At 41.8% G+C, this 144,179-nt stretch overlaps 2 protein-coding genes and 1 non-coding gene across 4 annotated transcripts; all 3 read right to left on the bottom strand.

The window, feature by feature from the left end:
* Positions 1-48,039: 48,039 nt before the first annotated feature.
* Positions 48,040-80,762, bottom strand: ITIH6 (inter-alpha-trypsin inhibitor heavy chain family member 6). The gene is given in 15 exon segments (XM_060002053.1): positions 48,040-48,251; positions 49,550-49,869; positions 49,871-49,922; positions 50,904-51,017; positions 61,607-61,644; positions 62,971-63,061; positions 65,292-66,278; positions 66,281-66,343; positions 66,346-66,392; positions 66,394-67,145; positions 67,147-67,340; positions 68,067-68,238; positions 73,942-74,058; positions 78,791-78,961; positions 80,592-80,762. Coding segments are annotated over 15 exon segments (3,501 nt in total).
* Positions 80,763-87,375: 6,613 nt separating this feature from the next.
* On the bottom strand, positions 87,376-95,592 carry LOC132417964 (melanoma-associated antigen D2). Of its 2 annotated transcripts, none has more exons than XM_060001845.1 (13): positions 95,525-95,592; positions 93,947-94,020; positions 93,071-93,562; positions 92,192-92,500; positions 92,008-92,071; positions 91,669-91,748; positions 91,007-91,101; positions 90,226-90,305; positions 90,090-90,132; positions 89,683-89,745; positions 88,476-88,590; positions 87,697-88,103; positions 87,376-87,510 (listed from the first exon to the last, which is right to left on the bottom strand). In XM_060001845.1, exons 2-12 carry the CDS (start codon positions 93,989-93,991, stop codon positions 87,705-87,707), a joined length of 1,785 nt encoding a protein of 594 aa, XP_059857828.1. In that variant the 5' UTR covers positions 93,992-94,020; positions 95,525-95,592; the 3' UTR covers positions 87,376-87,510; positions 87,697-87,704. The 2 variants fall into 2 exon arrangements, with proteins under 2 accessions (XP_059857828.1, XP_059857829.1); XM_060001846.1 differs by lacking the exon at positions 95,525-95,592 and adding an exon at positions 94,894-94,957.
* On the bottom strand, positions 88,752-88,880 carry LOC132419095 (small nucleolar RNA SNORA11). The gene has a single exon (XR_009518107.1). It is a non-coding gene; the product is annotated as a small nucleolar RNA SNORA11 (small nucleolar RNA).
* Positions 95,593-144,179: the final 48,587 nt, after the last annotated feature.

The raw sequence follows: 144,179 nt of genomic DNA, 5'->3' as shown, positions 1-144,179 counted from the left end.
GTGTTTTATTGTTTTTGTTGCAGTGGTAAATGGGAGTGTTTCCTTAATTTCTCTTTCAGATTTTTCATCATTAGTGTATAGGAATGCAAGAGATTTCTGTGTATTAATTTTGTATCCTGCAACTTTACCAAATTCATTGATTAGCTCTAGTAGTTTTCTGGTGGCATTTTAAGGATTCTCTACGTATAGTGTCATGTCATCTGCAAGCAGTGACAATTTTACTTCTTCTTTTCCAATTTGTATCTTTTTATTTCTTTTTGTTCTCTGATTGCCAGGGCTAGGACTTCCAACACTATGTTGAATAATAGTGGTGAGCATGGACATCCTTGTCTCATTGTTCCTGATCTTAGAGGAAATGCTTTTAGTTTTTCATCATTGAGAATGATGTTTGCTGTGGGTTTGTCATATATGGCCTTTATTATATGGAGGTAGGTTCTCTCTACGTCCACTTTCTGGAGAGGTTTTAACATAAATGGGTGTTGAATTTTGTCAAAAGCTCTTCTACACTTATTGAGATGATCATATGTTTTATATTCTTCAATTTGTTAATATGGTGTATCACATTGATTAATTTGCATATACTGAAGAATCCTTGCATCCCTGGGATAAATCCCACTTGATCATGGTGTATGATCCTTTTAATGTGTTGTTGGCTTCTGTTTGCTAGTGTTTTGTTGAGGATTTTTGCATCTATATTCATCAGTAATATTGGTCTATAATTTTCTTTTGTTGTAGTATCTTTGTCTGGTTTTGGTATCAGGGTGATGGTGGCCTCATAGAATGAGTTTGAGAGTGTTCCTTCATCTTCAATTTTTTGGAAGACTTTGAGAAGAATGGGTGTTAGCTCTTCTCTAAATGTTTGATAGAATTCACCTGTGAAGCCACCTGGTCCTGGACTTTTGTTTGTTGGAAGATGTTTAATCACAGTTTCAATTTCATTACTTGTTATTGGTCTGTTCATATTTTCAATTTCTTCCTGGTTCAGTCTTGGGAGGTTATATCTTTCTACGAAGTTTTCTGTTTCTTCCAGGTTGTCCATTTTGATGGCATAGGGTTGCTTGTAGTAGTCTCTTAGGATGTTTTGTATTTCTGTGGTGTCTGTTGTTAACTTCACCTTTTTCATTTCTAATTTTATTGATTTAAGTCCTCTCCCTCTTTTTCTTAATGTGTCTGGCTAATGGTTTATCAATTTTTTGTGTCTTCTCAAAGAACCAGCTTTTAGTTTTATTGATCTTTGCTATTGTTTTCTTTGTTTCTATTTCATTTATTTCTGCTCTGATCTTTATGATTTCTTTCCTTCTGCTAACTTTGGGTTTCATTTGTTGTTCTTTCTCTAGTTCTTATAGGTGTAAGGTTAGATTGTGCACTTGAGATTTTTCTTGAGGTAGGTTTATATAGCTATAAACTTCCCTCTTAGAACTGCTTTTGCTGCATCCCATAGGTTTTGGATCGTCGTGTTTTCATTGTCATTTGTTTCTAGGTATTTTTTGATTTCCTCTTTGATTTCTTCAGTGATCATTTGGATATTTAGTAACGTATTTTTTATCCTTCATGTGTTTGTGTTTTTTTTCATTTTTTCCCCTTTAATTCATTAATTCCCCTTTAATTCATTAATTAAATCCCCTTTAATTCATTCTAATCACATAACTTTGTCGTCAGAAAAGATGCTTGATATGATTTCAATAAATTAAATTTACTGAGGCTTGATTTGTGACCCAAGACGTGATCTATCCTGGAGAATGTTCTGTGCGCACTTGAGAAGAGAGTGTGATCTGCTGTTTTTGGATGGAATGTCCTATAAATATCAATTAAGTCTATCTGGTCTACTGTGTCATTTAAAGCTTCTGTTTCCTTATGTATTTTCATTTTGGATGATCTGTCCATTGGAGTAAGTGAGGTGTTAAAGTACCCCACTATTATTGTGTTACTGTCAATTTCCTCTTTTATAGCTGTTAGCAGTTGCCTTATGTATTGAGGTGCTCCTATGTTGGGTGTGCATATACTTATAATTGTTATATTCTTCTTGGATTGATCCTTTGATCATTATGTAGTGTCCTTCCTTGTCTCTTGTAACATTCTTTATTTTAAAGTCTATTTTATCTGATGTGAGTAGAGCTACTCCAGGTTTCTTTGATTTCCATTTGCATGGAGTATCTTTTTCCATCCCCTCACTTTCGGTCTGAATGTGTACCTTGGTCTGAAGTGAGTCTCTTGTAGACAGCATATATATGGGTCTTGTTTTTGTATCCATTCAGCAAGCCTGTGTCTTTTGGTTGGAGCATTTAATCCACTCACGTTTAGGGTAATTATCGTTATGTATCTTCCTATTACCATTTTCTTAATTGTTTTGGGTTTGTTTTTGTAGGTCCTTTTCTTCTCTTGTGTTTCCCACTTAGAGAAGTTGCTTTAGCATTTGTTGTAGATCTGGTTTGGTGGTGCTGAATTTTCTTAGCTTTTGCTTGTCTGTAAAGCTTTTGATTTCTCCTTTGAATCTGAATGAGATCCTTGCCAGGTAGAGTAATCTTGGTTGTACTTCTTCCCTTTCATCACTTTAACAATATCATGCCACTCCCTTCTGACTTGTAGAGTTTCTGCTGAGAAATCAGCTGTTAACCTTTCGGGAGTTCCCTTGTATGTTATTTGTTGTTTTTCCCTTGCTGCATTCAATAATTTTTCTTTGTCTTTAATTTTTGTCAGTTTGATTACTGTGTTTCTCCTTGGGTTTATCCTGTATGGGACTCTCCGCACTTCCTGGACTTGGGTGGCTATTTCCTTTCCCATGTTAGGGAAGTTTTCGACTATAGTCTCTTCAAATATTTCCTCAGGTCCTTTCTTTCTTCTCCTTCTGGGACCCCTATAATGCGAATGTTTTTGCATTTAATGTTGTCCCAGAGGTCTCTTAGGCTGTCTTCATTTCTTTTCTTTCTTTTTTCTTTATTCTGTTCTGCAGCAGTGAATTCCACCATTCTGTCTTTCAGGTCACTTATCCGTTCTTCTTCCTCAGTTATTCTACTATTGTTTCTTTCTGGTGTAGTTTTCATTTCAGTTATTGTATTGTTCATCTCTGTTTGTTTGTTCTTTAATTCGTCTAGGTCTTTGGTAAACATTTCTTTCATCTTCTCAATGTTTGCCTCCATTCTTTCTCCGAGGTCCTGGATCATGTTCACTATCATTATTCTGAATTCTTTTCTTGGAAGATTGCCTATCTCCACTTCATTTTGTTGTTTTTCTGGGGTTTTATCTTGTTCCTTCCCTACATAGCCCTCTCCCTTTTTATCTTGTCTATCTTTCTGTGAATGTGGTTTTTTTCCCACAGGCTGCAGGATTGTAGATCTTCTTGCTTCTACTGTCTGCCCTCTGGTGGGTGAGGCTATCTAAGGGGCTTGTGTAAGTTTCCTGATGGGTGGGAGTGCTGGTGGGTAGAGCTGATTGTTGTTTTGGTGGGCAGATCTCAGTAAAACTAATCTGCTTTACTGTTGATGGATGGGGCTGGGTTCCCTCCATGTTGGTTGTTTGGCCTGAGGCAACCCAACACTGCAGCCTACCTGGGGTCTTTGGTGGGGCCAATGAGAGACTCTGGGGGGGCTCACGCCAAGAAGTACTTCCCAGAATTTTTGCTGCCAGTGTCTTTGTCTCCACAGTGAGCCATAGCAAGCCCCCACCTCTGCAGGAGACCCTCCAACACTAGCAGCTAGGTCTGCTTCAGTCTCCCCTGTGGTCATTGTCCCTTCCCCTGCGTCCCGATGCACACGCTACTTTGTGTGTGCCCTCCACGTGTGGAGTCTCTGTTTCCCCCAGTACTGTCGAAGTCCTGCAATCAATACCCACTAGGCTTCAAAGTCTGTTTCTCTAGGAATTCCTCCCCCCGTTTGCCAGACCCCCAGGTTGGGAAGCCTGACATGGGGCTCAGAACCTTCCCTCCAGTGGGTTGACTTCTGTGGTCTATGTGTTCCCCAGTCTGTGAGTCACCCACCCAGCAGTTATGAGATTTGATTTACTGTGATTGCGCCCCTCCTACCATCTCATTGTGGCTTCTCAGTTGTCTTTGTATGTGGAGTATCTTTTCTGGTGAGTTCCATTGTCTTCCTGTCGATGACTGTCCAGCAGCTACTGTTGATTCTGGTGTTCTCGCAAGAGGGAGTGAGAGCACATCCTTCTATGCCACAATCTTGTTTCCTCTCCCCATGACTTTTTGAATTATAGTTTTCTCAAAGGTATATGCCCAGTAGTGGGATTGCTGGGTCATATGGTAGTTCTATTTTTAGTTTTTGAAGGAACCTCCGTACTCTTCTCGATAGTGGCTGTATAAATTTATGTGCCCACCAACAGTGCAAGAGGGTTCCTTTTACTCCACACCCTCTCCAGCATTTATTGTTTGTAGATTTTTTGATGATGGCCATTCTGACCAGTGTGAGGTGATAAACTCATTTTAGTTTTGATTTGCATTTCTCTAATGATTAATGATGTTGAGCATTCTTTCATGTGTTTGTTGGTAATCTGTGTATCTTCTTTGGAGAAATGTCTATTTAGGTCTTCTGCCCATTTTTGGATTGGGTTGTTTGTTTTTTTGTTATTGAGCTGCATGAGCTGCTTGTAAATTTTGGAGATTAATCCTTTATCAGTTGCTTCATTTGCAAATATTTTCTCCCATTCTGAGGGTTTTCTTTTCATCTTGTTTATGGTTTCCTTTGTTGTGCAAAAGCTTTGAAGTTTCATTAGGTCCCATTTGTTTATTTTTGTTTTTATTTCCATTTCTCTAGGAGGTGGGTCAAAAAAGACCTTGCTTTGATTTATGTCATAGAGTGTTCTGTTTAGGTTTTCATCTAAGAGCATGTCTGGCCTTACATTTAGGTCTTTAAACCATTTCGAGTTTTTTTTTGTGTATGGTGTTAGGGAGTGTTCTAACTTCATTCTTGTACATGTAGCTGTCCAGTTTTCCCTGCACCACTTATTGAAGTGGCTGTCTTTTCTCCACAGTATGTTCTTGCCTCCTTTATCAAAGATAAGGTGACCATATGTGCATGGGTTTCTCTCTGGGCTTTCTATCCTATTCCATTTATCTATATTTCTGATTATGTGCTAGTACCATACTGTCTTGATTACTGTAGCTTTGTAGTATAGTCTAAGTCAGGGAGCCTGATTCATCCAGCTGATTTTCCTTTCTCAAGATTGCTTTGACTATTTGGGGTCTTCTGTGTGTCCATTAAAATTGTGAATTTTTTTGTTCTCTTTCTGTGAAAAATGCGATTGGTAGTTGGATAGGGATTGCATGGAATCTGTAGATTGCTTTGGGTAGTAGAGTCATTTTCACAATGTTGATTCTTCCAATCCAAGAACATGGTATATCTCTCCATCTGTTTGAATCATCTTTAATTGCTTTCATCAGTGTCTTATAGTTTTCTGCATACAGGTCTTTTTCTCCTTAGGTAGGTTTAGTCCTAGGTATTTTATTCTTTTTGTTGCAATGGTAAATGGGAGCGTTTCCTTAACTTGTCTTTTAGAATTTTCATCATTAGTGTATAGGAGTGATGGAGATTTCTGTTCATTAATTTTGTATTCTGCTGCTTTATCCAATTCATTGAATAGCCCTAGTAGTTTCCTGGTAGCATCTTTACGATCCTCTATGTGTAGTATCATGTCATCTGCAAACAGGGACAGTTTTACTTCTTTTCCAATTTGGATTCCTTTTATTTCTTTTTCTTCTCTGATTTCTGTGGCTAAAACTTCCAAAACTGTGTTGAATAATAATGGTGAGAGTGGGCAACCTTTTGTTGTTCCTCATCTTAGAGGAAATGGTTTCAGTTTTTCACCATTGGGAACGATCTTAGCTGTGGGATTGTCATATATGGCCTTAATTATGTTGAGGTAAGTTCCCTCTATGCCTACTGTCTGGAGGGTCTTTATCACAAATGGGTGTTGAATTTTTTCAAAAGCTTTTTCTGCATCTATTGAGACATCATATGGTTTTCCTTCTTCAGTTTGTTAAAATGGTGTATCACATTGATTGATTTGCGTATATTGAAGAATTCTTGCATTCCTGGGATAAGCCCCTCTTGATCATGTTGCGTGATCCTTTTAATGTGCTGTTGGATTCTGTTTGCTAGTATTTTGTTGAGGATTTTTGCATCTTTGTTCCTCAGTGATATTGGCCTGTATTTTTCTTTCTTTGTGTCATCCTTGTCTGGTTTTGGTACCAGGGTGATAGTGGCCTTGTAGAATGAGTTTGGGGGTGTTCTTCCTTCTGCTATATTTTGGAAGAGTTTGAGAAGGATAGGTGTTAGCTCTTCTCTAAATGTTTGATAGAATTTACCTGTGAAGCCATCTGGTCTTGGGCTTTTGTTTGTTGGAAGATTTTTAATCACAGTCTCAATTTCAGTGCTTGTGATTGGTCTGTTTCTATTTTCTATTTCTTCCTGGTTCAATCTGAGAAGGTTGTGCTTTTCTAAGAATTTGTCCATTTCTTCCAGGTTTTCCATTTTATTGGCATATAGTTGCTTGTACCATCACTCTTAATCCTTTGTATATCTGCAGTGTCAGTTGTTACTCTCCTTTTTCATTTCTAATTCTATTGATTTGAGTCTTCTCCCTTTTTCTTGATGAATCTGCCTAATGGTTTGTCAATTTTTTATCTTCTCAAAGAACCAACTTTTAGCTTTATTGATTTTTGCTCTTGTTTCCTTCATTTCTTTTTCATTTATTTCTGATCTGATCTTTATGATTTCTTTCTTTCTGCTAACTTTGGGTTTTTTTTTTTGTTCTTCTCTGCTTAATTGCTTTAGGTGTAAGGTTAGGTTGTTTATTTGAGATGTTTCTTGTTTCTTAAGGTAGGATTGTGTTGCTATGTACTTCCCTCTTTGAACTGCTTTTGCTGCATCCCATAGAATTTGGGTCATCCTGTTTTCAACATTATTTGTTTCTAGGTATTTTTTTGATTTGGAGTTATTCAGTGATCTCTTTGTTATTTAGTGTTTTATTTTTTTGCCTCCATGTCTTTGTAGTTTTCACAGTTTTTCTTTTTGTGGTAATTGATATCTGGTCTCATAGTGTTGTGTTCGGAAAAGATACTTGATATGATTTCAATTTTCTTAAATTTACCAAGGCTTGACTTGTGACCCACGGTATGATATCTCCTGGACAATGTTCCATGAGCACTCGAGAAGAAAGTGTATTCTGTTGCTTTTGGATGGAAAGTTCTAGAAATATCAATTAAGTCCATCTTGTTTAATGTATCATTTACAGCTTGTGGTTTCCTATTTATTTTCATTTTGCATGATCTGTTCATTGGTGAAAGTGGGTTGTTAAAGTCCCCTACTCTGTGTTAAATTGATTTCCCCTTTTATGGCTGTTAGCATTTGCCTTATGTACTGAGGTACTCCTATGTTGGGTGCATAAATATTTACAATTGTTATATCTTCTTCTTGGATTGATCTCTTGATTATTACGTAGTGTCCTTCTTTGTTCTTGTAATAGTCTTTATTTTAGAGTCTATTTTGTCTGATATGAGAATTGCTACTCCAGCTTTCTTTTGATTTCCATTTGCATGGAATATCTTTTTGCATCCCCTCACTTTCAGTCTGTATGTGTCCTAGGTCAGAAGTGGGTCTCTTTTAGACAGCATATATATGGGTCTCTTTTTACGTCCATTCAACCAGTCTATATCATTTGCTTGGAATTTTAATCCTTTTACATTTAAGGTAATTATCCATATGTATGTTCCTATTACCATTTCTTAATTGTTTTGGGTTTGTTATTGTAAGTCTTTTCCTTCTCTTGTGTGTCCATCCTAGAGAAGTTCCTTTAGCATTTGTTGTTAAGCTGGTTTTGTTGTGCTGAATTCTCTTAGCTTATGCTTGTCTGTAAAGGTTTTAATTTCTCTGTCAAATATGAATGAGGTCCTTGCTGGGTAGAATAATCTTGGTTGTAGGTTTTTCTCCTTCATCACTTTAAATATGTCCTGCCACTCCCTTCTGGCTTGCAGAGTTTCTGCTGAAAGATTAGCTGTTAACCTTATGGGGATCCCCCTGTATGTTATTTGTTGTTTTTCTCTTGCTGCATTTAATATTTTTTCTTTGTATTTAATTTTTGATAGTTTGATTAATATGTGTCTTGGCATATTTCTCCGAGGATTTATCCTGTATGGGACTCTCTGCCATTCCTAGACTTGATTGACTATTTTCTTTCCCATATTAGGGAAGTTTTCAACTATAATCTCTTCAAATATTTTATCAGTCCCTTTTTCTCTTCTTCTTCTGAGACCTCTATAAGTCTAATGTTGGTGCATTTAATGTTTTCCCAGATGTCTCTGAGACTGTCCTAAATTCTTTTCATTCTTTTTTCTTTATTCTGATCTGTGGTAGTAATTTAGAGTATTTTATCTTCCAGGTAAGGTATCCGTTCTTCTGCCTGTATTTTTCTGCTATTGATTACTTCTAGAGGATTTTCTATTTCACTTATTTTATTGTTCATCAATGCTTGTTTCCTCTTTAGTTCTTCTAGGTCTTTGTTAAACGTTTCTTGTATTTTCTCCATTCTGTTTCCAAGATTTTGGACCATCTTTACTATCATTAATATGAATTCTTTTTGAGGTAGACTGCCTATTTCCTCTTTATTTGTTTGGTCTGGTGGGTTTTTAACCTTGCTCCTTCATCTGCTGTGTGTTTTTCTGTCTTCTCATTTTGGTTAACTTACTGTGTTTGGGGTCTCCTTCTTGCAGTCTGCACGTTCGTAATTCCCGTTGTTTTTGGTGTCTGCCCCCAGTGGCTAAGGTTGTTTCAGGGGGTTGTGGAGGCTTCCTGGTGGAGGGGACTGGTGTCTGTGTTCTGTTGAATGAGGCTGTATCTTCTCTTTCTGGTGGGCAGGACTGCATCCAGTGGTGTGTTTTGGTGTGTGTGTGGCCTTATTATGATTTTAGGCAGCCTCTCTGCTAATGGGTGGGGTTGTGTTCCTGTCTTGCTAATTGTGTGGCATAGGGTGTCCAGCACTGTAGCTTACTGGTCATTGAGTGCAGCTGGGTCTTAGTATTGAGATGGAAATCTCTGGCAGAGCTTTCACCATTTGATACTACATTGAGCTGGGACGTCTCTGGTGGACCAATGTACTGAACCTGTGTCTCCCACCTCAAAGGCACAGGTGTGACACACGGCCAGAGCTCCATGGCCCTGTCAGCCACATGGCTGCTAGTGTTGGATGGTCTCCTGCCGAGGCAGGGCGTGGCTGTGACTCACCATGGGGACAAGAACACTGGCAGCAGAAGTTCTGGGTTGTATTCCTTGGCATGAGCCATCACAGGGTTCTCCATTAGCCCCACCAAAGAGCTAGGTAGGCTCAGTTGCTGGGTCATCTTAGGCCAAACAATGCTCCAGGGAGTTTTTCTTTCTTTGAATTTCATTTTATTTATTTTTTTATACAGCAGGTTCTTATTAGTCATCAATTTTATACCCATCACTGTATACTTGTCAATTGCAATCATCCAATTCATCACACCACCATCCCCATTCCCCCGAGGCTTTCCCCCCTTGGTGTCCATATATCTGTTCTCTACATCTGTGTCTCAACTTCTGTCCTGCAAACCGGTTCATCTGTACCATTTTTCTAGGCTCCACATACATGCGTTAATATACTATATTTGTTTCTCTCTTTCTGACTTACTTCACTCTGTATGACAGTCTCTAGATCCATCCACGTCTCAACAAATCACCCAATTTCGTTCCGTTTTACGGTTGAGTAATATTCCATTGTATATATGTATCACAACTTCTTTATCCATTCATCTATCGATGGGCATTTAGGTTGCTTTCATGACCTGGCTATTGTAAATAGTGCTGCAATGAACATTGGGGTGGATGTGTCTTTTTGAATTATGGCTTTCTCTGGGTATATGCAGAGTAGTGGGATTGGTGGATCATATGGTAATTCTATTTTTAGTTTTTTAAGGAACATCCATACTGTTCTCCATAGTGGCTGTATCAATATACATTCCCACCAGCAGTGCAAGAAGGCTCCCTTTTCTCCACACCCTCTCCAGCATTTGTTATTTTTAGATTTTCTGATGATACCCATTCTAGCTGGTGTGAGGTGATATCACATTGTAGTTTTGATTTGCATTTCTCTAATAATTAGTGATGTTGAGCAGCTTTTCATGTGCTTCTTGGCCATCTGTATGTCTTCTTTGGAGAAATGTCTATTTAGGTCTTCTGCCCATTTTTGGATTGGGTTGTTTGTTTTTTTTCATATTGAGCTGCATGAGCTGTTTATATATTTTGGAGATTAATCCTTTGTTTGTTGATTCATTTGCAAATATTTTCTCCCATTCTGAGGGTTGTGTTTTCTTCTTGTTTATGGTTTCCTTTGCTGTGCAAAATCTTTGAAGTTTCACTAGGTCCTATTTGTTTATTTTTGTTTTTTTATCTATTACTGTAAGAGGTGGATTAAAAAAGATCTTGCTCTGATTTTTGTCAAAGCGTGTTCTTCCTATGTTTGCCTCTAAGAGTTTTATAGTGTCCAGTCTTACTTTTAGGTCTTGAATCCATTTTGAGTTTATTTTTGTGTATGGTGTTAGGGAATGTTCTAATTTAATTCTTTTACATGTAGCTGTCCAGTTTTCCCAGCACCAGTTATTGAAGAAACTGTCTTTATCCATTGTATATCCTTGTCTCCTTTCTCGTAGATCAGTTGACCATAGGTGTGTGGGTTTATCTCTGGGCTTTCTATCTTGTTCCATTGATCTATATTTCTTTTTTTGTGCCAGTACCATACTGTCTTGATTACTGTAGCTTTGTAGTATAACCTGAGGTCAGGGAGTCTGATTCCTCCCGCTTCATTTTTTTTCTCTCAAGACTGCTTTGGCTATTCGGGTTCTTTTGTCCCCATACAAATTTTAGGATTTTTTTTCTAGTTCTGTAAAAATTGCCATTGGTAATTTGATAGGGATTGCATTGAATCTGTAGATTGCTTTGGGTAGCATAGTCATTTTCAGTATTGATTGATATTGATTCTCCAATCCAAGAACATGGTATATCTCTCCATCTGTTGGTATCATCTTTAACTTCTTTCATCAGTGTCTTATAGTTTTTCCCATACAGGTTTTTTGTCTCCCTAGGTAGATTTATTCCTAGGTATTGTATTCTTTGTGTTGCAATGGTAAATGGGAGTGTTTCCTTAATTTCTCTTTCAGATGTTTCATCATTAGTGTATAGGAATGCAAGAGATCTCTGTGCATTAATTTTTTATCCTGCAACTTTACCAAATTCATTGTTTAGCTCTAGTAGTTTTCTGGTGGCATTTTTAGGATTCTCTATGTATAGTATCATGTCATCTGCAAACAGTGACAGTTTTAATTCTTCTTTTCCAATTTGTATTCCTTTTATTTCTTTTTGTTCTCTGATTGCCATGACTAGGACTTCCAAAAGTATGTTGAATAATGGTGGTGACAGTGGACATCCTTGTCTTGTTGCTGATCTTAGAGGAAATACTTTCCTTTTTTCACCATTGAGAATGATGTTTGCTGTGCGTTTGTCATATATGATCTTTATTAGGTTGAGGTAGGTTCCCTCTATGCCCATTTTCTGGAGAGATTTTTATCATAAATGGGTGTTGAATTTTGTGAAAAGATTTTTCTGCATCTATTGAGATGATCATATGGATTTTATTCTTCAATTTGTTAATATGGTGTATAACATGGATTGATTTGCGTATATTGAAGAATCCTTGCATCCCTGGGATAAATGCCACTTGATCATGGTGTATGATGCTTTTCTTTTTTTCGGTATGCTGGCCTCTCACTGTTGTGGCCTCTCCCATTGTGGAGCACAGGCTCTGCACGCGCAGGCTCAGTGGCCATGGCTCACGGGCCCAGCTGCTCCGCGGCTTGTGGGATCTTCCCGCACCAGTGCACGAACCTGCATCCCCTGCATCGGCAAGTGAACTCTCAACCACTGCACAACCAGGGAAGCCCGGTGTATGATGCTTTTGATGTGTTGTTGGATTCTGTTTGCTAGTATTTTGTTGAGGATTTTTGCATCTATATGCATCAGTGATATTGGTCTGTAATTTTGTTGTTGTTGTAGTATCTTTGCCTGGTTTTGGTGTCAGGGTGATGGGGGCCTCATAGATTGAGTTTGGGAGTGTTCCTTCCTCTGCAATTTTTTGGAAGAGTTTGAGAAGGATGGGTGTTAGCTCTTCTCTAAATTTTTGATAGAATTCACGTGTGAAGCCATCTGGTCCTGGACTTTTTTTTTGTTGGAAGATTTTTATCACAATTTGAATTTCATTACTTGTGATTTTTCTGTTCATATTTTCTATTTATTCCTGGTTCAGTCTTGGAAGGTTATACCTTTCTAAGAATTTGTCAATTTCTTCTGGGTTGTCCATTTTATTGACATAGAGTTGCTTGTAGTAATCTCTTAAGATGTTTTGTATTTCTGCCATGTCTTTTGTAACTTCTCCTTTTTCATTTCTAATTTTATTGATTTGAGTCTTCTCCCTCTTTTTCTTGAGGAATCTGGCTAATGGTTTATCAATTTTGTTTATCTTCTCAAAGAACCATCTTTTAGGTTTTTTGATCTTTGGTATTGTTTTCTTTGTTTCTATTTCACTTATTTCTGCTCTGATCTTTATGATGTCTTTCCTTGTGCTAACTTTGGATTTTGTTTGTTCTTTCTCTAGTTCCTTTAGGTGTAAGGTTAGATTGTATACTTGAGATTTTTCTTGTTTCTTGGGGTAGGCTTGTATAGCTATAAACTTCCCTGTTAGAACTGCTTTTGTGGCATCCCATAGGATTTGGATCATCTTGTTTTCATTGTCATTTTTCTCTAGGTATTTTTTGATTTCCTATTTGATTTCTTCAGTGATCTCTTGGTTTTTTAGTAACGTATTGTTTAGCCTCCATGTGTTTGTGTTTTTTACATTTTTTCCCTGTAATTGATTTCTAATCTCATAGCATTGTGTTCGGAAAAGATGCTTGATATGATTTCAATTTTCTTAAATTTACTGTGGCTTGATTTGTGACCCAAGATATGATATATCCTGGAGAATGTTCTGTGCACACTTGACAAGAAAGTGTAATCTGCTGTTTCTGGATGGAATGTCCTATAAATATCAATTAAATCTATCTGGTCTATTGTGTCATTTAAAGCTTTTGTTTCCTTATTTATTTTCATTTTGGATGACCTGTCCATTGGTGTGAGTGAGATGTTAAAGTGTCCCACTAGTATTGTGTTTTGTCGGTTTCCTCTTTTATAGCTGTAAGTAGTTGCCTTATGTATCGAGATGCTCCTCTGTTGGGGGCATATATATTTATAATTGTCATATCTTCTCTTGGATTAGACTCCTTGATCATTATATAGTGTCCTTTCTTGTCTTTTGTAACATTCTTTATTTTAAAATCTATTTTATCTGATATGAGTATTGCTATTCCAGCTTTCTTTTGATTTCCATTTGCATGGAAAATCTTTTTCCATCCCCTCACTTTCAGTCTGTATGTTTCCATCCCCTCACTTTCAATCTGTATGTATCCCTAGGTCTGAATGGGTGTCTTGTAGACAGCATATATATGGGTCTTGTTTTTGTATCAATTCAGCAAGCCTATGTCTTTTGGTTGGAGCATTTAATCCATTCACGTTTAAGAAATTATCAATATGTATGTTCCTATGACTATTTTCTTAATTGTTTTGGGTTTGTTTTTATAGGTCCTTTTCTTCTCTTCTGTTTTCCAGTTAGAGAAGTTCCTTTAGCATTTGTTGTACACCTGGTTTGGTGGTGCTGAATTCTCTTAGCTTTTGCTTGCCTGTAAAGATTTTGATTTGTCCTTCGAATCTGAATGAGATCCTTGCCAGGTAGAGTAATCTTGGTTGTAGGTTCTTCCCTTTCATCACTTTAAGTATATCAAGCCACTCCCTTCTGACTTGTAGTGTTTCTGCTGAGAAGTCAGGTGTTAACCTTATGGGAGTTCCCTTTTATGTTATTTGTCATTTTTCCCTTGCTGCTTTGAATAATTTTTCTTTGTCTTTAATTTTTGCCAATTTGATTACTATGTGTCTCGGTGTGTATCTCCTTGGATTTATTCTGTATGTTACCTGCTGAGCTTCCTGGACTTGGGTGGCTATTTGCTTTCCCATGTTAGGGAACTTTTCGACTATAATCTCTTCAAATATTTTCTCGGGTCCTTTCTCTTTCTCTTCTCCTTCTGGGACCCCTATAATGCGAATGCTGTTGCGTTTAATGTTGTCCCAGCGGTCTCTTAGTCTGTCTTCATTTCTTTTCATTCTTTTTTCTTTATTCTGTTCCACTGCAGTGAATTCCACCATGCTGTCTTCCAGGTCACTTAACCGTTCTTCTGTCTCAGTTATTCTGCTATTGATTCCTTCTAGTGTAGTTTTCATTTCAGTTATTGTATTGTTCATCTGTTTTTTTGTTCTTTAATTTTGCTAGGTGTTTGATAAGAATTTCTTGCATCTTCTCGATCTTTGCTTCCATTCTTTTTCCAAGGTCCTGAATCATCTTCACTATCATTATTCTGAATTCTTTTTCTGTATGGTTGCCTGTCTCCGGTTCATGTAGTTTTTATTTTCTGGGATTTTATCTTATTCCTTCATCTGGTACATAGCCCTCTGACTTTTCATCTTGTCTATATTTCTGTGAATGTGGTTTTTGATCCACAGGCTGCAGGATTGTTGTTCCTCTTGCCTCTGACTTCTGCCCTCTGGTGGATGAGGCTATCTAAGAGGCTTGTGTAAGTTTCCTGATGGGACAGACTGGTGATGGGTAGATCTGACTGTTGCTCTAGTGGGAAGAGGTCAGTAAAACTTTAATCCACTTGACTGCTGATGGTTGGGACTGGGTTCCCTCCCTGTTGGTTGTTTGACTGAGGCAACCCAACACTTCAGCCTACCTGGGCTCTTTTTTGGGGCTAATGACTGACTCTGGGCAGGCTCACACTGAGGAATACTTCCCCGAAGTTCGGCTGACATTGTCCTTGCCCCCTCTGTGAGCCACAGCCCCCCCCCCCACCTCAGCAAGAGGCTCTCCAACATTAGCAGGTAGGTCTGGTTTAGTCTCCCCTGGGGTCACTGCTCCTTCTCCTGGGTCCCAATGTGCACACTTCTTTGTGTGCGCACTCCAAGAGTGGAGTGTCTGTTTCCCCTAGTCCTGTCAAAGTCCTGCAATCAAATCCTGCCAGCCTTCAAAGTCTGATTCTCTAGGAATTCCTCCTCCCATTGCCAGACTCCCAGGTTTGGAAGCCTGACGTGGGGCTCAAAACTTTCACTCCAGTGGGTGGACTTCTGTAGTATAAGTGTTCTCCAGTCTGTGAATCAGCCACCCAGCAGTTATGGGATTTGATTTTATTGTGATTGCTCCCCTCCTACCATCTCCATTGTCTTTGGATGTGTGGTATCTTCTTTGGTGAGTTCCAGTGTCTTCCTGTCGATAACTGTCCAGCAGCTAGTTGTGATTCTGATGTTCTCACAAGAGGGAGTCAGAGCACGTCCTTCTACTCTGCCATCTAAATTCATAATTCAGATACTTGTTATTCTCAGTAGTTGTGTTCCATAAAGCTGCTGCAATCACTGAATAAGCAAATATTAAACCAGTGCTTGCTGGAAGATGGCTGCTCCAGTGATGCCCACCATTGCCAAGCACCGCCGCCCCACACCTACTCCTCCGCCCACAGCCTGGGTCCCTCAAGCGCGCTGCTGTGGGACCTGTAGCAGCCAAGCTTACCGGCCCCAAAGCCACTGCTGCTGCCGCCGCCACTACCACCACCACCGTTCCCTCTAGGGACTTTAAATGGCTGTTTTTATGAAGTAATTTTCATTAGTTATGGTTGTTTGATTTGTATAAAGTCCATGGAGCTACTTATGTAGCCATTCTAGAAGTTGGAGCAAAGTAGTCATTTATAAATCAGGTAGGAGAAGAAAAGAGTATACACTAAATATATATTGATACTGCCTTTTAATGTTTTTGTACATATATGAATTCATATTATACTCTCTATATAGTGTATGTATATATATCTATATAAAATGTAAAAACTACATATAGTTTTTATATTTACTTATGTAGTTATTTTACCAGTGGTCTTTATATTTTTTTGTGAATTTGAGTTGTGTCCTTTCATTTCAGTCTGATCAACTTCTTCCTTTAGTATTTCTTGTAGTTTAGTTATTCTAGCAACACATTCTCTTGTTTTTGTCTTGAAGTGTCTTAATTTCTTCTTCATTTTTCAAAAAGAGTTTTTGTGGACATGAAAATCTTGGTTGGTAGATTTTTGCTTTCAGCAGTTTGACTCTGATGAGAATTTTGAGCGTCTTGATTGTGTAATACTTTTTTTAAATCTAAATTTGCAACTTTCCAGCCATAATTTGTTCAAATATTCTTTCTGCCCCTTTTCCCTTCTTTGAGTAAGAATATTGCTAGTAAGAAGGCAAAATGTTGGTATCCTTGACTGTGTCCCACATTTCTTTGAGGCTCCGTTCATTTTTGTTCACTCTTTTTCCCCCTGTTTTTATTGAGATTGGATTATATCAATAGACCTATCTTCAAGTTCACATTTTTCTTCTGCCAGCTGAAATCTGCCTTCGAGTGAAATTTTATTTTATTTTATTTTATTTTTTAGTGAAACAATTTAAGTGTTTATTAGGAGGAAAAAGTGTACATGTTCACCCGTGACTGACACGGGTGAATTCAGAGAAAGAGTTACACCTTTGTGGTAGTTTGAATCACTTATATGGGACAGTTCTTCTGGGTTTCATCTGGCCAGTCATCTTGCCTTGCCTGGTTCTTGTCTAGTGAAAATTTAAATTTGGTTATTGTACTTTTCAACTTATAATTTCTTTTTAAAAAATATTAATTAATTAAGTTGTACTGGGTCTTAGTTGTGGCAGGTGGGTTCCTTAGTTGTGGCATGCATGTGGGATCTACTTCCCTGAATGGGGATTGAACCCAGGCCCCTTGCACTGGGAGCACAGAGTCTTGTCCACTGTGCCACTGGGGAAGTCCCTCAAATTATAATATCTATTTAAAAAATAAATCATCTTTATTGATAGTCTCTATTTGGTGGGATATCATTCTTGTACTTTTTAGACATAGTCTCCTTTAGTTCTTTGAACATACTTATAAAAGCTGATTTAAAGACTTTGTCTAGTAAGTACAAGTTTAAGTGTCCTCAGGGAGAGTTACTATTTACTTCATTTTTTTCCCTGTGTATGAGCCATACATTCCTATTTCTTTGAAAGATTCAAAATTGTGTGTTTAAGTATGGACATTTAAAATAATATAACTTGACAGTTCTGGAAATTAGATCTGCCACCCTCCCATTCTCAGGGGTTTTTTCTTTTGTTCTTATTTGTTGCTGATGGAGATGATGTTGCTTTTTTAAAAAAAATTATTTATTGGAGTATAATTGCTTTACAATGGTGTGTTAGTTTCTGCTTTATAACAAAGTGAATCAGTTATACATGTGCATATGTTCCCATATCTCTTCCTTCTTGCGTCTCCCTCCCTCCCACCCTCCCTATCCCACCCCTCTAGGTGGTCGCAAAGCACCGAGCTGATCTCCCTGTGCTATGCGGCTGCTTCCCACTAGCTATCTATTTTACGTTTGGTAGTGTATATATGTCTATGCCACTCTCTCGCTTTGTCACAGCTTACCCATCCCCCTCCCCATATCCTCAAGTCCATTCTCTAGGAGGTCTGTGTCTCTATTCCTGTCTTACCCCTAGGTTCTTCATGACATATTTTTCCTTAAATTCCATATATATGTGTTAGCATATGGTATTTGCCTTTCTCGTTCTGACTTACTTCACTCTGTATGACAGACTCTAGGTCCATCCACCTCATTACAAATAGCTCAATTTCGTTTCTTTTTATGGCTGAGTAATATTCCATTGTATATATGTGCCACATCTTCTTTATCCATTCATCCAATGATGGACACTTAGGTTGTTTCCATCTCTGGGCTATTGTAAATGGAGCTGCATTGAACATTTTAGTACATGACTTTTTGAATTACGGTTTTCTCAGGGTATATGCCCAGTAGTGGGATTGCTGGGTCATATGGAAGTTCTATTTGTAGTTTTTAAAGGAACTTCCATACTGTTCTGCATAGTGGCTGTACCAATTCACATTCCCACCAGAAGTGCAAGAGTGTTCCCTTTTCTCCACACCCTCTCCAGCATTTATTGTTTCTAGATTTTTTGATGATGGCCATTCTGACTGATGTGAGATGATATCTCATTGTAGTTTTGATTTGCATTTCTCTAGTGATTAATGATGTTGAGCATTCTTTCATGTGTTTGCTGGCAGTCTGTATATCTTCTTTGGAGAAATGTCTATTTAGGTCTTCTGCCCATTTTTGGATTCGGTTGTTTGTTTTTTTGTTATTGAGCTGCATGAGCTGCTTGTAAATTTGGAGATTAATCCTTTGTCAGTTGCTTGATAAGCAAATATTTTCTTGCATTCTGAGGGTTGTCTTTTGGTCTTGTTTATGGTTTCCTTTGCTGTGCAAAAGCTTTGAAGTTTCATTAGGTCCCATTTGTTTATTTTTGTTTTTATTTCCATTTCTCTAGGAGATGGGTCAAAAAGGATCTTGCTGTGATTCATGTCTTAGAGTGTTCTATGTTTTCCTCTAAGAGTTTGATAGTTTCTGGCCTTACATTTAGGTCTTTAATCTATTTTGAGCTTATTTTTGTGTATGGTGTTAGAGAGTGATCTAATCTCATACTTTTACATGTACCTGTCCAGTTTTCCCAGCACCACTTATTGAAGAGGCTGTCCTTTCTCCACTGTATATTCCTGCCTCCTTTATCAAAGATAAGGTGACCATATGTGCGTGTGTTTATCTCTGGGCTTTCTATCCTGTTCCATTGAACTATATTTCTGTTTTTGTGCCAGTACCATTTCTGTTTTTGTGCCATACTGTCTTGAATTACTGTAGCTTTGTAGTATAGTCTGAAGTCAGGAAGCCTGATTCCTCCAGCTCCATTTTTCATTCGCAAGATTGCTTTGGCTATTTGGGGTCTTTTGTGTCTCCATACAAATTGTGAAATTTTTTGTTGTAGTTCTGTGAAAAATGCCAGTGGTAGTTCGATAGGGATTGCATTGAATCTGTATATGGCTTTGGGTAGTAGAGTCATTTTCACATTGTTGATTCTTCCATTCCAAGAACATGGTATATCTCTCCATCTATTTGTATCATCTTTAATTTCTTTCATCAGTGTCTTATAATTTTCTGCATACAGGTCTTTTGTCTCCTTAGGTAGGTTTATTCCTAGATATTTTATTCTTTTTGTTGCAACGGTAAATGGGAGTGTTTTCTTGATTTCTCTTTCAGATGTTTCATCATTAGTGTATAGGAATGCCAAAGATTTCTGTGCATTAATTTTGTATGCTGCTACTTTACCAAATTCATTGATTAGCTCTAGTAGTTTTCTGGTAGCATCTTTAGGATTCTCTATGTGTAGTATCATGTCATCTGCAAACAGTGACAGCTTTACTTCTTTTCCGATTTGGATTCATTTTCTTCTCTGATTGCTGTGGCTCAAACTTCCAAAACTATGTTGAATAAGAGTGGTGAGAGTGGGCAACCTTATCTTGCTCCTGGTCTTAGTGGAAATGCTTTCAGTTTTTCACCATTGAGGATGATGTTTGCTGTGGGCTTGTCGTATATGGCCTTTATTATGTTGAGGAAAGTTCCCTCTATGCCTACTTTCTGCAGGGTTTTTATCATAAATGGGTGTTGAATTTTGTCAAAAGCTTTCTCTGCATCTATTGAGATGATCATATGGTTTTTCTCCTTCAATATTTTAATATGGTATCACGTTGATTGATTTGCGTATATTGAAGAATCCTTGCATTCCTGGAATAAACCCCACTTGATCATGGTGTATGATCCTTTTAATGTGCTGTTGGATTCTGTTTGCTAGTATTTTGTTGAGGATTTTTGCATCTATGTTCATCAGTGATATTGGCCTGTAGTTTTCTTTCTTTATGACATCCTTGTCTGGTTTTGATATCAGGGTGATGGTGGCCTCATAGAATGAGTTTGGGTGGGTTCCTCCCTATGCTATATTTTGGAAGAGTTTGAGAAGGATAGGTGTTAGCTCTTCTCTAAATGTTTGATAGAATTCGCCTGTGAAGCCATCTGGTCCTGGGCATTTGTTTGTTGGAAGATTTTTAATCACAGTTTCAATTTCAGTGCTTGTGATTGGTCTGTTCATATTTTCTATTTCTTCCTGATTCAGTCTTGGCAGGTTGTGCATTTCTAAGAATTTGTCCATTTCTTCCAGGTTGTCCATTTTATTGGCATAGAGTTACTTGTAGTAATCTCTCATGATCTTTTTTATTTCTGCAGTTTCAGTTGTTACTTCTCCTTTTTCATTTCTAATTCTATTGATTTGAGTCTTCTCCCTTTTTTTCTTGTTGAGTCTGATGGTTTATCAATTTTGTTTACCTTCTCAAAGAAACAGCTTTCAGTTTTATTGATCTTTGTTATTGTTCCCCTCATGTCTTTTTCATTTATTTCTGATCTGATCTTTATGATTTCTTTCCTTCTGCTAACATTGGGGTTTTTTTGTTCTTCTTCTTCTACTTGCTTTAGGTGCAAGTTTAGGTTGTTTATTTGAGATGTTTCCTGTTTCTTAAGGTAGGATTGTATTGCTATAAACTTCCCTCTTAGAACTACTTTTGCTGCATCCCATTGGTTTTGGGTCGTCGTGTCTCCATTGTCATTTGTTTCTAGGTATTTTTTTTACTTCCTCTTTGATATCTTCAGTGATCACTTCGTTATTAAGTAGTGTATTGTTTAGCGTCCATGTGTTTGTATTTTTTACAGGTCTTTTCCTGTAATTGATATGTAGTCTCATAGCGTTGTGGTTGGAAAAGATACTTGATACAATTTCAATTTTCTTAAATTTACCATGGCTTGATTTGTGACCCAAGATATGATCTATCCTGAAGAATATTCCATGAACACTTGAGAAAAATGTGTATTCTGTTGTTTTTGGATGGAATGTCCTATAAATATCAATTAAGTCCATCTTGTTTAACGTGTCATTCAAAGCTTGTGTTTCCTTGTTTATTTTCATTTTGGATGATCTGTCCATCGGGGAAAGAGGGGTGTTAAAGTCCCCTACTATGAATGTGTTACTGTCGATTGCCCCTTTTATGGCTGTTAGTATTTGCCTTATGTATTGAGGTGTTCCTATGTTGGGTGCATAAATATTTACAATTGTTATATCTTCTTCTTGGATTGATCCCTTGATCATTATGTAGTGTCCTTCTTTTTCGCTTCTAATACTCTTTATTTTAAAGTCTATTTTGTGTGATATGAGAATTGCTACTCCAGCTTTCTTTTGGTTTCCATTTGCATGGAATATCTTTTTCCATCCCCTCACTTTCAGTCTGTATGTTTCTCTAGGTCTCTAGTGGGTCTCCTGTAGACAGCATATATATGGGTCTTGTTTTTGTATCCATTCAGCCAGTCTGTGTCTGTTGATGGGAGCATTTAATCCATTTACATTTAAGGTAATTATTGATATGTATGTTCCTATTCCCATTTTCTGAATTGTTTTGGGTTCATTATTGTAGGTCTTTTCCTTCTCTTGTGTTTCTTGCCTAGAGAAGTTCCTTTAGCATTTGTTGTAAAGCTGGTTTGGTGGTGCTGAACTCTCTCAGCATTTGCTTGTCTGTAAAGTTTTTAATTTCTCCATGAAATCTGAATGAGATCCTTGCTGGGTAGAGTAATCTTGGTTGCAGGTTTTTCCCTTCATCACTTTAAATATGTCCTGCTACTCCCATCTCGCTTGCAGCGTTTCTGTTGAAAGATTAGCTGTTAACTTTATGGGGATTCCCTTCTGTGTTATTTTTCCCTTGCTGCTTTTAATATATTGTCTTTGTATTTAATTTTTGACAGTTTGATTAATATGTGTCTTGGCGTATTTCTCCTGGATTTATCCTGTATGGGACTCTCTGTGCTTCCTGGACTTGATTAAGTATTTCCTTTCCCATATTAGGGAAGTTTTCAACTATAATCTCTTCAAATATTTTCTGAGTCCCTTTCTTTTTGTCTTCTTCTTCTGGAACTCCTATAATTCTAATGTTGGTGCATTTAATGATGTCCCAGAGGTCTCTGAGACTGTCCTCAGTTCTTTTCATTTTTCTTCATTCTGCTCTGCAGTAGTTATTTCCACTATTTTATCTTCCAGGTCACTTATGCATTCTTCTGCCATAGTTATTCTGCTATTGATCCCATCTAGAGTATTTTTAATTTCATATATTGTGTTGTTCATCATTGCTTGTTCATCTTTATTTCTTCTAGGTCTTTGTTATATATTTCTTCCATTTTGTCCATTCTATTTCCAAGATTTTGGATCCTCTTTACTATCATTATTCTGAATTCTTTTTCAGGTAGACTGCCTATTTCCTCTTCATTTTTTAGGTCTGGTGGGTTTTTATCTTGTTCCTTCATCTGCTGTGTGTTTTTCTGTCTTCTCATTTTCCTTATCTTAGTGTGTTTGGGGCCTCCTTTCTGCAGGCTACAGGTTCGTAGTTCCTGTTGTTTTTGGTGTCTGTCCCAAGTGGCTAAATTTGGTTTGGTGGGTTGTGTAGGCTTCCTGGTGGAGGGGACTAGTGCCTGTATTCTGGTGGATGAGGCCGGATCCTGTCTTTCTGGTGGGCAGGTCCACGTTTGGTGGTGTGTTTTGGAGTGCCTGTGGACTTAGTATGATTTTAGGCAGCCTCTCTGCTAATGGGTGGGGTTGTGTTCCTGTCTTGCTAGTTGTTTGGCATAGGGTGTCCAGCACTGTAGCTTGCTGGTCGTTGTGTGAATCTGGGTGCTGGTGTTGAGATGGAGATCCCTGGGAGATTTTCACTGTTTGATATTATGTGGAGGTGGGAAGTCTCTTGTGGACCAGTGTCCTGAAGTTGGCTCTCCCACCTCAGAGGCATAGCACTGACTCCTGGCTGCAGCACTGAGAGCCTTTCATCCACACGGTTCAGAATAAAAGGGAGAAAAATTAGAAAGAAAGAAAGAAAGAAAGAGAGAAAAAATAAGGAAGGAAGGTAGATGGAAGGAAGAAGGAAGGAAGGAAAGAAGATAAAATAAAGATAAAATAAAATAAAGTTATCAAGATAAAAAATAATTATTAAGAAAAAATTATTTAAAAAGAAAAAAAAATGGATGAATTGAACCCTAGGACAAATGGTGGAAGCAAAGCTATACAGACAAAATCTCATGCAGAAGTATACACATACACACTCACAAAAAGAGGAAAATGGGAAAAAATCATAAATCTTGCTCTCAAAGTACACCTCTTCAATTTGGGATGATTCATTGTCTATTCATGTATTCCACAGATGCTGGGTACATCAAGTTGATTGTGGAGCTTTAATCCACTGCTCCTGAGGCTGCTGGGAGAGATTTCCCTTTCTCTTCTTTGTTTGCACAGCTCCGGGGACTCAGATTTTGATTTGGCCCTGCCTCTGCGTGTAGGTTGTCGGAGGGCGTCTGTTCTTTGCTCTGACAGGACGGGGTTAAAGGAGCAGCAGATTCGGGGGCTCTGGCTCACTGAGGCCGGGGGCAGGGAGGGGTGCGGATGCGGGGCGAGCCTGCGGCGGCAGAGGCCAACGTGACTTTGCGACAGCCTGAGGCGCACTGTGTGTTCTCCCCGGGAAGTTGTCCCTGGATCCCCGGACCTTGGCAGTGGCGGGCTGCACAGGCTCCCCGGGAGGGGAGGTGTGGATAGTACCCTGTGCTCACACACAGACTTCCTGTTGGCGGCAGCAGCAGCCTTAGCGTCTCATGCCCATCTCTGGGGTCCGTGATTTTAGCCGCGTCTCGCGCCCGTCTCTGGAGCTCCTTTAAGCAGTGCTCTTTATCCCCTCTCTTCGCACACCAGGAAACAAAGAGGGAAGAAAAAGTCTCTTGTCTCTTTGGCAGCTCTAGACTTTTCCTGGACTCCCTCCCGGCTAGCAGTGGTTCACTAACCCCCTGCAGGCTGTGTTCACGCCGCCAACCCCAGTCCTCTCCCTGCGCTCTGACCAAAGCCCGAGCCTCAGCTCCTAGCCCCGCCCTCCCCAGCGGGTGAGCATACAAGCCTCTCGGGCTGGTGAGTGCTGGTCGTCACTGATCCTCTGTGCGGGAATCTCCACTTTGCCCTCCGCATCCCTGTTGCTGTGCTATCCTCCGTGGCCCCGAAGCTCCCCCACTCCGCCACCCACAGTCTCTGCCCGTGAAGGGGCGTAGTAGTGTGTGGAAACCTTTCCTCCTTCACAGCTCCCTCCCACCTGTGCGGGTCCCATCCCTATTCTTTTGTCTCTGTTTATTCTTTTTTCTTTTGCTCTACCCAGGTACGTGGGGGAGTTTCTTGCCTTTGGGAGGTCTGAGGTCTTCTGCCAGCGTTCAGTAGGTGTTCTGTAGGAGTTGTTCCACGTGTAGATGTATTTCTGGTGTATCTGTGGGGAGGAAGGTGATCTCTGCATCTTACTCTTCCACCATCTTCCCAATTCCCCTGATTGACCTCTCTTGTTTACATTTTAATTGAGTTGTTTGTTTTCTTACTGTTTTGAGAGTTCTGTGTTTATTCTGGCTACAAGCTCTTTGTTGGATATGTGATCTTCAAACACTATTTCATAGTAAATGGCTTGTTTTTCATTTTCTTAACAGTGTCATTTGCAAAACAAACATTTAGAAATTTTATTGAAGTCCAAATCTATTTCGCAAATCTCTTTTTGGATCATACTTTTGGTGCCAAACCTAAGGTCATATAGAATTTTTTCCTATGTATTCTAAAAGTTTGTGGTTTTACATTTAGATCTATGACCCATTTTGACTTAATTTTTATATAAAGTGTGGTGTTTACATTGAGGTTCACTTTTTTTTTTGTATGTAGATGTCTTATAGCTCCAATAATATTTGTTGAAAAGACTATCCTTTCTCCATTGAATTTCCTTTGCAGCTTTGTAAAAAATCACTTGGCTGTACTTGTGTGTGTCTATTTCTGGGTTCTCGATTCTGTTACATTGGTCTATGTGTCTATTTCTTTGTCAATACCACACTGTTTAGATTACTGTGGCTGTATAATAAGTCCTAAAATCAAGTAGTGTGATTCCTCCAACTTTTTTCTTCATTTTCAAAATTACTCTAATTATTCTATTTCCTTTGCCTTTCCAAATGCATTTCAGGTAAGCTTGTTTTTATCCACAAAAAATTCTGCTGGGAGAAGGAAAGAAATCATAAATATCAGAGCAGAAATAAATGAAATAGAAACAAAGAAAACAATAGCAAGGATCAATAAAACTAAAAGCTCGTTCTTTGACAAGATAAACAAAATTGGCAAACCATTAGGCAGACTCATCAAGAAAAAGAGGGAAAGGACTCAAATCAGTAAAATTAGAAATGAAAAAGAAGTTACAACAGACACCGCAAAAATACACAGCATCATAAGAGACTACTACAAGCAAATCTATGCCAATAAAATGGACAACCTGGAAGAAATGGACAAATTCTTAGAAAGATATAACCTTCCAAGACTGAACCAGGAAGAAACAGAAAATATCAACAGCCCAATCACAAGTAATGAAATTGAACTGTGATTAAACATCTTCTAACAAACAAAAGTCCAGGACCAGATGGCTTCACAGGTGAATCCTATCAAACATTTAGAGACGAGCTAACACCCATCCTTCTCAAACTCTTTCAAAAAATTGCAGAGGAAGGAATACTCCCAAACTCATTCTATGAGGCCACCATCACCCTGATACCAAAACCAGACAAAGATACTACAATAAAAGAAAATTACAGACAAATATCACCGATGAATATAGATGCAAAAATCCTCAACAAAATACTAGCAAACAGAATCCAACAACACAGTAAAAGGATCATACACCACAATCTGTGGGATTTATCCCAGGGATGCAAGGATTCTTCAATATATGAAAATCAATCAATGTGATACACCATATTAACAAATTGAAGAACAAAGTCCATAGGATCATCTCAATAGATGCCGAAAAAGTTTTTGACAAAATTCAACACCCATTTATGATAAAAACTCTCCAGAAAGTGGGCATAGAGGGAACCTACCTCAACATGATAAAGGCCATATATAACAAACCCACAGCAAACACCATTCTCAATGGTGAAAAACTGAAAGCATTTTTCTCTAAGATCAGGAACGAGCCAAAGATGTCCACTCTCACCACTATTATTCAACATAGTTTTGGAAGTCCTAACCATGGCAATCAGAGAAGAGAAAGAAATAAAATGAATACAAATTGGAAAAGAAGAAGTAAAACTGTCACTGTTTGCAGATGACATGATACGATACATAGAGAATCCTAAAAATGCCAACAGAAAGCTACTAGAGCTAATAAATGAATTTGGTAAAGTTGCAGGATAAAAAATTAATGCACAAAAATCTCTTGCATTCCTATACAGTAATGATGAAAAATCTGAAAGAGAAATTATGGAAACACTCCCATTTACCATTGCAACAAAAAGAATAAAATACCTAGGAATAAACCTACCAAGGAAGACAAAAGACCTGTATGCAGAAAACTATGACACTGTTGAAAGAAATTAAAGATGATACCAACAGATGGAGAGATATACCATGTTCTTGGATTGGAAGAATCAATATTCTGAAAATGACTATACTACCCAAAGCAATCTACAGATTCAATGCAATCCCTATCAAATTACCAATGGCATTTTTTATGGAACTAGAGCAAATCATCTTAAAATTTGTATGGAGACACAAAAGACCATGAATAGCCAAAGCAATCTTGAAGGAAAAAGTCGGAGCTGGAGGAATCAGACTCTCTGACTTCAGACTATACTACAAAGCTACAGTAATCAAGACAATATTGTACTGGCACAAAAACACAAACATAGATCCATGGAACAAGATAGAAAGCTGAGAGGTAAACCCACACACCTATGGTCAACTAATATATGACAAAGGAGGCAAAGATATACAACGGAGAAAAGACAGTCTCTTCAATAGGTGTTGCTCGGAAAACTGGACAGCTACATGTAAAAGAATGAAATTAGAACACTCCCTAACACCATACACAATAATAAACTCAAAATGGATTCAAGGCCTAAACGTAAGACCAGACACTCTAAAACTCTTAGAGGAAAACATAGGAAGAACACTCTTTGACATAAAGCACAGCAAGATCTTTTTTGATCCACCTCCTAGAGTAATGGAAATAAAAACAAAAATAAACAAATGGGACATAATGAAACTTCAAAACTTTTGCACAGCAAAGGAAACCATAAACAAGAAGAAAACACAACCCTCAGAATGGGAGAAAATATTTGCAAACAAAGCAACGGACAAAGGATTAATCTCAAAAATATATAAACAGCTCATGCAGCTCAATAATAAAGAAACAACCCAATGCAAAAATGGGCAGAAGATCTAAATAGACATTTCTCCAAGGAAGACATACAGATGGCCAAGAAGCACATGAAAAGCTGCTCAACATCACTAATTATTAGAGAAATGCAAATAAAACTACAATGAGGTATCACCTCACACCAGTTAGAATGGGTATCATCAGAAAATCTTCGAACAACAAATGTTGGAAAGGGTGTGCAGAAAAGGGAACCTTCTTGCACTGTTTGTGGGAATGTCAATTGATACAGCCACTATGGAGAACAGTATGGAGGTTCCTTAAAATACTAAAAATAGAATTACCATATGATCCAGCAATCTCACTGCTGGGCATATACCCTGAGAAAACCATAATTCAAAAAGACACATACACCCCAATGTTCATTGCAGCACTCTTTACAATAGCCAGGTCATGGAAGCAACGTAAATACCCATTGACAGACAAATGGATAAAGAAGATGTGGCACATATATACAATGGAATATTACTCAGCCATGAAAGGAAATGAAATTGAGTTATTTGTAGTGAGGTGGATGGACCTAGAGTCTGTCATACAGAGTAAAGTAAGTCAGAAAGAGAAAAACAAATACTATATGTTAACACATATATATGGAATCTAAAAAAAAGAAAAATGGTTCTGAAGAACTCAGAGTGCAGTCTCAGTAGTTGTGGGGCATGGGCTTAGTTGCTCCATGGCATGTGGGATCTTCCCAGACCAGGGCTTGAACCTGTGTCCCCTGCATTGGCAGGCAGATTGTTAACCACTGTGCAACCAGGGAAGCCCCTAATGTGTTCTTTATCTAGTTTCTTAAGATGGAAAATGAGGGCATTGACTTGAGACTATTCTTTTCTAATCTATGTATTTAATACCATAACTTTCCCCTCAAGTACTGCTTTAACTGTATCCTGCAAATTCTGATAGATTATAGTTTCATTTTTTCAGTTCAAAACATTTTCTAATTTTAATTTTGATTTCTTCTATGATTATTGGATTACTTAGAAGTGTGTTACTTCATTTCAAAATATTTGGGGAGTTTCTAAGGACTTTTCTGTTACTGACTTCCAGTTAAATTCCACTGTGGTCAGAAAACATACTTTGTATGACTTAAATAGTTTTCAATTTATTGAGACTTTTTAATAGCCTAGAATATGGTTTATCTTGTTAGATGTTCTGTATGCACTTGAGATGAATATATATTCTGCTGTTGTTGAGTGGAGGGTTCCATAAGTGTAAATCTGGTCAAGTTGGTCAATAGTGCTATTTGAGTCTATTTTATCTTTGTTGATTTTCTGCCTAGTTATCAATTATTGAGAGTCAGTTATTGAAATCTTTGACTATCATTGGGGATTTGTCTATTTCTCCTTAAAATTCTGTCAGTTTTTGCTTCATGTATTTTAAGTTCTGACATTAGGTGTGTAAACCTTTAGGATTATGTACTCTTGATTAACGAATCACTTTATCTTTATGAAATGACCTTTAAAAATCCCTGGTTATATTCTTCACCCTGAAATCTACCTTCACCTGATCTTAATATAGCCACTCTAACTTGTTATATCTTTTCCACTTTTTACTTTTAACCTATTTACCTTTACATTTAAAGTGTGTTTCTAGTATGCAACATATAGTTGGGTCTTGCTTTTTATCCAATATGGCAATCTCTGTCTGATTGCATGTGGATATTTAGACCGTTTACTTTTAATGGTTGCTGAAATAGCTAAGTTTGAGTCTATTATTTTGCTATTTGTTTTCTTTTAGTCTGCTCTTTTGTATAATCGCTTTTCCCTCTTTTTCTTCCTCCTTTAGGACTAATGGAGTATTTTTATGATTTCATTAATATAATTCATTGACTTATTAGCTATAACCCTTTGTTTTTTTAATTATAGCTGTTGCTTTAACATTTACCATGTATATCTTTGATATATTAAAGTCTTTCTTAAAGTGTATTATATTATTTAATGTATAGTATAAAAAACTTACAATAGAATACTCACATTTTTCTCCTCCTAGCTTTTTTTCCTATTGTTGTCATGCTTTTATCTTATATGGTTAACCATTTGGTAACAATTTCTGATGCACTTCATTCTTTTGTGTAAATACAGATTTCTAAGTGGCATCATTTTCTTGTTGCCCAAAGGTCATTCTTTAACTTTTCTTTTAGTCCAGAGCTGCTGGAAATGAAATCACTCAACTTTTAAATTATTGAAATGTCTATGTTTTGCCACCTTGTTGTTCTTGTTCTTCTTTTTCTTGTTCTTGTTCTGTTTCTCCTTTTTCTTCAACTATTCTTACCATATGCATGCCCATTTATTTCATGTCTGTAGTAGTGAAAATTCAGATGGGTTTTGGTAAATTATTCAAGTATTACACACTTAATCAGGTGGTGATGACATTCATGTTTGTGATTTCTTGTGTAGTCTTTTTAGGAAAATTGGCACAGTCACTGGAAATTAGTATGTGGCTACCTAGCAAGTACTTTCCCCCATCTCTGTCAGGATGAAAAATCAAAAGTAGCTGACATTTGTATAGCAAGGAAAACAGAGTCCTTTCACTCTTTTGTTCAGGCCTATATCAAGTCTCCTGCATTGTCAGGTCTGGAAGAACCCTCATCATATTGATTTTCTGAAAAACATTGCACTGGTCCATTATATGTATTGACATTAGATAATAAATGGAAGTAGTGGGCAGGAGGTAGAAGCCTTTTAGATGGCTAAGTATGAAACATGCATGATAATCATTGGGAGATAAAATATAAATATTCAGGAACTATCCATACTGATGAAGTCTGTAGAGGATTAGTTGTCTGAGGTACGTTAAGTTATATTTTCAAAAGTGAGAGACAACAAAAAAAAGTGAGAGACAACTTGTTGCACTGATTTTGGAGGCATGTTATACTGCATTTAGGCAGGTTGCACTCTTGTGTTTGCTGGATTGCCCATAAGGTTTTTGAGTGGGACCTGGAGCAAAAGAAGGCTCTGCAGTGATTCAGGCCAGTGTGCAAACTGTTTTACCTCATGAGCCTTATGATCCATTAGACAAAATGGTATCAGAAATATCTGTGCAGTTAGATATGCATTGTAGAGCTGTTGGAATACATCACAGAAAAATTACAGGCTCCTAAGGTTTTGGAATAAAGTATGCTTTTTCCTGCTAACTATCCTCCATTCGAAAAATAGCTTCTGACCTGCTATTTGGTCTTGGTAGAGACTAACCTCCTGAATCTAGGACAGCAAGTGATTATGTGCCCCAAAATATTTGTCATGAACTGTTCTATTCCACCAAATCAGAATATTGGATATATGTTGTGCTGTTCCTTTGTTAACTTGAATAGTAAGTATGAGAACAGACCAAAACAGGATCAAAAGGCACAAGTAGAGTGTATGAGCAACTGGATCACACTCTGATGATATTGATTCCCACTGCTTCAATGCCTGTTATTGAACTCACCTTATGGCTTTATGGGGAGTTCACTATAACCAGCTAATAGAGGAGGAAACAGCACACTCCTGGTTTCTAGATGGGCTTGCAAGTATGGTGGCATCAGGTGGAAGTCTATGGCTATTGCATTATAGTCCAATTCAGGGGTATCCATGAGAGGCTGAAGTGAAGTAAAATCCTGCCACAGAGCAGAGTTTTAGGAGGTACATTTACTTGTTCATTTTGTTAGGAGGAGAGATGTCCTGAGTTTAGACTTTATTGATTTGTGTCCAATGGCTGAATGAGTTTACTGATAGCCTGGCACTAGGAAAGAATATGATAGGAAAATTGGTGACAAAGAAGTCTGGAGGCTAGTTATTTGGATGGAATTCTAGGGATAGGCACAGAGTAGAGGGATGTAAATGCTTACCAAGGGATAGGACATTAGAGGGTAGAAAACAAATGAGTTCTGGGTATTTATTTCTTTGGCTCTTTGTCCTGAGGCATGTACTGACCATTACAATATTTCTATTCTTAAGGTCTCATCTCCTCATAGAGCGGCCTTTTCTGTCATGTTCATACTCCTTTCCAGTTTGTGGGTGTAATGACTACTTGCTGGCACAAGTCCCAGGGTCCTTTATCATACACTCTTGGTTTCTATTAACTCTGCCAATGCTTTATAAAGAGCCCAAGACTCATGGATTATTTAGAAGTATGTTGTTTAGTTTCCAAGCCTTTGGAGATTTTCCTGTTATCTTTCTGTTACTCATTTCTAATATGATTTTATTGTAGTCATAAAATGTATTCTGTATGATTTCAATTCTTTTAAATTAGTTGAGGTTTGTTTCATGGCCCAGGATATGATCTTTGGGTACTTAAAAAGACTGTGTATTCTGTTGTTGGATGAAGTAGTCTATAAATGATGATTAGATTCTGTTGTTTCATGGTAGTATTCAGTTACGGTACATTATTGTTGATTTTCTGTCTGGTTGTTCTATCTATTGTTGAACAAGGCATATTGAAGTCCCCAGATAAAATTATGAATTTGCATGTTTCTCTTTTCAGTTCTGTAAGTTTTTACTTCACATATATTGCAGTCCGTTATTTAGTGCATACACATTTAGGATTGGTCTCTCTTTTTGGTGGATTGACCCTTTTATCATTATATGATATCCCTCTCTGGGCATGTAAATTTTCTTTGATCTGAAATCTACTTTATCTGATATTGTATTAGTCAGGGTTCTCCAGAGAAACAGAACCAATAGTATGTGTATATATAGAGAGAGATTTATTTTAAGGAATTGGCCCATATGATTATGTAGGCTGGCAGGTCCAAAACCTGCAGTCAAGTCTGAAGGCTATCAGGCTGGATACCCAGAAAAGAACTGATGTTGCAGTTAAAATCCAAAGGCTATACTGCTGGCAGAATACTGTCTTGCCTGGGGAAGTCAGTCTTTTGTTCTATTCAGACCTTCAACTGGTAGTCCCTCCACATTATGGAAGGCATTCGGATTTACTTAAAGTCTACTGATATAAATGTTAATCTCATCCAAAAACACCCTCACAGAAACACCTGGAATGGTGTTTGACCATACACATGGACACCATAGCCCAGCCAAGTTGAAGTATAAAATTAACCATCACAGATATTAACATAGCCACTCCTGATCTCTTTTGATTAATATTTGAATGATATATCGTTTTCCATCCTTTTCATTTCAACATACCTAAGTCATTATGTTTGAAGTAAATTTCTTGTAGTCAGAATGTAGTTGGGTCATGTTATTTTTTTAAACTTACTTTGACAACCTCAGTCTTTTTCTTTTTGACAATCTCAGTCTTAATTGGTATATTTAGATCATTTATATTTAATGTAAATGTAATATAATGTGTTAAGGCTTAAGTCTGCCATTTTAATTTTTGAATTTTATTTTATTTATTTTTTTAAACAGCAGGTTCTTATTAGTCATCAAGTTTATACACATCAATGTATACATGTCAATCTCAATCGCCCAATTCCTCACACCACCACCACCACCACCCCACCGCTTTCCCCGCTTGGTGTCCAAACATTTGTTCTCTACATCTGTGTCTCTATTTCTGCCCTGCAAACTGGTTCATCTGTACCATTTTTCTAGGTTCCACATATATGCGTTAATATATGATATTTGTTTTTCTCTTTCTGACTTACATCACTCTGTATGACAATCTCCATCCATGTCTCAACGAATGACCCAATTTCATTCCTCTTTATGGCTGAGTAATATTCCATTCTATACATGTACCACAACTTCTTTATCCATTCGTCTGTCTATGGGCATTTAGGTTGTTTCCATGACCTGGCTATTGTAATAGTGCTGCAATGAACATTGGGGTGCATGTGTCTTTTTGAATTATGGCTTTCGCTGGGTATATGCCCAGTAGTGGGATTGCTGGATCATATGGTAATTCTATTTTAAGATTTTTAAGGAACCTCCATACTGTTCTCCATAGTGGCTGTATCAATTTACATTCCCACCAACAGTGAAAGAGGGTTCCCTTTTCTCCACACACTCTCATTTGTTGTTTGTAGATTTTCTGATGATGCCTATTCTAACTGGTGTGAGATGATACCTCATTGTAGTTTTGATTTGCATTTCTCTAATAATTAGTGATGTTGAGCAGCTTTTCATTTGCTTCATGGCCATCTGTATGTCTTCTTTGGAGAAATGTCTACTTAGGTCTTCTGCCCATTTATTAATTGGGTTGTTTGTTTTTTTAACATTGAGCTGCATGAGCTGTTTATATATTTTGGCGATTAATTCTTTGTCCGTTGATTCGTCCACAAATATTTTCTCCCATTCTGGAGGTTGTCTTTTCTTCTTGTTTATGGTTTCCTTTGTTGTGCAAAAGATTTTAAGTTTCATTAGGTCCCATTTGTTTATTTTTGTTATTTCCATTACTCTAGGAGGTGGATCCAAAAAAGACCTTGCTCTGATTTATGTCAAAGAGTGTTGTTCCTATGTTTTCCTCTAAGAGTTGTATAGTGTCTGGACTTACATTTTGGTCTCTAATCCATTTTGAGTTTATTTCTGTATATGGTGTTAGGGAGTGTTCTAATTTCATTCTTTTAAATGTAGCTGTCCAGTTTTCCCAGCACCAGTTATTGAAGAGACAGTCTTTTCCCCAATGTATATCCTTGCCTCCTTTGTCATAGATTAGTTGACCATAGGTGTGTGGGTTTATCTCTGGACTTTCTATCTTGTTATTGATCTATGTTTCTGTTTTTGTGCCAGTACCATATTGTCTTGGTTACTATAGCTTTGTAATATAGTCTGAAGTCAGGGAATCAGATTCCTCCAGCCCAGTTTTTTTCCATCAAGACTGCTTTGGCTAATTGGGGTATTTTTTATCTCCATACATATTTCAAGATTTTTTGTTCTAGTTCTTTAAAAAATGCCATTGATAATTTGGTAGGGATTGCATTGTTTTGGGTAGTATAGTCATTTTCACAATATTGATTCTTTCAATCCAAGAACATGGTATATCTCTCCATCTGTTGGTATCATCTTTAATTTCTTTCATCAGTGTCTTATAGTTTTCTGCATACAGGTCTTTTGTCTTCCTTGGTAGGTTTATTCCTAGGTATTTTATTCTTTTTGTTGCAATGGTAAATAGGAGTGTTTCCTTAATTTCTCCTTCAGATTTTTCATCATTAGTGTACAGAAATGCAAGAGATTTCTGTGCATTCATTTTGTATCCTGACACTTTACCAAATTCATTGATTAACTCTAGTAGTTTTCTGGTGACATTTTTAGGATTCTCTATGTATAGTATCGTGTCATCTGCAAACAGTGAGAGTTTTAATTCTTCTTTTCCAATTTGGATTCCTTTTATTTCTTTTTCTTCTCTGATTGCCGTGGCTAGGACTTCCAAGACTATGTTGAATAATACTGGTGAGAGTGCACATCCTTGTCTTGTTCCTGATCTAGAGGAAATGCTTTCAGTTTTTCACCATTGAGAAAGATGTTTGCTGTGGGTTTGTCGTATATGGCCTTTATTATGTTGAGGTAGGTTTCCTCTATGCCAGTTTTCTGGAGAGTCTTTATCATAAATGTGTGTTGCATTTTGTCAAAGCTTTTTCTGCATCTGTTGAGATGATCATATGGATTTTATTCTTCAATTTGTTAATATGATGTATCACATTGATTGATTTGCGTATACTGAAGACTCCTTGCATCCCTGGGATAAAACCTACTTGCTCATGGTGTATGGTCCTTTTACTGTGTTGTTGGATTCTGTTTGCTAGTATTTTGTTGAGGATTTTTGCATCTATATTCATCAGTGATATTGGTCTGTAATTTTCTTTTTTTGTAATATCTTTGTCTGGTTTTAGTATCAGGGTGATGGTGGCCTCATAGATTGAGTTTGGGAGTGTTCCTTATTCTGCAATTTTTTGGAAGACTTTGAGGAGGATGGGTGTTAGCTCTTCTCTAAATGTTTGATAAGATTCACCTGTGAAGCCATCTGGTCCTGGACTTTTGTTTGTTGGAAGATTTTTAATCACAGTTTCAATTTCATTTCTTGTGATTGGGCTGTTGATATTTTCTGTTTCTTCCTGGTTCAGTCTTGGAAGGTTATATCTTTCTAAGAATTTGTCCATTTCTTCCAGGTAGTCCATTTTATTGGCATACAGTTGCTTGTAGTAGTCTCTTAGGAAGCTTTTTATTTCTGTGGTGTCTGTTTTAACTTCTCCTTTTTCATTTCTAATTTTATTGATTTGAGTCCTCTCCCTCTTTTTCTTGATGAGACTGTTAATGGTTTATTAATTTTGTTTATCTTCTCAAGGAACCAGCTTTTAGTTTTATTGATCTTTGCTATTGTTTTCTTTGTTTCTATTTCATTTATTTCTGCTCTGCTCTTTATGATTTCTTTCCCTCTGCTAACTTTGGGTTTGTTTGTTCTTCTTTCTCTAGTTCCCTTAGGTGTAAGGTAGATTGTTTATTTGAGATTTTTCTTGTTTCATGAGGTAGGGTTGTATAGCTATAAACTTCTCTCTTAGAACTATAGGTTTTGGATTGTTCTGTTTTCATTGTCATTCGTCTGTAGGTATTTTTTGATTTCCTCTTTGATTTCTTCAGTGATCTCTTGGTAATTTAGTAACGTATTGTCTAGCCTCCATGTGTTTGTGTTTTTTACGTTTTTTCCCCTTTAATTCATTTGTAATCTCATAGCATTGTGGTCAGAAAAGATGCTTGGTATGACTTCAATATTCTTAAATTTTCTGAGGCTTGATTTATGACCCAAGTAATGATCTATAGTGGAGAATGTTCCATGCACACTTGAGAAGAAAGTGTAATTTGCTGTTTTTGGATGGAATGTCCTTTAAATATCAATTAAGTCTATCTGGTCTACTGTGTCATTTAAAGCTTCTGTTTCCTTATTTATTTTCATTTTTGATGTCTATCCATTGGTGTAAGTGAGGTGTTAAAGTCCCCCACTGTTATTGTGTTACTGTCGATTTCCTCTTTTATAGCTGTTGGCAGTTGCCTTATGTATTGAGGTGCTCCTATGTTGGGGGCATATACATATTTATAATTTTTATATCTTCTTCTTGGATTGATCTCTTGATCATTATGTAGTGTCTTTCCTTGTCTCTTGTAACATTCTTTATTTTAAAGTCTATTTTATCTGTTATGAATATTGCTACTCCAGCTTTCTTTAGATTTCCATTTGCATGGAATATCTTTTTCCATCCCCTCACTTTCAATCTGTATGTGTTCATAGGTCTGAAGTTGGTGTCTTTTAGACATCATACATATGGGTCTTGTTTTTGTATCCATTCAGCTAGCCTGTGTCTTTTGGTTGGAGCATTTAATCCATTCATGTTTAAGGTAAAGCATAATTCAAAAGGAGTCATGTACCAATATGTTCATTGCAGCTCTCTTTAGAATAGCCAGGACATGGAAACAACCTAAGTGTCCATCAACAGATGAATGGATAAAGAAGATGTCATGCATGTATACAATGGAATATTACTCAGCCATAAAGGGAAACGAAATTGAGTTCTTTATAGTGAGGTGGATGGACCTAGAGTCTGTCATACAGAGTGAAGTAAGTCAGAAAGAGAAAAACAAATACCGTATGCTAACACATATATATGGAATCTAAGAAAAAAAAAAGGTCATGAAGAACCTAGGGGTAAGACGGGAATAAAGACACAGACCTACTAGAGAATAGAGTTGAGGATATGGGGAGGGGGAAGGGTAAGCTGTGACAAAGTGAGAGAGTGGCATGGACATATATACACTACCAAACGTAAAATAGATAGCTAGTGGGAAGCAGCTGCATAGCACAGGGAGGTCAGCTAGGTGGTTTGTGACCACCTAGAGTGGTGGGATAGGGAGGGTGGGAGGGAGGGAGACACAAGAAGGAAGAGATATCGGAACATATGTATATGTATAACTGATTCACTTTGTTATAAAGCAGAAACTAACACACCATTGTAAAGCAATTATACTCCAATAAAGATGTTAAAAAATAATTATCGATATGTATGATCCTATGACCATTTTCTTAATCGTTTTGGATTTGTTTTTGTTGTTCCTTTTCTTCTCTCATGTTTCTCACTTAGAGAAGTTCCTTTAGCATTTGTTGTACACCTAGTTTGGTGGTGCTGAATTCTGTTAGCTTTTGCTTGTCTGTCAAGCTTATGATTTCTCCGTAGAATCTAAATGAGATCCTTGCCGGGTAGAGTAATCTTGGTTGTAGGTTCTTCCCTTTCATCACTTTATGTATATCATGCCAGTCCCTTCTGGCTTGTAGAGTTTCTGCTGAGAAATCAGCTGTTAACCTATGGGAGTTCCCTTGTATGTTATTTGTCATTTTTCCCTTGCTGCTTTCAATAATTTATCTTTGTCTTTAATTTTTGCCAATTTGATTACTATGTGTCTTGGTGTGTTTCTCTTTGGTTTATTCTGTGTGGGACTTGCTGCCCTGCCTGAACTCGGGTGGCTATTTTCTCTCCCATGTTAGGGAAGTTTTTGACTATAATCTCTTGAAATATTTTCTCTGGTCCTTTCTCTTTCTCTTCTCCTTCTGGGAGCCCTATAATGTGAATGTTGTTGCATTTAATCTTGTCCCAGAAGTCTCTTAGGCTGTCTTCATTTCTTTCACTCTTTTTTCTTTATTGTGTTCCACAGCAGTGAATTCCACATTCTGTCTTCCAGGTCACTTATCTTTCCTTCTGCCTCAGTTATTCTGCTCTTGATTCCTTCTAGTGTTGTTTCCATTTCAGTTATTTTATTGTTCGCCTCTGTTTGTTTTTTCTTTAATTCCTCTAGGTGTTTGTTAAACATTTCTTGCATCTTCTCGATCTTTGCCTCCATTCTTTTTCCGAGGTCCTGGATCATCTTCACTATCATTATTCTGAATTCTTTTTCTGGAAGGTTGTCTATCTCCACTTCATTTAGTTGTTTTTCTGGGGTTTTATCTTATTCCTTCATCTGGTACATAGCCCTCTGCCTTTTCATCTTGTCTGTCTTTCTGTGAATCAACACTACTTTTGCCTTATTAATTTTCAGTTCCAGATGATATGTTCACTGATGTAACTAGGGTGTTAAAGTTGCCTACTATCATTGTATTATTGTCAATTTCTCCCTTTATGTCTGTTAGTGTTTGCTTTGTATATTTAGGTGCTCCTGTTTTCAGTGTGTTTATGTTAATGAGTGCAATATCCTCTTCTTGTACTGATCCCTTTATCATTATATAATGTCCTCTTTTTTCTTTTGTTTTAGACTTTGTTATAAATTCTATTTTGTCTGATATGAGTATTGTTACCTTCCCTTTCTTGTCTTTTCTTTTTACATAAAATGTCTTTTTCTATCTGTTAACTTTCAGTCTGTGTGTCTTTAGCTCTGAAGTGAGTCTCCTGTAGGCAGCATACAGATAGGTCTTGTTTTTTATTCAATCAGCACCCTAGGTCTTTTTTTTTTAACATCTTTATTGGGGTACAATTGCTTTACAATGGTGTGTTAGTTTCTGCTTTATAACAAAGTGAATCAGTTATACATATACATATATTCCCATATCTCTTCCCTCTTGCATCTCCCTCCCTCCCACCCTCCCTATCCCACCCCTCCAGGCTGTCACAAAGCACCGAGCCAATATCCCTGTGCCATGCGGCTGCTTCCCACTAGCTATCTACCTTACTACGTTTGTTAGTGTGTATATGTCCATGACTCTCTCTCGCCCTGTCACAGCTCACCCTTCTCCCTCCCCATAACCTCAAGTCCGTTCTCTAGGAGGTCTGCGTCTTTATTCCTGCCTTACCCCTAGGTTCTTCATGATATTTTTTTTCTTAAATTCCATATATGTGTGTTAGCATATGGTATTTGACCCTAAGTCTTTTGATTGGATCATTTATTCCACTGATATATAATGTGATTATTGAAAGAAACACACTGCCATTTTATTACTTGTTTTTCAGTTGTTTTTGTAGTTATTCTCTGTTAATTTCTTCCTTTTTGGTTTGATGATTTTCTTTAGCAGTATTTGCGTTCCTTTCTTTTTAGTGTCTGTGTATCTATTGTAGGTTTTTGACTTGTGGTTACCAGGGTGTTCACGTATGTTAACCTATAACTATATGTACTTTTCTAAAACTGGCAGTCATTTAAGTTCAAACACATTCTGAAATATGTACACTTTTTATCCCCCACCCCCACATTTTTTGTTTCTGATGTCACATTTTACATCTTCATGTTTATCCCTTAACTGTTTATTGTAGTTATAACTGCTTTACAATTTTTTAAATCTTTTAATCTTCATAGTAGCTTATTTAAATGGTGAAACTCAGTCCCTACTATATACTTGCCTTTACTATTGGGATTTTTCCTTTCCTATAAATTCTTACTTCTTGTTATAGTCTTTTCTTTTCCACTTAGAGAAGACCCTTGAACATTTATTTAGGGTGGGTTTAATATTGATGAACTCTTTAGGTTTTGCTTGTCTGAGAACTTCTTTATCTATTGTTCAATTCTAAATGAAAATATTGCTGGGTAGAGTATCCTAGGTTGCAGATTTTTCCTTTTCAACTCTTTGAATATATTATGTCACTCCCTTCTGACCTACAAAATATCTGCCAAAAAATCAACTAATAGTCTTGTGGGTGTTCCCTTGTATATAATGCTTTGTTTTTCTCTTGCTGCCTTTATAATTCTCTCTTTATATTTAACTTTTACCGTATTAATTATGATATGTCTTGGTGTGGGTCTGTTTGAGTTCCTCTTGATTGAGACCCTCTGTGTTCCCTGTACTTGGATATCTGTTTCCTTCTTCAGGTTGGGAAGTTTTCACCCATGATTTCATTCAATAAAATTTCAACTCCCTTCTCTCTCTTCTCCTTCTGGAACCCGTATAAGGTGAATATTGGTATGCTTGATGTTATCCCAAATATCCCTTAAATTGTTATCATTAAAACTTTTTTCTTTTTGCTGTTCTGATTGGTTGATTTCCAATATTCTATCTCTCAGATAACTTATGCATTTTGCTGTATCACCTAGTCTGCTGTTTATTCCTTGTAGTGTGTTTTTCCTTTCAGTTATTGTATTCTTCAGTTCTGACTGATTCTTTTCTATATTTTTGAGTTACTTTTAAAAATTCTCACTGTGTTCATCTATTCTTTCCCCTAATTCAGTTAGCATTCTTATTATCTGGTAGATTAATTAACCAAGGAAGTAAAAGACCTATACTCTGAAAACTATAAAACATTGATAAAGGAAATTGAAGATGATACAAAGAAATGGAAAAATATCCCATGTTCTTGGATTGGAAGAATTAACATTGTTAAAATGGCCATACTGCCCAAAGCAGTCTACAGATTTAATGCAATCCCTATCAAATTACCCACGACAATTTTCACAGAACTAGAGCAAATAATCCTAAAATTTATATGGAACCATGAAAGACCCAGAATTGCCAAAGCAACCCTGAGGAAAAAGAACAAAGCTAGAGGTATCACACTCCCTGACTTCATACTATACCACAAAGCTGCAGTAGTCAAAACAACATGGTACAGACACATAGGTCAGTGGAACAGAACAGAGAGTGTAGAAATAAACCCACACACTTATGGCCCATTAATATACAACAAAGGAGGAGAAAAGATATATAACGGAGAAAAGACAGTCTGTTCAATAAGTAGTACTGGGAAAACTGGACAGCTACATGTAAAAGAATGAGATTAGAATATTTTATCACACCATATATGAAAAATAAACTCAAAATGGATTAAATACCTAAACATAAGACCTGAAACCATAAAACTCTTAGAAGAAAATATAGGCAGAACACCCTTTGACATAAATTGTAACTATATTTTTTTGGATCTGTCTCCTACAGCAAATGAAATTTAAAAATACTAAAGAAATAAGACCTAATTAAACTTAAAAGCTTTTGCACAACAAAGGAACCCATTGATGAAATGAAAAGACAACCTACTGAATGGGAGAAAATATTTGCAAATGATATGACCAATAAGGGGTTAATATCCAAAATATATAAACAGCTCATACAACTCAACATCAAAAAATCAAACAACCCAATTAAAAACTGGGCAGAAGACCTGAATAGACATTTTTCCAAAGAAGACATATGCATGGCCAATAGGCACATAAAAAGATGCTCGATATCACTAATTATTAGAGAAATGCAAATCAAAACAACAACAAGATTATCACCTCACATCTGTCAGAATGACTATCTTCAAAAAGTCAACAAATAACAAATGTTGGCAAGGATGTAGAGAAAAGGGAATGCTTGTACACTGTTGGTGGGAATATAAATTGGTGCAGCCACTTTGGAAGACAGTATGGAGGTTCCTCAAAAAACTAAAAATAGGACTACCATATGATCCAACAATTCCACTCCTGGGTATATATCTAGAAAAAACAAAAATATTAATTCAAAAGATACATGTACCCGATGTTCATAACAGCATATTTTATAATTGCCAAAATATGGAAGCAACCTAAGTGTCCATCAACAGATGAATGGATAAAGAAGATATATATATATATATATATATATGCGCATATATATATACATACACATATACATAACTCAGCCATAAAAAAGAATGTAATTCTGTCATTTGCAATATTGTGGATGGATGGACCTAGAGAATATTAGGCTAAGTGAAATAACTCTGGCAGAGAATGACAAATACTATATGATATCACTTATATGTGGAATGTAAAAAATAATACAAATGAATGTATATAGTGAAACAGAAACAGACTCATAGATATAGAAAACAAACTAGTGGTTACCAGTGTGGAGAGGGAATTGGGGAGGGACAAGTTAGGGGTATGGGATTAAGAGATACAAACTACCATGTTTAAAATAGATAAGCAACAAGGTATATTGTACAGAACAAGGAATTATAACCATTATTTTGTAATAACTTTTAATGGAGTAAAATCTATAAAAATATTGAATCACTATGTTGTACATCTGAAACTAATATAATATTTTTAATGAAATATTAAAATATTCAATTAAGAAAAAGGAGTGTGAATGTGCACCAAGGATAGAGTTTTGTGTTTGTGCATTCCCACCCACTAACACCTCAGAAAGGCATTCTCTTCTCCCCTCTCCTCTCCTCCCATCCTATCAGACCAAGCTCCTCAAGTCTGGCTTCAAACACCATCTCTTGCCCCAAGCTGCACTGGTTCTACTGGCCCTGGAAGAAAACTCACATTTCTCATCCACACTCCCTCTTTCCACTTCACTCGTTTTACCCTGCCATCCACTCTCCTCACTAGATCACTCTCATGCTTACCCCTGTCACAAGGCTCAGTATGAGACCACTCCCTCTCCTAGTCTCTCCTTTTCTCCTCTTTGTCAATGGTAAAGCAATGGTAAAAGTCCTACAAGGCCTGGCATCAAGAACACCTTCAGATCCTTTGTGTCCCATTCCTATGTCTCCCACTGTTTGTGTATCCCAGTGTCTTTGTGTCTCAAACTTTGAGTGTCACAGTGTTTGTGTATATCCCAGCGACACTGTGTCCAAATGTTTTAGTTTCTGTGTGTCCTAATGTCTTTATGCCCTGGTGTCTCTGTGTTCCAGTGTTTGTATGTCCTAATGACTGTGTGTCATAGCTTTTCTCTATGCCCAAGTGTCTATGCGTCTTGGGGTCAGTGTTTGAATATCCCAGCACCGTGTCCCCACTGTTGGTATTTACCCTTATGTGTAAATGCCAGTGTCTCTGTGCCCCAGTGTCTGTACATGTCCCAATGACTATATTGAACAGTGATGTTATCTTAGCATCTGTGTATATCTCAGAACCTTTGTGTTTCCAGTTTCAATATGTCCCAGTGGCTGTATATCTCAATGTCTGTGTTTCCTAGGGTCTGTGAGTTGCAGGGTCCAGGTATGTTCCAATGACTGTTTGTCCTAGTCTCTGGGTCCCAGTGTCTGTGTCCCAGGGTCTCTGTGTTACAATGTCTTTGTGTGTCCCATTGACCAAGTGTGCCTGTGTTTCTGTGTCCCAGTCAGTGGTTCTTATTGTCAGTATGTACTAACTCCTGCTTTCCAGTGTCTATGCATCCTATTTACTGTATGTTCCAATGTTGTATATTTCCTGATGGCAGTATATCCCAGTGTTTATGAGCCTTACTTTCTGTGTGTTCCCATATCTGTATGCCTCAGTGTTTGTGTATCCCAATGCTTGTGTTTCCTGGTGTCTGTGCTTCATAGAATCTGTGAATGCCCCAGTGTTGGTGTGTCCCAATGTCTGTGTACCTTGTGTGTGTGCACCAATATCTATGTGTTCCACTGCCTGTATATCCCAGAGTCTGAGTATCCTAGTGACTATGCACCAGTATCTACATTCCCAGTGTCTGAGTGTCTCAATGAATATATATCCCCATGTCACTGTATATCAAAGTTTCTATGTGTCTCAAGTTCTATGTGTCTCTGTCTATGTACCACAATGTCTATGTATACCAATTTCTCTATCTCTGTAAATAAGTGCATTAGTGTCCATGTGCCCCCAGTGTCTGTGTGTCATAGTGTCAGCATGTTGGTTTTATAGCTCAGTTTCAGTGTTTCTGTGTGCCTCAGTTTCTATCCCAGTCTGTGTGCCCTAGTGTTTTCATACTAGTGTCTGTGTTTTAATATCTGTGGAAAGAATGTCTGTACGTCCCAGTGTCAGTGTATCCCCATGTCTGTAAGTTTCAGTGTCTATGTGTCCTAGTGTCTATGCAAGTCCCAATGGACTATATGTTCTATTGTCTGTCAATGTCTGTATGTCCCAGTGTTTGTGTGTTCCAAAGTGACTGTGTGTTCCAGAGTAAGCATGTTGCAGTGTGTCTATGTATTTCAGTGTTTTGTGTGCCTTAGTGTCTGTACCCCAGTTTCTGTGTGTTTGAGTCTGCATATCCCAGGGTCTACATGTTTCAGTGACTGTGTCCCTATGTCAGCATGTTGTATTCTGTCTGAGTTTCAGTGTTTGTGTGCCTTAGGGACTATATCACACTGTCTGTATGTCCTAGTGTTTGCGTGTCCTTGAATCTGTAGGTTTAAGTGTTTGCTACTGTATATGCCAGTATCTGTATGTTTTCTGGTGTCTGTATGTCCTAGTTTCTGAGGACCCCAATGTTTGTATGTTCCAGTGTGTACCACAACATCTCTATGTGTCAGTGTTTGTGTGTCTCAGGGTCTGTAAGTCCCAGTGGTTGTCTCAGTGTCTGTACCTTGTTTCCCAGTGCCTAGGTGCCCTAGTGACTGTACATCCTAGTGACTGTACATCCTAGTGACTGTACATCCAAGTGTCTATGTGTCTCAGGGGCTGTGTCCCAGTGTCTGTACACCCAAGTATCTGTGTGTCTCAATGTTTATGTATCCCAGTGTCTATGTACCTCAATGTCTATAAGTCCCTGTTTCTGTCTACTGACTATGCAACAGTCTGTGTGTCAAAATGACTGTGTGTCACAGTGTATATATAACTCCCAGTATCTGTAGATCACAGCCTCTCTGTACTCTAATGCTTGGGTGTCCCAATATCTGTTTATGTCCTAACAACTGTATGTTCTAGTGTCTGTGTGTCTTGATGTCTGTGAGTGTTCTGGTATCTGTGTTCCTCAATTTTTATATGTCCCATGGTTTGTATACCCCAGTGACTGTTTCCATGTTGCATATGTCTCTTAGTTTCAGTGTTTTTGTGTACTTCAGTACCTGTAGCCCAGTGTTTATGTGTCACAACATCTGTTTGATCCAGTTCTGTGGTGGTTCTATGGTGGTTCTGTGTCTCTATGTGCCTCAATAACTGTATGTCCCAGGATGTGTCCCAGTTCCTGTGTGTTCCAATGTCAGTGTGCCTCAGTGTATGTATATTCCAGTGTTTGCTTGTTCCACTGTTTGTGAGGTAAAGTGTCTGTGTGTCTCAATGTTTTTATATGTCCTTATGTCTGTGTGCCTCAATATCTATATTCTATTGTCCGTGTGTTCCAGTCTCAGCATGCTCCTGTGTGTCTCTGAGTTTCAGTTTTTGTGTGCTTCGGTCTCTATACCCCAGTTTCCTTGTGTCCCAGTGTGTGTGTGTGTCCCAGGTTTTATGTGTCCCTGTTTGTGTATCCCTTTTTGTGTTCCTGAGTCTTTACATGTTCCTGAATCTTTTCACTTTTCTGAGTCTTTATTGTGTCCTCGAGTCATTGTTCATCCTTGAGTCTGCATGTTCCTGAGTCTTTGCATGTGATCTAGGATCTAGTGTCTGTTCATCTCCATGTCAGGGCACCCATGAGCCTCTGTGTTCCAGTATCTGTGTGTTCCTATCTTTGTGCATCCCCAAGTTTTGCATATCCCTGAACTTTTGTGATCCAGTGTAAGTGTGTCCTGGAGTCTCTATATTCCTGTCTGGGTGTCTCTCTCTGAGCCTCTGTGTTCTAGTGTCTATTAATGAATCTGCACATGCCTCCTTCTATGTGCCCTTGTTTGGTGAGTCTCTGAGTCTATGCATCTCTGGGGCTTGGCTCTCCATGTCTGTGATTTTGTATTTATCCTACTTCTCCATTTATTTTCACCAGCTTTTGCCAATGTTTCTGTATTATTTTCTTGATGTTGCTGTGTCTTAAGTTGCTCTGTGCCTCAGTGCCTCTCTTTCTTAGTCCATTGATCTTTTTCTCTAGATTCCCATGACTGTGTTCTTGTTTCTATGGGTCTGTTTGTCAGGGTGTCTCTCTGTATCTGTTCCTCTTTTCGTCTTGCTCTGTCCTTGGTATGCTTTTGATCTGACTCACCACGTCTGTGTCCCTGTCTCTGTTTGTGTCTGGTGTCTGGATCCATGTCTTTTTATTTTTGACCCACTATTTATGTGTCCTTGGGTCTGATTCACTGTCCCCATCCATTCATCTGTGGCCTTGATTGCCTTTTTGTGTGTCTTTATTTCTGGATAACCCAGGTGTATCTTGATTCTGTGTCTTTGCCCATTTGCTTATGTTCTGTATATCTGTTTCTCTGTGTCTAGGTTTCTTTATTCCTATCTTGATCCTTCCAGAAGTGTGCCTGTGTTTTTGTCCCTATGTCTAGCCTGTATTCATACGATTGTGTTTGTGAGTTCACATCCCCATGTCTACTTGTTCTAAGATTTCTGTCTCTGAATTCCTGTGTCCCTGTCATTGTGTCACAATGTCCCCATTATTCCTGGGCCTCTATTTTGTCTGTCCTTATATCTCTGTTACCTGGTCTGAAACTTATCTCTTGGGTGGTGTTTGTCACTGTTGAGGTGTCTGCATCCCCATGTCTTTGTCGCTGGATCTCTAAATATATAAGTCTATGCTCCTGTCTCACTCTTAGTGTGTTTCTGCATGTGCGTGTGTCCTTGGGTCTTTGTCACCAAGTCTGGATCTGTGTAACATCTCTATTTCTATGTCCTTATAGGTCTCTGGTCTTGTATCTTTGTGTTCTCTTCTCATCCCCCACCCCATGTCTGCATGTCATCATGTCTATGTGTTTCTACCTCTCTGTCCTTGATATCTTGGACTGTGGTTTTGACCAATGTCCCCCTGGTTACTTCTGTGTCCTGTGTGTCTTGACTCCTCTGCTCCTGTGTCTGGATCTCTGTGAATCTTTATCTTTTCACTTGTATGCTGTTATGTCTCAGTGTCTTCACATTAGTCATTGTGTGCCTGTCCCTGGGTGACCTCATTTTTGTCTCCCTGCCTCTTTGTTTGTGACAGGGACAGCACCTCAAAATGGGGATACAGAAGCCCAGCAAGTGGGCATCTGTTTCTCTGGGTTTATGTCCCTGATACTGTCACTCTGGCTTCCTGCCCCCCTCTTTGTATGTCTACATGCTCTTATGTCTATTCTCTTTATTTTGAGACCCTTGTGTTTCCACATGTCTCTATCTCTATTTACCCATCCATGTCTGTGTCCTCGTTGCTGTCTTTCTGTGTGTGATTCTGTGCCTTTGGTTGTGAGTATTATATGTGTGTGTCTACTGCTGTGTCATGGGATCCTTTTTGGTTCATTCATTCAGCAAATATTTACTAAGCACCTACTATGTGCTAGGCCCTAGGGATACATAGATGATTCAGAAAAGGTCCTTGCCCTCAAAGAGCTCACAGTCTCAGTAAGGGATCCAGACAAGTAAATAGATGATTACTACATAGTATGATAGGTGAGCTTGAATGGAATGTGGGGGTGGGCTATGGTAACAGGAGGGGACCACACTCAATCTATGGGAGGGGTCAGGGAAGGCCTCCTAGAGGAAGTGACAACTAAGACTTGAAGAATATGTAAAATTTACCTGCATGAAGCCAAGGAAGGGAGTCCCACATAGAAGGAAAAGCACACGCAAAGGCCCATTGGTGGGAGAGAGCATTGTTTGCTAGGGGAACTGTAAGAACTTTAAATATGTCATCAGAGCCAGAGGTCATGAGCAGGACTGGTGCTTCAGTTTTTTGTTTTAAGGAAGTCACTTCTAAGGCTGCTGTGGAGTATGGATTGAAAAGAGTAGAGACTGGAGACAGTAAGGACTGTGAGGAGGTAGAAGTCCCTAAGCCTCTAGGTCCATAGATCTGCATGTCTTTGTGTGTGTGTTCTGGTATGTGTGTCACTTAGTGCATGTGTTAGTGTGCATGTCCCTGTGTGTTTCCACGTCCTCGGAGCTTTGTTCCTGGCTCACCCTATGCCCTGGCCTCTGGGTCTCCAAAACTCAGGTCTCCTGCTCTGGGGTTCAGGGGCCATCACAGGACATAGGCAATGTAGGGGTGGCCCAGCAGCTGCTGTACATGAGAGTGCTTCACCAGCCAGCAGGAAGCCCAGTGGGGTGGCAGCCTTGGTGAGTCCTTCAGCAGCCTCTTGCCTAGGATCACAAGCACATCTGGGTCCTGGTGCCTCCTCAAGCTTGGCGCCATAGGCCCTGCCACCAGCTGGATGTCTGCATGCTGGAAATGTCCTGAGGGAGAGAGATGCAACACCAGTTAAGGCAGTGGTCTCAGTCCTACTGACAGCTCTGAGAGGATCCTAAAGCAGGAAACCTAGAAGGAAAAGTGGGAGGGAGGAAGGGCAGCAAAGGCCTGGAGGAGGGAAGAGGCTGAGCATTGTGTGAAACGTGGAGGAGCCAGATGGGGCAGTAGTATGAAAGTAGAGAGCCAAGGTGGATGAGATGGCAGCAGAGGGGTTCAGTCCGGCTTGAAGGAGATGACAAGGCAGATTGGAGAAGTGAGGAAGTTCAGAGGAAGTAAAAATATCTGTCCAACCCACCATCACTGCCCAAACTCTTTGGCGTGTGCCTCTGCCTCAGGTTCTGCTAGTGTCTCCTGACCTACAGTCTGGTTTCCTGCAATCTTCCTTTACAGTAGCCTCCAGAGGGATCTTTGTAATACTCAGATCTGACTGTATCTTTCACCTGCTTATGCCTTTTCATGACTCCCATTGCCTTCAGGAAAAAGCCAAATTCCTCATGCTGGCATTCTTGTCTGATCACTCCAGCTCCATCTCCTCCAATCTCCATTCCTTTCCTCTACATGTTTGCTCAGCTTTACAGACTCAGTGTGGGTCTGTCTACTATAGGAGATCTTTCTTGAACTCCAGAGCTGGGCAAGATGCCTCACCCTGGGTTCCTCCAGATCCCTGGACTGCTTTCTGTCTAGCACTGATAACTCCCTGGGATCACTATCCATGCCTGGGTCTGTCTTTTATATATATATATATATATATATATATATATATATATATATATATATATATATATATATATATATATAATTGCTGCATAGGGTCTTCGTTGCTGTGTGTGGGCTTTCTCTAGTTGTGGCAAGCGGGGGCTACTCTTCATTGTGGTGCATGGGCTTCTCATTGTGGTGGCTTCTCTTTGCTGTGCAGCATGGGCTCTAGGCGCACGGGCTTCAGTAGTTGTGGCACATGGACTCAGTAGTTGTGGCTCACAGGCTCTAGAGCAAAGGCTCCATAGTTGTGGCACACGGGCTTAGTTGCTCTGTGGCATGTGCGATCTTCCCAGACCAGGGCTCGAACCCATGTCCCCTGCATTGGCAGGCGGATTCTTAACCACTGTGCCCCCAGGGAAGTCCTGGGTCTGTCTTATTCCTAGACCAGGAGCTCTCCAAGGGCACAGCTTGGCTCTGATTCCTCTTTGTGGTTTGAGGGTCAAGGTGCTGGGGGCTCATTGGCCTCTCACCCTGGCAGAGTCTCTCTTGGGACTGGTGCCCTCTGACCACTATCAGCCTCAGTAACACTTTTCCAGCAGACCACGAGCCAAGGGGCTGAGACCTGAGCCACTGATCACATAGAGCCCCAGGTGGGGTAGTTGCAGGGTGCTGGCATTCTGGTAGTGGTGCTGGAGGACTAGGAATTCAAGGTGGGGCCCAAGGCAGAGGATGAGGTGGGCTGTAGCAGCCGCATGGAGCTCCAGCTGGAACCTCTTCAGTAGGGCTGACTGATCCCAGGACAGAAGCAAGGTACCCTCACCTTGCATGGATATGGAACTGCGGGTGATGGTGATAGTGTAGGCCTGGGATTTGTCTTTAGTAACTGTGATGGTCTGGAAGTAGGTACTTGTGCCCTGGCCTTGATGGTGTCCCAAGCAGCTGTCCACGTACATGCAGCCCTGGAGGGAGAAGAATGCTTGCTGGGAGCACAGGCTTTCACATGGTCATTCACATAGTCACCCACAACACAGGAGGGGTGAAGTCTCAGGGCCTGAAGTTCAGATGAAGTGGTGCAGATCTGTGGTTAGAAAGCTAGCGCCTGAGGAAAGTGCTTCTACCACAGCCCATCTATCTGCTCCTTGCTGTGCAGTGTATGAGCATGTATGTATATGTGTGCATGCTTACCCCAGTGGGGCTATTTGCATGTATGTGCTTGCCTCTGAGTGTGTAAATGTGTGTGTTTAGTTCTGTTCATATGAGTATCTCTGGACATATCAGTGCATCTGCGTATTTGGGGAAGGTGTTATGGTAGAGCGTGTATTTTTTTTGGTTGTATGTGTATATGTGTCTCTGGATATGTTGGTGTTATAAGTCTTGGTGAATAGTTTATGTTGTGTGTGTCTGGCTGTGTGTTGGTACATATTGTATAACTGGGGGTGTCACTGTGCATGCATCTGGCTGTGTGTCATGGTATTTATGTGCTTTGGTATGTTTTATATGTCTAGAGTAGCAGAGTATGTGTACCTATGTGTGTTGAATTCTTGTGTATTGGGATGAGTGAGGTTACCAGCGCATGTGTGTGTGTCTGAGTGTGTTGATATATGTGTCATTGTGTAGATCTGGGCATGTGTTGTTCATCTCTGTGTGTCTGGATGCTTATTTGTATGTTACTATGTGTAGGTGTGGAAAGTGTCAAAATATATGTGCCTAGATGTGTATTTTTGTGAGTTTACTGTATTCCCTAGTGTGTGTGTATGTGTCTCTGTGAGTGTCTTGGTGTTAGAGTATATTTGTGTGTGTTTCCATGTGTCTGGGTATGTCCTTGTGTGTTAGTGCGGTGCACTGATATGTGTTTGTATTAACCCACAAATGTCTGGGGGTGTTGACATGTGTATATCTGGCTGTGGAGTTATATGAGGTAGAGTCTTTGGGGCTATCACCTGCCTTTGGGTCATCTATGAGCTGTAGTAGGTCCCCTGGGCACCCATCTAGTGTGAAGCGGATCCTCTCTTTTGAGCATGGGCTGTGGATCACAAAGTGGGTGTCCCCATCCACTGCAAGGCAGGAGGCACAACTCTGAAGTTATGGTCCTAGAAGTGAGGCAGGAGGTAAATGGGTGCCCCAGGGTAGGCAATTGGAGATTCGTTCCCTAAGGACAGAAACTCCAAGATGAGCATAGCAGGACAATTGAGAGAGGAGGCTGGGCCCTGCTCAGATAGAAGATAAGAGACCATATATTTCTCATTCTCAAAGTCAAGGAGACCTTCCCAACTAGAAAGGCTCCTTGGAGGTCAAAAAGGGAGGGGGCGCCACCCCATAGTAAGTGATTTCAACTACCCATAGGCCTCTTGGGTGGCATCCATCTTGGCGCACACATTGGGAGGATCCTGAGATATACCAAATACGGACTCTGAACCAGGCAAATCAAAATGATTGGCTAAAGGAAACCTTGAGGAAATGCCCCATATAAGTGATTTAAACTACCACGAGGGCGTGACTCTCTTTTTGAGTCAATCCCTGTGTCTATACACGCGTACTGTACTCTTTTTCCTCCTAATAAATACTTTACTTGTTTCACTACTTTCCATCTTTGTGGGAATTCTTTTCTGCAAAGCTGAAGGGCCAGAGCCTTGTCACTGACCACTGGTCTAGTGGCTAGGATTTGCTGCTCTTACCACCACGACCTGACCTCAATCTCTGGCCAGGAACAGAAACCCTGCTTCAAACCGTTGCAGGCTGAGGCACCTGAAATCATATTTGGTTCCGACACCTGGGAATTCAGGCATTCAAGGTAAACAGTGGGTTTCACCCAGCTGCAGCTTGAGGTCCCTGACTTTTGCTCTTATTTTCTTTCTCACTCTCCACTTCACTTTCTTTTCAAGACCTGCAGGGCATAACCTCTGTCTGCTCACAGCGTTGTGGCTACCCCAACAACATTGAGGGTGGCAGGCAGATTCCCCAGGCTGTGCAGATTCAAATAACACTTGGGTGACAGCTGATGCTATCCTTTGGGACATGGTGGAAACGTGATTTCCAACTGAGAAGGAACCCAAGGGGTGTCTTTTTCTCTCTCTTGCTCTCTCTCTCTCATTGTCCTGTATGGAACCCTCCACTACGCTTTTCTTTCAGAAATTACTTGCACAACAAGGTCTCTTTCTCACTTCGTATCTCTGTGCCCTTTTAGGGAAGGATTTCCTGGACATCATTCCTAAACTGCATCCCCGCCACTGACAAACCCAGTGCTGCCTGTGTGAGACAAAATTGTCAGACCCTTCCCAGTTCTATCTTAGCTGCCAGACAGGGCAAAGGATTTTGGGTTCTTTTGCTGTCTAGTCTCTCACCTCACTCAACGCCCAGAAATTTACTATGAGAATTTCTCCACCTCCCGGCCCTGGAACCTTGAACCCTGTGGCATCTTCCATAGCGCCCAACTCCAATTTCTCCAAGGGTTCCTCTTTGCATCTATGGGACCCCCTTCACTCCAGGTCTTGGCAGCCTACACACTGCTATGGACAGCCTGTCTGGCTGGCCGCTACCCAGAAGCCTGAATTATAAACTTTGTAGATGCTCAGTCATGAGGAATACACCCCAGCATAGGAAGACTTATCACAGGACATAAGCTCTATAGACAAGGGATCCCTCCTAAGGAAAGTCCTGGCAACTGGTCTGCACTGGTTCAAAGGTCCTCCCCTGGCCATGTTGGGGGAGAAGGCTTGCACAAGTTACCATGGAAGACCAGAGACATCTGGTCAGAAATCGATGGGAGAGTAGAGGACACTTGAAACCTCATCAGGTTTGAAGAGAATTTGGGCTATACCCTGAACCCCTTCAGGTTAAAGCCTCCTGATAAATGTTTCCAGCATGCCAGATTCCATTCTAGAAGCTCTCTCTTGTTCTTGCTTGCAAGTTACTCAACATAGGAGGATCCCCCTCCAAGCAAGAAGAGACACCTCTGGAGTGTATCCTTAAGAATTGGAAATTTTTTTTAAATAGAAGGGTTAAGAAAGGAAAAACTTAAGTTCTACTGTAACAGTGCCTGGCCTTTGTATAAGTTAGGGAATGGAGAAAAATGGCCTGAAAATGGGTCTTTAAATTACAATACCATTCTGCAATTGGATCTTTATTGCTGCAGGGTGGGAAAGTGGACTGAGGTTCCCTATATTCAGGCTTTCATGGTCCTTTACCAAAATCCCACCTCTTATAATTCAAAACCTGGGGAACCAGAAAACTCTCCTGACATGTTAGATGATCCCCCTTCTAAGCTCTCCCATCTCTCAGGGGCAAACCTAGCTCCTCCTCCTGACAGTATCCCTACTTCTCCAGAGCCACCTACTTCTCTTGCTCCCTCTGACTGACCCCAAACTGCACCTCCTTATGTCCCACCAGACCCTCCATTACCCCAAGAGAGGCTAGTCCCTCTTGGGTAACTCGCAGTGGAGCTTCCTATCACCCAGGATCAGGGAAACTATGCCCTCTTAGGGAAGTAGCAAATGGAGAAGGGACAATCAGAGTACATGTGCCCTTCTCTTTAACTGACTTAGCCCAATGCAAACAGAAACGGGGCCAATTTTCTGAAGACCCTAGTAAGTTTGTTGAACGGTTTCATGACTTAACTTGGAAGGATGTCCAAGTAATTCTATCTATTTGCTGTACTCCTGAGGAAAAACAGAGAATCTGGACAGCAGCCCAGGGACATGCCAACCAGCTTGCCAGACACCAACCCGAACATTATGCTATGGGTGGAGATGCAGTCCCAAATCAGGAACGCCCTTGCAATTATAATTTGCAGGCAGGAACAGAAGCCAGGAAGCCTATGCTCCAATGTGTATTAGAAGGGATGAGAAAGTGTATCAAAAAGTCAGTTAACTATGAAAAGGTTAAAGGAGTGACCCAAGAAGAAGAAGAAAATCCAGCCCTCTTTCATAGGCAGCTTGTGGAGACTTTTAAGAAGTATACCAACATAGATCCCTCCACTTCTGAAAGTCAGCCCCTGCTGGGACAACACAACATTTTATTAGTCAGTCCACCCCTGATATTAAATGGAAACTCCAAAGATTACAATTAGCCCTACAAACACCCATGCCCCAACTACTAGATGTGGCATTTGGGGTATTTAATAATTGAGACCAAGCTGAGAAGGAAGAGAGAACCCATCATGAGAAAAGACAGGCCAGGGCTCATGCAAAACTGATAGGTGTTGCTGTCAGCCATGCCTTGCAACCTCAGGACAACCCAAGGGGGCCAAGAAAGTCCAACTCTCCATCTGGAGGTAAGACCAACAAGGGGGAATGCTACAAATGTAAGTCAACTGGCCACTGGGCCCAAGATTGCCAGAAAGAGCCCCCCAGGCCATGCCCAACCTGCAAACAAATAGGTCATTGGAAGAGGGACTGCCCTCAGTCCCAAAGAAGAAGGGGGGCTCCCGCTCCCAAGATGGCCATGCTCGACAACTGAGGTGGGCTGGGGATTCTGGTGGCTCCCCCCAATGAGATGTCTTATCTCCATCGAGGAGCCCTGGGTAGTCCTTGACGTGGCAGGTAAGAAGGTTGATTTTTTAATTGATATGGGAGCCACTCACTCTGTCTTAATTTTTCACTCTAGACCTCTTTCCTCCAAAAGTTGTACTGTGACTGGTGTTGATGAAAAGCTTAGCACCCATTGCTTTACTGGGCCTCTCACTTGCCAATTTGAGCAGTGGTTGATTTTGCATGCCTTTTTAGTTGTACCTGAGTGTCCCACTCCATTACTGAGGAGAGACCTTCTGAGCTCCCTCAGGGCCATACTCGATTTAGGAGGCCCCGAGCAGCCCCTTATCTTGACTCTGACTAAGACAGACCAACTGGAAGAGCAAGGTCCTATTCCCAGCCATATTCTACAAGCAGTGGACACTTCAGTATGGGAAAAAGGAATCCCTGGAAGGGCCATAAATGCCCAACTGTAAGAATTAGTCATAGACCAGAAGCTGCCTACCCTAACAAGAGACAATACCCTATAAAGTTGGAAGTGAAGAAGAGTTTACAACCCCTTGTAGATAAATTCTTAACGCATGGCCTCTTGGTGCCCTGCCAGTCTCCGTGCAATACTCCTATTAGGCTAGTTGTTAAGCCAAATGGGGAATGTAGGATGGTACAAGACCTTAGAGCAGTAAACGATGCAGTGGTCCCTATACATCCCCTCATGGCCAATCTTTATAACATATTAGCCCAAATCCCTGAGGACACTAAATGGTTTATTGTACTTGACCTCAAGGATGCCTTTTTTTTGCATCCCAGTTCATCCCTCATCACAATATCTATTTGCCTTCTAGTGGACTAACCCCGGCTCAGGCCAAATGCAACAATATACCTGGACAGCATTGCCTCAGGGGTTTTGGGACAGTCCACACTTTTTCACCCAAGCCCTAGGAAAGGAACTAAGGGAAATACACATGAAAGGAGGGGCTATTATACAGTATGTAGACGATATATTAATATGTAGTCCCTCCATGGAGGCCTCAGATCAAAATACCATTGAAGTGCTTAATATCCTTGGGGCCTGGGGTTACAGAGTCTCTCAGATAAAGGCACAAATCTCAAAACAACAAGTTAAATATCTGGGATATATTATAAACCCTGGAAGTAGACAGTTATCTCCAGATAGAAAACAAGCTATATTAGGCCTAAGCACACCAAAGACAAAGAAACATCTCTGTACCTTTTTGGGCATGACAGGATTTTGTAGAATTTGGATTCCAGGATTCAGGCTAATGGCTAAGCCCCTATATGAAGACACTAAAGGCCCAGATACAGAACTATTACTTTGGAACGGGGAATAAGAAAAGGCTTTTTAATGATATCAAGCAGGTCCTCACCAGAGCCCCTGCTCTGGGTCTCCCCAATTTGAAAAGCCATTCATCTTGTATGTGACTGAAAAGCAGGGGACAGCTTTTGGTGTCCTTATACAGAATCTAGGGGAAGTTCCTCAGCCCATAGGCTACTTTTCCAAGCAACTAGACTCCATGGCCCGAGGTTGGCCTGGCTGCTTCCGGGCAGTAGCTGCCACTGCTTTATTAGTGGAAGAAGCCAACAAGCTCACCTTTGGACAGCCACTGGAAGTCCAGACCCCTCATCAAGTGCAAGGGATTCTAGATACAAAAGGTCACAATTGGCTAACTGGAGGCCGTCTTATTAAGTACCAGCCTTTGCTCCTTGACTCCCCAGAGCTAACCCTCAAAACTTGCCACACTTTTAACGCCACTACACTAATGTTCGCCGAAAGCCCAGAGCTAACACATTCTTGCCTCAAAACCCTTGACTGGGTCTATGCCTATAGGTCTGACCTAACAGACCAGGCCACAGAAAACCCTGAGGAAGAATGGTTTACTGATGGCAGTAGTTTCATTAAACATGGAGTTAGGAGGGCAGGGTATGCTGTTGTGAGCATGCATAGTGTCAGAAGCAAAACCTTTGCCACCTAAAGGCTGAACTGATAGCTCTAACCCAAGCCTTAATCCTAGGGGAAGGAAAGATTGTAAATATATACACTGACTCAAAATATGCCTTCCTTGTTTTACATGACCACACAGCTATCTGCAAAGAGAGAGGACTCCTAAATGCAAGAAATTTCCCTATAAAATATAGGGCTGAGATTTTACATCTCATAGAAGTGGTTCAAAAACCAAAACAGATAGCAGTCATTCACTGCCACGGGCACCAAAAGGGAACTTCTCAAATTTCCCAAGGAAACAACAGGGCAGATCGGGAAACAAAGAAAGCAGTCTTGATGCCCATAACTGAAATGGCATTAATCCCATCTCTTACCCCTTCTAACGTTATACCCAGGTACTCAGCTTCCAAAGAGAACTGGACATGAGACAGAGGAGGAACTAAGGGAATGGATGGCTCGTGGCACATAGATCAGAAATTGCTCATACCTCTCTCTGACCAATGGAAAATTATTATAGGGCTACAAGATTCTTTCCATCTGGGGAGAGATGCAATGTTTATAATTGTTTTCCGTCTTTTTACAGGGAAAAGGCTCCCAGAGACAATTAAAAGAGTTACTTGAGCATGTGCCCTTTGTGCCACCCATAATCCAGGAGGCAACTTCAAGCCTCCCCCTCTTGTTAACCCAGTCCAGCGATGTAGGACTTACCCAGGAGAGGACTGGCAAATAGATTTCACTCAGATGCTCTCTTTCCAGGGTTTCAAATACTTACTAGTCTTTATAGATACTTTTACTGGATGGAGAGAGGCCTTCCCTACTAGAACAGAGAAGGCAACTGAAGTGGCTAAGGCTCTCCTAAAGGAAAGTATTCCTAGATTCAGGTTGCCCCGTCACCTTCAGAGTGACAATGGACCTTTGTTTGTAGTAAAGATCACTCAACAGCTTTTTCAGGCTTTAGGGATTAAATACAACCTCCGTTCATCCTGGAGACCACAGTCTTCAGGAAAACTGGAACAGGCTAATCATACTCTAAAGAAAACCTTGGACAAACTCCATCAGGAAAGGTCAGAGTCGTGGTATTGCATGCTGCCAATAGCCCTCTTAAGGGTCAGAGCAGCCCCTAAAACAATCACTAAGTTAAGCCCTTTTGAAATGACATACAGAAGGACATTCCTTACTCTGGACATGCTAACTGACCCAGAAACCCAGGTTCATCTTAAATACATTATAAACCTAGGCCCGGTGCAGAGGCTATACAAGAGCCTGGCAACAGAGTACAGCCCTCTCCAGATGACAGTCCCAGTCACTCTGTTGTAAAACCTGGAGATTGGGAACTTTTAAAGACCTGGAAAAATGAGTTCCCTGGTCATCAGCTACTCACAAAATGGAGGGGTCCTTACCAAGTCCTGCTGAGCACTCCTATAGCAGTTAAACTCCAGGGGGTCACCAGCTGGGTTCATCTGTCCAGAATTAAACCTGTTTCCACTGATATGTTACAAGAACCTGAAGACCTACATTCCAGCCATTCCTGTGAATCCACCCCTTCCTCTGAGTCTCCACAGGATCCGGAGGACCCAGAAAAGCCTGAAAATTCCAGGTGGATGAATGAACCTCTCCAAGACCTGAAGCTTTTATTTGAAAAGGACAAAAAGACTTCTTAGACCCTAGGCTAAGTACCCATAGCCACTATCTTCCTTCTTGCCTTCCGGTACACTTACAGAATAATTGATAGGCTCTGGTAGATTTAGATAACTATTGTCTTCTTTGCTCTCACCTTTGCTTTTGGAATTTACTAAACTTCTCTGCCCATGCTAGGTGATTTAAATATGACTCTGACTGGTGCTACTATGACGCCTTAGCTTTTCTATGCCTATTTCCCTTATCCACAGGATGGACAGCAGCTCTGGTGTTCATTGCACAAACTCTTGCTTCCTCCACTCTATTGACGGAATGCTGGATTTGTTTACCCTGGGCTAAGTCCATTGTGGACCAGAGCAACCCTCTTGTCCATCTTGTAAGGAATTATAGCCAAGTTCCTGATGGAAAATGGTCTTCTACCAGAGACCCAAGGCTCAGAACGGTAATGTACGGAGTCAAAATTGTTCATTTTCCTACTGAAGAAAATTCTAATGTCTCTTGCCTAACCCTCCCCTTAGCAACAGAAGGAGAATATGAAGTCAAACTGGGAGGACAAAGAACTGGCATTAAAGCACCCCAGCATTTTATAATGCCCCCCCAAGCCAGAATTCCAGTTACTTATTTGTGCTCAAACTCTAACTCGCTACCCAAAGGAAGAACGATCCACACAGGAGAAGCAGATAGTAGGACGGATGTGGATGGAACGGGTTGGTTTTGTAGCTGCAGAAATTTTCCATAACAATAGAATTGGATGGCTAGGTCTTTTTTTTAAAAAAAAAAAACACCTTTATTGGAGTATAATTGCTTTACAATTTTGTGTTAATTTCTGCTGTATAACAAAGTGAATCAGCTATATGTACACATATATCCCCATATCCCCTCCCTCTTGAGCCTCCCTCCCACCCTCCCTATCCCAACCCTCTAGGTGGTCACAAAGCACCGAGCTGATCTCCCTGTGCTATGCAGCTGCTTCCCACTAGCTACCTATTTTACATTTGGTAGTTTATATATGTCAATGCTACTCTCACTTCGTCCCAGTTTACCCTTCCCCCACCAGATGGCTAGGTTTTAAAACTTTGGGTGAGTTAGTCTACCGTGCCCTGCCAGGATATATTTTCATATGCCAGGTAGATAAAAAACCATGCACCATTAATTGCCTACAAAATAACTCCATGCCCACACAGTGTATGCTGGGAACCTTGATTACCCCTTTCTTAATCCACTCCTTAAACGAATCCAAGCACTGGGCCACTTCATTAAAACTGTTCACACAATTAACTCGAGATTTACCTGGTGGCATCCCGGATGCAGATGCCTATTTCTTTGGGTATACATTGTTACCATGGTGGGGAGTAGCCGCCCACCAACATGTCCTTCGAAACTTGTCTTATACTCTTACTACCATAGGTAACAGTACTGCTAACTCTCTCACTAATTTACAGAAGTCTCTAGATTCGCTGGCCAAAGTGGTACTTGACAACTGACTGGCCCTGGATTATCTGTTGGCAGAACAAGGAGGGGTACGTGCAGTTGCCAACACTTCTTGTTGCACATACCTTAACACCTCTTCCCAGGTAGAGGCCAACATTGAGAAAATTCGACAACAAGCCACCTGGCTTCAGCAGACAATTAACCACCAATCCTCGGTATTATGGGGGGGAAAATTGAAAACTGGTTCTCCAGCTTGTTTTCCTGGATCCCACAAGATATTAAAACCTTTCTAATGCACTATGATAATCTAAGTGGGAGGGAAGTCCAAAACGGGAGGGGATATCTGTATGCGTATGGCTGATTCATTTTGTTGTGTAGTGAAGGCTAACACAACATTGTACAGCAACCATACTCCAATAAAAATTAATAAAAAAAGAAAGGGATTTAAAAAATGTAACAGGAAGTGGCTTTAAAAGTAAAAGTATAATAATATTCTTAAAAAGAAATTAAAAATAGAATTAATATTAGATTCTAATTAAGTTCACTCAAAAGATAAATTAAATTTAATTAATTAATTTTTTGGTATACACAGTTGTTTCCTTTATTGGTTCTAGTAATTATAATTACATGTATTTATTAGAGTTCTTTAATCTTAAAAACTTTAATTTCTAGTGATATCTAAGAATTAAGCAATTGTGAACTGTCATGCCTTCCTATACCAGCATTCTTTTTTTAAATTAATTTTTATTGGAGTATGGTTGCTTTACAATGTTGTGTAAAAATAAAATCATGAACCAAAGAAAAAGAACCTCTCTGATGGGAGGTTTCCATTTTCTTATAACCTTCCTTGTTTCAGCCATACTGATTTATGTTATATTTTGCCTATATTTTGCCTCTGTTGTCTTCCATACTGTTGCAAATTTGCAACCAAGACCTTTCAGTCCAAGAAGGAGACCTGGAACCAACAGGTTCAGAACTTCCATTTTAGAAATAGAGAAATATACTAAAATTTTAAGCCTGAGATTAACAAAGATATGCTGACCTTGTATAACCAACTTCCTACCCTTGCTTGAGTCTCTGATTATAGTAGTCTTTTGCTAGTCTTTAGCCCCTGCTTCTCTAATCTAATTATTTAGTTTGTTTTCTCTAGGGCATCACAGGACAATGGTGGTGCAGGGACTCCAACCACTCCCCACAGCCAATCCTGCTGAAATAACAGAAATCACCCTGGGGCCCCTTAATGAGACAGGGCAAGAGTTCTGTGACCCCAGTTAGGTAGGGTCTACAAGACCCTTGCCAGCCTGAGGAAGCTATGGAAGATAGACCTTTGTCCTTCATCTTCCCCATAAATATTTCTTGGGGGCTACTTCTCTCATGGGGTATTTGAGGCAGGAGGTAGATGCCCTCCCTAGGGCTAAGCTATTGGAGATTCAGTACCGGTGGACCGATACTCTAAGATGAGAATAGTAGGACAATTGAGAGAGGAGGCTGGGCCCTGCCCAGATAGAAGATAAGAGACCACATAGTTCTCATTCTCAAAGTCAAGGAGATCTTCCCAACTAGAAAAGTCCTTGGAAGTCAAAAGGGGAGTGACACCCAACTACCCATAGCCCTCTTGGGTGGAATCCATCTTGGCGCACACATTGGGAGGATCCTGAGGTATACCAAATACGGACTCTGAACCAGGCAAATCAAAATGATTGGCCAAAGGAAACCCAGAAGAAATGCCCCATATAAGTGATTTAAACTACCATGAGGGCTTTATTCTCTTTCTGAGTCCGCCTGTGTCTATCCACATGTACTGTCTCTTTTTCCTTCTAATAAATACTTTACTTGTTTCACTACTTTCCATCTTTGTGGGAATTCTTTTCTGCAAAGCTGAAAGGCCAGGGCCACTGGTCTAGTGGCTAGGATTTGGTGCTGTCACTGCCACGACCTGACCTCAATCTCTGACTGGGAACCAAAACCCTGCTTCAAGTCACTGCATGCTGAGGTCACTTGAGATCAGAAGGAATGGGAGAGGAGGGGAGGGAAGGAGTGAGGAGAAGGTAGGAGGCCATGTCTATTTCCCCAGAGAGAGAGCCCAGACCCAGTCCTAGTGCACAAGCTGTCCTGTACTCAAACAGGACAGCGAGGGTGGCTGGCTTACCCGAGGATGAGAAGGTGAAGATGCTTGGCAACGTGCCTACAAAAGAGAGGGGGAGGGATTCCCTGGTGGCGCAGTGGTTGAGAGTCCCCCTGCCGATGCAGGGGACACGGGTTCGTGCCCTGGTCCAGGAAGATCCCACATGCCGCGGAGCGGCTAGGCCTGTGAGCCATGGCCTCTGAGCCTGCGCGTCCGGAGCCTGTGCTCGGCAATGGGAGAGGCCACAACAGTGAGAGGCCCACGTACCGCCAAAAAAAAAAAAAAAAGAGGGGGACTGTGTTGGTAAGAGACTGATCCATTACATTCCTAGGTACTCTGGGGCCCCCTGGCCTCTCAGTCACCTCCTCCAAAATAAACCCCAAAATCCTGAGCTCAGCATTTAAGTCTTTTCTGATATCTAGTCCCTGCCTAGCTCTCCAGGCTCCTCTGCATGCTCCAGCCCAACTGAACTGACTATTCTTATGAGTGCCCTGCCTTATCTTGCTAGTGAACCTTTGCTTCTGTTTTTTCCTGTCACCTGGAATGTTCTCCTTCCTTTAGCTACTAAGGATCAATTTCTAGTTATTCTTCCAGGCCAACTCAAATGTTATTTTCTCTTGCTCTCTGTCTGTGGTAGGTAGAATTCTAAGATGCCCCCCAAGATTCCCCAGTATACACACCCTGTAAAATCCTCAGGGTGTGATATGGTGAGTTATCACTCCCATAAATAGGTCATGGTATGTGGTGCAGTTGATGAAACAAGGAGATTATCCAAGTGGGCATGACCTAATCACACGAGCCCTTTAAATCTGGGTCTGGAGATCAGAGGCAGAGATGTCAGAGGGATTTGAAGTATGAGAAGGATTTAACAGGAGGGAGATTCTCCATGGCTGTCTTTGGAAGATGGATGGGGCCACGTGGCAAGGAATGCAGGAAGCCTCTAGGACCTGAAAGTGGCCCCAGGGGCCTCTAGAAGCTGAGAGTGACTGCTAGCCAACAATCAGAAAAAAACAAAAAACCCAAAGAAAACAAAAAACCCCCCAAAAATCCCACAGCGATCTCAGTCTTAATACAAAGAACTGAATTCTGCCAACAACCTGAACGAACGTGGAAGACAATGAGAACTCAGTCTGATAGACACCCTGATTTTAGTCTTATGAAATCCTGAGCAGAGAACCTAACTAACTCTTGCCTAGACTTCTGGCCCATAGAACTGTGAGATAATTAATGGGAGTGTTTTAAGCTACTAAGTTTGTGGTAATTTATTATGCAGCAATGGAAAATTAATACATTGCCCCTCCTCTGGGATCACACAATGCCTGTGAAAATTCTAACTGAATGGAAATGAAAGCTCAGGGATCTTTGTCAGGGGAGCTCTTTGTTCAATTTTTGCTAGCCCTGCAGAACTTCCCTGAGATTCCATGCTGTCTCCAGCTCCTCCCAGAATCTCCTCAGAATTGCTGTCCCAATGTGGATTTTCTGCCAAGTGTAAAAGAAATAAGAGAAATCCTTCACACTCTGAGGGCAAAGATGTCCTCGGCCCACCAAAGGGGAGACTCTCCTTCTGACCAGGAGAGTCTTCACTGGCTTCCCAATCTGACCTGCACATTGCCAAGACTGAGACCTTATGTTCTCCATAGTACCTTAGTCTTTCAAGCTCAGTTATGTTCAAAATTCTTTCTTATAGCATTTATGCATGCATTCATGTGATCATTTATTTATTCATTCAGGCACTGTTCAAGCATCAGGGATATGGTGGTGAAAAAGTCAGTCATGATTTCTGACCTGGTGAAGCTCATATTTTGGTTGGGAAGGCAGGCATGAATGAAATTATAATTACCAATGATGACAAATGCTATAAGAAAAAAGAACAGATTGACGGAGGGAGTTGCAGATCCTTGACATAGTCTGGGGCAGTAGAAAGGGGTGAGAAGGACATTTGACCTGAGATTTAAGGCATGAGCTGGAGTTTGAGTGGCAATGGAAGAGATGAGAGTGGTAGATAGGGAGCAGGGCAAGGCAGGTCAGAGCAATTTTCAAGCAGGGGGAACAGCTTGGAAGAGGTCTCTGAGTGGAGGCAGGGATGGGGGTAAGGCCCATTGGAGGAACAGGAGGCCACTGGGGCTTGAGTTCAGAGGGTGAGTGGGAGAAGGTGAGGTCAGAGAGGTATGGGATAGAGGGCAGATCATGCAGGGCCTTGAAGCTCATAAAGAGGACTTTGGACTTTATTCTAGGTATGATAGGAAACCCTTGAGAGGAGTTAAGTAGGGAAGGAACATGAAGTGATCTATGTTTTGAAACGATCGTTTTGGGCTTCCCTGGTGGCGCAGTGGTTAGGAATCCGCCTGCCAATGCAGGGGTCATGGGTTCGAGCCCTGGTCCGGGAGGATCCCACATGCCACAGAGCAGCTAAGCCTGTGTGCCACAACTACTGAGCCTGTGCTCTAGAGCCTGCAAGCCACAACTACTGAGCCTGCGTGCCACAACTATTGAAGCCCATACACCTAGAACCCGTGCTCCGCAACAAGAGAGGCCACCACAATGAGAAGCCCATGCACCACAACGAGGAGTGGCCCCCGCTCGCTGCAGCTAGGGAGAGCCCGCGTGCAGCAATGAAGACCCAACACAGCCAAAAATAAAATAAAATAAAATAAATTTATATAAAAATAAATGATCCCTTTGGCTGCTGTGGGAGAATGGCCAAGAGAATATCTCAAGAGAGGAAGCAAGAAAACCAGTGAGGAGGCTGGAACAGTTTTGTTGGTGAGGCACAATGGTAGTCTGCCCTAGGATAGTGAGAGTTGGGGTAGTGAGAAGTGGGTGCATTTGACAAACATATTAAAGGTAACAGTGTCAGGAATTGAAGATGGATGGGATATTGGGAGGGAGGGTGGTGAAGGATAGGGGTATGTCAAGGATGTCATGCCCAAATTTCTATCTCTATGACTTATTGCCACCAACACCTGGTTCTAATCCTGTCCTACAAGGTCACCCCAGGAAATGTCACTCCTCTCAGGAAGGCAAATAGTGAAGTGGTGAATCACATTCAGCATGGGACCAGATTATGTAGGTTCAAATCTCTTACTAGCTATGTGATGTGGAACAAGTTATTTCACTTCTCTGTGCTTCAGTTTCCCCATGAGTAAAATGCAGATATTAAGAGTTTTTTGGTGAGGATTAAATGAGGACTACAAGTACAATATGTAGAGCAGTACCTGCACATAGGAAGAGCTAAAAAATGTAAACTGTTATTATTTCACAGTCTTTGGGAAATTTAAAGACAACTGTCATCATCTTCCCCAATTTTTATATCCCTTTCATTAAGCAGGGCTGTTCATAGAGCACAAAAGAACCAATCAGAGCTGACTGGCCTAGTGATGCTCCAATTTATAACCCCACATCCCTTCTCTGCTTGGGAAGCATGAGCAATTCTCTTGTCCAACAAAGCAAATGTCAAAGCCATAGCTTGGCCAGTTCATTTCTGTGCATTCCCCAGTCTTAACATCCCTTCTCTCCCAGGGCCTCTAATTATGTGCCTATGTGCTGAGGCCCAGAGAAGTTAAGTAGTTGGTTCAACGTCTCAAAGTAAGCAAGCAAGCAGTTTGAATCACAAGAATTTGCACAAGCTTTGTATACTTCTAGCTCCTGGTTCCCTCTATTCATACTGCTCCCCCCCCTTGTGGCTTGACCTCTTGCCTATGGCACTCACCATCTTTGTCAGGAGTGAGGAAGGTATAGAAAGCCGGTGGGTTCAAGGACTCCACAAATTTGGACTCCTCCATTGACTCAGACAGCAGCTGTAGCTCCTCAGGGATAAGGAGCAGGATGACCGCCTCAGGGAGGATGCTAGAAGGCAGCAAGACTGGCAGGTTTGGGGGGTTGCCTTCTGGCATAGGCCTGGAGCTGTTGGGTAGGCCCATTGTTGGGACTCCTGACACAGATGGTCCCAGAATTTTCCTGGTGCACTGGGGCTCTGGCAACAGGTCATGCTGATGCCATAGCCTTCCAGGGGGCAGCAGAGAGGGCAGGGTGGGGTGAAAGAGAGTAGGGAGGGGCTCTCCAAGGACAGAAATTGTCATGGAACTGCTGGGACTTGTAGGACTTGAGATAGTGCTTAGAAGTATGCTAAGGCTCTGAGGAGGTGGGGACCTGAGTTTGTCAGGTCTGGAGGGTAATGAGATTTTGGGTTTATTGGGGATTGTTGTCTTAGGTTTGGAAAGTGATAAGCTTAGGGGAGTTTGATGAGGTGGGGCACTAGGTTTAAGAGGTGATGGGATTTTAGGGGTCTTGGGTAAGAGGATCCCAGGTCTAGGGTACGGCAGGTTGTTTGGGGTCTTAGGAGCAGGAACACTTGCTCTGGTGTGTGATGGGTATTTGAAAAACTGATGTGTGGAGACTCCAGCCCTGGGCTGTGACAGACTTTTGGGTGACTGTGATGTAAGTACCCCAGGTTGGGGGTGTGATGGGGCATCTAATTTAGGTTGTGATGGAGAACCAGGTTTGGAATGCAGCAGAGTAACATGTTTCATAGAGCCACCTTTGGGCTGGGCTGGGGTGCTAGGATTCAGAGGTGGGACTTGTGTCTTGGAATTCATGGGTAATAGGGTACCAGAATTCTGATGTAATGGCGTGTTGGGCTTCAGAAGCAATAGGCCACCAGAATTTGAGGGCACAAAGGCAGCAGGTGGTATCCTAAAGTTGGCTGAGCCAAGTTGCCAGAATCCTGTTGTGCTGGAATTTGGGGCTTTGGTGTGCGAGGGTGGATGGGGTACTAGGGCTCTGACCCAGTGGCTCCAACTCCTTGGAACTGGGCAGGAGTAGTTGAGGATAAGTAGAACTTTGGTTTCACAAGCCTTGATTTGGGAGAAACCTTGGGAACCAAGGCTGGCTGGGCTGTGCTTGCCCTTAGGCCATGACTGCTGGTGGATGAGGGCATGATGGTGCCTAGTCCATCTGCGGTGAAAGTCTGTTTCCTGACTTCAGTGGCTTCTTTGGGCTGCACCATAACCAGTGATGTCAGAGGTGTGACAAAATCTTATTCAAAGGACAGGTTGAGGACTTTGGAAGCCAGCAGGTGGTGGGTGCTGGCATCGTGAGCTTGGAAGTGTGCCTCCAGCAGTTCTCCAGAGGTGATGTTGGCCCAGAGGCAGCGTATGAAGTGGGCTACATTGGGGGCTGGCTCCCCTGGGCAACCAAAGACATTCTGGCTGCTGTTGGTGGCCACCTCACTGTGGCAGGCCCCGAGAAGCCGACCCCTGGGGCCACGGGTTGCCAGGTAGATGTCTAGTTCCTGCTCTCCTGGTTGCACTTGGCCTGCCACCACCAGCTCCGAACCACCAAAGTAGTTGGGGAAAAAGGCCCAAGGTGAGGCCCCAATCAAGCCACCTAGGTAGTCCAGATGCACATCTACCAGTAGAGGCATGGAGATCTCTTCACAGAGGCCCTCCAGCTGTAGGGCTGTGTTGGTGTCCTCACATATGGGCCAGGCTGCTCCTTGGTTCTCCAGGGACAAGCGACGCAGCAGTGGGAAGTCAGCATCATCCCCAAAGGCCAAGCTGACCTTGGGACACTCTGTTGTCCAGTGCCTGACGGATGTTGGAGAGGATCACACTGGGAGTTGTCACTCCAGCCATGGGCTCCCCATCTGCCAGGAAGATAATGAGAGGGATCCTCCCCACACTGTGGCCCCTCCCAGGCTCCTGGTTTCTATGGTTCAGCACTGAAGTAGCTGCCAGCAGAGCTGCATTGATGTCAGTCCCTAATTGGAGAGCAGACTGTGAGACCATTTTTTCTAGTAACTTCTACCCGCATTGGACACACTGGGTACCTCACCAACCTCCCAGGCAGAGTCATATCTCCTTATCTTTGCTCACACTGTTTCTGCTGCTCATCCTTCCCAAATCCCCACCCCCACACAGGCTCCCTGAGATCTGACAGTGGGGCCCACATGTCCTTGGTTTTTATCACTCCCTGTCTCAGACTGCTCTGACTGTTTCCTGGGGGGATGTCTCATTCTCTAGTCAGATTGGCAGATCCCCAAGGATAGCATCTCCACCTCCATGCTACAGGGGAAAAAGGGCTGAGTTGTCAGGAGGTGGTGGGTGGGGGAGACTTCAGTAATCGTCTGAGAGAGGATTGATCAGAAGCCAAAATCAGGGCAGCAGCTTGCTCAAATACTTAGAAATAAATATCTAGATTATTGATAAAAAAACACAAAAGTTTCAGCAAATTCTTTTGAGTATGTGCTTTAAAGAGGAGGAAATTCAGCCCCAAAGAGGAATGTGTCCTAAAATACATGGAGATTTAGCTATGCTCTTTCCACTAGGCAAAGAAACACAGAAGGACAAAGGGACATATTTGTGTAAAATGTAACAGTGATATTTCAGACATTATGAGAGGTGAAGTGGATGGGTGCATGAAGGGAGGGTTTCAAGAATTTCCCATGTAACCACAGCCTGCCAATTTGGGGGGGTAGGTCTAACACAGCCAGCAGCTTCCACGTGCCCCAGGTAGTCCTTGGCACTGGGGACATTCTGGATGGTGGCCTGGATGGAGCCTCTGGCTTTCCAGACACTAACTGTGTCAGAAATGGAGATGATGTTGAAGTAGTCGCTGACCGGCAGGTTACCAAGGATCACACTCATGGCCTTTTTAATCTGTGGGATATAGATGATGTGAAGGAGATGGACCAAGACTTGAGGTCTTGTTCAAGACTGAAAGGCTCTTTCTATACAAGGTACTAAGTGTTGTATGGTTTTAATGTTCTCTGACTCCAGCACTTTAAGTCTAGGATTCTTAGGCCAAAATGCTCTATAGGCTCTAATGGATCAAAGCCTAGAACTGTACTGTCCAATGGTAACTGCTAGCCACATGTAGTTATTTAAATGTAAATGTAAGTTAGTTACAATTAAAGAAAAAGTTAAAATTCTGTTTCTTCATTTGCAGTAGCCACATTTCAAGGGTTGCCAGCAGCTACTGTACTGGACACTGTTTAGAACATTTCTATCATCAAAAAAGTTCTACTGGACAGTGGTGGTCGAGAAGGTTCAAGTTCTATGCTTTCAGAGAGCTAGGATTCATGAGTTCTATGGTTTCTGAGCCCATGATCAAGGATTCAATGATTCGAGGGCCCTAAAGTTTAAGAGCTTTACGACTCCAGGTATTTATAGCTACCTTTCAATGACTTTGCATGCTTTGGTTCTCTGTTCTCTCTAATCTGTTCTTCTACCTCAATTTCTGTTTCTTCCAGGCTGGTCTTCTCACCAGCCTCCAGATAACCTAGATTCTATTTCGTCTCCACAACTTTGTCCTTTACTTATTCATACCTTCATAGTTCCTTCAGTTGCTCTTTCTCTGGGCAGCCCTTCCTTGATTGCCTAGTCTGATCCATGCTCTTCACACCCAGATATTCCCTGTCCCACACTATTTGCTGACTATCTTACGTGGAATATTTTCATTCTCCATACAGACCTTGAGTCCTCTGAGAACAGGGCTTAGATTGCTACTTCCTCTTGGCTCCCTTCTCCATGACAATATTTAGTATAGGGCTACGCTCAGGGAATACAATATGTAGGTTCCAGTATTAGGGTACCATTTATAGGATAATTGCTATGCTCCTGGCAGTGCAACTTTAGATGCATCAGCTTATTTCATCTTCACAGCAACACAATGAAGAAGGTACTAATATTATCCTCATTTTACAAGAGATGACATTAAGGCTCAGAGAGTGGAGTGGCTAGCTCAAGGTCACACAGCTAGTCATTGATAGACCAGGGACTCAAATCTGTATTTTGGAGGTGGTAAATCCAGTGATTTTAAGCATAATATACACCTTCAACCTTTTATAGAGGTGTGGATTCTAGAAACCACAGGAAGGACATTTGTGGCTTGCCTTTCTCTACATCTTAAACTGATAGAAGATACCTTGAATGCTTTTAAGGGAATCAGAATATTTCCTGCCATAAGATGAACTCAGGGGATAAGTCACACATTCTGGGATCAGGAGCTGAGCACCGGGGACTTCCCTGGTGGTCCAGTGGCTAAGACTTCACACTCCCAATGTAGGGGGCCCTGGTTCAATCCCTGGTCAGGGAACTAGATCCCACATGCCACAACTAAGAGTTCTCATGTGGCAACGAAGATCCTGCATGCTGCAACTAAAAAAAGAAAGAAAGAAAAAAAGATCCCACATGCTGCAAATGAAAAGATCCCACATGCCACAAAGAAGATTCCACAAGCTGCAACTAAGACCTGGAGCAGCCAAATAAATAAATAAATATTTAAAAAGAAAAAAGGAGCTGAGCACCATATTCCTGCTTCCATTGAGAGGGCTGACACATAAAGGATGGCTTCCCTGAGAATCTCCTGTTATCCAGGGACAGATTACGTTTTCAAAAGTATGTTGTTTAATCTCCTATTACTTTGAGATTTTCCAGCTATCTTTCTGTTGCTGATTTGTAGTTTTATTCCATTTAGTCTGAGAACATACTTTGTATGATTTATATTATTTTAAATTTGTTAAGGTGTGTTTTATGGCCCACAATGTAGTCTGTCTTGGCAAATGTTCCACATGAGCTTGGGGCAAATGTGTATTGTGCTGTTGTTGGATGAAGCGTTGTGTAGATGTCAGTTAGATTCAATTAAATGATGGTGTTGTTCAGTTCAACAATGTCCTTATGGATTTTCTGCCTGCTGGATATGTCCATTTCTGATATAGGGAAGTTGAAGTCTCCAACTATAATAGTGGATTTGTCCATTTATCCTTGCAGTTCTATCAACTTTTGCCTCATGTATTTTGACACTCTAATGTTAGGTGCATACACATTAAGGATTATTATGTCTTCTTGGAGAATCGACCCTTTTACCATAATATAATGCACCTTTTAATCCCTAACAATTTACTTGCCCTGAAGTGTACTTGGTCTGAAATTAATATAGCTGTTCCAGCTTTCTTTTGATTAGTGTTAGCATGGTATATGTTCTTTGCATCCCATTACTTTTATCTATCTGTGTCTTTATATTTAAAATGGGCTTCTTGTAGAAAACATAGTTGGTTTTTGTTTTTGTTTTGTTTTGACACTGACAGCTTCCGTCTTTTTTTTTTTTAATTTTTAAAATTTTGTTATGGTAAGAACACTTAACATGAGATCTAGTCTTTTAAATTTTGAAGCAATTTTTAAGTCGGCCGTACTGTTTTTTTTTTTAACATCTTTATTGGAGTATAATTGCTTTACAATGGTGTGTCAGTTTCTGCTCTATAACAAAGTGAACCAGCTATACATAAACATTATATGGAAGCTTCTGTCTTTTAATTGGTGTATTTAGACAAGTCATCATTAAGGTGATTACTGATATAAGTAGATTAATATTTGCTATATTTTAAACTGTTTTCTCTTTGTTTCCCTTTTTTTTCTTTGTCTCCTACTCTTTTCCTGCCTTCTCTGGTTTCAGTCGAGTGTTTTATATGACCCCATTGTCTCTCGTCTCTTAGCATATCCATTATGTTAAGAAAATTTCTTAGTGGTTGCCCTGGAGTTTGCAACATGCCTTTACAACTAATTACAGTCCACATTCAAATAACACTATACAGCTTCATGAATAGTTCAAATACCTTGTGACAGAGTAGTCCAATTCCTCTATCTTGTCCTTTATAACATTGCTGTCATTAATTTCACTTATCAGTAAACTATATTCACTGAATACATTGTTGCTATTATTATTTTGAACAAATCGTTATCTGTTAGATCAATTAGTTAAAAAATAAAATATATTATTTTACTTTTATTTATTCCTTCTCTAACAATCTTCCTTTCTTTATGTAGATCCAAGTATCTGAGCTATCCCGTTTTCATTCTCTATGGAGAACTTCTTTTAACATTTAGCTGTGCAAGACAGGTCTACTGGTGACAATTCTCTCAATATTTGTTTGGCTGATAAAGTCTTTATTCTTCACTTTGGAAGGACAATTTTGCTGCATACAGAATTCAAAGTGAGTGGTTTTTTCCTTCAACACTTTGAATGTTTCACTACACTCTCCTTTTCCTTGCATGGTTTCTCAAGAGAAATTCAATGTAATTCTTATTCTTGTTCCTCTATAAGTAAGATATTATTTTCTGTGGGCTTTTACAGGATTTTCTCTTTGTCTTTAATTTTCTGCAGGTCGAATAGGATATGCGTACATGCACATTTCTTGGTATTTATCCTGCTTAGTGTTCTCTGAGCTTCCTGGACCTGTGGTTTGATGGATGTAATTTATTTTGGAAAATTTGTATCTGTTATTCCTCCAAATATTTCTTCTGTTACTTTCTTTCTTTTCCTTATGGTATTCTCATTACACATGTTACACTTTTGTACATGTACACAGTTCTTGGATATTTTGTCTTTGTTTTTTTTTAACATCTTCATTGGAGTATAATTGTTTTACAATGATGTGTTAGTTTCTGCTCTACAACAAAGTGAATCAGCTATACATATATCCCCATATCTCCTCCCTCTTGCGTCTCCCTTCCACCCTCCCTATCCCACTCCTCTAGGTGGTCACAAAGCACTGAGCTGATCTCCCTGTGCTATGCGGCTGCTTCCCACTAGCTATATATTTTACATTTGGTAGTATATATAAGTCCATGCCACTCTCTCACTTCATCCCAGCTTACCCTTCCCCCTCCCCGTGTCCTCAAGTCTATTCTCTACATCTGTGTCTTTATTCCTGTCCTGCCCCTAGGTTCTTCAGAACCATTTTTTTTTTTTTAGATTCCATATATATATATTTTTCATTCTTTTTTCTCTTTGCTTTTCAGTTTGGGAAGTTTCTATTGTCATATCTTCAAGTTCATTGATTCTTTCTTTGGCCATGTTCAGTTTCCTAATGAGCCCACCAAAGGCATTTTTCATTCCTGTTACAGTGTTTTATATTTCTAGTATTCTTTTTAATTTTCTTAGGATATCCATCTCTGCTTAAATTTGCCATCTGTTCTTGTATGTTGCCCACTCTTCCCATTAGAACCATTAGCATATTAGTCATACTTATTTTAAATTCCTGGTCTGATAATTTCTAAGCTCTGCCATATCAGTTTGGTTCTGATGCTTGATTCATTTCTTCAGATTGTGTTTTTCCTTTTAGCACTCTTTGTATATTTTTGTTGAAAGCCGGACATGAGGTATGAGGTAAAAGGAAATGAAGTAAATAGACCTTTAGTGTGAGGTTTTATGTTTATCTTGTTAGGAGTTAGGTTGTGTTTGTTGGTTGCTGCAGTTGTGGGTGTCAGAGGCTAAAATTGTTTCTAGAGTCCTTGTTTTTGTTTCCTATGTTGTCTTGGATTTCCCTAGAGACTCTTTCATAAATAGAGTACAGGCTTCCAGTTCTTTCAACTGTAACCTCCTGCTTTTACACAGGAACCCAGCTGATATGGTGGTCATGCATGGGGGGAGGAGAAACATTCTATAGTTCTAGGATTAGGTCTCAGTCTTTTAGGGCACCTAGCCCCTGGAATATGCTCATCACAAGTTCTTTCAGCTTTTATCCTGCCTTAGATGAAATGGGAAGACTAAAAAGGTTTGGAGTTGGGTATATCCCTTCCCATACATTAAAGGCTAGAGGAGACAGTTTTCAGTACTTCCCTTCTCCCAGTTTGGTTATATTCTCATAAAACACAAGTCAGTTAGCCTTAGGTCGGATGGGCTCTGTGGTTCAAAATGTCAAGGTAAAAAGGTTACACTGTCCCAAGACACTAGAACTGTATATTTCTAGAACCCTAGAGTACAATGGTTTGAAACGCTGCTTCCAGAACTTCATGGATTCAGCCTCTGAAGTCAAAATCTCTTTGGCCTATGGCTCCAGGATTCTGTTTCAAGGGTGCTATGGTAGGTGAGGTACAAGACTGAAGCCTAGATGGACCCAGGACTCTATGGCTTCTAAGCCCTATAAGGCCAGTGCACTGTATTCTTCTGGCTATATAGTCAAACAAAACAAAACAAAACAAAGCTGTGGCCCCTTGACAGTTCTGAATCTAAAATGACTACAGTTTTAATGTTTTGACTCATGCTTTATGATGCCAGAGTACTCTAGCCCAAAGTCTCTATGACTCTGGGCCTTTATGAGACCTGGAGGTTTGTGGTTGAGGCTCTTGATGGATTCAGGTCCCACAGTCCTATGTTTCAGTGTTCCTATGATTCTGTGGCTCCATGTCTACGTGGCTCCTGATATGTAAGGTACCAAGACTCTAAGGTAGGCCTAGGCCTATAAGGTCCAAAGGTGATGGGATGGCAGGGTGTCTTGTCTCAGGGAACCACTGTACCAGCACTCTCTGCTTTCTGAGCTTTCTAAATCAAGAGCAATGAACGATCCCCAGGGTCCTTGTTACCTGCTTCATTTTGGTACCAAACATGGAGCCGCTCGCGTCAATAACAAACACCACGTTTTTCTTAACAGGTGGAAGGCTTCTGGGTGCAAAGTAATGAACAAAATAGCCATCGCAAATCTGGAGAAAAAGAAGTGGAATCAACAAAAACTGTGAAAGCCAGTCTAAATCAAGTCCCCTCTTATTTTGCTGCATAAAACCCTGCTCTTTTCCTTCCTAGGCCTTATCACTGTTGCTATTAAATAGGCATTTGTGGGATTGTTTGCTCAATGTCCATCTCCTCCACCAGAAGTGTATCTCTGCTGGTCAGGCTGCCAGCCCAGGGCCTGCCCCTGAGCTGTGGAGAAAATGAGACTGGCTTGTGGCCCAAGGCTCCAGGGATCAGGATCTCTGTAATATGTGAGTTCCTGTCTGTGAGAGCTGGGCTTGCATAGTCTTGAGGGCCCCTAGGGACGTTTTGCCTGGGCTCCAGGAACTGAGAGTGTTGTTTTAACCTCCCTCTATAGAGTGAGCCTGGGGCCCGGCTCCATTGCTGCCAGGGGCTGGGAGTTTGCAGGGCCTCCCTCTCCTCCTTAAACCTCCTTTCTGCTGTTGCTGGGCAGAGCAGGGAGGGGAGGAGGGAGCAGAGGCTGAGTGAGCTATTTGTTCAGAGGGGATTGGTTAGACCAGGTGCAGATGCCTTGGGCTATCGGGGATATGATTGGCTGCTGACCCCCTTCCCCCACTCCATCTCTCCTTCTGCAGAGCCTGGGGCCTGGGACAGTTGAGGGAAGGGGAGGGGGAAGCTGGAAGGGCCCCCAGGACCAGTGGCAGCTCAGCCTAAGGAAGTATAGGCTTGCTGAGGGTCTGAGCTGCCCAGGAGCCTGAAGCAAGCTCTGTCCTGGGATAACCAGCTTATTCTCCTCTCAGCCCTTCAGGCATTCTCCGGTCACAAAGCTGGACACACTATCTCCTCCCATCTTGGAGGGCGGGAGGGGGGTGGTGGAGAGCAGGAAGGAGATGGGAGGACATCTTGCTCTTCCCCTCCACCCCAGCCTTTGAATTAATTCACAAGCACAAGCGTAGGCTTTGTCTGCACTTTTTCCTGGCACTCTACAGCAGTTCCCCAAGCCCTGGGTCAACCATCCTGCAACTGCCCAAGCCACAGGCAGAGTCCAGCTGCCCTTCTGTGTTCTTCCCATACCTGGGTAGGTGAGAGCTTCTGGGAAAATCACATTCCTACCTCTCCATGGTCCCAGGCTCACCAGTGACCCCACACCTCACATCCTATTATGTAAACCAGAGGCATGACCCAGGTCACCAACCTCTCACACTCCCTTCAACTGTCATGCCACCCCATTCTCAGGAAATGCCTCCCCTCCCTCTTCATGAAAAAATTAAGGGCACCAGGCCATGTCCCTTGGACTGCCCACCCCACCCTTGCGCAGGGTCCACACACCTATATGCCTCCTCCCTCTACTGAAAGACAAAACAATCCTTCCCTGACCCCATGCATGCCCAGCCTCCAGTACCTCCTCCACCAGCCAGACTCCTACTCTCCAACCCAGCCCATGCACCCGACTGGGTCTTCTTTAGAGTTTAAAAATGTTGGTGTCTTTTCCATCCACTAAGACAACCTCCATTCATCCCAATCCCACCCAAACTTCAAATCAGCTCCTTTCTTCCCGGTAGCATGCCAAGGTAATGAACTCGGCAGCTGCAATGGTCTTCTCACCTCCGGTTTACTCCTCTGCCCACTGCAGCCTGGCTCCCACCCCCACCGCTGATCCATCTCTCACCAAACGTAGCAACGACCAGTTGGTTGGAAAACTCAGTGGGTGTATTTCAGTTCTCACCAGACTGCACCTCTCTGATATATTTCACAATTGACAATCACTTCTGCTCCTCAGAAGAATCTTTTCCCCTGGGATCCAGAGAGGATGAACACTCCTTATTCTCCTACCAGCTCTCAGGTCCATCGGATTCAGTCTCTTTCTTCAGCTCCATTTCCCCACTGTCCCTTAAACAGTGTTGCCTAATATTTGTCTGTCATGGCGTGCAAAGAGAATGATTACGTTTGTGTAGCACAATGGAGGGAAGTGGTGGGGATTTACAGCCCTGAATAGGCTGATGGCAGCTCCGTGGGGCCAGATACCCCAAGGGCTGTGGAGATCAATAGCTCCTAGACTGGGAAGCTCTACCTTAGCAACTGCCATCCTGGGTCTGCTCTTCTGGCTCTATACATTTGGCCTGGGTCACCTCCCTAGCTCTCTTGGATTCAACCCCTGAATCTCCACTGCTGACCCCACAACTCTTTCCCCAGTCCGATGCTCTTCACTCTTCCCCCTCCACAGCTTCATACACACTCACCATTGGACCTGTTCCCTTGGATGGCTGAAGCCTCCAATGTATGCTGCCCAAACAACAAATTCATTACCTTCCTCCCATCTCAGCCTTGCGTGTCTTTGTCATTTAGAGGCACCATCATCCACATGGTCACTCCAGATACAAACCTGAGTGTCACCCCTGAATCCTCCTGTGTCCCTCACTCCTCACATCCAACCAGCCACAAATTCATGCTGGTTTGATCTGCTGGATATGTCTCAGGCCCAACCCGCCTCGCCATCCCAAACTAATGAAGTCCAAATTTAGGGCTCCTTTCCCTCTGGTTTCCCTGCTTCTCCTGGGGCCCCTCCCGTCCATGCATCGTTGCAGCAGCTGCAAGGTCTGGTCTTTCTAAACACAAACCTCATAGCGTCATTCCCTCTCAGGGCTCCCTGGGCATGTTCAACATAAATTTTATGTTCCTTATCAAGCCCCTGCAGCACTCATGGCCTTCAGTCTCACCTCTTAGCATTTCTTGGGCCTCAAATCAAAACTCCAGGAACTCCAATCCACTTGTAGTTCCCTACACACCCCTGGATATTTCCAGCCTCTATTCTTTGTATCATGCAGCCCTCAGTTTACTAGACTGCCTTTGCCTTCTGAGAGCCCCCCTTCCCAACTTGGCACACTTCTTTGAATTCTTTAAGACCCAGGTAAGGCTCCCTGACCTCCTCACCCCTCATGATGGCTTCCATCATACTTACGTTGTCATTGATAAAGCACTTCTCATCTTGTGTCATTCTCGTGTCTCTCTGTTTCACCTGGAGACAGTGAATAAGATCTGTGTGTGATTCACTTCAGGGTTCCTGACATCAGCCAGCAGTGGGCATAACGGATTAGGTGCCCATGGAGTAAATGTGTTGGGCTTTGAAAGGCGGGCATACTCAAGTAAAATGGGAGGTGAATTGAGGGGTTCTTGGTTGGGGGATGCAGGAATCATAGCACACAGTGGATGGGAGTATCAGTCGTACTATTTAATGCCTAGTTCCGTCTGTTCTATCTGTATCTTTACTCCAGGCAATGATGGGAGAGGTAAAGAATGAACAAGCAGACAAATGTCTCAGTTCACACGTGCACGCGCGCGTGTGCACTCACACACACACACACACACACACACACACACACACACCAGAACACCAGGTTAAGGCCCTGCTGCCACCTACTGGCATGATACCCTCAGCTCCTATTCTGAGAGGGTGAATTGCTTCTATTCCCCTTACACAACAGGCCTCTGTTATACCTCTGTGCCTCTGCATATGCGATTCCCCTCTCTCTGCATGCCCTCCCCTTCATCCTATCGGCCCAGGTGGAGGTAAAGTCTATTCAGTTTTCCTATGCTAACTTAAAGGCCAACTCGTTCAGGAAGGCTCTCGTGAAACCCTCCTCAGTGGTATCCATACGTAACCCATTACATATTTATACACAGCCCTTAGAACCTTTTATGACTGCTCTGGCTCTATGTATCGAGTTACCTCAGGATGGGACATTTCCAAAGGGAGATTAGGGACTGTGTCCAACTCATTCCTGACTTCCCAGAGTCACTGAGGGCAGGACTGGGCTAGAGATGTTTCCAGCTTGATGGAGGTGAGTCCACATATGAATGAATGAATGAATAAGTAAGTGCATGAGGAGAGGTGTAACCAAAGCACTATACTAGCCCAGAGCAGAGAGAGGAATTGTAAGTGGGGTGGGGTCATCATGGAGGTGGCACTGAAGCAAGGTTTTCAGGGATGAGGAGGACACTCACCAGTGGAAAAAGGAGGGAGAAGACATTCCCAGGGCGGCAGACAGTATGAGCACATACTCAGGCACAGATGACTGGCAGGTTCAGGTGCTTTGGGACATTGGTGTGTGGTGTGGCGTGGTGTGGGGCAGCTGGAGGATGGTTTGTGTGCTGGAGGCAGTGAGAGGTGTGGTGGGAGAAGCAGGCTGGGACCAGACCTCTCAGGCTGCCATGCAATTGTTGTTGTGAAGCCAAGGGTCCCGGATCAGCCTCTACCCCTCTGGTAGAGCGTGGGACCTCTGCACATTCTTCGTGAGTGTGTGAGCTCAGAATTTAAGGGCTCCCTGTTTAGGCAAATGGCTCAAGTGAGGCAAAAAGAATTTTTAAAACTTAGAGACATCCAGAAAGCCCAAGAGAACATGAGAGTATCAGAGCTGCAGAAAGTGTGAGAGACTAATCGCTGGCCAATGGTTGCCTTTCCGAAAGGTCTGGTTAAGAGTGGGCTATGACTTGCTTCAGTTAGGAATGTATTCACCTGGATCTTGATTCAGTTTATACAGTTCCGGGTGTCCAACCCTTTGGGGGACACATGTGCCTCACCAGGTGTGAAGTCATGTGTCGCTACACACCGTCCTATCCGTGTTCACTAGTCCTCACTGATCCCTAGGGAGAAACAAACGTGCACCTTGTGGAGGCCAGCGCCTTGTTTCCCAGGTCTGTCTGACTCCAGAGCCCACGCTCTTTCCATTCTCCTGGCCCTCTCACCTGCACATCTCCAACGATGTCCTCCATGACTACATCATACTGGACCACGAAGTCGGCCCTGATGCCTGAACTGGAGAAGGCAGACTGGTCTTGCAGTGTCGCGCAGAAGGTAATTCGGACACTGGTCTCTCCTCTCTCAATCCTGGTGGATGGGGGCGAGTCAGCCTCACCTGCATGGGTGGGGAGGGGTTAGGTGGGATGGAGAGCTCACCAGGCAGAAAGTCAGGTAAAGGGACATCAAAAGAGGCAATATCTGGGGAGGGTGAGAAGTAAGCCCTGCACCACCTGCTGTTCCTTTTGCCTGCAACGCCCCTCCACCTGCCCAAATGCTACATTCCTCTCCCAATCCTACAACCAGCTCCCCCTACTCTGCCTCTTCCATGGGCCCAGCCTGACAGACCCAGCCCCCACTCAGCTCCCAGGCTCTGGCAGCCTGGCCCTCACTCACAACTTCATCCTGGCTCATTTGCCATCCATCCAGGGAGCCCAGTCTCTGGAGGAGTGTCATGTCCCCAGGAGCCTGGATCTCCTCCCGGAGAGACCGTGTCGTGTGTGTTGTGGAGAGAGACAGATACACAGTCAGGGCCTCGATCTCCTCCCATGCCCCTTACTGCTGTGGGAAACTGCAGCCCAGCAACGTTCTCTTCTAGATAGAATTTCATGTGTTTTCTTCCCCCTCTGGCTTCTTGACTCTCAGAATCACGTGTGTGAATAAGACTTTTAGCGCCTCATGAAATCACAGATGAACTTCTGGTCCCGGATGTTTGCTGAGCTGGCCACAAGATCAACTCCTCTGGAATTTCAGCCCAAGACAAATGTCCATTTAGACATGCCTCTGTGCCTCCTTTTTTCCAGAAAATGGAAACTAGGGAATTCTGCTCCCCACCCCCCTTTCCTGCTACAGCTGTCAGGAAGCTTAGGGGCAAACTGAGCCCCCATACTCTCTGAGGCGTCTGCTTACATACATTCCCTTGGCTTCCTTCCTTTCAGAGGTCTTTGTTCTGTTTTATCCCCACAGGATTGGCTCTCCCCTCCGTTTTAACCTTTAAGGAGAAGGGGGGAGGGAGCTGCCATTTATAGCTTAGGGTTTAAGCGTGCAAGCTCCAAGGACTCAGATGCTGCCTGTGGGCCCCTGGACAAGTTATTCACACTCTCTAAGCCTCAGGCTCCTCATCTGTAGCACGGGAAGGATAATAGCTCCTCTTTCATAGACAGTGTTTGTGCGAATTCAGTGAGATCATTTATGTAAAGCATTTGGAACCATACTTGGATCTTAGTAAGTGCTCGATAATGCTAATGATTACAATTATCATCAGGTCTTCATTACTCTGTACCAGTGATTTGCAGAGAGGAATTTTCTCAAATTCTCACAGTGGTCCTGGGCCATCGATTGCACGTCCCCATCGTACAGACGGGAAAAGTGAAGCAGAGCCAGTGAGTGATTTGCCTGCTGCCCCACCTTTGGAGAAGGTCAAAGCTGGGATTTGAACCCAGGTCTGTGTCTGTCTCTCTCTTGTCTGTATTCCATACTGTCTCTCTGGGTCAGCAGGATCCAAGTAGGTAGGACATCCGAAGCTAAACAGTTTAGCGAGAGTGGCCACATGACATGGGTGATTTCTCTGTGCCTGTCCACTTGTCCCTCAGCGGAGGCGTCTAGGCCGGACCAGTGGTTCTCCAATCTGACTGGACATCAAGTTCACTTGCAAATGGGTTAAAAAGATAGGTTCCTGGGCCCCTCCCCAACCTACTGAAGCAGACTCCAGGAGGGTGGGGTCCAGGAATCTGTATTCTGACAGCTCACATAGCGATTCTGCTGGCCGTAGCCAGTGTGGCCTTCAAACACCTTGAGATGGAAAAACAAACACCTTGAGATGAAGTTTGAAGCAAGCCTGGCAGCCAGGACATCTCTCTGGCATACAGGGCCTGAGATGATGTCCTCTGGGTCAGCCTGCACTTCACACTGTCCTCCCATTGCCCTTCCATTCTCAGTGGTGATTCCAGAGGAAAGCAAGTGTGGACTCTGAATCCCTTAGTAGAATAAATAGGAGAAGGTTACTGATCAACTCATTCAGTCATTCACTCATTCATATTTACTGATTCATTCATGCATTTGCTCACATTACATTCACCCACTCTTTCCTTACTCACATATTCACTCATTCCCCTTTTCTTTCCCATTTACTCTCTTCATCAGTCAGAATGCCATCAAAAAGCAGATGGCTCGCTGAATCGGTAAACTGAAGATAAATTAGCGAAGATATAAGTCTCCTGGGGCACAAAGTACTCTGGGTGCTCCCCATCTACTATCTAATGTGATGCTCATGAAGACCAGGCTGGGTGAGCTAATGCTGTTCGCATGTTACAGGCAGCAGACATGAAGCCAGAGAGGGCCAGAGACATGCCCCAGGCCACACGGGGACCCTGTGAGGGAGCTGGGGCAGTTTAACCCTCTTCGCCTCTCAGTCAGGACTCCTTCCACCAGAACACACTGACTGCTGACTCATATTCCGTAATTAGAATGCGTGTACACAATGCCTATATTTGTACATGAAAATGTGTGCCTGTAACTGTACATTTGTGCAGATGTTCCTCACACAACATCTGTGATTAATAACATGCCTATATGCAGAAGAAGGGTGAATCACTTGCTCATCTGGGCTCCCACAAACCCAAGTGGTTCCTTTTGGTGCTGTCACTGTTTCCCTCACTGTTCTTGAGAACAGGCCACCCCAGTACCCAGCACGGGCCATGAACACTGTAGTCACTAGCAGAGGTTTGTGGAATGAGCAAGTAAATGTTTGAGTGAGTTGAGTGAGCGTCTGTGACAGATTGGGATGCTGTGTGGGGCCTGTGACAAGCCCTAAGCAGAGAATCTAAGCACAAGCCTCTAGAGTTTTGGAGCATAAGCCATGCTCTTTGTCAAATAATTACCCTCCTTTTGAGAAACAGCTCCTGGCACCTGATGATTGAGTTAACAAAGTTAAATCACTGGCCCTGGTAGAGTTTGAACACCTAACCATGGGACCCCAAGTGACCATTTAAACTGAGCTGCCCATCCTAGGCTTGGTGCCATCTGATCTGCCAAGCCATAAATTTGGACAGGCAATAACAACACTCCATCACCAAAGAGCAGCGGTATAAACAAAGTCAGTCTGGAGCAGGTCCTGAAAGCAAAAGCAAATTATAGGAGGTGCAAACTCCCATAGTCCCTACTCATGCCACACTGCTTGCTCTCCCTCAGCTCACTTCTAGGCCCTTGTGGTGAGTTCCCAATAACCAGCTTACTGAAGAAGAAAAAACCCAGGAACATGGTTTGCAGATGATGCTGTATGATAAGTAGGGACTAACTGGAAGTTAACAGCCCCACTGAGATGTGACCCTGATGGGAAGTAAGGAAGGGAAATTCTCCTAGGAGGCAAAACTCGGAGCTGTGCATCTGGTTGATCTCTTAATTCAGAAAGTGACCTGGCCAGGGCACTGATAAATGCCAATTAACAGTCTTGTCAGATTGTCAGACACTGGGAAAGAACAAGATTGGAGAACTGAGCCATAACAACAAGGCAGCAAAATACTTAGAGAGCGCTTATTACATGTAAGGCACAGTCTAATTGCTTTGCCTACGTATATATGAGGAGTAAGTGAACAGATCTCTCGGAATGGGCTGAGTGTGAGAATATTTGTGTCTCATGTGAATGCTTACAAATGGGAGCATGATGACCCAGCCTGTAGAAATCTGTCAACTTCTTTCTCTAGACATTCCAGTGCTTGTTAGATGAGCCAGTGAACAAAATTGCCATTGTAAAAGGGATGGATGTTATGCAGAGATTTGACATGGATTTACCATCACATGGGTTGACTTGGCTACCAACACTGTTGAGTGCCCAATTTCTCAACAGCAGAAACCCCAATATGTCACCATTTCCTGGGGAGACCAACAAATCCTTGGATGACAGAGGGATTACATTGGACCTCTTCCATCAGGGAGTGGGCATCAATTTATCCTTATGGAAATAATCAAATATTCTGGAATGGATTTGCCTTCCCTGGTGCTTTTACCAGTACCACTATCCTTGGATTTTCTAATTACTTTATACACTTTGTACATCATTGAGATATCCCATACAATATTTTTTTTCTGGTCAAGGAACACATTTCACAGTGAAAGAGGTAAGACAAATGGTCTAACGACGATGGGCAATCACCCATAAGCAACCGCCTTTGTAGAAGGGTGGGATGGCCTATGGAAGATTTAGTTCTGGTGACAGTTAGGAAACAACACTTTGTGAGCTCGGGGGGCCATCCTGCAGAATTCAGTGTATTCTGTGAATCAACGACCAATATATGATGATCTTTCTCCCATAAACAGAATACACAGGTCTAGAAACCAAAGGGTGGAAATGGGAATGGCACCTCTCATCACTTTACTTAGTGAAACAATTGCAAAACTTTGATTCACAGGAAGTTGAGACTTCCACCTGGCCATTTGGAGTTCCTCATGACATTGAACCAACAGGCAAAAAAAAGGGTGTTTACTATGTGGCTGGGATGAGTGGTCCCAACTATCAAGGGGAAATAGGGACTCTCTCTGCTACACAATGGGGTAAGGAAGAGCATGTCTGGAACTCAGGAGATTCATTGCATGACCCTAGCACTGCTATGTCTGGTGGCAAAAGGTCAACGCATATTACAGCCAGCCAATACAGGTAGGACCTCCAAGAGCTCAGATTCCACACAGTCATTGTGGAGGCAACCTCTAAGGTCTCAGGAGCATAACGCACAACTTGCAGTTCAGGATTGCTGGACCCACTGGAGCAGGGCTTAATCTACCTTCTATATATGAGTATATGAGTCCCAGGAAATCCCCTTAGTACCTTCATCCACATCATACACAGTGATGATCCAAAGATTATCCAAATGATACAATACCCATACACTCACAGGTCATGGTGGTTCAATGTACAATCTAGTTCATAGCTTGTAGCATATCTAGAATGGGTTGCAAGGTAGGTAGAAAAGAAAAGGACATCACCCAAAAATTCCTAGACTGGAGGCTGGAGATAGTAGGTAATAAGATTTGGGGTGATCTCCTTTTGAAGGGATGAATGGCAATTGTACATGGATTAATAGTATTATGTTGGACCAAAGCATTTTTGAAAGTGTAAGTTTGGAGAAAAATATTGTTATCCATTTTGTTTTCACAAATGGTTGGTCTCTAGTAGATATTTATTGTTTTCTTTTCCTCCCTCCCTCCCTTCCTTTCTTGTCTTCCTCTCATTCTCCCTCCCTCTCTCTCTCTCTTCTTCCCCACACCCCACTCAGCATTCATTCTACCTTGTTTTATTCAGTCCAGGTGAAATGTTGCTGTAGGGTTTCTATTCTCAATGCAGGGGTAAAGGGAAGATAGGATGGTGGGTAATCACCCCACAAGGGAGTGAAAATTGGTCCTTCTGGGGGACAAAAATCACAAAAAACTTTCACAAAAATTACAATAGTTTGTGGCCCTCTAAAGCTCAGCCCTACCTGAGGAATCTTACTCTTTAATATTTAATTTCTGTTACTGGGTTTTCTTGGGTTTCACATGAGCAACAATGAGGAAAATACACAAAATGTATGCAAGATCAACACTACAAAACCATGGCAAATAGATGGCTATGACTGGAAGACTTTCAATCTATTGCTCATTCTTGCAGAAGTGACCAGCTTGTGCCTTTTGGCTGCCATTGACTGCCTTTATGTTTGATCCTCAGTGGCTCTGTGTGTTGTTTGGGCTTTGAGAATTAAAGAAAAATGGCTTTTATTTAATTCTACAAAAGTTATTCAATCTATCATTAATTATGTCAAGTACTGAAAAGAAAAATGTTGATGATACCTGAATGAATATCCAAGAGCTAGTTAAAAGTTTTCTCATATCAAGCAACACTTAAAAGTTAATTTCACTAAAAATAATTTTTAAGAAATTAATTTAAAACTTCATTTGTTTTACTTCTGCTGAAAAAATGTTTTGAATAGTATTTTAAAATTTTGATTACACTGCTAATATCATCAGTTACATAAATTGCTAATTTACATATGTACTCTGATACCTTACAGTGTAAATAGGTTACATTTAAAGTTGCTCAGCAAATAGTTAAATGTTCATAGCTTTTACAAATTGTTAAACTTTTAAACATTTTATTTAGTCACTATAAACCCTATATTGAATAAAATATCTTCTTATGTATAAAGTGCAAATGTACATAATTTTTAAATAGATATACAGTATATCTGTGATATTCAAATTTCATGGGGGGTAGCAATTAGGACAAAAATGTCTAAATAGGCTTCTTGGGGGGTGATAATAAAAAATAGATAAACTGCTCTAGGAGCTTTTCCCACTCCTAGCCAAATGGAGGATATATGATACATTCTAGAATTATTTGGAATTAATGATATACTGTGGGAATTCTTCCATTGTAGTAGTGGCCTCCAAGCTGACAAAAAACATGAACCAGGGTCTATCCCCATTTCCCCTGGCACTCCCTCTTCCTAGCTCTGGCCACTCCCCAGTTGCCTGGAACTGGACTTGATCTCTTCCTCCCTGCCTCACATGCCTTCAGTCCTTACACTTGGGTAGTGAGAAAAAGTCCATCACTTGCCCTGTCAAAGTCTAAGCCTTGTAGGAAAGGAGAAGAGGTAGGGAGCCCTGCAAACCTAGTGGTCTGCAGAGGGAAGGTAAGTGGGAAGGTCAGAGTTCTTCATGACTATGATTCACCCTTATCTCTATCAAGCACTTTGAACTCAATTTTTATTAGAATCATAGTCCCCAAGTTCCTTGCCACCCCTCACCATCACCCCCCCCCTACCCATTCCATTTTCAGATGGACATCACCTGGAAGTCTGAGAGGGCCCTGGACGTGGTACCCACCCACTAGAGAGTCCTTCCTAGGTCTAAGCTGCCTCTGGCCTTGTCTACCTCTCCCAGGTACTATCCACCCAGAAGGGACCATGGCCTATGGAATTAATGGAAGAATCTTTGTTTCCAGTGAAGAACAACCTCGGCAGCAAAAGCAGGTCTCAATTCATGACCACAGGCAAGGAACTACCTTGCTCCAGGTGCAGCTTTTTCTTTTTTAGATCCTGTTCCCTAAGCAGCAAACCTTGTTCCTTTACTGCTTACAGAGTCTACAGGAGGGGAAAGGCAGCTGTTACTAGAGCCTCATTGTTTGCAAGACTCTGTCCCAGATAAGGAATCTGGTAATGCGGCAATTAGATGATGAGAGCTTCCTGGAAAGAAAGGTCCAGGGAAATACTCCCCAAAACAGGGCAAAGGTGGATCTCTGATTGCCTGCAGGCCGCATGCCTTAGTGGGCACTAGAGCTGGGAGGACTACACGAAGGGACTTTGGCACTTGCCTCCATCCTCGGTGATTTCACTGTCCAAATGGATAACCCAACCAATACCCCATCTTCCCAGGCCATTGACCCCTCATGTATAGGAACCATCACCTTCTCTCCCGTTTAACCACCTACTCCTTGGACCTTCTCATCACCCAGAGTTATCTCTGCTCTCTTCTTAAATATAATCATCCCATTGTCTGACCATCTGACTAGTGCCCCAGTTTATCCTTCCAGTTCTCTCAACATTCCTTCCCAGACACCTAGAACATGGCACGTAGCAGGCACTTAGTATATTCACTTAATGTTCTGCCTTATTCATAGGCTTCAGAGACTCCTGTCCACAAACCCCTACACTGTCTCCCAGTCTGTCACACAATCTCCTCGTCTTCCTCACCAAGCCTGCCTGGGTCCCACGGTCCATCTCTTCCACCATTCTGTGAACCTACTATATGTCAGACACTGTGGATACAGTAACGAAGATTCAGACTCACACACTCATTGCCCTTGGTCTTGTCCTTATTCCACAACCAAACAACAGAATGAAAACCTTGGAATAAACTAACACTCATCTTGATTCCTACAAGATTACTGAGCACCTTGCCACGGGGAAGGGGTCTCCCAAAAACCATGGGCTCCATGCTCTACTGGGGCCTCTCCACTGCCTAACATCCTTCCACAGTCCCCTCTCCAAGTCCCTTCTGTACAGTCCCTTCCCACAGGTCCTCCCCACCCACCTCCTCAGGGACTGGGCTGCACGAGTCAGCCTTCAACATCTCCCTGTCTTTTGGCTCCTGCCTGCTCAAGTCTCTCTCTCTTTTCCCAAGAAAATCCCTACTTGTTCCCGTATCTCCCTTTAGCTACCTCCCTCTCCCTCCTTCTTGTCTCACCCAAATTTCTCAAAAGGAGAGTCTATACTTGATGTTCAATCTCTATTTTTCTTCTCCAGACTTGCCCACCTCAGGGCTCTTCTTCAAAGTGTGTCCTCTATGCCTATAATCCCCATGACTCTTCACACCACTGCAATCCTGCCTGCTCTATAGGCTAGAGATGGGGCCCAACCTATCCTAGAGAAACATGCTAATTTTGCTCTAATTTTACTCTATTTGACAGTGTCACCTAAAGCTAAGCACAGATTGAGGTGGAAACTTTCCCAATTCATTTTAAAATGTGATACCAAAATGTGACAGCCCACCAAAAAAAGCAATAAACTCAGAAATGGCAAATAGATTTAATGTAGAGTGTCAATTTCAATTGATTGATAGTGGCTGCCTAGAGTGCTGTGTTGAGTAGGTTTCTGAGGATGCACCCTGGCTCGAAGAGAAAGACTGCTGGGATTAGGAATATCTGAAAACACAAGTAAAAGAAAATCAAAAAGTCAATTGATATCCACCAAAAAAGAAGGAATAAAATGCCAAAAGTAGTGTTTTCTCACACTCTCCATGTGGTCCTCCAACCTTGGCCTTCCTATAACCACCCAGCTCCTCATCCCATTCCCCCGAGGCCCGGCTTCCCCCAAGTCTAAATAGATACCTGAAATCTCACTTGTAGGAGAAACCACAGGCACCAGAGCTGCCACTGGTGCTGGCACCAGCTCCACCAAGGCCCGCGAAGAGCCCAAACGTGAGAGTGGCTGTCAGGCTGGTGCTAGCACCAAAGCTGCCACTGGCACTGGCACCAGCGCTGGCACCACCACTCTCCTGGGCTTTGGCTTTAGCTTCAGCTCCCGTCTGGATCCGGGCTTTGGCCCAGGGTCCAATATCAGCTTCGTCCCAGTTGCAGGGCCCAGCAGCATTCTCAGAGCCGAGCCCAATGCCCATCCGAGCTCTAATCTCAGCCCTTGCCTTGGCTTCAGCTGCAGCCTCAGCCGCAGCCTTCATATCTGCTTCCACTGCCTCTCGGTACTGAGCTGCCCATTCCTTGGGATCCTTCTTTTGTACCTGAAACAGGAATAACAACCATCTGAAGGATCATAATCTGAACACTGAGCGCCTACAGGATGCAAATTATAGTAATACAATAAATACTACTAGTAATTATACACCTAATATTCCATCCCTGCTCTGACACTTACTATCTCTGCGACCTTGGACATAACACCTGACAACCTCTCTGAGCCTGAGTTTTCTCATCTGCAGTAAGGCAATGACATGTTAGTTTTAAGGATTAAACTATTCAGATAGAGTGTTTGCACATTAATACAGGCTTCAGAATGTTCATGCATGAGCTGCAGGCTGCTCTGCACACAGCCTACCCTAAACAGTGGCACCCCATGCTCTTGATGTGCCAGGCTTGGACAGCTCTCCAATTACCTTGCAGGCAAACTTGAGGACTTTCATCTTGCTGGTCTCATAGTAAGAGCGCAGGCCCCAGAAGAACTCATACTCAGGCGGATTGCTATTAGGGACTCTGGCATAGTCCAGGTACCTTGAAAAGAGAGGTTCAAAGCCTTTATGTCTGTAAGACCACTCGTGGCCCACTCATGCATTTAGGTGGAAAACTCCCCCACTAAATACTGCAGCTTTTCTTCCTATATTCAGCCCTATCCCACTGGTCCTGCCCAGCAGCCACGTGGAGGTGCAGGGGGCACGTGTAGGGCATTTGTTCATAGGAAGGCCACGAGTTTTGTGCCCCTTGTCACAATAACCCAGGTTCCTGTTGGGTGTGTTGTAAACAGAGGAGCCATTTCTTCAGGCCCCCTGCTCTGAGCACACCTCACCATGGGGCTTGTCCATGGCCTGGCTGAACCCTGGGACAGTCCACCCTAGAAAATGACTGTACAGGAAGAAACAGTCAACCAAGAGCAGTGGACTCCATGCATACTCTCGACCATCTGTATGTGAGCCCACAGGTGTGTGCTAGTACACTTGTATGAGTGCACACATGTTCTCCAAGGACCAAGAATAGGGTGGGCCCTGGCCAGAAAAGTCAGGAGGTCTGGGCTTCAAGTCCAAATGAATCCTTTACCAGCCAGAGCCATGCTCAGGCTTCCACTCTCCGAGCCCTAGGCTCCTCAACTGATACAGGGGATGAGATGACAGCAGCTATTCTGCAGGGTAGTTATGAAAATGAAATGAGATGTACTAGTCAAGACCCCAGCACAGTACGTGGCTGCTTACAGCTACCATTCTATGGCATTTCTTTATGGAGATTAATTTCTATGAAGCCCTAGCTAGCATAGTAAAAAAGAACCAAGGTATTGGGGCCAGGATCTAAATACAACTCTTCCGTTTGCTACCTGTATAATAACCCTGAGCAAATTACTTCACCTCTCTGAGCTTCAGTTTCCTCATGCGTACAATACTGGTGATGACAATCCCTCCCTTGAAGAATTGTTCCAAAGGCATATGTGAGAGTACAAGTAGGTCAGGAAATGTGTGCTTCTGTTCTCTGCCACTACCTCAGGAATAAACTACCACCTGCATACGCACACATATGCACATGCACGTGCACCACAGCTTTATTACTCAGTTCTAAGACAGGCAAAATGCATGGAACACAGGAACACTAGACACTTACTTCTGCTTCACAAACTCATCAGTAATGAGCTTCTTCACATCCCCAAAAAGCGAATGATGTATCCTGACAGCAGAAAATGATAAAATACATACATACATACATAATTACATACATAGATAAATATAATTGGGGCTGTTGCACTTCCCAGATGTGGGCAGAGACATTTCCAACATGGAAAAGAGGCTTCCAACCTAAGATGGAAGCTCCACAGAAGCCCAAGAGTCAGTGAGACAGACAGCAGAGTTCAGGACCATTTCCCCATCCACCCAGGTCAGAACCCTGGACCCTCTACCCAGTCCAGCAACCCTGCCCACTCCACCAGATCACCAGGCTGATGCAATCCTGGGACCATCTTCTCTTGCCAAAGGACAACACAGACAGCAAGCACTGACAGAGCCCAATCATACCCAGGGCGCAGCCCCAACTTGCGCAGCACCTCCCAGATGACAGCTGCAAGGGGAGGCAAAAGGAAACAGGGATAGAAAATGAACATGTGGAATTCCGACCATGACCCCCCATTCAGCTGCCAGCCCAGCCACTCACCCTCGCTGGACCTATTTCCGTTCATGAAGATGATGCTAAGAAGCACCATGAGGAGACCCAGCTTTGGTGAGTCCTTGGTCCTAGGGGAATAATGGGAGAGAGAGAAGGTTTACATCCAGGAGCTATCTGCAAAAAACACACCAGCCAGCTCACTAGGCTAGCTTCTCCCAGATTCTTCACATATGAGAGAATTCTGCCCAGTCTATGCTTCAAGCTCTATGTGACCCTGGGCAAGGCACTTAGACTCTCCTATTCATAAAATGGGAAAATCACATTCTCCTCTCCCCAGGTTGCTGAGAGGATAGAATTGTACTTGTACTTGTCAACCCAGTACAACCCGGACACCCAGCCAATGTGAGTCCTTTCTTGCTCTCCCAGACCCCTCAGCTCCAAGAGAATTCTACGCACAGCCCCACTGATGCTCCTGGCCTTCAAACATCATGAGCCACTCATACCAGGAAGCCCTCCTGTGAGAACCATTCTACCAAGGCCAACAGGAAGAGATAAGCAATGACAGGTCTGCTTTCCTGGGAAGCTTCGGGAGAAACAAAAAGCCTGACAGTAGGAGTGCCCTGCCCCAGGCTTCTACACAATACAGTAAATCATAATCAGGTATCACTATTGTGTGCAGGGCTCCAACTACGTGTAGGAGCTGGAATAGGGGTTTTTAGGCTCTGTCTTTCCTGACTTCCTAAGGGGATGTGGGGAGAGGACAGGGATGGAGTAGTACCATGGGCAAAAGCAGAAGCCTCCCTCCCACCCCAGCCCTTTCCCAGCTTACGTTCCCAGTATGCCTGCATCAGTGGGCTCTAAGGTGCTGAGAAGAATGTACAAGTGGTCATTCTTATCAATTTCCTTTAATTGGATCCCAAATACCTGCAGATGTGGAAAACAGCTTGTGAGATCACAGAATTCAGCTTTCTGGGCATCCCACAGCTCCCCCTGTGACTAGGGGGGTGTGCGTGTGTGTGTGAGTGTGAGTGTGTGTGTGTGTGTGTGTGTGTGTGTGTGTGTGTGAGAGACAGAGAGAAACATCAGTGAGATAATGCCCTTAAATCACTTAGCTGAGTGGCCAGCACACGGCAAACAGGCAACAAATGCATTATTTTTAATCAACATCATCTTTGTGATTAGTGGGAATCTAGGCAGCCAGAGAGTTGGGAATGAAAGGGAGAAAGAACATCTGAAATACATTATAGGACATGTCCAGCAGTGGACAGAAGTCAGGACTAAGCTGGGTGGCTTGGGTCCTAGCTGTGATTTTACCACTGACTTACTGTGTGACCTCAAGCTAGTCTATGCCCCTTGCTAGGCCACTGTCTGCCCATCTGCACAGTGATGGGGCTGGATTAGTCTCTGTGGTACCCCCCAGTAAAGACATGTACACCTTTGTTTGATTCAAGGCTACCCCATTGCACCCATCCCCCAGGTCTGCCCCTTCACCTTCTCCAAGGAATAGCCTGCTCGTTCAATGATTTCAGGGTACACATCAGTGTATTCTTTGATGATGTCCTTCAGCATGTCTGCAAGGGGAGAGTGTTGCGAGCACCTGGGCAGAAGTGAGGCCGGGTGGCCCCCATACCCAAACTAAAGACCCTTCACCAACCCTGCTGTGGGTGGCATAAACACGTTCTAAGCTAATGAACAGAGATACTACTACTGCTAAATTAGAACTTTAGGAGGACATAAGTGGGAGCAGGAGAGCAAGAAATGCCCTCAGCACATGGGGGAGAGGGCAATGGAGAACAGAGCTGGGGGAAGGGAGGGTTAGTAGAACTCTACCTGAGCGTTTGATGGGAATCTTCGTCTGGTCTTTAACCAACAGGTACTTCACCAAATCATTGGCCTGGGAGAGGAGGAAAAGATGGAATGATCAAAACATGCTTGCAGAAGACTTGAGAGAATGGCAGAGAAGAGGGCAGGCAAAGCAGTGAATAACGCTGAGTGGAGAGGACAGGTTTCTTACCCTCCCTTGCAAAAGGGCTACATCCCGAGGTGGTGGTGTTTCAGGCTCTTGGGATGACTGGAGCTTGGCAGCTCTGCGGCGAGCCTTCCCCCTACGGGCCTTAGGTGACCTCAGAGAAAGCAAAGCTCTCCGGGCCCAAGCAGCCAACCGAGTCCTTGATGCCCTGCGGGCCCAAAAGGCTATGGGGCCCCTTGAAGCCCTGCGGGCCATTGAGGCCATTAGGGCCTTTGAGATCCTTCGGCCGCCCGTGGTTCCAGAAGCCTGACTCTGATCACTGCTGCCATCCTCTTCCCCATTCAGATGCTTCACCTGCATCAATGGAGAGCAAGCACAACATTGCCAGATGATGCAGATGGTCCTTTTTCCTCATCTTCTCTCTTCCTGAAGTCCCCTCTAATCCCACTCTTGTAGTAACTGCCTGAGTCTTGGATTTGTCTTTCACTGTTTTCCAAGCAGGAGTTTCATCTTCCCACCAGGCCAGGAGCAACACAAGGATGGGGCCTGAGGCTTCTCCTCCTCCTGTGTGCACCACTGGCTCTGCTTATACCATCTGGACATGTCACTCCACCTCTCTGGGACTCAGCTTCCTTCTCTACAAAACTAGATTACTTTCAGGATTTAATGAGATAACCTGTGTGAATGTGCCTAGCTCAAGGCCTGACATATGGTAGCTACTATGTAAATATAAACTGCATTTCATTCAGATTGCAGCTGTTCGTATTCCTGTCTCATGTGCCCACTAGTCTGTGAGCTTTCTGAAAACAGGAATTATATCACATTTCTTAGTGTCCCGCCACAGCCTTGATGAGCTGAGGGAACTTTCTAAAGGTTTATAGAACCATGAACCAACTGAGAGAAACAGAAAGGCAAGGGTCTTACCTTTCGGGCTTTCTTGGCCTTGACCTTGGGCCGAGTATCCTGATTCTCCTGAGCCTGTGCAGCTGCACCCTCAGGCTCAGGTTCATCTGCCAGAGCCTGAGAGGCAGCAGCCTCAGTCTCCAGGGTCTTTGTATTGACCTTCGTATCAGCCCCACAGCTGACCTTTTTGGTCTCAGTAGCAGGCATTGTCACAGCCTGAGGGTCAGTATTCTGCATCTTGGTGTCAGCTGCTGGATTCTTCGTTTCAGCTGCCAGAACCTGGGTATCAGTCAGCTTAGTGGTAGCTGAGGCCTGAGTGGCAGATACCTCCTGAGCCTCTGTGGCCTTTGAGATCTCTGTGGTCTTTGAAACTCCTGCAGCATTTGAGACCTTCATGGCCTTTGAGACCTCTGGTGCCTTTGAGGCCTTCGGTGCCTCTGAGACCTCCAAGTTCTGGGTCACTGTCAATAGGGTCTGCATCTTCAAGCCACGGTCCTCTTCTGAAGCTTCAGCCTGCAAGAGGAAGCAGGGAAGCTCACAGACCTTCTCCCCACCCCCAACTAGGCAAATGGCCCCAAAATTCCAGGGCCTCACTTCTCTGACCTACACTAACTCCTACTTGCAGTGTGCTCTGACCACCTCAGCCCAACAAGGCCTCCCTTTCCTCTGAGCGAAGAGGGGCGGGCCTACCCTCCCTCCCGCCTTCCTTCCTCCCTCCTTCCTTCCTCCCTCCTTCCTTCCCTCCTCCCTCCCTCTACTTGGGGGAGGGAGGCGGCAACGAAGCAGGTAGGTAGATGGAGAAGGGCTGGGATGGGAGGGGAGGTGCCAAGAGATTTGGGGCAGCAACAGGGGCTGGAGAGCAAATGCAGCTAGGGAGAGGGCAGAAGAAGGGCTTACCTGGAAGTGGGTTGGACCCGTACCACTCTCGCTTGTGTCAGACATGTCTCAAGTTGGCCTGGCAAGAGCTGAGCCTGAAGGAGAGAAGGCCTGGGTTAAGAGGCGAGCTCACTTAACGTCCTCTCTCCCGCTCGGCCTGGAGGCTGATACCCACCTTCCCTAGGGTCCCAATCCCAAACCCTCTCCCCACCCCCCAAGGCCCCCGTTCTCAAATTCAGTAATCCAGAGCGCCTAGATCTCAATTCTCTGCAGCCGTACCCTCCCCTACTCCAGGAAGATGTGCCAGCGCGGCAGCTCTGAGGACCCCGCCCCTTTTCCCAGTGCACACCCCCCCAGCCGCAAGTCGACAGTGCGCATGCGCATCCGTTGCAGGGCCCATCTCAGCCCCGCCCGCTTTCCCAGCAGAAGCTTTCTTTGATGTCCACCGTGCACATGCGCATTTGGCAGCTGGCTTGTCTCCAAGCTGGCCTTTCACTACACGCCCCTTTCCAGAGATCCATAGTGCGCATGCGTAAATAGAGGCTCAATCCAGTACTTTTTTCCAACACGCCCCTCTCCAAGTTCGTAGTACCATTCGGTCCCGCCCCCTCCGCAACAAGCCTCTCTCTCAAATTGTCGCAGCGTCTGGGGGTCCAGGCCCCTCCCCTGCTGACATCCAGCCCAAGTCCACTGCACCGTCCGGTCCCGCCCTTTTTCATAATACGCCCCCCTCCAAACAGGAGCCAAGCGCATCTTGGTTCCGCCCCTTCCCTAATACACCCCCCTCCTCAAATCAGTATTGAGCTAGTGATTCCATCTTGGGCCCAGCCAAACAGGGTCCTGTCCCCTCCCTTCCCGGCCGGATGGATCCGGTATGATCCGGTCCTTAGAGCAGGATTTCTCCAGATCCCAGAGGGTGGGGCCGACCCCTCCCGGGCTCGGATCCAGAACTGGGCCCCCCTGCTCACCTCGTCCTTCTACTACTCCTGAGTGCGTCCACTCCCTCTGAGCCCCTCATAAACTCAGACTGCCCTCCCCCCTCCAGGCCGGAAGTGGTCCCGCCCCTTTCCGCCTCCCTAGGGGGCCTCCGTCCCAGCCAGTCTGCCCTTCCCCCCCGCCCGCTCCTCATTCCTTATCCCCCACTCCGTACCACCCCGTATTCCCTCTGCCTTGTTCCCTGCTCCCTATTTCTCCATCGCCGTTCCTATTTACCCCACAGAATTCCGGATTCCCATTCCTTACATCCTCCTTCATGCTACCATTGCACCCCCTCCCCCAGTATTCCTTAACCCTTCTCTACATCCCCTGTTTTCTTCTCTTAATTTCCACTTCCTCTTAGTATTCCCCTTCCCCCTCATATTCTCCATCCACCACTCAACACGCCCGGTTCCCAGTTTTTCTCCCCCTCTTCCTCAACTAGCCTCTGCTCTCCAGTCCATACAGCCTACTACTCTCTCGGTCGTCTTCGTTGCCTACATCCCACTCCGAGTAACCTCTCCCCTAGCTGCAGTGGTGCAGTAAAAATTGACCACCTGCCTGGCTCTAGGTTCGAGGGGACTGGAACCACTGTCTGGAAACCCCAATCTCAACGTCCCTCACCTTGTCCTCTAGCGAGTCCGGAATTCGTCTGCCCTCTCTCAGTCCCTCTCGAAGTCTCAGCCTTCTGGACTAGAGCTGCAGCCAGCCCAGCCCAGCCCAGCCCAGCCCCTTTCCGCAGCCCCCTGCCACCCCCCTTCTCCTTCCTCGGGGGTGGGGCAATGGGGCCCCGCTCAGGGCTGTCTGACGCCGAAGCCCGTGTTTATGCCACTGTACCAGGCTTGGTCTGAAGCCATTCCAAACCAAAACTACCGCCTCAAAGCGATTCATTCATTGAATATGTTTATATATATATATATATTGCTTATTGCAAAAGTAACATGTTGTAGTTGTGAAATTTCAAATTATGCAGAAATATGTAACATACCAATGAAAGGCCACCCTTATCTCATGCCCCAGAAATAACCAGTACTAACGTTCTGATATACATTCTTCCAGATTTGTTTCTATTTATATACTAATTATTTGGGTTTTCTCCCCACAAATGGTACACTATACCTACTGTTCTGTGACCAGGGTTTGTTTTATTTTTTCCCAGTTATATATTCTAAACAGCTTTCCATAGTGCACATTTTTCTTAACTGCTCCATAATCTTTTCTCTGTAAATGTCCCATAATGTATTTAACCAGTCCAGGATACATAGACATTTAGATTGTTTTCATTTTTTATTTACTATTACAAGCAGTGCTGACTCCATTTTGATACAAAACTTGTCAACTTTAAAAAGATACACAGAATAACATTTCCACCAGCAATGTCTCTTGCATGTTTATGTGTTGCATATACTACAAATATTTTTCATGTTATTTAGGATAATATTTGCTATACAAAAAGGATTAATTGTTATGTAGTGAAATGTATCAGGTTTTCCTTTACCATGACTAGATTCTGCTTCATGCTTAGAGATGCTTTCCACACTCCTGTTATAATAATCACTGCTTTTATTCCAAGCAGTTTTATGGTTTTATTATTTACATTTAAATGTTTGATCACTCCAACATTTATTTTGTATAAAGATTAATTATTTTCCAAAAATATAGCCTCATCCCTACACCATGTGCAAATTAATCCATCTTTTCCCCCACTAATTTGAAATGGCACCTTTACCACGTAATAAATTCACATAAGTATCAATAATTGGGTCTATTCAAGAGAACAAAATAAGATGTATAAAAAATTGAAAGTAAACAACATTATCATTAATTACAGAGTATATGAATGCAGACCTGGACAACCTGAGAGCATCAATTAATGTTGTTAGAAACCATAATAAAAGTCAACACAGTGGTCAGTTATAGAATTAATATTCAATATGTTTCCTATATCAAAAGTAATTCAAATGGTTATGTCTTCTGCTTTATGAAGTCACCTTTTCCTCTATTAAGCAAATAAAATATGAATCCCTATGTTCTATGGACAATTCAACATACACATGCACACATACACACATACTTCACAGATATTCATGGTGGGCTTCTGTTCGCCTGACTTTTTCTCTAAATTGTTGCTCCCTCCAAGTTTGTGACATCAGCTCACCACTTTCTTACCTCCTAGGTTCTCTCCCCCCATCTACAGGGCTTTATTTCACACTAGACACAGCCCTTCTTTTCTTCCAGTTCTAGTACCCCAAATTCCCATCCCTTTCAAATCATGGCAAGCCTTGAATGCCAAGATAAAGACTTTGGTCTTGATAACACTGAGATAACACTGAGAGATTATTGAAGGGTTCTAGGCTTGGATGCAACATAGATTTGTGTTCTAGAAAGAACACCACTCTAGCTGCCTAACCCATTAGGAGTATGAATTAGATGTCTTCCTGGAAAAAGGGAGGGTAGTCATCCAGGTAAACAATGATTGTGGTTAGGCCTAGAGTGGTAGCAGTGGAGGTCATGAGAAGTGATTGAATTCAGAAGATATTAAAGAAATAAAAAGCAAGGCTTTATGAATAGTTGGATGTAGGGAAAGGGGTGAGGAGGAGGGAAGTGTCAAAGACAACTTTTGGGAATCTAATTTGAGAGATCAAATGTGTAGATGGTAACCCCTTTCACTAACATATGGAATACTAACGGCTCTTCCCTGGGCCTGGGAAGAATAAAAACCTTAGAAGAGACGGGGCCCAGGGAAGAGCCCTGGAGGCCAACAGCAACCTCAGCATAGGTGAAGGAAAAGGAGCCCAGGAGAGAGATAAGTAATGACCAAGGAGACAGAGCGAAAAGCAGGAGAAAGTAATGCCACAAAACCAAAGGAAGAGAATATTTCAAAAGGTAGGAGGAGTCAATAGTGTTGAATACTACCCAGAGGTCAAGAAAAGTCCTGAAAAATGTCTAGGGATTGTAGCAGTCAGGTAGTGGTCTGGTCTCTGGTGACCACGGAGGGGATAGTTTCACACTTGTGGCATAGGTCGATAACTGTTTACTCCAGTATACATTCTCCTCTCCTTCCCTATTAATAGAAAATCTGATTTTTACCTGGACACGTAGCCTCCTGGAATAAAGGCCATGAGGACAAGGGTCACACCCTAAGGATAGTGGAGGAGTAAACTGAGAAGAATCGGGATCTCTAACGATTTCATAGGACCACCATACAAACTTTGGACTGCCTAACTCTGGATTTCTTTTAGGTGAGATAAATACATGTATGTCTGATTGAAGCCACTGTTTGGGAGTCTATGCCATGCAGAAGTTTTATTACTGCAGTGAGTTGAGATGTGAATTGCAGGTGAGGTATTCCTGACAATGAGCATAAACTACTCTTTCAAGAAATGTCTGACTCTGATTTTGAGACTCTCCCAAAATCTAGCCCTGACTAGTTTTCCAGGCTTTTTCTTGCTATTTTTCTGAGTACTGTGTATATTCCAAACAAACACTTCACTATTACCAGATGTGCCCTGCCTTCTCTTAGGAGCCATTGCTCATACGATTTCTTCCCTATGGAACGCCCTCTGTTATATCTACCCTCTGTTACAACCTCCATCATTTTAAATTCCACAACATTTTAAGTCCTGGTTGTGGCCTTTGGGATCCTGGGATAACTTTAAAAGAATATAGAGTCAGATCCTTAGGAGATATTGGACTCAAGGGACTCAGGCAAAATCTCAGTCCATGTCCATCAGAGAGACATTCCCAGAGACTTTCAAAGCCAAACTTCCCCAGTGCCTCTCAATGCCAAACACCTTCATAGCATAATACCATAATCATTCATCTTATGATCTGGGGATCAGAGGACAGGATGAAACCTTAACAGGAGAGAAAAAAATAAATTCACTTACAATCTTCATCATTTGACTAGAGAGATTTCCTCCCACCTTCTCTCTTTGTAAACTCTTGGAATCTTTTGAACTTCAGCATCTGCCCATAAACTCTGATGAACCTAGGTCACTGTGTCCCAGACCGGTTTCCAGCATTCATAAATCAGCAGGAAAATACCTGAAATCATATAGATTCTACATATTAACTAGGAACAAAGATGAAAAGCTGAGTTATCACCAAGCAGCTCTGTTCAGGTGATAAGGAAAGGCAGGCTAAAGACTGCTTACTGCAGAATGTCAGGGGATGAAACTGCCTAGTACCGGGACATCCAAGATTTCAGACACCTAAAGCTTACATGAGAAGCCCAGAATATCCTCACCACCAGTCCTCTCCTAACACATTTCCCTTCCCCCAAACTATATAAAAATCAGTACCTCTGAATGTTGGAAAATTCTGAAGGCTGGGAGTAAGTGGCAAAGATTTCCTTCCAAGGCTACCTATCACTTCTTTAGTCATCTAAGTTGTACAGCACAGCCTAGCAACCAACTTAATATTGGACATCAGACTTTCCTGTTCTTCACGTTTCCTAAGCCTTTCCCATCACTGGAAAAGCTTCCTAACCAACCCTTCTCCTGGACCCCACTCCCTATCGCTGTTGGGTTCTTTCTGTTCCCAATACTCAGAGAAAGCAGCTCCCCTCCTTTCCATTTCCAGGCTCATGTGCCCTCTCCCTTGAGCTGCTGGTGAATTCTTATTGTTTTCTTCCTTTTATGTACAGGGCAATTTAATTCATTTTGTATCACTCTAAGCCCTGAGAGCTATTCTTTCCACAGCCAAAATGACTACATTTTATTAAACCAAAGGCAAATTTCCCATAGACGAGGAAACCGGCTACCCACTTTTGAACTAACACTCCTTCTCCCCTGCTCTTTGCACATTGAGTCCTTCATCAACACATACCTGTGAGGCAGGTTCGGGCCTCACATGCAGACATTGAGCATCAACTATATATTATGCACCTCTACAGAGGTGGCTCTTTCTCTTGAGGGGCTTACATTTCTACTGTTTGAGCATTAGCCTCCTTTTATGGCGGACAAACTGGGGGTGAGGGAGGTAACTTGCCCATGACAGAGCAACTAATGAATGGCAGAGAGAGGACTTGAACCCAGGCCAGTATGATGCCGAATACCAGAACCTCCACTACTATGCTCAAGTACTGCCAATGTTTTAAGTCCCATAATATCCTTTCCAACCCTCTTCATAAACATATGCAAGGCACATTACAGTGTGATTTTCCTCCGTGGAGGCAAGTCTAATTGGATATCCACATACCCATTCTGATATTGTCATAAAGTGTCATAGGATATATAACTATTTTGTTGTAAGATCAACATGAAGTTTTTAAGATCTTATTTTTATTAAAGTAATGCACATACATGGCAACAAATCAAACAGTAAGAAGGAGCACATGATAAAAAACAATGGTCCCCTGCCTTGACTCTCCCCATCTCCATCCCACCCCTTCAAAGCAACCTTTTAACAGTTCTTGGGCTTCCCTGGTGGTGCAGTGGCTGGGAATCTGCCTGCCAGTGCAGGGGACGCAGGTTCGAGCCCTGGTCCGGGAGGATCCCACATGCTGCGGAGTGGCTAGGCCCATGCACCACAACTACTGAGCCCACGTGCCGCAACTACTGAAGCCCGTGCGCCTAGAGCCCGTGCTCCACTATGAGAGAAGCCACCACAATGAGAAGCCCACACACTGCAAAGAAGAGTAGCCCCTGCTCTCCGCAACTGGAGAAGGCCCGTGCACAGCAACGAAGACCCAACGCAGCCAAAAATAAAATAAATAAATTTATAAAAAACAAACAAAAAAAAACCCAGTTCTTGCACTTAGTTCTGCTGGTGGCTCCCTTTACAACTCTAGATAACATGTATATACTTTGTCTCTTGGTTTATAAAATTTAGACAATATCCTGTTGACTCTCAAGTATGACAATGAGGGCTTTGTTTCTGTACACTGCCTCACTTTCCCTCCACTCCCCTGCAATGTTTAACGCTGATATTCCTTTGTTGTTCCTAGTTAACTTTGTAACTTGAAAAAATACATATACTCAAACCTCTATTCCTTATTCCATCCATTTTTGACAGGTAATTTTGACTACCCACTTTTTAGGACAAGGATATTAGAGCCACCACCCTCCCTCTGCCCATTGAACGACCCACATTGTCAGTTTGATCTTTCCTTCACATTGTCTAGGTTATTAACATTTACATTCTGTCCTGCAGCCACAACCAGCTCTTCCCTGCTTTGTCTTCATGTTGACTGTAAAACCTGAAAACCAGTCATGATTTACATTATCATGACTATGTAAATATTTTTCAAAACCCAGCCAAATAGTGAGCCAGGAATACAGTTCCTTCTCTACAAGTCCTATGTCACAATCTTTCGGCCTCTCCAAAGAGAATGTTTCTACTATCAAGGTCAAAGGGAGTCCCTCTTATATTCCATCAGCTTCTTATAATCATGTTATGTTTTATTTTGCTTTGTAGTTAGACCATGATTTTTTCGAACAGGTACACACACACACACACACACACACACACACACACACACATGGATTCTCTAATAGCCTTTCTTTATTCCTTGAATTATTTGCCTTTATTGTATTCATTCTTTCAACAAACATTTATTATCTACAATGTGCCAGGCACTGTTCTAGAAGCTGAGGATACAGCAGTGAAACAGATCCTTGTCCCCATGGAGGTGATATTCTAGTGAGGAAGAAAGAGAAAATGATCAGATAAATAAGTAAAATATATAACAAGTTTAAGTGTTATCAGTGCTATAGAGAAAAATAAATCAGGGTAAAAAAGATAGGGAATGCCAGTGAGAGTGGGAGGTTATTGAAGTTTTAAATAGATTGGTCAGAGAAAGACTCACTGAAAAGGTAGCATGTGAACAAAGACTTGCATGAAGTGAGAGAGCTAGCCAAGTGGATGCCTGGGGAAAGAACATTCCAAATAGAAAGAACAGTCAGTGCAAAGGCCCTAGAGCAGGACTGTGCCTGGCATTGTTTGTCTCGTGCCTGCCATTTTTGAAGAACATAAAAGTCAGTGTTGCTAGACTAGTGGAGGAAGGCAAGGAGGGAAGTAATAGAAAATGAAGTCAGATAGGTAATGGGGGCCTGATCTTATAGGGCCCTGTAAGCCAAGCCACAGTGGAATCCACAGGAGGGTTTTTAGCAGAGGTGGGAGAGTATCTGACTTGGGTTTTAAAAGGATCCCTCTGGCTGTTGTGAAAATATACTGGTGAAGGGGGCAGGGATGACAAATTAGGAAGCTGAAGACCAGTGAGGAGGCTGTTGTAGTAATTGCTTGGGTTGGATCCACTATTACCTGGGTTCACTGTTCTGGGCACCTGTTCTGGAAATCCTTCTTCAGCTTTGGAAAATTAACTTCTAACAAGTTTTTGACAAATTGTCCTTTATTTTTTCTGTTCTCTCTGGCTAGGACTCCTGTTATTCAGATGTTGAACCTGCTGGATTAATCTTCATCTCTTAAATTTTCTCTCCTACTTTGTGTTTCTTTGTTTTTTGGCCCTGCATCCTGGGAAATTTCCTCAATTTTATTTCCCAGTCCTTCTGTTGATTTTCTTTTAATTTCAGCAACTTATTTTCCATCCCTAAGGAGTCTTTCTTTTCTCTGATTGTTCCTGTTCTGTGGCATTTACATCTTGTTTTTTTCATGTTTTACCTTCTTGAAATTTGCTGAGGATATTATCATTTCTTTTCTGAAATTCTCTTTCCTTTCCAAAATTCCCCAATTTCTCTGGGGTCAGTTGTTCTATTTTCTTATTTTAGTCTTTTGCTTTCATGCTGCAGGTTCCCTTAATTTGCCTGAAGACCCTTGGTTATCCATCCCAGGTAAGGGAAAAGGACTGGTAGCTGATGTGGGTTTCTCTGTTGTTGTATAAGCAGAGCTGTTTTTTTCTAGCTAGGGCTCTCTCCCATGAGGAAATTCTGACAGGAAACCTCGTGTGGACTTGGGGGAGGTTGCAACTGACAGGCCATGGGTCACCAAATACAAGAATGAGGAGGCTTTGTTATGCGGTACCAAATGCCATAGGACAAGTCTGAATGTTCCCTACGCAGTTTGTAAAATGTCGTTAGAGATTTTGCCTGAAGGTAAGTGCTGGGGCTGCATGTGCTCTATGTGGATGGAAAGGGCAGAGGGATAGGGATTCTGACTGATGCTGATGTCCCGTGTGCACACCTTCAAGTAATTTTCTTTCTCAGCTCCAGTTCTCACTCCTGCCCTCCACAGTTCCTGTAGACACAGTCCAGAGCATCTCTGGGTTCCCACAGGCAGACTGACGCCCATCAACTGAGCATCTCCCCACCCCTCCCCCATCTAGGTCTCCAGAGGGACAGGGAGCTTCCCATACTTTCGAGATCAATCAGGCCTCATCCAGCTCTAGTCCTAGCAGCTAATGTTTACTGAATGCTTACCATGTGCCAAGCATTCTGAAAGTACAAGCTTTTTTAATCTTCATAACAACTTTATGAAATAGGTACTATTATTACTCTCTTTTTATAGGTAAGGAAACTGAGGCTGCAGAGCAATTAATTAAATTTCACAATATTACACTCTCAGTAAGTGGCAGAACTGAGACAAACCCAGATGGTCTGAGTCCAGTAGTTCTACTTTGAACCACTATCTTATTTTCTCAGTCCTACCCTAGCCTATCTTGGCCTCTGAATATTCTGCAGATTGTAAGACTCATATCTGTAAGAGTCAATTTTTATGGGACCCTAAGTAAATCCTTCCTGTCTCAAGGCTAAAATCCATGCCAGAAAGGACCAGGATTGGGGCCTTGCTCCACCAACCCCTCTCTCATATCAGCTACCTTTTTAAGATGATCAGTGCTAAGTGACCTTTCTCTGGCCTCAGTTACTGTGCTCCTGTGGATGTTTATAGGAAAGAAAAACCCCACCCTGGGCCAACACAGCAAACAGACAGACCCAGAACTCTAGTATGTTTAGTTTCCATTCATCTTACAGCTGGATGATGGGAAAAAGGGAGGCATGGAACTGGCCCCTCTCCAGGCAAGATGCCAACCCCAGCTCTTGGACAATCCTGGCTTGTGTGGATTCAATGCCACATTCAGAGTCTTCCCCACCCTTCAGGATAGTCCCTCCCTCCCAAGAGAAGGGATACCTGAAGGCTTAAAAGAGCACGAGTTTGGAGATTGGGCTCAGACCTTCTGGATGTGAACAACAGCCCCGGGCCAGAGGTGGCATCTTGTCTAAGTGGAGATGCCTCATCTGTATCAGCTTTTTGCTGACCATTCTCCTGGAACTGACATGCCAGGGACCTTCTGGGACCTCCTCATCAAGCACAAAGGTTAGATCTGGGATGAGGGAACAGAGCCCCAGGATTTGCAAGGAAATTAGCTCCTTGGGGGCAACAGTGGAAGGTTATTTGGTCTGCTTTCTCAGTCCTAGGAAACTAGGGCCAGAGGAAAGAGTTACTATTTTCTGAGCATATGTCAGGTGCTCCACCAGGGATTTTAGAGTTATTATTTCATTTAGTCCTTACAGCATCCCTGTAACCTAAGCTCTACTATTATAGCTAAGTAGATAGCTAAGCTATCTACTGTTATAGAAGAGGAAACTGAGGCTCAGAGATTGACACAGTTAAGAGGTGGCAGAACCAGAATTTGATTCTAGGTCCAGCTGATCCCAAATGCCTTCATTTCCCTCTGCCCCACACTGAGAATGAGCTAGACGTGTGGGTAGATGAAGGGATCATGGCTTCAGGAAAGGTCAGGAAGAAGATCGATATGTTACTTACTGTGCGGCCTCAGGCTCTGGGCCCAGTTAACACATCTGTAAAATATGAACAATAATATTATGTAGCCCATAGAGCCGATGTGAGGATTAAATAAGATCATGGATGCCAAATGCTTATCATGCTTTCAGTGTCTGATTGTACTTATCAGGTGCAATTCTTTTTTTTTTTTTTCCCCTCTTTTGGCCCCGCCTTGCAACATGGGAGATCTTAGTTCCCCAACCAGATCAAACCTGTGCCCTGTGCAGTGGAAGTGCAGAGTCTTAACCACTGGACATCCAGGGAAGTCCCCAGGTGCAATCCTTTACACTTGAGTTCCTAAAAATGGAATAGATATAGATATAGTTATAGACACATATATCACAGTGTCTTGCACAGAGTAGAGCTCAATGAATGACAGCCACTCTGTTATATTCTAAAGGCTTGCTACCCGAAGTAAAATTCATAGACCAGCAGCATCAACATCACCTGGGAGTTTGTTACAAAGTCAGAATCTCAGTCCCCACCCCTGACTTGTTAAATCAGAATCTGTATTTTAACAAGATGTCCAGGAAATTCATGTGCACATTAAAGTTGGAGAAGCACTTGTCCAGAGGTCCCTTGATTTGTGATCCTCTGTGAGCCTTTGGGTCTGAGACTTGGTAAAGCTCACTGAAATATTAGGCAGATCCACAAAATGAATGACAGAGGCTGTTTTCCCTCTCTGGGCCTCAGTTTCTCCACTTGTACCTTGAGGCCTGTCCAGGAGTCCTGGGTACTAGTACATGTAGGCCAAGGATAGAGTCTACCTAACCCACCTCCCTGTCTTCCCTCAGCTGTTGATGAAAATCTATTCAATGCATTCTACTGTGGTTTCCCGCTACGCCCACACCTTGGTCACCTCTGTCTTGTTCAGTCCGCATGCCAAGGCTCATGAAGTCATCTTTGACCTGGATCTGCCTCGCCTCACCTTTATCTCCAATTTCACCATGTAAGTCTGCTTCCAAACTCACTGTTTTATTCATTCTTTTGTTCATTCTTTCAGCAGAGCATAGTGATAGAGAGCATGCACTCTTGAGTTTGAATTCTGATTCTGCCAGCTATGGGACTCAGGACAAATCATGTCACTTATCAGAGTCTCATTTTACACATCTGTAAAATGGGGATAAAGTTAGAACCCACCAGGCTTCCCTGGTGGTGTAGTGGTTAAGAATCTGCCTGCCAATGCAGGGGACCACGGGTTTGAGCCTTGGTCTGGGAAGATCCCACATACCACGGAGCAGCTAAGTCCGTGCGCCACAACTGCTAAGCCTGCGCTCTGGAGCCCACGAGCCACAACTACTGAAGCCCGCATGCCACAACTACTGAAGCCCATGCACCTGGAACCCATGCTCTGCAACAAGGGAGACCACCGCAATGAGGAGCCCGCGCACTGCAATGAAGAGTAGCCCTGCTCGCCGCAACTACAGAAAGCCCGCACCCAGCAACGAAGACACAGTGCAGCCAAAAATAAATAAATAAATAAATAAAATAAAATAAATTAGAACCCACCTGAAAGGATTAAATGAGCTAATATATGTGAAAATATATGCTAAAATTAGTGGCGGGCAGATAATATTTCCTTGATAATATTTGCTTGATTATTTTTTTAACAAACATTTCCTGATGCTGACTGTGTGACTTACACTGGGCTGGGTATTACGGAAAAAGGAAGATGAATTGCACATGGTCCTGCTCCCAAAGAGTTCACAGTCTAATGGGGGAAATAAAAATGAAAGCAGATAATTTTAATAAAGTATGCTGGGAAGAAAGAGAAGCGTGAATGCGGGATGGTGGGAATGGCGAGGCCTACCAGGAGACAGTGGTCAGTTCCTCAGCCCCATGCAGAGAAAGCCTCACAAAGATGATACCTAAACTGAGGTTCAAAATATGAGCTGTTCATCGGGCAAGCAGGCTGAGGGCAGGGCTGGAGAATCCAGGCAAAAGGAGCACAGGAATAAATGTTTCCCCATTAGGGGAACTGGAAGGACTTCAGTGTCACCAGAGTGTAGGGCACAAGCAGAGGTAGAGAGTGGTCAAAATTGAGACTGGAGAGGTAAGGAATGACTAGGTGGTAGAAGGCTGCCAATGCCAGACCAAGCACCTGGACCTTACTTGATGGTCTCCAAACCATCTTATGTGTTTGCACACCCATCAGGAAAAAATTGATCATGTACTTCCCAAATATATATTATTTATTAATTTATAAAGTCTATAAATACACTACTGAGCAAATATATTAGGTACATTATGAAGCATATGTAAAAATATACATAGACAATGTAAGAGAAAACCCTATAAGTAGAGTGTTAACATTGTTTTCCCACTCCCTCAGTGTGTGTTGGCGTGTACACACTCCAGCACCCCCAGAGTGTGTGTACTCCACTTTAGAAATAACTGTGGCCCATAATGAGGAGATATGGCAAGGTTTTAAGCAAGGAGTGACAATAGTGAGGTGGGGTGGGCTGGAAAGGCCAGCTGGGAAGCAGGGAGCTCAGTAAGGAGCCTGAGGCAATATCCGCATAAGGGCTGCTGAGGGCTGGAACAGCGTAGTGGGGGTGGGATTTGAGATACCATGAGGAGGGAGAAACAACCTGGTGCATACATGTGGGGAGTAAGTAAAGATAGAAGGTGCCCACCTGATTTCAGCTTGTCTGACCTGGTAGATGACAGTGCCTTCTTTGAGATGGTAAACGTTGAGAGGAGGAGCAGATAAGGAGAACTTGGTGGGGCCTCATTGGCTCATATAATACCTTAGTGTGAATTAGAAAATGGTCCCAACGGGAAGAGTGACTCAGATTTAGCAGATGAATGAGGCCAGCACGTGCAGAGTTTCGGCCTTTGCACAGACCCCCTCACCAGAGGTGGGCTTTGTGCTATAAACAATCTTAAAGCCTCTGTTAACAGCAGCCCTAGAGCCTGAGCTTTGTCATCAGGAACCTCCTGGCCTTGATGGACAGATGGCACTCCCCCGAAGAGAGGAAAGGTTGGAGGAGGTAGGCAGTGTGTCCCTGGCAAGGGAGTTCATGGGAGAGGTGGTGAGGTAGTCAAAGAAAGCTTCCTGGAAACAGGATTTCCATATGGGTAAGACTGGAAGGAACCAGGATCACTGTGTGTGGGTGACCCAGGAAGATCAAAGGCAAAAAAGACAGCATGGGTTTGGAGTATGGGGGCTCACAAGAGAGGTTGCTGGTCAAATGATACAAGAGCTAAGCAGTCAAACAGAATGTGGATTTTTGCTCTAATAGAAAAAACTCCAAAATAATTTTTTTAATTAAGCAAAGCAGGCTGGAGGAAATGTTTTGGGCAGACTCCATGGAAAGTATGCTTGCTGCAGGTAGCACACATAGAGAGGCCCCAGTGTGCTGCTGCCAGACCAGCCCCACCCTACACCCCTACAACCCCCAGGAGACCTTGGGGCAATGCCAGCTCAGCCCACCCCCACATGAGCCCAGCCACAGCAATAGTCTGTTTCAGCTGCCTAGAAACACTTCCCACCTGAGTGGTCTTTTCTGCAGGTTGCATATCCTCCTCAAGTGTTCCTAGAAACTGCTTCTTTGGTCAAATAACTTCATTCTACCCCAACCACCCCCAGTACCTGTGCCTTCCATTTGTTAAAGAGAGACTGTTGTTCCTGCCGCTTGCAGAGTTGCAGTAATGTTCTCTAGGACAAGGAACTATCTATCACTCCTCAAAGACCAGATCTGACCCATCCCCCCCTTCAAGATTTATCTTGGACTCCCATTCTCCATATCTAGTCTTCACTGTCATATGAGCTCATTGAGTCTAGTGTTCAAAACCCTTTATTCTCTAGGCTTATACAACCACTCCAAACTTCTCTCCATAACTCCTTTCCCTACCTCTCTGTTCCAGCCAAATCTAACTACTTGCTGTTCTCTGAAACATGGTCCCTGTGTTTTCCTGCTGTCTGTATTGAATGCCCATTCCACAAATAATTGTTGAGCGCCTACTATGTGCCAGGCAGCATTCCAGGTACTGGGGATACAGCAGCAATTAATACAGAAAAAATCCCTGCCCTCAAGGAGCTTACAGTCCAATGGAGAAGGCAGATAAGGGAAAAATAAACAAGGAAGTATATGTCAGTTTATGGATAAGTGTTACAAAGAAATAGAAAGTAGAGCAAGAGAGATCAAGAGTGAGTGGGAAGGCGCTGTTTAGGAGCGATCAAGGATGTCTCTCTGAGGAAATGACATTTGAACAAAGACCTGAAAGAAGAGAGAGTATAAGATTTGCCAATATCTGGAGGAAGAGTGTTCCAAACAAAGGGAACAGAAATTGTAAAGGCTCTTAAACAGGAGTGTTCTGAAAAAACTCAAGAAACAGCAAGGAGGCCTTGGTGGCTGGAGAATAATAAATAAGGTGAAGAGAAGGAGGGGATGGGGTTAAAGAGGTGACAGGGAGCCATATAGTATAGGACCATGGAGGCCCTGGTGAGGACTTTGGCCTTTACTCTGATTTGAGACAAGAGCCACATAGACTTTTGAGCAAAGAAGGGACATGGTCTGACTTAGGATTTAACAGGATCTAGGATCTGTCTGACTGCTGTGAAGAGAACAGGTAATAAGGAGGCAAGGCTTTAAAGAAGGAGGCCAGTTAGTAGGTTGTTGCATTTATCCAAGCAAGAAATGTTGGTAGTTTGGATTAGGATAGTAATTGTGGGTGTGGGGAGAAGTAATCAGATTGTGGACATATCTAAAGATAGGGTCAAAATTCCCTGATGGATTAGAAGTGGTGTATGAGAGGAAGAAGGGAGGCAAGCATTACTCTAAGATTTCCAGCCGAACAACTATTTCCTGAGATAAGGAAAACCAAGGGAGGAGCAGATTTGGGAGGTGGAGGAGCTACAAGGAACTCAGTTTGGGATATGTTAAGCTTTAGGTGCCTATTGGAAATGCTAGTGAAATGTCAAGTAAGCGATATATAGGTCTGGAGTTCAGGAGACAGGTCCACACTAGAGATACAGATTTGGGAGGCCGCTGTGTGCAAATGATATTTAAACCCATGGGACTAGATGACCTCACCTAGAGAGTGACTGTAGAAAGAACAGAGGAGAGGAAGGGGAGGTCTAGAGCAGAGTCTAGGAATGTTCCAAAGATTTAGAATCAAGAAGAGAAGGAGCCAACAAAGGAGACTGAGGAGGCATGGCCAGTGATGATCATTTGTCCAAATCTTCCCTAATTTGAACTCCCCCACCACCAAGGCCACCTCCTCTAGGACCTTTTCTGGAAGACTTGGGCAAAAGTGCTTCCTCCCTTCTTTGAACTCCTTTATACCTTATTACCTTCCTTAGAGCAATAGGAAAAACTGGGGTAAAACAAGTTTGAATTAGTATCTCATTGGTCTCTGAGCCCGCTAAGGTCAAGGCCCCTTCCCTAGTCAATCTCAGATGCCTTTGCAGCAACTTGCATTCTGCTTTCACAATTTTTACTGCCTGTGCCACCCACCATATTAGTTACTTAATATAGTTTCTGTAAATAGATACACTTAAGATTACCTAAGTTAGGCTTATCCTAAGTAACAATATCTATGAGCTCATGTGTTCAACGTGCTACTTATATTTTTAATACACATTACAGTAAATATATAACAATTGTAATAAAAATGTTCAGTTGTGTCCCACCTAAAATTATTTTATGTGCCAAAACATGGAATTCATTCAACACTTTGGAAAACATAAAGTCCTAACACCAAGTCAACCATATACCAACTGTGTGGTCTCTATTTCCCCACCTGACAAATGGAGATAATGATAACTGCTTCACCTGCTTTTATCTCCCTGGACTCTGCTCTCTTCTCTTCTTCCTTCTCTCACTCTGGCTTCACAGTTCTATTTTGCTCTTTTTCTCTCCCCATCCCTCATCCTCCTCTTCCATCTTCTTTGTATGTCTCTTTCTGTCTATGTCACTGACCATCTCTTTTTTCCTTTCTCTGTTTCTGTCTGTCCTTCCTCTTTCCTGCTCCATCAGGACCATCAACAATAAAGTCTACATTGCAGAAGTCAAAGAGAAGCACCAGGAAAAGAAAATCTATGAGGAAGCCCATCAGCAAGGAAAAAATAGCTGCTCATGTAGGCATCAGGTAAGGCTCCAACCAGTCTGAAACATGACAAGTTCATCTTAGATGTGTGATCAGGGACTTACACATGTTCTCACTTGGCCTCAATCTCTACCTCTGTAATGTGGGGATAATGATCTCTACTTCATAGGATTACATGAAGATGAGGTGAGTTAATGAATAGCAAAACCGATAAGAGAGTAGGTGTTCAATAAATGGGAGTTTACTTCACTACTTCCACTTTCCTCCTGCCAGCAGGATGTGGCTTATTTAAGAACTGGCATCTTCCGGTAAGGTTATGTTCAAGTGAGATTTCTCTAAATCAAATCCTGTTTCCTAACTGAGTTCCATTCTGATGGCAGAAGTGTATTGTCTTCCTTCAATGTTTCCTCTCAGCCTCCAAAAGAGTTTCATCAAGCACGGAAACTTTAGGTTTGGCTACTGCATACTGAGGAATTAATGGCGTATAAACAAGCTTAGTCTAAAGCATGGGGGAGGGGTGGGCGTGAGGGGTTATTTGAAGGGAAAGAGACATTGTGTGTAAATTGAAACCTCTTTTTATAAAATAAATCATTACTCCCTTATTGTTTTATTGTAGATTCAGATTTTCACTAACATAATTTCCTTATGGGTAAGCTGCCTGTGATAGAATTTCTTAGGCAGAATATTTAAGAGGATGAATGAGTGAGAGAGATAGTTTAACAAGTGGGTGAGTGAATAACTAACTGTGGTTGAGGGACTTAGCTGAAACAGAAGCCTGGCCAGGTCTGCTGGGGCCAGAGAGGGGGTAGCCAGAACTAGGTCATCTAATAGCTCCCCTCCTCCTCACGACATCCCATCTCTCATCCTCCTCCCTTTCAAGACCAGGGACTGAGAATCAGAGAAGTTTCGCATCTTCACCAGCCTGGCAACAGCCACAAAGGTGACTTTTTTCTCGCCTATGAGGAGCTGCTGCAGCGGCACCAGGGCCAGTACCAGCTGGTGGTGAGCCTGAGACCCCAATTGGTGACAAGGCTGAGTGTAGAGGTCACAGTGTCAGAAAAGACAGGCATTGGCTATCTTCACGTACCACCGCTGAGGACCAGCCGCCTGCACACCAACACCCACACAAGTATGTGAGCAGCACTACAGGTCAACCATAAGACTGGCCTTCCCTAAATGGGAAGCTGCCCCTTTTCCCTCTGCTTCCCTCTAATACCACTTCTGCCCTAGGTTCCTTTCCCATTCAAACAAGGAGAAGAGGGCAGGTTTGGAGTTGAAAATATTTCGGTTACAAACTTGCTCTCATCCTTGCAAGCTGTGTGAAACCAGCAAGTCCCACATTTCCCGCAGTGGTGATTTCCCTCCTGAAATTGTAAAAGGGGAGAAGGAGTTGCTGGGTCAGCTCCATGAAATCATATGTTGACATTGCTAAGGGATTCAGAGCCCACACTTGCTTTCCTCTGGAATCACCACTGAGAATGGAAGGGCAATGGGAGGACAGTGTGAAGTGCAGGCTGACCCAGAGGACATCATCTCAGGCCCTGTATGCCAGAGAGATGTCCTGGCTGCCAGGCTTGCTTCAAACTTCATCTCAAGGTGTTTGTTTTTCCATCTCAAGGTGTTTGAAGGCCACACTGGCTACGGCCAGCAGAATCGCTATGTGAGCTGTCAGAATACAGATTCCTGGACCCCACCCTCCTGGAGTCTGCTTCAGTAGGTTGGGGAGGGGCCCAGGAACCTATCTTTTTAACCCATTTGCAAGTGAACTTGATGTCCAGTCAGATTGGAGAACCACTGGTCCGGCCTAGACGCCTCCGCTGAGGGACAAGTGGACAGGCACAGAGAAATCACCCATGTCATGTGGCCACTCTCGCTAAACTGTTTAGCTTCGGATGTCCTACCTACTTGGATCCTGCTGACCCAGAGAGACAGTATGGAATACAGACAAGAGAGAGACAGACACAGACCTGGGTTCAAATCCCAGCTTTGACCTTCTCCAAAGGTGGGGCAGCAGGCAAATCACTCACTGGCTCTGCTTCACTTTTCCCGTCTGTACGATGGGGACGTGCAATCGATGGCCCAGGACCACTGTGAGAATTTGAGAAAATTCCTCTCTGCAAATCACTGGTACAGAGTAATGAAGACCTGATGATAATTGTAATCATTAGCATTATCGAGCACTTACTAAGATCCAAGTATGGTTCCAAATGCTTTACATAAATGATCTCACTGAATTCGCACAAACACTGTCTATGAAAGAGGAGCTATTATCCTTCCCGTGCTACAGATGAGGAGCCTGAGGCTTAGAGAGTGTGAATAACTTGTCCAGGGGCCCACAGGCAGCATCTGAGTCCTTGGAGCTTGCACGCTTAAACCCTAAGCTATAAATGGCAGCTCCCTCCCCCCTTCTCCTTAAAGGTTAAAACGGAGGGGAGAGCCAATCCTGTGGGGATAAAACAGAACAAAGACCTCTGAAAGGAAGGAAGCCAAGGGAATGTATGTAAGCAGACGCCTCAGAGAGTATGGGGGCTCAGTTTGCCCCTAAGCTTCCTGACAGCTGTAGCAGGAAAGGGGGGTGGGGAGCAGAATTCCCTAGTTTCCATTTTCTGGAAAAAAGGAGGCACAGAGGCATGTCTAAATGGACATTTGTCTTGGGCTGAAATTCCAGAGGAGTTGATCTTGTGGCCAGCTCAGCAAACATCCGGGACCAGAAGTTCATCTGTGATTTCATGAGGCGCTAAAAGTCTTATTCACACACGTGATTCTGAGAGTCAAGAAGCCAGAGGGGGAAGAAAACACATGAAATTCTATCTAGAAGAGAACGTTGCTGGGCTGCAGTTTCCCACAGCAGTAAGGGGCATGGGAGGAGATCGAGGCCCTGACTGTGTATCTGTCTCTCTCCACAACACACACGACACGGTCTCTCCGGGAGGAGATCCAGGCTCCTGGGGACATGACACTCCTCCAGAGACTGGGCTCCCTGGATGGATGGCAAATGAGCCAGGATGAAGTTGTGAGTGAGGGCCAGGCTGCCAGAGCCTGGGAGCTGAGTGGGGGCTGGGTCTGTCAGGCTGGGCCCGTGGAAGAGGCAGAGTAGGGGGAGCTGGTTGTAGGATTGGGAGAGGAATGTAGCATTTGGGCAGGTGGAGGGGCGTTGCAGGCAAAAGGAACAGCAGGTGGTGCAGGGCTTACTTCTCACCCTCCCCAGATATTGCCTCTTTTGATGTCCCTTTACCTGACTTTCTGCCTGGTGAGCTCTCCATCCCACCTAACCCCTCCCCACCCATGCAGGTGAGGCTGACTCGCCCCCATCCACCAGGATTGAGAGAGGAGAGACCAGTGTCCGAATTACCTTCTGCGCGACACTGCAAGACCAGTCTGCCTTCTCCAGTTCAGGCATCAGGGCCGACTTCGTGGTCCAGTATGATGTAGTCATGGAGGACATCGTTGGAGATGTGCAGGTGAGAGGGCCAGGAGAATGGAAAGAGCGTGGGCTCTGGAGTCAGACAGACCTGGGAAACAAGGCGCTGGCCTCCACAAGGTGCACGTTTGTTTCTCCCTAGGGATCAGTGAGGACTAGTGAACACGGATAGGACGGTGTGTAGCGACACATGACTTCACACCTGGTGAGGCACATGTGTCCCCCAAAGGGTTGGACACCCGGAACTGTATAAACTGAATCAAGATCCAGGTGAATACATTCCTAACTGAAGCAAGTCATAGCCCACTCTTAACCAGACCTTTCGGAAAGGCAACCATTGGCCAGCGATTAGTCTCTCACACTTTCTGCAGCTCTGATACTCTCATGTTCTCTTGGGCTTTCTGGATGTCTCTAAGTTTTAAAAATTCTTTTTGCCTCACTTGAGCCATTTGCCTAAACAGGGAGCCCTTAAATTCTGAGCTCACACACTCACGAAGAATGTGCAGAGGTCCCACGCTCTACCAGAGGGGTAGAGGCTGATCCGGGACCCTTGGCTTCACAACAACAATTGCATGGCAGCCTGAGAGGTCTGGTCCCAGCCTGCTTCTCCCACCACACCTCTCACTGCCTCCAGCACACAAACCATCCTCCAGCTGCCCCACACCACGCCACACCACACACCAATGTCCCAAAGCACCTGAACCTGCCAGTCATCTGTGCCTGAGTATGTGCTCATACTGTCTGCCGCCCTGGGAATGTCTTCTCCCTCCTTTTTCCACTGGTGAGTGTCCTCCTCATCCCTGAAAACCTTGCTTCAGTGCCACCTCCATGATGACCCCACCCCACTTACAATTCCTCTCTCTGCTCTGGGCTAGTATAGTGCTTTGGTTACACCTCTCCTCATGCACTTACTTATTCATTCATTCATTCATATGTGGACTCACCTCCATCAAGCTGGAAACATCTCTAGCCCAGTCCTGCCCTCAGTGACTCTGGGAAGTCAGGAATGAGTTGGACACAGTCCCTAATCTCCCTTTGGAAATGTCCCATCCTGAGGTAACTCGATACATAGAGCCAGAGCAGTCATAAAAGGTTCTAAGGGCTGTGTATAAATATGTAATGGGTTACGTATGGATACCACTGAGGAGGGTTTCACGAGAGCCTTCCTGAACGAGTTGGCCTTTAAGTTAGCATAGGAAAACTGAATAGACTTTACCTCCACCTGGGCCGATAGGATGAAGGGGAGGGCATGCAGAGAGAGGGGAATCGCATATGCAGAGGCACAGAGGTATAACAGAGGCCTGTTGTGTAAGGGGAATAGAAGCAATTCACCCTCTCAGAATAGGAGCTGAGGGTATCATGCCAGTAGGTGGCAGCAGGGCCTTAACCTGGTGTTCTGGTGTGTGTGTGTGTGTGTGTGTGTGTGTGTGTGTGTGAGTGCACACGCGCGCGTGCACGTGTGAACTGAGACATTTGTCTGCTTGTTCATTCTTTACCTCTCCCATCATTGCCTGGAGTAAAGATACAGATAGAACAGACGGAACTAGGCATTAAATAGTACGACTGATACTCCCATCCACTGTGTGCTATGATTCCTGCATCCCCCAACCAAGAACCCCTCAATTCACCTCCCATTTTACTTGAGTATGCCCGCCTTTCAAAGCCCAACACATTTACTCCATGGGCACCTAATCCGTTATGCCCACTGCTGGCTGATGTCAGGAACCCTGAAGTGAATCACACACAGATCTTATTCACTGTCTCCAGGTGAAACAGAGAGACACGAGAATGACACAAGATGAGAAGTGCTTTATCAATGACAACGTAAGTATGATGGAAGCCATCATGAGGGGTGAGGAGGTCAGGGAGCCTTACCTGGGTCTTAAAGAATTCAAAGAAGTGTGCCAAGTTGGGAAGGGGGGCTCTCAGAAGGCAAAGGCAGTCTAGTAAACTGAGGGCTGCATGATACAAAGAATAGAGGCTGGAAATATCCAGGGGTGTGTAGGGAACTACAAGTGGATTGGAGTTCCTGGAGTTTTGATTTGAGGCCCAAGAAATGCTAAGAGGTGAGACTGAAGGCCATGAGTGCTGCAGGGGCTTGATAAGGAACATAAAATTTATGTTGAACATGCCCAGGGAGCCCTGAGAGGGAATGACGCTATGAGGTTTGTGTTTAGAAAGACCAGACCTTGCAGCTGCTGCAACGATGCATGGACGGGAGGGGCCCCAGGAGAAGCAGGGAAACCAGAGGGAAAGGAGCCCTAAATTTGGACTTCATTAGTTTGGGATGGCGAGGCGGGTTGGGCCTGAGACATATCCAGCAGATCAAACCAGCATGAATTTGTGGCTGGTTGGATGTGAGGAGTGAGGGACACAGGAGGATTCAGGGGTGACACTCAGGTTTGTATCTGGAGTGACCATGTGGATGATGGTGCCTCTAAATGACAAAGACACGCAAGGCTGAGATGGGAGGAAGGTAATGAATTTGTTGTTTGGGCAGCATACATTGGAGGCTTCAGCCATCCAAGGGAACAGGTCCAATGGTGAGTGTGTATGAAGCTGTGGAGGGGGAAGAGTGAAGAGCATCGGACTGGGGAAAGAGTTGTGGGGTCAGCAGTGGAGATTCAGGGGTTGAATCCAAGAGAGCTAGGGAGGTGACCCAGGCCAAATGTATAGAGCCAGAAGAGCAGACCCAGGATGGCAGTTGCTAAGGTAGAGCTTCCCAGTCTAGGAGCTATTGATCTCCACAGCCCTTGGGGTATCTGGCCCCACGGAGCTGCCATCAGCCTATTCAGGGCTGTAAATCCCCACCACTTCCCTCCATTGTGCTACACAAACGTAATCATTCTCTTTGCACGCCATGACAGACAAATATTAGGCAACACTGTTTAAGGGACAGTGGGGAAATGGAGCTGAAGAAAGAGACTGAATCCGATGGACCTGAGAGCTGGTAGGAGAATAAGGAGTGTTCATCCTCTCTGGATCCCAGGGGAAAAGATTCTTCTGAGGAGCAGAAGTGATTGTCAATTGTGAAATATATCAGGGAGGTGCAGTCTGGTGAGAACTGAAATACACCCACTGAGTTTTCCAACCAACTGGTCGTTGCTACGTTTGGTGAGAGATGGATCAGCGGTGGGGGTGGGAGCCAGGCTGCAGTGGGCAGAGGAGTAAACCGGAGGTGAGAAGACCATTGCAGCTGCCGAGTTCATTACCTTGGCATGCTACCGGGAAGAAAGGAGCTGATTTGAAGTTTGGGTGGGATTGGGATGAATGGAGGTTGTCTTAGTGGATGGAAAAGACACCAACATTTTTAAACTCTAAAGAAGACCCAGTCGGGTGCATGGGCTGGGTTGGAGAGTAGGAGTCTGGCTGGTGGAGGAGGTACTGGAGGCTGGGCATGCATGGGGTCAGGGAAGGATTGTTTTGTCTTTCAGTAGAGGGAGGAGGCATATAGGTGTGTGGACCCTGCGCAAGGGTGGGGTGGGCAGTCCAAGGGACATGGCCTGGTGCCCTTAATTTTTTCATGAAGAGGGAGGGGAGGCATTTCCTGAGAATGGGGTGGCATGACAGTTGAAGGGAGTGTGAGAGGTTGGTGACCTGGGTCATGCCTCTGGTTTACATAATAGGATGTGAGGTGTGGGGTCACTGGTGAGCCTGGGACCATGGAGAGGTAGGAATGTGATTTTCCCAGAAGCTCTCACCTACCCAGGTATGGGAAGAACACAGAAGGGCAGCTGGACTCTGCCTGTGGCTTGGGCAGTTGCAGGATGGTTGACCCAGGGCTTGGGGAACTGCTGTAGAGTGCCAGGAAAAAGTGCAGACAAAGCCTACGCTTGTGCTTGTGAATTAATTCAAAGGCTGGGGTGGAGGGGAAGAGCAAGATGTCCTCCCATCTCCTTCCTGCTCTCCACCACCCCCCTCCCGCCCTCCAAGATGGGAGGAGATAGTGTGTCCAGCTTTGTGACCGGAGAATGCCTGAAGGGCTGAGAGGAGAATAAGCTGGTTATCCCAGGACAGAGCTTGCTTCAGGCTCCTGGGCAGCTCAGACCCTCAGCAAGCCTATACTTCCTTAGGCTGAGCTGCCACTGGTCCTGGGGGCCCTTCCAGCTTCCCCCTCCCCTTCCCTCAACTGTCCCAGGCCCCAGGCTCTGCAGAAGGAGAGATGGAGTGGGGGAAGGGGGTCAGCAGCCAATCATATCCCCGATAGCCCAAGGCATCTGCACCTGGTCTAACCAATCCCCTCTGAACAAATAGCTCACTCAGCCTCTGCTCCCTCCTCCCCTCCCTGCTCTGCCCAGCAACAGCAGAAAGGAGGTTTAAGGAGGAGAGGGAGGCCCTGCAAACTCCCAGCCCCTGGCAGCAATGGAGCCGGGCCCCAGGCTCACTCTATAGAGGGAGGTTAAAACAACACTCTCAGTTCCTGGAGCCCAGGCAAAACGTCCCTAGGGGCCCTCAAGACTATGCAAGCCCAGCTCTCACAGACAGGAACTCACATATTACAGAGATCCTGATCCCTGGAGCCTTGGGCCACAAGCCAGTCTCATTTTCTCCACAGCTCAGGGGCAGGCCCTGGGCTGGCAGCCTGACCAGCAGAGATACACTTCTGGTGGAGGAGATGGACATTGAGCAAACAATCCCACAAATGCCTATTTAATAGCAACAGTGATAAGGCCTAGGAAGGAAAAGAGCAGGGTTTTATGCAGCAAAATAAGAGGGGACTTGATTTAGACTGGCTTTCACAGTTTTTGTTGATTCCACTTCTTTTTCTCCAGATTTGCGATGGCTATTTTGTTCATTACTTTGCACCCAGAAGCCTTCCACCTGTTAAGAAAAACGTGGTGTTTGTTATTGACGCGAGCGGCTCCATGTTTGGTACCAAAATGAAGCAGGTAACAAGGACCCTGGGGATCGTTCATTGCTCTTGATTTAGAAAGCTCAGAAAGCAGAGAGTGCTGGTACAGTGGTTCCCTGAGACAAGACACCCTGCCATCCCATCACCTTTGGACCTTATAGGCCTAGGCCTACCTTAGAGTCTTGGTACCTTACATATCAGGAGCCACGTAGACATGGAGCCACAGAATCATAGGAACACTGAAACATAGGACTGTGGGGCCTGAATCCATCAAGAGCCTCAACCACAAACCTCCAGGTCTCATAAAGGCCCAGAGTCATAGAGACTTTGGGCTAGAGTACTCTGGCATCATAAAGCATGAGTCAAAACATTAAAACTGTAGTCATTTTAGATTCAGAACTGTCAAGGGGCCACAGCTTTGTTTTGTTTTGTTTTGTTTTGTTTGACTATATAGCCAGAAGAATACAGTGCACTGGCCTTATAGGGCTTAGAAGCCATAGAGCCCTGGGTCCATCTAGGCTTCAGTCTTGTACCCCACGTACCATAGCACCCTTGAAACAGAATCCTGGAGCCATAGGCCAAAGAGATTTTGACTTTAGAGCCTGAATCCATGAAGTTCTGGAAGCAGCGTTTCAAACCATAGTACCCTGTGGTTCTAGAAGTATAAACTTCTTATATCCTGTGGCAGTATAGCCTTTGTTACTGAAAGAACCACATAATTCATTGGAGGAATGCTATGGGATGCAATATCCCCTGAATTTTAGCATCTTGGGTACCTGAGTGCTTAAAATCTCATGAAGTTATTGGACATTAAACTCTGGAAGGTTAGGGTTTTTTTTTTTTTTTTTTTTTTTTTTTACATCATAAACTCCAAATCTCTAAGCCTAGATATCCTAGGCCAGAGTGATTTTTCAGCCCCTGAACCACAGTATCTTTTGACTCACCCTGTCTTCATATCCAGTCTAGTGTTAAATGTATTTAGTGATTACCTAATTTTGGGTATGTTATTTTTTTAGTTTTAGAAATCAGCATTAGTGAGTTCAAGAGATCACTAGAAAGTATCTTAATTGAGGCAAAGCCACCCAAGATAATGAAAATAATACACTAAAGGGTTATAAACATGTGTCAGAAAGCCAAATGATGAAATAAATTTTATTTTTATTTCTTAAAATTTATTTATTGAAGTATAGTTGATTTACAGTGTTGTGCCAATCTCTGCTGTACAGCAAGTGACTCAGTTATGCACATATATACATTCTTTTTTTAAAATATTCTTTTCCATTATGGATTATTACAGGATATTAAATATAGTTCCCTGTGCTATATAGTAGGACCTTGCTCTTTATCCATCTTATAAATAATAGTTTACATTTGCTAATACCACACTCCCAGTCCTTCCCTCCCTCACCCCCCTTCCCCTTTGCACCAAGTCTATTCTCTATGTCTCTTAGTCTGTTTCTCTTTTGTAGATATGTTCATTTGTGCCACATTTTAGATTCCACATAAAAGTGATAATGATTAAATAAATTAATATATAGATTCTAATAGCTTAGAGAATACCAGTTAGGGAAAACAGAAAGAAAACTAGACCTAGGTACACCATGAGCAAGCTGTTTAAAACCAATGGAAGTGAAAAAATGTCAAGAGCATCGAGAAAGAATTATTATCTTTAGGAAATAACAATACATCTTAGAAATGAACTTTGAAAAGAAACTATGGAAAGTCATAGGCAATGCAATGACTTTTTTAAAGGAATTATATTTAAAAAAAATCCCAAGCTATATTCTGTACCCAGCAAAAATGTTCTTCAAAAATTAAGGTAAAATTATGACATTTTTGGACAAGTACTGATAGAATTTATTGCCAGCAAACTCAAGCTACAATAAGTAGTAGAGGATGTTCTTTAAGTTAAAGTAAAATGAACCTAGATGGACAAACAGAATTGTAGAACGGGTTGAAGTTCCCTTGGAAAAGATACACATATGAGTAAATGTAAAAGAATACTGACTGTTTTTTGCAACAATGTTAATTACTTGCCATGGGATTTATAGTAGGTAGAACTAAAAATATTTTTAAAGTAAAGTGCATAAAGGAAATAAATGGAGTTAAATGGTTTTATGGTTCTTTCATTCTTTGAGAAGTGGTTAAACTACTAAGTTAAGGTAGACTATAATAAGGCAAGAATGTATGGTTAGTATTTAGGGTAAACATGACAACAATACAACATTATATAACTAAAAATCTAATAAACGAAATAAAATGGACCAATAAATACTAATTAATCCAGAAGAAGTCAGGGGAGGAGAGCTAAAGATACAAAGAACAGATGGGACAAATAGAAAAGTTGTATTAAGACATTAGGCTTATGGGAGAAGACAAGATGGTGGAGTAGAAGGACCTTGAGCTTACCTCCTCTTACAAGAACACCAAAATTACAGCTAATTGCTGAACAACCAATAAGAAGAATACTGGAACCTACTAAGAAAGATATTCTACATCCAAAGACATAAAGAAGAAACCCAGCATGATGGTAGGAGGGACACACTTATGATATAATCAAATCCCATACTCCCTGGGTGGTCCACCCACAAACTGGAGAATAATTATATTGCAGAAATTTTCCCACAGGAGTGAGAATTCTGAGACCCATGTCAGGCTCCCCAGCCTGGGTGCCTGGCATCAGGAGGAGGAGCTCCCAGAGCATTTGGCTGTGAAGGCCAGTGGGGTTTGATTGCAGGAGCACCACAGGACTGTGGGAGACAGAGACTCCACTCTTGCAGGGCACACACAAGGTCTCATGTGCACAGGGACCCAGGGCAAAATCAGTGACTTCATAGGAACCTGGGCCAGACCTACCTGCTGGTCTTAGAGATTTTCCTGGGGAATTAGGGGTGGCTGTGGCCCTCTCTGGGGTCATAAAAGCTAGTGGCAGAAATATAAGGGAGTGTTCATCTACTTGAACTCTTGTTGGAGACAGACATGTTGCTTTGGTAATTAGCACCAAGACCTGGCTCTACCCAACAGCCTGTAGGCTCCAGTGCTGGTATGAGTCAGGTCAAACAACCAACAAGGCAGGAACACAACACAATCCATCAGCAGACAGGCTGCCTAAAGACTTTCTGAGCCCACAGCTGCCTCTAGACATGCCCCTTGAGATGGCTCTGCCCACCAGATGGCCAAGATCCAGCTCCATCCACCAGTGGGCAGGCACTGGCCCCTCCCACCAGGAAGCCTGTACAAGTCTCTAGATCAGCCTCACACACCAGGAGACAGACAACAGAAGCAAAACAAAACAAAACAAAACAAAACACCCCAAAAACCAAAACCAAAACCCTACAATTCCTCAGCCAGTGGAACTGAGTCCTCAAACAGGTCCTCAAACAGGTCAGGACCTACCCTGGCACCAGCTGGTGCCTGGCACATGGGTGAAGAGAGGGAAGTGTACTCCTGGGATGCATAGGACATCCCTACAGAGGGCCACTTCTCCAAGGTTGAGAAACATATCTAACTTTCCACATACATAAAAATACAAATACAATTTAGACAAAATGAGACAGCAGAGGAATATGTTCCAGACAAAGGAACAAGGTAAAATCCCTAAGGAACAACTAAATGAAGTGGAGATAAGCAATCTACCCAAGAAAGAATTCAGGGTAATGATCATAAAGATGATCCAAGAACTCAGGAAAAGAATGGATGCACAGAATGAGAAGTTTTTAACAAAGAGTTAGGAAATATAGAGAAAACCAAAGTTGAAGAATACCATAACTGAAATAAAAATCACACTAGAAGTAATCAATAGCAGAATAAATGAGGCAGAAGAGGGGATAAGAGAACTGGAAGACAGAGTGGTGGAAATTACTGCTGTGGAACAGAATAAAGAAAAAAGAATGAAAAGAAGTGAGGACAGTTTAAAAGACCTCTGAGACAACATGAAATGCACCAACATTCGCATTATATGGGTCCGGGAAGGAGAAGAGAGACAGAAAGGGCCTGTGAAAATATTGGAAGAGATAATAGCTGAAAAATTCCCTAACATGGGAAATGAAACAGTCACCCAAGTCCAGGAAGCACAGAGAGTCCCATACAGGATTAACCCAAGGAGGAACATGCTGAGACACATATTACTCAAATTGAAAAAAGTTAAAGATGAAGAGAAAATATTAAAAGCAACAAGGGAAAAGCAACATATAACATACAAGGGAATCCCCATTAGGTTATCAGCTGATTTTTCAGCAGAAATTCTGTAGGCCAGAAGGGAATGGTATGATATATTTAAAGTGATGAAAGGGAAAAATCTACAACCAAGAATACTCTATCCAGCAAGACTCTTGTTCAGATTTGACAGAGAAATCAAAATCTTTACAGACAAGCAAAAGCTAAAAGAATTCAGCACCACAATACCACCTTTACAACAAATGCTAAAGGAACTTCTCTAGGCAAAAAAGAAAAGGCCACATCTAGAAAGAAGAAAATTACAAAGTAGGAAATCTCACCAGTAAAGGCAAACATATAGTAAAGGTAGGAAATCATCCTCACAGAAATATGATATCTAAACCAGTAATCATGAGAGGAGGTGAGTTCAAATGCAGGATATTTGAAATATTTTGTAATAACCTATAAGGGAAAAGAATCTGAAAAATTATATACATATATATATATATAAAAGACTATGTATACATATATATACATACATATATATAACTGAATCATTAATTTTATATATATATATATATATATATATATATATATAACTGAATCATCCAGCTGTACACCTGAAACTAACACAACGTTGTAGATCAACTATACTTCAATACCAATTTTTTAAAAAAGATATTAGGGTCAAACTGAACTATGTCCTCATTACATTAAATTTAAATACACCTCACACTTCAGTGAAAAGACTAAAAAAGATAGAATTCAATTATATGTTTTATTAAACAATAGATAGACCTTAAATATAAGAACACAGGCTGAAACTAAAAGGATGGCTGGTGTCTTGTATTAATGCCAGATTAAACAGGCTTTGAATCAAGAAAAAGAAGAACATTTTGTAATGATAAACGGATCCATTCAATTGTAAGATATAACATTTATAAATTTGTATGTACCCATTATCACAGGCTTGACATATATAAAAAATTAGAAAAAATAAAAAGAGGAAAAAAGTAAACTTTATCCTCAGTAAATGTTAAACTCCCCCCACCAAAAAATTGATAGAAATAAAAGGAGGCATAAATTCACAATCATAAGTAGAGATTTTAGCATGCTTCTCTTAGTAACTGATGAAAATTAGTTAACAAATATGTAAGGATATGGGTGATTTGAACAACAATATTAAACAGTTTTGACATAAAGGACATCTATAAAGCACTACCCCAAATCACAGCAGAATACACATTCCTTTTAAGTGTGCATGAAACAATTTCCAAAAGAGACCACACTCTGGGGTATGTCATTTTTCAAAAAATTTTAGAATACACATTAAAATCACAACGAGATACACTACACCTATTGGAATGTCTTAAAAAGCAAAACCAAACTAAGGCAAACCAAAAATTCATAATACTAAGTGCTGGTGAGTATACAAAAAGAAACTCTTAAATATTGCTGGTGGGAATGCAAAATAGTACAGCCACTATGGAGAGTGGTTTGGGAATTTCACGTAAATTTAGAAAAAAAAACTTACCATATAACCTAGAAATCCTATTCCTAGCCTATATTTTTTCCAATAGAAAACAAAACTTAAATTCACATAAACTTTGTAATGAAATGTTTTAGTGGCTCTATTCATACTCACCAATTAAAAGGAAACAACTCAAATGTCCTTCAACATTTGGTGAATGGTTAAATAAACAGTGTTGCACCCATACAATGGAATGCCAGGTATTTACCCTGGAGAAATGAAAACTCATGTTCACATGAAAATCTGTATACAAATATAGCAGATTTATTTATGATTGCTGAAACCTGGATACAACTCTAATGTCCTTCAATTGGTGAATTAAAAAAAAAAAGCTTTGATGCATTCATACAATAGAATACTACTCATCAGCAAAATAAACAAACTACTTATACATGCAATGACATGGATGAATCTCCAATGTGCTGTGGTAAGAGAAAAAAGAAAAACTACAGATTCCAAAGGCTACATACTGTGTAATTCCATACATAAGACCTTCTGGAAAAGACAGTGTTATTGAAAAGCAGATCTGTTGTTGTTAGGACCTAGGAGGGGTGGAGGAGTTGACTACAAAGGGACAATATGAGAGAGTTTTTTTGATGTGATGGAATTGTTCTGTATTTTTCTTTTGTTTTAGATTATGTGACTATATGTATTTACCAAAATCATAAAATTGCAGACCCAAAATAGTAACTTTTACCCAATTCAAATAACAGAAGTAATAAGAAGTACTTATGAGAAATTTTATGCTTGTAAAGCTTATAACTTCAGTAAAAAGATACAATTTCCTAAAAAATTACAACTTACCAAAATAGACACAAGATCAAATCAAAAGTGTGGGGCTTCCCTGGTGGCGCAGTGGTTGAGAGTCCACCTGCCGATGCAGGGCACACGGGTTCGTGTCCCGGTCTGGGAGGATCCCACATGCCACGGAGTGGCTGGGCCCGTGAGCCATGGCTGCTGAGCCTGTGCGTCCGCAGCCTGCGCATCCGGAGCCTGTGCTCCGCAATGGGAGAGGCCACAACAGTGAGAGGCCTGAGTACCGCAAACAAACAAACAAACAAACAAAAAAGTGTGAATAACTCTATATGTTAAATAAATCGAATCTGTAATTGAATTCCTTTCTACCAAGAAAACTCAGAGGTAGGTGGATGCACTGGCAAATTCTTGGAACATTCAAGAAAGAAATATTTACCAATGTTACATAAACTCTGTCAGAGAATATAATAAAGATGAAACATTTTGCAAATTGTGTTATGAGACCAGACTTACCCTGATATCAAAACCTGACAAAGAAACTATAAGAAAAATATGTCATTAACTTTCATGAATGTGTAAAAATTGCAAGCAAACTATTTGTAGATTGAACCTCACGACATATGAAAAGGCTAATACATCATGACCAAGAGAGATTTATTTCAGGAATGCAAGTTAATGAAACAGTCAACAGAGTGAAGAGGCAATCTACAGAATGGGAAACCTTATATCTAATAGGGGGTTAATATCCAAAATATACAAGCTACTCCTACAACTCAACAGCAAACAAAACAAGACAAAATAAAAAGCAAGCTAACAACCTGATTTAAAAGTGGGCTAAGGACTTAAATAGACATTTTTCCAAAGAAGACATCAAATGACCAACAGATTCATAAAAAAAATATGCTCAACATCAGTAATTGTCAGGGAAATGTAAATCAAACCCACAGTGAGATATCACCTCACACCTGTCAGGATGGCTAGTGTGTGTGTGTGTGTGTGTGTGTGTGTGTGTGTGTGTGTGTGTGTATGGAGGAAGGGAGAGAGAGAGAGAGAGAGAGAGAGAGAGAGAGAGAGAGAGAGAGAGAGAGAGAGCAATCAAGTGTTGGTGAAGATGTGGAGAAACTGAAACTCTTGCAAAATGGTGCAACCTTTATGGAAAAGAGTATAGAGATTCCTCAAGTTAAGAATTTCCACTGCTGGGTATATATCCGAAGGAAACACTATCACTATCTTTTTTTATGCTTTTTTTTAATACTTCCTATTTAGTGAGAGCCTACCATATGTCAAACATTTTATACATTTTATCTCTGGTCCTAATACAAACTTGGCCATATATGTTTGGGTTTTTTTTTTGGTTGGTTGTTTTTAAATAAATAAATAAATTTGTTTATTTATTTATGGCTGTGTTGGGTCTTCGTTTCTGTGCAAGGGCTTTCTCTAGTTGCGGCAAGCAGGGGCCACTCTTCATCACAGTGCATGGGCCTGTCACTGTTGTGGCCTCTCTTGTTGCGGGGCACAGGCTCTAGATGCGCGGGCTCAGTAGTTGTGGCTCACGGGCCTAGTTGCTCCATGGCATGTGGGATCTTCCCAGACCAGGGCTCGAACCCATGTCCCCTGCATTGGCAGGCAGATTCTCAACCACTGCGCCACCAGGGAAGCCCCGATATCACTATCTTGAAGAGATATCTTCACTCCCAAGTTCATTGCAACACTATTCACAATAGCCAAGATGTGGAAACAAACTAAAGTGTTTATCAATGCAAAAAACAAAGCATGAACCTAAGTGTCCATCATCAGATGAATGGATAAAGAAGATGTGGCACATATATACACTGGAATATTACTCAGCCATAAAAAGAAATGAAATTGAGTTATTTGTAGTGAGGTGGATGGACCTAGAGTCTGTCATACAGAGTGAAGTAAGTCAGAAAGAGAAAAACAAATACCATATGCTAACACATATATATGGAATCTAAGAAAAAAAATGTCATGAAGAACCTAGGGGTAAGACATGAATAAAGACACAGACCTACTAGAGAATGGACTTGAGGATATGGAGAGGGGGAAGGGTAAGCTGTGACAAAGTGAGAGAGTGGTATGGACATATATACACTACCAAACATAAAATAGATAGCTAGTGGGAAGCAGCCGCATAGCACAGGGAGATCAGCTCAGTGCTTTGTGACCACCTAGAGGGGTGGGATCGGGAGGGTGGGAGGGAGGGAGACGCAAGAGGGAAGAGATATGGGAACATATGTATATAACTGATTCACTTTGTTATAAAGCAGAAACTAACACACCGTTGTAAAGCAATTATACCCCAATAAAGATGTTAAAAAATACTTAAAAAGATACATGGTATACATCTACATTCCTGGGGGTAACAAAGGCATGGGTAAATTATTTTATGTAAAAATTATTTATGGTGGAATGAATAATTATTAAAACTTTTCAGACCTTCAAAATATACACAGAAATAAAAAAGACAAAGTCTTACACTCAAAGATAACTATTATTAATATTTTAATGTATTTCTACAGGTCTTTCCTCTGTATTTCTTATTTGTTTACATAGTTGTGTATAGTATGTATAATTTGGAATTCACTTATTCTACTTTACATTGATAATAAATATTCATTTTACTTCCTAAAACAAAAAAAAAACAAAGCATGAATCATAAAGGGTAAACTTTATGAAATGGACTTTGTCAATATTACAAACTTCTGCCCTTTGAAAGACACTATCAATAAAATGAAAAGGCAAACCACAGACTGGGAGTATATATTTGCAATGTGTATTAGATATAAAAATCCAGAATAAATAAAGATCTCTTAAAAGTCAACAATGAGAACACACAAAACCAATTAAGAACTAGGATAAGCAATGCTAAGTGAAAGAAGCCAGGTTCCAAACCATACAATATTACATTTTGGGTAAACAAAACTATAGGATGGAGAACAGATAACAGGTTGCTAGGAATTAAAGTTGTTTGGAGGGTTTGACTACAAAGGTTTAATATGGTGGAATTTTGGGGGTGATGGAACTGTTTTGTTTCTTTTTATCATAAGGGTAATAATATGCATCTATGCATTTGTTAAAAGCCATAGAACATACACCAAAATATAAAATTTGCCACATGTAAATTAAAAACAAATTAAAAATTGGGCTAAATATTTGAACAAATGCTTCACAAAAGAAGATGTACAAATGTGCAACAAGCATGTGAAAGATGTTTAATATCACCACCTCTCAGGTAAATGAGAATTAAAACCACACTAACAGACCACTACACAACCACTGGATGAATAAAATTAAAAGACTGAAAATTCCAAGTGCTTATGAGGATGTAGAACAAGTGAAACTCTCATGCATTGCTGGTGGGAGTGCAAAATGTTGTGGCTACATTGGCAAACAATTTGGAAAAAATCATAAGTTTAAATATACACTTACCATATGACTCAACAATCTCATTCTTAAGTATTCACTCAAGAGAAATAAACTCATGTCCATAAATGACTTGCACAGAAATCTTCATAGAAGCTTTACTCATAATAGCCTCTAATCTGGAAAAGAGCCTAACACTTTTTGATGGGCAAATGGATAAACATAATGGTATCTTTATATAATGTAAAACTACTCAGCAATAAACAGAATAAACTTATGTATGCAAAATCATGGAGAAATCTCATATACATTATGATGAGTTTAAAAAGCCACTCTCAAAAGAGTATATAATATATAATTCTATTTATATTATATCCTTTTATAAATTCCTTTTGTAAATTCTTTTATAAATTCTATTTATATGACAAAATAATCTTTTTTTTGACAGAAAGAAGATAAGTTGTTGCCTAGGCCTTGGAGTATGAGGGAACTTTTTTTGGATGATGGAAATATTCTATATCTAGATTGTAGATGCTGTTTCATGGGTGTATACATTGTCAAACTCATTAAACTGTAAATGTAAAATGGCTGCATTATCCTGTATACAAATGATGCCTCAATAAATTTGATCTTAAAAATGAAATGATTGTTATTCTTTGCATTACCATAATAAAGCAAAAAATGGCCATCTCAGTAGATGTACAAAGAGAATTGATAAAGTCAATACCTGTTCAGGATTTAAATTCTTGGCAAACTTGATTTCAATCTGATAAAAGGCATTCACATTATAATTTGTATCTTACTTTGCATTTTTATCTTAATTTCACACTATTATTTCTTTCATCAGAGTATTTTAGTTTTCCACATATAGTTTTCCACATATAGATCTTGCACATAGTTTGTTAGGTTTACACCTAAGTGTTTAATTCTTTTGGTGCTAATGTAAATGGCATTCTGCTCTAATTTCAATTCCAGTTGTTCATTGCAGGTGCATAGGAAAGCAATTGAGTTTTGTATATTAACCTTGTCTACAGTCTTGCAATAATCATTATTTGGATTTTTTTACATAGACAATAATGCTATCTACAAAAACAAACAAAACCAATTTTAGATCTTCCATCCAACTCTGTATGCCTTTATTTACTTTTCTTGTCTTATTGTATTAGCTAGGACTTGCAGTATGATGTTGAATAGGAGTGGTGAGTGAGGATATCCTTTCCTTGTTCCTAATTGTGAGAAAGCATCTCTAGTTTCTTGCCATTAAGTATGATGTTAACTGTAGGTGTTTTTGTAGATGTTCTTTACTGAGTTGAGAAAATTTCTCTCTATCCCCGGTTTGCTTAGAGTTTTTATCATGAATACGTGTTGAGTTTTGTCAAATGTATTTTTTGCATCTATTGATTGATTTTTCTTCTTTAGCCAGCTGATATGATGGATCACATCAATTGATTTCATTAGTTGAAGCAGCCTTGCATACCTAGAATAAATTCCACTTGGTGTGTAATTCTTTTTATACATTGTTGGATTCTATTTGCTAGTATTTTGTTGAGGATTTTTTAATCTATGTTCATGATATATATTGGTCTGTAGCTTTCTTTCTTATAATGTCTTTGACTTGTTTGGTATTAGGGTGATGCTGCCTTCATAGAATAAATTAGGAAGTATTTCCTATACTTCTATTTTCTGGGACATATTTTAGAGAATTAATATACTTTCTTCTTATATGTTTTGTAGAATACACCAGTGAACTCCTCTGGGTCTGATGCTTTCTGATTTGGAAGGTTATTAGTTATTCATCCAATTTCCTTAATAGAGATAAGCCTGAGTAACATCAACAAAATGATGGATTGGGAAACTCCAGGCCCTGGTTCTCCATAGAAATATTAAAAATAAAACCTAGATAACAACAAAAAATGTCTTTATAGGAGTTCTGGAAAACAATAAAAGATCTACAATACCCAAGTGATTGCCCAATCAAGAAAATGCCACATTCAAAATGATAGAAAGTTCCATGATATATTTGTTTGCTTTTATGCCACACCCTCCCAGGCATGGCATATCCTGGTCTGGAGGAAGCAGCAGCCCACTTCCTAATATCCTCTTTTAAATTAGAAGGAGCAGAGCAGACTTTATTTGCCACAATTTAACTAGGCTGAGGGCTGTCTAATGGACTGTTCTCTATTTTGCTCAACTTTGTTCTCAGGCAGGAGAAGCAGTGGGGACACCTTGGGAAGGCTGCAGGAACATTGACAAGTGAAACATACACCAGACCATCAAAGTCTTCAAGAAAAGACTCCTTCAGAAGTTACGATATTTAAAAGCAACCAAGTATGTGGAGAAATTTAAAAAAGCTACACAGAAGCTGATTCAAGACACATGCTCAAAAAAGGCCCAAGGAGATATTAAGCTTTTCCCTCATGCTTATCAGAAGCCTCAGAACCAAGGCCCAGCTGATTAGTGAAGAACTTCCCCAGCACAGAGCCAGTCTTCAAAGATTGAGAGAGTTGGCAGTTTCTTTTTCAAATGCCTAATTTTCAACAACAACGACAAAATTCCAAGGCACACAAAGAAACAGGAAAACATGGCTCATTCTAAGGGAGAAAAGTAAAGATGGCACCAGAAACCATCCCCGAAGACATGAAGGCTTCATACTTATTAGACAAAGACTTTAAAACAACTGAATTAAATACGCTCAAAAAGCTAAAACAACAACAACAACAAAGAGAAGAACTAAAGGAAATCAGGACAATGATATATGATCAAAATAAGAATATCAACAAAGAGAAATTATAAGAAGGAAACAAAAATTCTGGAGTTGAAAACTATAACAACAGAATAGAAGCATTCACTAGGGAAGTTCAATAGACTTGAGCAAACAAAAGGAAAAATCAGTGAGCTTGAAGATAGGACATTTGAAATTAGTGAGTCTGAGGAGCAGAAATTAAAAAAAGAATGAAAACAATGAAGAGAGCCTAAGGGACTTATGGGACACAATAAAGCAGGCCAATATACGAATTATGGGAGTCCCAGAAAGAGACACGAGAAGGTGACAAAGAGATTTTTTGAAGAAATAATGGCTAGAAATCTGCCAAATGAAAGGAAAGATATGACTCTACAAGTCCAAGAACTCAAAAAATGTCAAGGAAGATAAACATAAAAAAATACGTACCAAGAAATATAATTCAACTGTTGAAAGCTAAAGACAAAGAGAGAATTTTGAATGTAGCAAGTGAGAAGCAACACATAACTTATGAGTCTTCAATAAGATCATCAGCCAATTTATCAGCGGAAACCTCAGAGACCAGAAGACAGTGGAATAACATATTTAAGATGCTGAAAGAACTGTCAACTGAGAATCCTTTCTTTTTCATGTTTAAATAGACTTTATTCCCCTGACCACCACTTTATTGAGGTATAATTGACAAAGAAAATCATATATATGTAAAGTGCACAACTTGATGAGTTGATAAACACAAACATTGTGAAATGATTAACACAATCATTATTTAACACATCCATCACTTCACATATTTTTTTGTGTGTGGTGAGAATGTTTAAATGGAAAATAAATAGCTAGTGGGAAGCAGCCTCATAGCACAGGGAGATCAGCTCGGTGATTTGTGACCACCTAGAGGGGTGGGAAAGGGAGGGTGGGAGGGAGGGAGATGCAAGAGGGAAGAGATATGGGAACATATGTCTATGTATAACAGATTCACTTTGTTATACAGCAGAAACTAACACACCATTGTAAAGCAATTATACTCCAATAAAGAAGTTTAAAAAAAAGATCTACTCTCTTAGCAAATTTCCAGTATACATTAAATGTTATTAACTATAGTCATCTTGCTGTACATTAGACACCCAGAGTTTATTAATCTTATAACTGAAAACTTGTATCCATTGACCAGCGTATCCCCATTTTACTAATCTCCCAGCCCCCATTAATCACCATTTTACCCCCTGTTTCTATGAGTTTCACTTTATGGAGCCTAGGTCCACTGTTGGAGTCCCACCGTTAATATGCCTGTGATGTGTGGGGTGTGGCCCTGCCATAGCAGCCTCATTCTTAGTGTGTTCACAGGGAATACAGCAGAGCTCTGGGATTGTACAAGCACCAGAGGGTTGCCCACATGTGGAAGCAGGGCTGAAATCTAAGCAGATTTCTGGTGGGTGTGTGACTTCAGCAGATTCATGCTGGTGGCTTTGTGAGTGCAGCACCTGGGAAAATGTGAGCTGATTACTGTGCTCTCATGGCTGAGTTGTGTTGGGTGCTAGCAGCAGCAGGCTTTGCAGGCACACATGCAGAAGCGAGGCTGAAATCTGAGCTGATTACCAGCATCCCCACAGTGGAGGAGGGGCAAAGGGCAGTGCCAACAACAGTGTACTTTGTGAGCAAACACACTGGGTGACAGGTGATGTCATAGAATTTTATGTCCTGAGGGGCAGCTCCTGGGGAGGAAAACACAGCAGCTCCTTTTCCAGTGGGAGTGCTCCAGTCCCACTTATCTCACACCATAGTGTAGAACTGGATCTGGGGACCTCTATTCCAACAACTGGGGAGCAAACCATGCTCCTGACAGAGCAAAGAGGGGGTCCCACCGAACATCCACTGCAGGCTTTGGTCACCACAACGCCAATCACACCACTAGCAAGGGAGTAATGAACAACACATTCTGAGAAAGGACATGGCAAGCATCCATATCAAATACAGCCCTTGCACCAAAATATTGAACTTACAGCCAACACAAGGATGTTCCTACATAAAAACAGCCCTTCAAGACCACAGTAGGTAAATATATCTCCTAAATTCATAGAGTCAGAGGAATATAAGTAAAAGGAAAAGGCAGAGGAACCACTCCCAATTAAAAGAACAAGAGAAAGCCCCTGAAAGAACAATGAAATAGACCTCTCCAGTCTACCAGACCCGAGTTCAAAAAGGCTGTAATAAAAATGCTGAAGGAATTAAGAAAGACTATTGATAGAAATGCAGATCACTGTGACAAGGAACTAGAAATTATAAAGAGGAGCCAATCAAAATTAGACAACTCTACTGCCAAGATGAAAAACGAGCAAAAGGCAACAAATGAAAAACTAAATAATACAGAAGAACAATTCAGTGGTCTGGAAGATAGAATAATGGAAATTAAGCGGAACAGGAGATAGAAGCATATATATATATATACACACACATGCACCCGATACAGCAGCAATACAGAAAACACAGTCTTTTCAAGTGCTGATACAACATTCTCTAAGGTAGACCACATACTAGATCACAGAACAGCCATTTTAAATTTAAGAGGATTGTCATTATTTCAAGCATCTTTTCTGACCACAACAGTATGAAACTAGAAATCAACAATAGAAAGAAAAACAGGAAAAAGAACTAATGCAGGGAGACTAAACAACATGCTACTAAAAATGGGTCAATTATAAAATCAAAGAAGAAATCAGAAAATACCTTGAGACAAATGACAATGAAAACACAACCTTACAAAATTTATGGGGTAAAAGCAGTTCTAAGGGGAAAGTTCATAGTGATACAGGCCTTCCTCAAGAATAAAGAAAAATTTCAAATAAACAATCTAACCTACCACCTAAAAGACTTAGAAAAAACAACACACAAAATCCAAAGTCAGCAGGAGGAAGGAAACAATAAAGATCAGAGAGGAAATAAATAAAAATAGATATAAAAACAATAGAAAGATCAATAAAACCAAGAGATGTTATTTTTTAAAGGATAAACAAAATTGACAAACCTCTAGCTTGGATCACCAAGAAGAAAAGAGGATCCAAATAAACAAAATAAGAAATGAAAAAGGAGAAATAACATCTGATACCACAGAAATACAAAAAAAAAAAAAAAGAAAAAGAAAGAATACTATGAATAGTTATATGCCAACAAACTGCACAACCTAGAAGAAATGGACAAGTTTCTAGGAACAGGCAGGCTCCCAAAACTGATTCAAGAAGAAACAGATAATTGGAACAGACTGATCACTCAAAGCAAAATAAAATCTCTAATAAAATAACTTATTGCAAATAAAAATCCAGGACTGGATGGCTTCACTGGGGAATTCTACCAAACATACAAGGAAGAACTTATATCTATCCTTCTCAAAATATTCCAATGCATTGAAAGGGAGGGAACACTCCCAAATTCTATGAAACCACCATCACCCTTATACCAAAGCCAGACAAAGAAACTACAAAAAAAATTACATATACAATGGAATATTACTCAGCCATAAAATAGAACAAAATAATGCCATTTGCAGCAATATGGATGGACCTAGAGATTGTCATACTACGTGAAGTAGGTCAGACAGAGAAAGACAAATATCAAATGATATCACTTATATGTGGAATCTAAAACAATGGGTACAAATGAACTTATGTACAAAACATAAGTAGAGTCACGGATGTAGCAAACAAACTTATTGTTACCAGGGGATGGGGAGGGGGAGGGATAAATTGGGAGATTGGGATTAACATATACACACTACTATATATAAAATAGAGAACTAATAAAAACCTGCTGTATAGCACAGGGAACTCTACTTAATACTCTGTAATGGCCTATATAGGAAAAGAATCTAAAAAAAAAAGAGTGGATATAAGTATATGTATAACTGATTCACTGTGCTGTACACCTGAAACTAACACAACATAGTAAATCAATTATACTCTGATAAAATTAAATAAAAAATTACAGGCCAATATCTTTGATGAATATAGATGCAAAAATCCTCAACAGGGCTTCCCTGGTGGTGCAGTGGTTGAGAGTCTGCCTGCCAATACAGGGGACACAGGTTCATGCCCCGGTCCGGGAAGATCCCACATGCCATAGAGCAGCTGGGTCTGTGAGCCATGGCCATTGAGCCTGCGGGTCTGGAGCCTGTGCTCCACAACGGGAGAGGCCACAGCAGTGGGAGGCCCACGTATCGCAAAAACAAAAACAAAACAAAACAAAAATCCTCAACAAAATATTAGGAAAATGAATCCAGCAATAATAAAAAGGACCATGCACCATGATCAAGTTGGGTTTATTCCAGGGTCACAAAGATGGTTCAACATATGCAAACCAATTAATGTGATACACCATATTAACAGAAGGAAAGACAAAAACCACATGATCATCTCAATAAATGCAAAAAAGCATTTGACAGAATTCAATATCCATTCATGATAAAAACTCTCACCAAAGTGGGTATAGAGGGAACATATCTCAACATAATAAAAGCCATTTATGACAAACCCACAGTCAACATAATCCTCAATGGTGAAAAGGTGAAAGCGTTCCCACTAAATTCAGGAACAAGTCAAGGATATCCACTCTCACAATTTCTATTCAACATAGTATTTAAGTTCTAGCCCCAGCTGTCAGACCAGCAAAAGAAAAAAAATATCCAAATTGGAAGGAAAGATGTATAACTGTCACTATCTGCAGATCACAAGATACTCTATATAGAGAACCCTAATGTCTCCACACAAAAACTATTAGAACTAACAAATGAATTAAGCAAGGTAGCAGGATACAAGATTAATATACAGAGATCTGTTGGATTTCTTTATACTAACAATGAAATATCAGACAGAGAAAGTTTAAAAAATCTTGTTAAAATCATGTCAAAAAATAAAATATCTGGGCATAAACTTAAGCATGAAGTGAAAGAACTATACTCTGAAAACTATAAAGCATTGATAAACGAAATTGAATATAACTCAAAGAAATGGAATGATATCTCATGCTCTTGGATTGGAAGAATTAATTAATGTTAAAATGGCCATATTACCCAAAGAAATCTACAGATCTAATGTAAGCTTAATCAAAATACCCATGACATTTTTCACATACCTAGAAGAAATCATCCTAAAATTTATATGGAACCACAAAAGACCTAGAATTGCCTAAACAATCACGAGAAAAAACAAACAAAGCTGGAGTCATAAGTCTTCCAGGCTTCAGATGATACTACAAAGGTACAGTAATCAAAGCAGCATGGTATAGGCACAAAAGCAGAAATATAGATCAACGCAACAGAATAGAGAGCTCAGAAATAACCCCATGTAACTATGGTCAATTAATCTACAACAAAGTAGGCAAGAATGCACAATGTAGAGAAGACCATCTCTTCAACAAGTGGTGTTGGGAAAGGTAGACATGTAAGTCATGTAAATTAATGAAATTAGAACACTCCCTAACATCATACAAAAATAAACTCAAAATGGTGTAAAGACCTAAATATAAGTCATGACACCTTAAAACTCTTGGAAGGGAACATAGATAAATCCTTCTCTAACATAAATCATAAAAATATTTTCTTAGATTTGTCTCCCAAGGCAAAGAAATAAAAACAAAAGTAATCAAATGGGACCTAATTAAACTTAAAAGCTTTTGCACAACGAAGGAAACCATCAACAAAATGGAAAGACAATGCATGGAATGGGAGAAAATATTTGGAAATGATATCACTGATATTGGGTTAATATCCAAAATATAAAAACAGCTCATACAATTCAATACCAAAAAAACAAACAAACAAACCCGCAAACAGCACAATAAAAAATGGGCAGAAGACCTACATAGACAGTTTTCCAAAGGAGACATACAGATGGCTAACAGGCAACTGAAAAGATGCTCAACATCGCTAATTATTAGAGAAATGCAAATTGAAACCACAATGAGGTATCACCTCACAACAGGCAGAATGGCCATCTTATTAAAACGTCTACAAATAGTAAATGCTGGAGAGCATATGGAGAAAAGGAAACCCCTCTAAACTCTTGGTGGTAATGTACATTGGTGAAGCTACTATGGAAAATTGTATGGAGGTTCCTTAAAAAAACTGAAAATAGAGCTACCATATGATCCAGCATTTCTACTCCTATGTATATAATCAGAAATAACAAAAACTCTAATTTGAAAAGATACATGTATCCCAATGTTCATATGAGCACTACTTACAATAGCCAAGACATGGAAGCAACCCAGTGTCCATCCACAGATGATTGGCTTAAGAATATGTGGTATATATGTCAATGCTACTCTATCACTTTGTCCCAGCTTACACTTTCCCCTCCCCGTGTCCTCAAGTCCATTCTCTATGCTTGCAACTTTAATCCTGTCCTGCCCCTAGGTTCACAAGAACCATTTTTTTTTACATTCCATATACATGTATTAGCATATGGTATTTGTTTTTCTCTTTCTGACTTATTTCACTCTGTAAGACAGACTCTAGGACCACCCACCTCATTACACATAATTTCATTTCATTTCTTTCTATGGCTAATATTCAATTGTATGTATGTGCCACATCTTCTTTATCCATTCACCTGTCAATGGACACTTAGATTGCTTCCATGTCCTGGGTATTGTAAGTAGTGCTGCAATAAACATTGTGGTACACGTGATGTGATACCTCATTGTAGTTTTGATTTACATTTCTGTAATGATTAGGGATGTTGAGCATCCTTTCATGTGTTTGTTGCCAATCAGTATATCCTCTTTGGAGAAATGTCTATTTAGGTCTTCTGCCCATTTTTGGATTGGGGTTTTTTTTTTTTATATTGAGCTGCATGAGCTGCTTGTATATTTTGGAGATTAATCCTTTGTCAGTTACTTCGTTTGCAAATATTTTCCCCATTCTGAGGGTTGTCTTTTCATCTTGTTTATGGTTTCCTTTGCAGTACAAAAGCTTTTAAGTTTCATTAGGTCCCATTTGTTTATTTTTGTTTTTATTTCCATTTCTCTAGGAGGTGGGTCGAAAAGGATCTTGCTGTGATTTATGTCATAGAGTGTTCTGCCTATGTTTTCCTCAAGAGTTTTCTAGTGTCTGGCCTTACATTTAGGTCTTTAATCCATTTTGAGTTTACTTTTGTGTATGGCATTAGGCAGTGTTTTAATTTCATTCTTTTACATGTAGCTGTCCAGTTTTTACAGCACCACATACTGAAGAGGCTGTTTTTCTCCATTGTATATTTTTGTCTCCTTTATCAAAGATAAGGTGATCATATGTGTGTGGGTTTATCTCTGGGCTTTCTATCCTGTTCCATTGGTCCATATTTCTGTTTTTGTGCCAGTACCATACTGTCTTAATTACTATAGCTTTGTGATATAGTTTGAAGTCAGGGAGTCTGATCCCCCCCAGCTCCATTTTTCTTTCTCCAGATTGCTTTATGTATTCCGGGTCTTTTGTATTTCCATATAAATTGTGAAATTTTTTGTTCTAGTTCTGTGGACAATGCCATTGGTAGTTTGATAGGGATTGCACTGAAGCTGTAGATTGCTTTGGGTATTATAGTCATTTCCACAATGCTGATTCTTCCAATCCAAGAACATGGTATATCTCTCCATCTCTTTGTATCATCTTCAATTTCTTTCATCAGTGTCTTATAGTTTTCTGCATACAGGTCTTTTCTCTCCTGAGGTAGGTTTTATTCCTAGGTATTTTATGCTTTTTGTTGCAGTGATAAATGGGAGTGTTTCCTTAATTTCTCTTTCAGATTGTTCATCATTATTGTATAGGAATGGAAGGTATTTCTGTGCATTAATTTTGTATCCTGCTATTTTACCAAATTCATTGATTAGCTCTAGTAGTTTTCTGGTAGCATCTTTAGGATTCTCTATGTATAGTAACATGTCACCTGCAAACAGTGACAATTTTACTTTTTCTTTTCTGATTTGAATGCCTTTTATTTCTTATTCTTCTCCGATTACTGTGGCTAAAACTTCCAAAATTATGTTGAATAATAGTGATCATGAGACTGGGCAACCTTGTCTTTTCCTGATCTTAGAGGAAAAGGTTTCAGTTTTTCAACATTGAGAACGATGTGGGCTGTGGGTTTGTCATATATGGCCTTTATTATGTTAGGTGAGTTTCCTCTATTCCTTCTTCCTGGAGAGCTTTTATCATAAACCAGTGTTGAATTTTGTCAAAAGCTATTTCTGCATCTTTTGAGAAGATCATATAGTTTTTATCGTTCAGTTTGTTATTATCACATGGATTGACCTGTATATATTGAAGAATCCTTGCATTCCTGGGATAAACCCCACTTGAGCATGGTGTAAGATCATTTTAATGGGCTGTTGGATTCTGTTGCTAGTATCTTGTTGAGGATTTTTACATCTATGTTCATCAGTGATATTGGCCTGTAGTTTTCTTTTTTTGTGGCAACTTTGTCCGGTTTTGGTATCAAGGGGATGGTGGCTTGATACCACCATCAAGATGGGAGTGCTCCTCCCTCTGCTATATTTTGGAAGAGTTTGAGAAGTATAGGTGTTAGCTCTTCTCTAAATGTTTGATAGAATTCCCCTGTGAAGCCATCTGGTCCTGAGCTTTTCTTTGTTGGAAGATTTTTAATCACAGTCTCAATTTCAGTGCTTGTGATTGGTTTTTTCTATATTTTATATTTTCTATATCTTCCTGGTTCAGTTTCAGAAGGTTATGCTTTTCTAAGAATTTGTCCATTTCTTCCAGGTTGTCCATTTTATTGATATATAGTTGCCTTTAGTAATCTCTCATGATCCTTTGTATTTCTGCAGTGTCAGTTGTTACTTCTCCTTTTTCATTTCTAATTCTGTTGATTTGAGTCTTCCCCCTTTTTGTCTTGATGAGTCTGGTTAATGGTTTATCAATTTTGCTTATCTTCTCAAAGAACTAGTTTTTAGTTTCATTGGTCTTTGCTATCGTTTCCTTCATTTATTTTTCATTTATTTCTGATCTGAATTTTATGATCTTTCCTTTTGCTAATTTTGGTTTATTTGGTTCTTCTTTCTCTAATTGCTTTAGGTGTAAGGTTACATTGTTTATTTGAGATATTTCTTGTTTTTTGATGTAGGATTTATTTGCTATAAACTTCCCTTTTAGAACAGCTTTTGCAGCATCCCATAAGTTTTGGGTCATCGTGTTTTCATTGTCATTTGTCTCCAGGTATTTTTTTTTTTTTTTTGCGGTACGCGGGCCTCTCACTGTTTTGGCCTTTCCCATTGTGGAGCAGATGCTCCGGACGTGCAGGCTCAGTGGCCATGGCTCACGGGCCCAGCCTCTCAGTGGCATGTGGGATCTTCCTGGACTGGGGCACGAACCCGCGTCCCCTGCATCGGCAGGCAGCTTCTCAACCACTGCGCCACCAGGGAAGCCCTCTCCAGGTATTTTTTGACTTCATCTTTGATTTCTTCAGTGATCTCTTTGTTATTTAGTAGTGCATTGTTTAGCCTTCATGTGTTTGTATTTTTTACAGTTTTTTTCCTGTTATTGATATCTATTCTAATAGCGTTATGGTTGGAAAAGATACTTAGCATAATTTCAAATTTGTTAAATTTACCAAGGCTTGATTTGTGACCCAAGATATGATCTATCCTGGAGAATGTTCCATGAACACTTGAGAAGAAAGTGTGTTCTGTTGTTTTTGGATGGAATTGTCCTATAAATATCAAATAAGTCCATCTTGTTTAATGTATCATTCAAAGTTTGTGTTTCCTTGTTTATTTTCATTTTGGGTGATCTGTCCATCGGTGAAAGTGGGGTTTTGAAGTTGCCTACTATGATTGAGTTACTGTCGAGTTGTCCTTTTATGGCTGTTAGCGTTTGCCTCATTTATTGAGGTGCTCCTATGTTGGGTGTATAAATATTTACAATTGTTATATCTTCTTCTTGTATTGAACCCTTGATCATTATATAGTGTCCTTCTTTTTCTCTTGTAAGAGTCTTTATTTTAAAGTCTATTTTGTCCGATATGAGAATTGCTACCCCAGCTTTCTTTTGATTTCCATTTGCATGGAATATCTTTTCCATCCCCTCACTTTCAGTGTGTATGTGTCCCTAGGTCAGAATTGGGTCTCTTGTAGACAGCATATATATGGGTCTTGTTTTTGTATCCATTCAGTCAGTGTATGTCTTTTGATTGGAGCATTTAATCCATTTACATTTAAGGTAATTTTTTTGGTTTGCTTTTCCCTAGCTTTATTAGATGAAATTGATGTATAATATTGTGTAAGTTTAAGGTTTACAGTGTTTTGATTTGATACACTTATATTGCAAAATAATTACAATAATGGCATTAGCTAACACCTCCATCACGTCACATAATTTTTTTTTAATTCATAGGTTTGCACCTGTTGAAATGATTTCTTTCTTTCTTTAATTTTTACATCTTTATTGGAGTATAATTGCTTTACAATGGTGTGTAGTTTCTGCATTATAACAAAGTGAATCCATTATACATATATATGTATTCCCATATCTCTTCCCTCTTGCATCTCCCTCCATCCCACCCTCCCTATCCCACCCCTCTAGGTGGTCACAAAGCACCGAGTTGATCTCCTTGTGCTACGCGGCTGCTTCCCACTAGATACCTATTTTATGTTTGGTAGTGTATATATTTCCATGCTACTCTCTCGCTCTGTCACAGCTTACCATTCCCCCTCCCAGTATCCTCAAGTCCGTTCTCTAGTAGGTCTGTTTCTTTATTCCTGTCTTACCCCTAGGTTCGTCATGACATTTTTTTCCCTTAAATTCCATATATATGTGTTAGGATACGGTATTTGTCTTTCTCTTTCTGACTTACTTCAATCTGTATGAAAGACTCCAGGTCCATCCAACTCACTACAAACAGCTCAGTTTCATTCCCTTTTATGGCTGAGTAATATTCCATTGTATATATGTGCAACATCTTCTTTACCCATTCATCCAATGATGGGCACTTAGGTTGTTTCCATCTCCAGGCTATTGTAAATAGAGCTGCAATGAAAATTTTGGTACATGACTCTTTTTGAATTATGGTTTTCTCAGGGTATATGCCCAGTAGTGGTATTGCTGGGTTATATGGTAGTTCTATTTGTAGTTTTTTAAGGAACCTCCATACTGTTCTCCATAGTGGATGTACCAATTCACATTCCCACCAGCAGTGCAAGAGTGTTCCCTTTTCTCCACACCCTCTCCAGCATTTATTGTTTCTAGATTTTTTGATGATGGCCATTCTGACTGATGTGAGATGATATCTCATTGTAGTTTTGATTTTCATTTCTCTAATGATTAATGATGTTGAGCATTCTTTCATGTGTTTGTTGGCAGTCTGTATATCTTCTTTGGAGAAATGTCTATTTAGGTCTTCTGCCCATTTTTGGATTGGGTTGTTTGTTTTTTTTGTTATTGAGCTGCATGAGCTGCTTGTAAATTTGGAGATTAATCCTTTGTCAGTTGCTTCATAAGCAAATATTTTCTCCCATTCTGAGGGTTGTCTTTTGGTCTTGTTTATGGTTTCCTTTGCTGTGCAAAAGCTTTGAAGTTTCATTAGGTCCCATTTGTTTATTTTTGTTTTTATTTCCATTTCTCTAGGAGGTGGGTCAAAAAGGATCTTATTGTGATTTATGTCATAGAGTTTTCTGCCTATGTTTTCCTCTAAGAGTTTGATAGTTTCTGGCCTTACATTTAGGTCTTTAATCCATTTTGAGCTTATTTTGTGTACGGTGTAAGGGAGTGACCTAATGTCATACGTTTACATGTACTTGTCCAGTTTTCCCAGCACCAATTATTGAAGAGGCTGTCCTTTCTCCACTGTATATTCCTGCCACCTTTATCAAAGATAATTTGACCATATGTGCGTGGGTTTATCTCTGGGTTTTCTATCCTGTTCCATTGATCTATCTTTCTGTTTTTGTGCCAGTACCATACTGTCTTTATTTATTTATTTTTTTATGGTACGTGGACCTCTCACTGTCATGGACTTTCCCATTGCAGAGCACAGGCTCCAGACACACAGGCTAAGCGGCCGTGGCTCACGGGCCCAGCCACTCCACGCTATGTCGGATCTTCCCGGACCGGGGCACGAACCCATATCCCCTGCATCAGCAGGCGGCCTCTCAACCACTGCGCCACCAGGGAAGCCCCTATTTTTTATTTATTTAGCATACTGTCTTGATTACTGTAACTTTGTAGTGTAGTCTGAAGTCAGGGAGTCTGATTCCTCCAGCTCCATTTTTCGTTCTCAAGATTGCTTTGGCTATTTGGGGTCTTTTGTGTTTCCATACAAATTGTGAAATCTTTTGTTCTAGTTCTGTGAAGAATGCCAGTGGTAGTTTGATAGGGTTTGCATTGAATCAGTAGATTGCTTTGTTTAGTAGAGTCATTTTCACAAGTTGACTCTTCCAATCCAAGAACATGGTATATCTCTCCATCTATTTGTATCATCTTTAATTTCTTTCACCAGTGTCTTATAATTTTCTGCACACAGTTCTTTTGTCTCCTTAGGTAGGTTTATTCCTAGGTATTTTATTCTTTGTGTTGCAATGGTAAATGGGAGTGTTTTCTTGATTTCACTTTCAGATTTTTCATCATTAGTGTATAGAAATGCCTGAGATTTCTGTGCATTAATTCTGTATCAT

The sequence above is a fragment of the Delphinus delphis genome, chromosome X (genome assembly GCF_949987515.2).
Source record: "Delphinus delphis chromosome X, mDelDel1.2, whole genome shotgun sequence".
Classification (NCBI taxonomy): domain Eukaryota; kingdom Metazoa; phylum Chordata; class Mammalia; order Artiodactyla; family Delphinidae; genus Delphinus; species Delphinus delphis.
The sequence above is the reverse complement of the archived record's forward strand: the minus strand, read 5'-3'. Positions and strand labels throughout refer to the sequence as shown.

Coding starts and splice junctions, on each gene's coding strand:
- LOC132417964 (XM_060001845.1), bottom strand. CDS start 93,991: ATGTCTGACACAAGCGAGAGTGGTACGGGTCCAACCCACTTCCAG. Junction 90,306..91,006: donor GATGCAGGCATACTGGGAAC/GTAAGCTGGGAA, acceptor TTATTCCCCTAG/GACCAAGGACTCACCAAAGC. Junction 88,591..89,682: donor GATGAGTTTGTGAAGCAGAA/GTAAGTGTCTAG, acceptor TCTCTTTTCAAG/GTACCTGGACTATGCCAGAG.